Raw genomic sequence first — 144179 nt, 5'->3', positions numbered from 1 at the left:
TGAGTTCCACCGGTTAACTGTGTGTTTTGTGAAGAAATACTTCCTTTTGTTTGTTTTAAACCTGCTGCCTATTAATGTCATTGGGTGATCCCTAGTTCTTGTGTTATGTGAAGGAGTAAATAATACGTCCTTAGTCACTTTCTCCACCCCAGTCACGATTTTATAGACCTGGATCATGTCCCGCCTTCCTTATCTCTATGCCAAGCTGAAAAGTCCCAGTCTTTTGAATCTCTCCTCACATGGAAGCTGTTCCATCCCCCTCATCATTTTTGTTGCCCTTCTCTGCACGTTTTCCAATTCTAATATAGCTTTTTTTGAGATGGGGAGACCAGAACTGCACACACAATATTCGAGATGTGGGCATACCATGGATTTATGTAGTGGCATTATGTTATTTATGGTCTTATTTTCTATCCTTTTCCTAATGGTTCCTAACATTCTGTTCTCTTTTTTGATGGCCGTTGCACATTGAGTGGATGTTTCCAGAGAACTATCCACAATAACTCCAAGGTCTCTTTCTTGAGTGGTAACAGCTAATTTAGACCCCATCATTTTGTATGTCTAGTTGGGGTAATGTTTTCCAATGTGCATTCTTAACACTAAATTTCATCTGCCATTTTGTTGCCTAGTTTTGTGAGATTCTTTTGTAATTCCTTGCTTTCATAGAATCATAGAATCATAGAATATCAGGGTTGGAAGGGACCCCAGAAGGTCATCTAGTCCAACCCCCTGCTCAAAGCAGGACCAAGTCCCAGTTAAATCATCCTAGCCAGGGCTTTGTCAAGCCTGACCTTAAAAACCTCTAAGGAAGGAGATTCTACCACCTCCCTAGGTAACGCATTCCAGTGTTTCACCACCCTCTTAGTGAAAAAGTTTTCCTAATATCCAATCTAAACCTCCCCCATTGCAACTTGAGACCATTACTCCTCGTTCTGTCATCTGCTACCATTGAGAACAGTCTAGAGCCATCCTCTTTGAAACCCCCTTTCAGGTAGTTGAAAGCAGCTATCAAATCCCCCCTCATTCTTCTCTTCTGCAGACTAAACAATCCCAGCTCCCTCAGCCTCTCCTCATAAGTCATGTGCTCTAGACCCCTAATCATTTTTGTTGCCCTTCGCTGTACTCTTTCCAATTTATCCACATCCTTCTTGTAGTGTGGGGCCCAAAACTGGACACAGTACTCCAGATGAGGCCTCACCAGTGTCGAATAGAGGGGAACGATCACGTCCCTCGATCTGCTCGCTATGCCCCTACTTATACATCCCAAAATGCCATTGGCCTTCTTGGCAACAAGGGCACACTGCTGACTCATATCCAGCTTCTCGTCCACTGTCACCCCTAGGTCCTTTTCCGCAGAACTGCTGCCGAGCCATTCGGTCCCTAGTCTGTAGCGGTGCATTGGATTCTTCCATCCTAAGTGCAGGACCCTGCACTTATCCTATTGAACCTCATTAGATTTCTTTTGGCCCAATCTTCCAATTTGTCTAGGTCCTTCTGTATCCTATCCCTCCCCTCCAGCGTATCTACCACTCCTCCCAGTTTAGTATCATCCGCAAATTTGCTGAGAGTGCAATCCACACCATCCTCCAGATCATTTATGAAGATATTGAACAAAACGGGCCCCAGGACCGACCCCTGGGGCACTCCACTTGACACCGGCTGCCAACTAGACATGGAGCCATTGATCACTACCCGTTGAGCCCGACAATCTAGCCAGCTTTCTACCCACCTTATAGTGCATTCATCCAGCCCATACTTCCTTAACTTGCTGACAAGAATGCTGTGGGAGACCGTGTCAAAAGCTTTGCTAAAGTCAAGAAACAATACATCCGCTTTCTGCTTTGGACTTAATTATCTTGAGTAATTTTGTATTGGCTGCAAATTTTGCCACCTCACTGTTCAGCCCCTTTTCTCAGATAATTTATGAATATGTTGAACAAAACAGGTCCCAGTACAGACCCTTGGGGGACACCACATTTACCTCTCTCCCTTGTGAAAACTATTTATTCCTATTCTTTGTTTCCTGTCTTTTAACCTGTTACTGATCCATGAGAGGACCTTCCCTCTTATCCCATGACTGTTTTCTTTGCCTTTGGTGAGGGACTTGGGTAAACGTTTTCTGAAAGTCCAAGTACACTATAGCCACTGGATCACCCTTGTCCATATGTTTGTTGACTCCCTCAAAGAATTCTAATCGATTGGTGAGACGTGTTCCTTTTACAAAAGCTGTGTTGACTCTTCCCCAACAAATCATGTTTACGATGTATCTGATAATTCTGTTCTTTAGTATAGCTTCAGCCAATTTGCCTTATACTGAAATTAGGCTTATCGGCCTGTAATTGCCAGTATCACAACTAGAGACTTTCTTAAAAATTGGTGTCATATTAGCTATCCTCCAGTCATCTGGTAAAGAAGCTGATTTAAATGATGGGTTACATACCACAGTTAGTAGTTTTCCAATTTCTTATTTGAGTTCCTTCAGAACTCTTGAGAGAATACCATCTGTTCCCGGTGACTTATTACTGTTTAATTTATCAATTTGTTCCAAAACGTCCTCTAATGACACCTCAGTTTCGGACAGTTCCTCAGATTTGTTACCTAAAAAGAATAGCCCAGGTTTGGGAATCTCCCTCACATCCTCTGCAGTGAAGACTGATGTACAGAATTCATATAGCTTCTCCACAACGGCCTTGTCCCCTTTAGCACTTGGATCATCCCCTGGCCCCACTGATAGTTCAGCAGGTTTCCTGCTTCTGATGTACTTAATTTTTTTTTCTGTTAGTTTTTGAGTCTTTTGCTAGTTGCTCTTCAAATTCTTTTTTGGCCTGCCCCATTATACTTTCACACTCACCTTGCCAGAGTTTATGCTCCTGTCTATTTTCCTCAGTAGGATCTGACTTCCAATTTTTAAAGGATGCCTTTTTGCCTCTCTCTGCCTCTTCAACTTTGTTGCTTAGCCAGGGTGGTACTTTTTTGGTCAATGCTGCAGCTGCAATGACCCCAAGAACAAAATGCCTGATGGCCCTGCGCACAGCCGCGTTGAAGTCACGGTACATGGGAAACAAAGGCAGCACAACTTGATGGCGACATACATAGCCCCACTTTCACGCACTGCACCCTTCTTCCCAAGAGGCAAAGGTAGCTCATGCATCAACCCCTCCCATGCAACATCCCCTTGTATGTCTTGCCATTCAGTGTACAGTCCAAGTTACAGAAGGGCCCCAAATCAAACATCTCACCACCTGATCCCAGTGCTATATACGTCTGAGACAGCACAAGGTCCTAAATAAAAACATGCGCCACGCACAGGCGGTGGGTTCTCAAATAATGATTTACAAGGCATCCGTGGGTTACGATCAAATGTGATATTGTTGCCAGGCTCTGAGGCATGGCTCGTAACCTTTTATTGGCTAGACCTTAAGCGTATTGTTCTCCCTTATTGCAGAGCCCTGTTTTCTAACAGCAAGCCATCAGGAATGAGTTAAGCTAGGGCCAGGCCCTCTGGGTAACCTCCCTCGCTTCCTTTCCTTTACCCGACAGCCCCACTGCAGCAATGACCTTTAACTTCCCCCTGTCGGGACCTGGGGTACCTCTCGAAGGTAGCCTTGGGGAGCCTGAGGCAGTGATGATGGATGTTGTGGCTACTGGCCGTGTGCTGACCTTCACCATCATCATGGTGCTTCTGGAATTGGCTGGATTGGCATCCCAGGAGAATGAGGAGCTTTGCTTTAGCTGTGGGAGAGACACCGTCAGGAATGAGGAGGCAGGGGGTCCCTTGGCTAGAGCACCAGCTGGAGATTCAGGCTGGAAAGAAAGGATCATCCAGTGGGTAGGGCATTAGCCTGTTTTGCTATAGATTTTCGGTGTGATCTTGGGCACATTTCTTGGGGCCATTGGGAGTTCGGGGCCTCCATAGCTTTAAAAAATCTGGGCCTGAGCCTCTGTGCCTTAGTTTCCCATCTGTACAATGGGAATAATTGCAGGTCTGTACGGGTCTGCAGATACCATGGTGAGGGCTGCAGACCAGTACTGTAGCTAGATGCACTCCTGGAATTCTCTGCTCCGCGGCCCTGGGCAAGTCACTTCCCTTTTCTAGGTCTCTTTTTCCCCTCTCACTCTTGTCTGTTTCATTGGTAAGAGTACACAGGAGAATCTGTTTCTTACTGTGTGTTTATACAGAGCCTACCACGGTGGTTGGGGCCTCGAGGTGTGACTGTGTTACAAATGACAGAGGCAGGGGGCAAGCTTTTCCCCGTGGGGCCCAGCCAGTGGATGGCAATCTGGATCCGCAAAAGGCCTCATGTGGTTCCATGTCAGGGGCCCATTCAGTCTTCTGTCGCGGCTGAGAACTCAAGCAGTATTAGCCAGGTGGATTTTCTGATGCAGAGTCTGGGGAGCCAGGCCCTTGCTCTTCCAGCCTGTTTCACATAGGCCAGCCAGTGGACGGTGATGGTTTTTGCTCAAGGCTTCGTAGCCCCTCGCCAGGCCCCGAGGCGTCTGCACTCTGAGTTGCACTTGAATTGGCTCGAAGTGAAAAGAGAGAAATGCTCCATCCCTACCCCTTAAAAAAAAAAGGGGGGATTGATGATGGTTTGGTGATGAGACGAGCAAGTATTCACAGATCCAGGGCTCCGGAAGAGCTTCGAGCACGGCGAGCGACCTGGTTTGCGCTTCGGCTGCACTCAGCCCAGCCACCAATTGCACAAGGGTGAGGACGTTTGCTGGACAAGTCCTCTGTAGCGTCTTCTGTCAGTTGGCAAACCCAACAGCAGCCCTGTCTATCTACGGTACTTACCTGGCTCCCATTCCGATGGGCTCTGCGCACCTCACAAGTGCTAATATAGTTACCCTCCCAAGCTTGCTGGGAGATGGGGAAATAGGGCTCATGGAGACTAATTAGTAGATTATTTTATAAAACCAGAAGGGACCGCTATGATCATCTAACCTGATCTGCACAACAGAGGCCATGGGACTTCCCTGAATTAATTCCTGTTTGAACCAGGACAGATCTTTTAAAAAATCACCAGGTCTTGATTTAAAAATCGCCCATGATAGAAAATCCACCACGACTCTTGGTAAGTTGTTCCAGTGGTTAATTACCCCACTTGCCCAGCCTTCCTCTACCTTACTGGTTAGAAATTTACACCCAGGCTCGCTCAATGGGGTGACTTCAAGTTGTATGCTCAGTAACTCACAGTTTTTCTCTGGAAGTGGGAGTGAGGGTCCTGACTCTCTGTGTGCTCTTTGGTGAGCCTCTTAGGGCAAAAATTTCAAACCAGTGTGCCCAGAGTTAGGTTCCCACATCCATCCTCCGGTACCCAAATAGGTAGCCTGATTTAAAGCAGTGCTGACCTCCTGCCCATTGACTAGTCAATGCTTGGCACCTCTGAAAAAAACAGGCCACTTAACTAGATGACTAATTTAGGCCTCTACGTTTGAAAAATGTGTTCTAGCCACTCTGCCTCAATTTCCCCTCAATACCTCCCTACTACCCAAGTATGGTGTTTGACTCAACATAGGCCTTGTCCACCCTGAGAGGTGTGCCTTCTTACCTAAAGGAGAGTACTGAAACCAGATGAGTTAAACCAGCACAATGCCCTGGTTGGGGCTCTGATTTCAGTTGAAGAGAGCAGCTTTGTCTTACTGCGCCTCACTTCACCATCTGTAAAGTGCAGATAACAGCACTATCTAACTTCACAGGAGGGGGTGTATGAGGGTAACAATGGTAAAAATCGTGAGGTGCTTAGATCCTATTGTAATGGGGACCACTGACCTTTGACGAGTCACTTACCCTGGCTGTGCCTCAGTTTCCCCAATCTGGGCAAAGACCTAGCAACACTTCTCCATCTTTGGAAAGTGCTTTTCACTCTTTGCCTGAGTAGTGCATCTTTCATTACAGTGGCACTAGCTGGGTCTATTTTTCAGCCGTCTGAATGTCTGCATAAGCAGTGGAGGCTGGGCTGGGAGGGGAAACCGGGAGGAGCACGGTGCCAAGCAGACTTCAGTTTTATATTTATATATAAAAATCTAATGACAATTGGTTCCAGCAAAGGGGTGACATGCCCCACTTGCCAGCTGTACATAAAACAGCTGTCCCCACACCAGCTCAGAACACATCCAGATGCCCCATATTATCCCACATCCAGGCTGGAGCTGTTCAACCTTCCCTATTTATTTTGCTCATGTTTCCCAGAAGGACCCTGGGGTTCAACAGAACAAGGAAGGATCTGAGAAAAAACACCCTTCTTCTCCTGAGATTTCTAGCCCCCACGTATGCTAATCGGAGGCGGCCAGAGAAGCCTCTGAACATTCGGGTGCTTCTTGGAAGGTGAGCTCAGATCCTTTGAAGGTCCATCTGTCTCTAGGCCGAATCCCATCGCAGACAGATTGTTTTAGAGAAGCCCTGTAGCTTGTTACTCTTGTGGCCCCTTTTTGACCCGAGCAACTAGGCAAAGTTTGGGGCCCTGCGGGCGTTCCAGTTGGGAGTAGAAATTGGTGGTAATCTGGAATTCCTTTGAATTCTGTAAATTAACAAAGAATGCACCAAAGTCCTGTGTCTCTGAATGCAGAAGGAATCAAATCAAATCTTTTGCTCGCAGCACCAGCCACACTCTTCAGCCTGCCCCCTTGACCCAAAAACCTCTCCCCAGGTCTTTTCCAGGGTCAGCCACACCCTGACTGCTGCTTTGGGCTGCCTCTCACTCCTTCGATTCTTGTTGGACCTCAGACCTGGCCTACACTACACAGTTAGGTCAACATAAGCTGCCTTGCGCTGACCTAGCTGTGGAAGAGTCTTCACTTAAATTTGGCTCCTGATGACATAAGTGCCTCTTTATGCCGACTTAATAACACCACCACCCCAAGCGGCACAGAGTCATGGTCGATGTGGCTAGGTTGACATAGTGTCAGTGTAGATACTCTGTTGCTTATATTGACTGTTACTGGCTTTCAGGAGCCATCCCACAATGCCCCACACTGATGGTGCATTTGATACAAGTGCTGTTGGTGAGGACATATCCCACTGACATAAGGAGCTAAGTGTGCCTATGTAATGCCAACAGACCCCGGTCATCGGCGTGAAGGATTGAACCTGGGACTTCTGAAGCTTAACGAATGAGACTCTACTGCATGAGCTAAAAGCCACGTGGCTCTTAACCAAGGCTGTCGCAGACTCACCAATCTCTAGGTGGTCAAGGTGCCACGAGAGGGGAACAGAGTGCCACACCAAGCAGGCATGGGTTACACACACCCATAAGTGATTTAATAACTGCGGTGGCTGTATGCTGATGTTAGGTCAACATAATTTTGTAGTGTGGACATGGCCTCATTTTCTGTGAGCTCTCTCCCTTCCCCCACACACCTCAACAACATTCAGCCAAAAGCTCCTGGAAAGTTTTCACACACACCTTTTGTGTTAAGTGGGGCTTATGCTTACAGCTATGTTAATTGACGGGCGAGTTCACACCTTCCATTGTCAATGGGCTTTTAACCCATAACAAGCTTTCACCCAGCTCATAACCCCATATTGATGACCACAGTATAAATATCTCAACCAATTGATAATGTTCTGGGTATTTACAAGGCCCTCAGTGTCAGATCCGATAGGTACGTGCTGCACCTATAGAGTGTATCTTGTTTCCTTCCCAAAGAGCTTTCTGTGAATTCCTGAGCAGAGGAAGGACAATGACAAGGGGTATAAACACAAGACTGAGGGCAGGTCTACACTACTGTGGGGATCGACATTCTGAGATCGATCCCCTGGCAGGCGATTTAGCGGATCTAGTAAAGACCAGCCAAATTGACTGCAGATTGCTCTGCAGGCGTCCCCTGTACTCTACCCCGATGAGAAGAGTAAGGTAAAACAATGGGAGATTTTCTCCTGTCAACCCCCCATGGTGTAGACCCACCGATAACTCGACCTAAGGTACATCAACTCCAGCTACAGTATTCACGCAGCTGGAGTTGTGTAGCGTAGGTTGACTTACCACGGTAGTGTAGACATGGCCTAAGGAACAATTTGTAGCAAATAGTTTAGTGGGTTAATATAATATCTTCTGTTTGCACATTGCATTTCCCCTGAACGATTCTCTGAATACCTGCACTTAATACTTGGTTGATTGTCCATATAATTATCTAATGTTTGTTACTGGAGCTGCATTGGTTACTTATGATTGGATATATTTAACAGGTCCCATGTTATGTGATATTTCTGGATTGGATGACCGTAAATAGGTGTCGGGCATATTGTCATTCTGGCTGTGGGTGTGGAAGGATGATCTTGTAGTTAAGACATTGAAGAGGGCCTCAGTAGACAGATTTCTATTAATAGGCCTCCCACCTGCCCTTAGGCAGATCATCCAGTGTCTATGTGCCTCGGTTCCTAATCTGTACAATGGAGGTCCTGAGACCTCCCCTACTTCATAGTTGGGTATTGTCCACATCCTACAGTGGCTGGTGCTGTGTGAGTACCTAGACTGATGGGTTACAAACTCAGACATTTGCTCTTGGACAATATTTTCTCTTATGGGTCCACAAACAGTCTTGCCAACAAACCCTTGGAAAGTGAACACAAAAGGGGCTCGAGCACAGTCAAATGCAAATTATGATTTTCAGAAAAACACCCAACCCCCTGGCAGTATTTTACCCCCAGCTCTGATAGCAATAAAGCTTTTGGAGCTGGTAATGTAGAACCCCCCCAACCAGCAGCATCCAAGACAGGATATCATGGGTTCTTCTGTTCTCTTTGCAAATTGGTTGTCCCAGAAATGAGAATGAAAATCCAGCAGCCATTCAGATTCTGTGATTTTCTGAAAGCTGCCAGAGGAATGGGGAAAATGGCACAGAGCAGAACCCTTGTCTGCTGAAAAAACAAAGAGGTTTCCTCGGAATGGACGGGTCAGAGACATTGGAGCAGACCTTCTAATCAAGGCTTCTGAATGCACACTTAATGTTAACGGGATCTGTGAATGTGCACCTGGGATGCACAACCCCCTGAATTATCGACCCAACCATGTAGTGACAAGCAATAACTGTATCCGGAGTAATGACAAGCCAGCTAGAAATACTGTGTTCCCCTAGCTGAATTCCATCTAGAGAGTGAATTAACAGCACAGTCCGGGAAAAAGTCTTTTCAAAACTTCCAAAAACATCTCACTCCTACCTAGACATCAATTGACAGTTCGCCCCAGAGAGGATGAACCTAAAGGACTCCTCTAAAACGACTTTACGGATTCATAAACCTGGTTTGAGGTCACTAACTGTTCCCTCCCTCTGCTAATTTAAATCCATAGAACCCATAGGTTGGTCAGTAGCTCATTGCAGGACTGCTTCGTGTATGGCCAGGTCTTAGGGAGATCCTGGGAAGGAAACATTAAGTAGCAGAGATTGGGAGCTAGAGAGAACCACAGGGTCTATCTGGACTCAGCAGCCTTGTTAAACATTACCTTTATATTCAGTACAAAGAGGGCCTATCTCTATTAAGAGCAGCACTGTCTATCTACTAAGGTCCTTATATGGCCTCCATCACCACAATACCACATACCCCTTGGTATGGCTGGAAATGTACAGGGAATATGCCCATTCTGAACCTCACTTCTCCTGCTTTCAGTGGGAGTTAGGTAGCTGTATACTTTTGAGTGTCTGGGCCGGGCCACTGGTAGGGGAGGGGAGCAGTTTGCCCCAGGCCCCCTGTTTGCACGGGACCCCAAACCTGTGGAATTTGAGTAAGTAGCATTGGGACAGGCACATGGAATTGCAGCGCCCCTGTGGAGGGCTTGGCCCAGTTGCTCTTTCGTCCTCATGGTAATTTTTTTGGAAGGGTGGTGGGCCTCAGTTTGAGATTTTGCGCCCAAAACCTCTGTGCGACCCTGGATCTGTGTCTAAGTGATGCACCCAAGGTCACAGACGGAGTCTGTGGCAGAGGTGGTAAGGGAAAACCCTGCTGTTCTGGCCAATGTCTTACTCACAAGCCCATTCTTTTTCACTCATTGATGAAACGTTGCATGGGAGCCAATGCGAGGCGAGGCTACTCAGCAGGAACCCCAGGGTTCAGAAGCCTGAAGGAATTAGCAATGTACACGGCATAGGGATGTTCTGGACCGGCTTGCAACAGAGTCCACTCTAGAAAACACAGATTTGCTGTGTTAAATCTCATGGTAAAGATGTGAGACCAGCATAGAGACTGAAAGGAATGCCTGAGATAGGGGGGCAATTGCACAAGGGATTAACAACAGCTACTTCAGAAGGAACTCAGGGATGGGTTAGTAGCTCACGCTCAAAGTTACTTCGCAGCCAAGCAAGCTTAGCAACAAGTCCCTGCACTCCTTGAACAAGAGTGGGCTTCCTTCTGGGTTACAGTGCAGCGTGCCCTGTGACCATTGCTGTGTGGCTGTGCTCAGCACTTCGCATAGCTGCTAGTTGGAAGACACCAGAATGATCAGCACTGACAGTGCATTAGAAATCGTTAAACATTGACAGCTCCCTGCCAGGAGCTGATGGTCTGTGAGCTCCCTCCCGGAACCCCCCAACTTCCGCTGGCTTCGGACGCCATGGAGTGCATCTCATTCTTACACCTGTTTTAGGGCAGTCCCAGTGATTTGCCTTGCTGCCTATTGTTTTGAGCAGATTTCCCCAGGCTTGGTAATTGCAGGCCTAGCCTAGACACCTCTTTGTGGTGCCCAGAGATACTCAGGAGGGCTGGGTTTTGTACTCATGTAGGCTAACATATTCATAAGTGGGGTTTTTAGGGGGGTGCAGAATCAGAGGCTACTTTTGAAAAGTTTGGCCCTCAACCAATTTGTGCCTCAGTTTCTCTATCTGCAAAATGGGGGTGGTGGTGATACCATTCAACGGAAAGTGCTTTGAGCTCTACTATTGGTACCTAGGAGTATGTCTCCATGCCATTGTAAACCCAGATCTGTGGGACCCAGCCTTGTGGATTTGGTGTTTCCAAGTCTGTGCTTGAGTGACCACCCTGCATTGTAAACATGGGTTTACAGTTGCTGGACGTGGGTTTCCCAGCCATGCTAACACGTCCATACTGCACTGTGCAGACCTTCTGACTTGGATCTGTGGCTTGAGCTGCATCTACACAGCAAAATGACAGGGCTTGGACCCAAGACACAACAGGACAAGGCTCTGATCCAGCTGCTTAACATGGTCCTGAGTGCTTTCTGACCTGAGCCAGACTGATTTGTGTGTGGACGGAAAGGGGGCTTCAGATCAGACCTGAGTCAGAGCACAGGCTTAGCGTGCTGTGTAGACATACCCTAGAAGTCCCAACCAAAAACAGGGCCCCATTGTTCTCGGTGCTGTATAAACACAGTGAGAAACACTCCCTGCCTCGCACAGCTTACAGTGTAAATAGACAAAGGGCAGTAGGAAAGGAACAAACATATAAGCAGAAGACAGAAACTGAGGCAATTCAGTGAACCGCCTAAGGTCCCACAGGAAACTTTTGTCAGAGCAGGGAATTGAACCCATACCTTCTGAATGCTCCAGTGGTCTTTCACCACAAGACCAGTGCGAGTAAAATCAACAGCAACCAGGGCTACTCAGCACTTCACTGGATTGGGCAGTTTATACGGTGGACTCTTAGCTTCTGGTTTCAGACGTCCAAGGAAATTAGCAGGAACAATAATTTTGTTCATATATATTGTTAACAGAGGGGGAGAGTCTGTCCCAGCTGGTGGGATGGTGCCCCTGCTCTGAGACACCCCACCTCCTTCTCTGTTTATTCCTTCCTGGCAAATGTTTATTAGCAACATTATTTACAGTTGTTGGCAAAGCGCACTGCTTGTCGATTTGCGGTGGGGACTTCAGCTGAAAACGAAAGGCAAAGCCTGGCTTTAATTTAAAGCCAGGCTACAAGGCAGCTGTGTCTCTGGGTACAGTAGGCAGTCACTGGTGAGGCCCTGTGTTTCAAACCAGCCCCAACCTTTGAGAGGTCTGCTTGCAATTTTCCTTTTTTCCAAAAGAATGCACTTTCAAGGTAATTGAGGTTGCATATAAAAGGCCAGACCCAGCCGAGACAGGCTGCACCAGCCAGGGGAACTGGTATCCACCTTTCCCTTTAATTGCACATGGTAATATAGGGTTTGGAGGGGTATTTTTTCCTCCCTGCCTCTGAAGAGTCATAGCTTGTGAAAAAAAAATCACAGCTGGATACCCTGGGAATTTGGCCCATTTTCTGGCCTAGATGCCAGTTCCTGCTGCTCCATAAATACCTGTTACAAAGTAAATTATTGGGTAAATTTGCTCACAAGGCAGCTTGAGATAATTCCCACCTTCGCTCTGTTTCCCATGCCCCGCGTCTGACCTTTGGGAAAGAAGGAGGGAGGAAAAAAAGCTTGCCTCCCATCTAACAAAATTAGGAGTATGAAATATTAAATAATTATCCAGCCTTCTCCCTTCCCAGCGCATGATTTTCCCCTCAGTTCAGTTTTCAGTATGGGATTTGAGCACCCACATGTGCAATTTAGTAGGGTTTAGTATAAATTCAGATATGTTCTGACTCTACTGTATTTCCAAATGACAACTGGAAGGGAATGGCAAACTTGATACTCTGCATGAGTGCGTGTGCACGCACACACACACACAGAGCTCAGTTTCATATTCCTTACTCAGAAATAACTCCCATTTTAAGGTCAATAGCAGTTTTTCCTCACGTGAGAAGACTCAGTCCTGCTTCTACTGTTGTTAAGAGTCCTGTGAGACTGATTCTGTATCTAATTTTTATCTAAATACAAAATTCTGATGGCCCCAGTTGAGACTGCAGCCTCATTGTGCTAGACTTTACATGCAGGTGGGAAGACGTAGTCTCTGCCCTGATGATCTAAATAGACAAAAGGCGGGAGGGGAAACTGAGTCACAGAGCGGTGAAGTGACTTGCCTAGGGTCACGCAGCAGGACGGTGGTAGAGCCTGGAATGGGACAGAGATCTCCTGATTCACAGTTTAATGCGCTACCCACTGTTCCCTTCTGCTGCCCTTTAAAAGTACCTCTAAGTACCTTAGAGTAAAAGATAAAAATCTGACTATTTTCCATAACTTTGTTCCTGATGACAAAGGGACAACGGTGCCGAAAGTCCCATTTTCAGAGGTGAGTTCGGCAGCTAAAAGCTTAAGTTCTGTTGACGTGCTGCGAGACATCTGCTCCTACATGCCTAGGCCCAGAGTTGGGCACCTTAACTGTCGCTGAGGAGCTGTTTCAGAGCAGCCGCCATGTCAGTCTGTATCTGCAAAAAGAACAGGAGTCCTTGTGGCACCTCAGAGACGAACCTTCCATCACTTCTGAAAATGGGACTTCGGCTTTTAAGTCTCATAGCAGCTTTTGAAAATGCTACCTAATCCCCTTGTATGCAGTGTTGCTCTGGCCGTGTTGGTCCCAGGATTATAGAGAGACAAGGTGGGTGTGGTTATATCTTCTACTGGGCCAGAGAGACAAGCTTTCGAGCCACTCAGAGTTTTTCTTCAGCTCTGGGAAAGGTACTGCGAGTGTCACCACTAAATGCAAGGTGGAACAGATTGTTTAGCCGAAGTAGTTAGCACATATTCTGAGACCATTCAAGGTGAAGTGGCCCGTTAACGCCCCTATAGTCATAGGACTAAAAGGAAAGGAGGACTTATGGCATCCGATGAAGTGAGCTGTAGCTCACGAAAGCTTATGCTCTAATAAATTTGTTAGTCTCTAAGGTGCCACAAGTACTAACACGGCTGCTACTCTGAAACCTGTCATTATGCAAGGACTAAAAGGGGGGTTAGTGGGTTACAGGGTGTCTTTATTAAGACCACGATTTTTTGTGTCTAGCAAAGTTATTTAATTTAAGCTCCCAGGCTCGTCTTTTGAAAGTGTTGTGCAGGTTTCCTCTGAGGGTCAGGAACTGACGGGTCAGATGTGAAGTGATGGCTTTGTGAAAAGTGTTCGCCCACAGGTGATGGGGTGTTTTTGTCTTTTATCATTTTTCTGTGCAAGTTCATTCAAGAGCATAGTGATAGTCTGATTTCACCCATGTAGTTGCTATTGGGGCATTTAATGCACTGGATGAGGTACCCCACATGTTATGATAGTTATGTGTTGGACAGTCCCATGATCTTGAAGGGGTGTCGTGGGGGGTGTTCATCACTAGCAGGCGAGATATAGGTTTTGCATCTGTTGTTCTAGGGTGTGCTGCTGATTTGAGTTGGTGAGTCTTGGTCTGTGGGGAGTTGGCTTCTGCTGATGAGACTTAGAGAGGTTGCGGGGGTTCTTTGAAGTCCAGAGGAGGGGGTTCAGGAAAGATTTCTTTCAGGGTGGGGTCCCCGTCGAGTATGAGTTGTAGTTGTTTGATGATACCCTGTATGGGTTCTAGTGTGGGGTGGTAGGTGACAACTAGACTTGTGCGGTCAGAGGGGGTTTTATTTCTGTATTGAAGCAGGTTCTCTCGGGTATTTGGACCATTCTGTGATGTGATCTACTTCTGTGGTGGAGCATCCTTGTTTGATAAAGGCAATTTTGAGTATGTTAAGGTCTGTATCCCGAACTTTCTCCTCGGAGCACATTCTTGATATCTGAGTATCTGGCTGCAGAAAACAGGTTTCCTGGTGAGTTTGGGGTGGTTGCTGGATCTCTGAAGGTAAGTGTGATGATCTGGGGGTCTCTTGTATTTGGCTGTCTGTAGGGTTCCATTGTTGAAGCTGATCATTGTATCCAGGAAGTTGATGCTGGTGCGGAAGTGTTGTCAGAAGAGTTTGAAGTGCGTGGTGGTAGTTAAAGTTGTGGTGGAAAACTATGGGACGTTTAAGACATCTGTCCAGAGAATGAAAATATCATTGCTGTATCTCAGGTATATCATTGGTTTTGTGGTGCATTTGTCCAAAAATTCTTCTTCAAAGTGGCCCATGAGGAAGCTGGTATATTGGGGAGCCATCCTAATACCCATGGTCGTTGCCATGGTTTGGACAAAATGTTTGTTGAATGTGAAATTGTTATGGGTGAGGATGAAATGGATGAGTTTGGTGATGTGTATGGGGTTTATATCTAAGGGTTGTCCATTATCTTGTAAATATTGGAGGCAGGCCACTACACTGTCATTGTGAGGGATGTTGATGTATAGACTTTTTGTCCTATGACTACTGGGGTGTTACAAGGCCACTTCACCTTGAATGGTCCCTTAGAATATGTGCTATCTACTTATGCTAAACTATCTGTTTTACCTTGTATTTAGCTGTGACACTCAGAGTACCTTTCCCAGACTTGAAGAAGAGCTTTGTGTAACTCCAAAGCTTGTGTCTCACTAACAGAAGCTGGTTCCCTCTTATATATTATCTCTTTCAATTAATCTGTCTTTAGAAATCTGTGATTCACACCACTGTGCAGCAGTTTAATATGTCACCAGATTGTGATATTGTTATAACCAGAATTTTTTTTGTACTGTATTAGACTTGCAATTACTTAGCTTCTCCCACTTGTGTTATATTTTAACTTCAAAATACTCTCCATATTTATTCTGCAATGGATTTGGCCTAATGAGGCAGGTTTCTTGACAATATTGCAATACTTATTTGACCAATATCCAACTTCATTTTGTCTTGGCTTTCTCCAAAAAGGGTTCCCTCCCGCCCCACCCTCCTGCCCTATTGTATATTATTTCCATGCCCTTGCCTGACCCCCATTAATTTAAGTGTAAAAAACATTTGTCTAAAGACAAGAGTTCCTCTGGCTTTTTTCACTGTTTTCTCCAAACCTCTATTCCTGGGCTAATAATTTTTTACGAGTTAAGTGATTTCTACTGACTAATTTGCAAGCTCCATTCATTATTTCCATGTTGGGGTTTTATTGGCAGGGAGGGTAAACAAATAACGTTTGTTACCATGTATTCCATAGCCCCTATTAAGTGTATATCACTCTTTACTTCTGAGCCTGGCTCCCATTTGTCTTATGTCCTGTGGCAACCCCAATTAAATCATCCCAGCCAGGGCTTTGTCAAGCCGGGCTTTAAAAACCTCTAAGGATGGAGAGTCCACCACCTCCCTAGGTAACCCATTCCAGTTCTTCATCACCCTCCTAGTGAAATAGTGTTTCCTAATATCCACGCCAGACCTCCTGCACTGCAACTTGAGACCATCGCTCCTTGTTCTGTCATCTGCCACCACTGAGAACAGCCGAGCTCCATCCTCTTTGGAAACCCCCTTCAGGTAGTTGAAGGCTGCTATCAAATCAACCCTAACTCTTCTCTGCTGCAGACTAAATAACCCCAGTTCCCTCAGCCTTCCTTCGTAAGTCATGTGCCCCAGCCCCCTAATAATTTTCGTTGCCCTCCGCTGGATTCTCTCCAATTTGTCCACATCTTTTCTGTGTTGGGGGGCCCAAAACTGGACACAGTACTTCAGATGTGGCCTCACCAGGGCCAAATAGAGGGGAATAATCACTTACCTCGATCTGCTGGAAATGCTCCTAATAATACAGCCCAATATGCCGTTAGCCTTCTTGGGAACAAGGGCACAATGTTGACTCATATCCAGCTTCTCGTCCACTGTAATCCCTATGTCCTTTTCTGCAGAACTGCTGCTTAGCCAGTTGGTCCCCACCCTGTAGCAGTGCATGGGATTCTTCCATCCTAAGTGCAGGACTTTGCACTTGTTCTTACTAAACCCCATCAGATTTCTTTTGGCCAATCCTCCAATTTGTCTAGGTCACTCTGGACCCTATCCCTACCCTCCAGCTTATCTACCTCTCCCCCCAGTTTAGTGTCATCCACGAACTTGCTGAGGGTGCAATCCACGCCATCATCCAGATCATTAATGAAGATGTTGAACTAAACCGGCCACAGAACCAACCCCTGGGGCACTCCGTTTGATACCAGCTTCCAACTAGACATTGAGCCGTTGATCACTACCCGTTGAGCCTGACGATCCAGCCAGCTTTCTATCCACCTTATAGTCCATTCATCCAATCCATACTTCTTTAACTTGCTGGCAAGAATAGTGTGGGAGACCGTATCAAAAGCTTTGCTAAAGTCAAGGTATATCATGTCCACCGCTTTCCCCATATCCACAGAGCCCGTTATCATCATAGAAGGCAAACAGGTTGGTCAGGCAAGACTTGCCCTTGGTGAATCCATGTTGACTGTTCCTGATCACCTTCCTCTCCCACAAGTGCTTCAAAATGGATTCCTTGAGGACCTGCTCCATGATTTTTCCAGGGACTGAAGTGAGGCTGACCAGTCTGTAGTTCCCCGAATTCTTTTCTTCCCTTTTTAAAATATGGGCACTATATTTGCCTTTTCTCAATCGTCTGGGGCCTCCCCCGATTGCCACGAGTTTTCAAAGATAATGGCCAATGGCTCTGCAATCCCATCAGCCACCCTCAGCACCCTCCAATGCATTGCATCCATCCCCATGGACTTGTGCTCATCCAGCTTTTCTAAATAGTCTTTAACCTGTTCTTTCACCACTGAGGGCTGCTCAGCTCCTTCCCATACTGTGCTGCCCAGTGCAGCAGTCTGAGAGCTGAGCTTGTCTGTGAAGACCAAGGCAAAAAAATCATTGAGTACTTCAGCTGTTTTTACATCCTCTGTCACTAGGTTGCCTCCTCCATTCAGTGAGGGTCCCACACTTTCCCTGACCACCTTCTTGATGCTAACATACCTGTAGAAACCCTTCTTGTTACCCTTCACATCTCTTGCTAGCTGCAACTCCAGTTGTGCTTTGGCCTTCCTGTTTACACCCCTGCATGCTCAGCAATATTTTTAGACTCCTCCCTAGTCTTCTGTCCAAATTTCTACTTCTTGTAAGCTTCCTTTTTGAGTTTAAGCTCACCGAAAATTTGTCTGTTAAGCTGAGCTGGTCGCCTGCCATATTTGCTATTCTTTCTGCACATGGGGATGGTTTGTTCCTGCACCTTCAATAAGACTTCTTTAAAATACAGCCTGCTCTCCTGGACTCCTTTTCCCTTCATCTTAGTATGCCCATCAGTTCCCTGAGGGAGTCAAATTCTGCTTTTCTGAAGTCCAGGGTCCGTATTCTGCTGCTCTCCTTTCTTCCCTGTGTCAGGATCCTGAACTCGACCATCTCATGGTCATTGCTGCCCAGGCTTCCACCCACTTCTGCTTCCCCTCCATGCATGTCTGTTTTTCAATGTGGACAGAGATTACTTCACATGTGAATATTCTTTGGGTTTATTTCTAAATGATGTTTTTAGTTTGGAGTGAAGAAACTCAGTGCCAGTGAAAGGTACCCACTTAACAGTCCTAGAGCAGGGGGGTCTCAACCTTTTTTTCTTGGGTTCCCCCCTTTGAAAATATTCCAGACTTTGATAAGCCCCCGACGCTGCTCTTGGTACCGGACATAGCTTTTGCTGCATCAGTGCAAATCCCTACAGAGCTAAGTAACCATGTCATGCTGCCCTTACTTCTGTGCTGCTGGTGGTGGTGGCGCTGCTTTCAGACCTGGGTGGCTGGCCAGCAGCTGCGGCTCTCTGGCCGCCCAGCTCTGAACACAGCACTCCTGCCAGTTGCCGCTGCCAGCAGCTTCTGCTCTCCGGTCACCCAGGTCTGAAGGCAAGGAAAAAGAATGCATAAGGACCAAAAAAGAGGTCATGGCTGGGAAAACCTGGATGTATGGTAACCCTATTTTTTGTGATCTTGCGACATCCCCCCCCATGATAGCCTTGCAACCCCTTTTGAGTCGGGACCCCAAGTTTGAGAAACGCTGCCTTAGCATGTTATTTCTTGCATATCCACATGACAATACGGACATTGCTGCCCCTTCTTCTGATGCCAGTGGCCCATTCTGACTCCTCTGTCACCCCTGGGCAGAGTAGTAGCAGATGCCCTGGGCCTTGCCAGTTGCAGGAGAAATCAGTGATGCAGAATCTGGGTATATTCTAATTGTTTTATTTACACATATAAAACCTGGAACAGAGGTGATCAAACAGCATGCAAGACAATCCCTTCTTCCAGGAATCTCAGCCCAACACCAAAGTCCAGCTCCCGTAAGCAACTTGGCCTCAGAATTGACTCTAATCAGAGCCCATGGCAGCGATCAAGCTCACCTCCTGCTCCCACAGCTCCCTTGCCAAAAGCTGCCTCTACATAAAAACCTTCCATAACCCAAAACTAACAGCAATCCAGCATCTTTTCCCTAAAACCAAACCTTGCTTGCACACTAAGAAAAGCACTTGGAAGATTATGTGTAACACTACCACCTGCTGACAACTGCCAGAACAATACTTGAGCATACGTCTACAGTGCTCAGCCCAGGCTCTGATTCAGGTTTGAGCCCAAGAGCCCTTCTGTCCGTACACATATCAGTCGCACTCAGGTCAGCAAGCACTCAGGACCCCGGTCCTACGAGAGTGGGGCAGAACCCGAGTCCTGCTGAGATGCTGGACCAAGCCCTGTCATTTTGCAGTGTGGCTGCAGCTCAAGCCACAGAGCTGGGTCAGAAGTTCTGCATAGTGCAATATGGACGCGTTAGCATGGCTGTGACACCCAGGACCTGCAACTACAAGCCCAGGTTTACAATGCAGTGTAGACTTTCAAATGCGGGCTTGGAAACACGGGAGTCCACAAGCCTGGGACAACCACTGAGCCAGGTTTACAATGCAGTGTGGACATGCCCTTGGAAACTCCAGTGATGGGAACTCTAGACAACCATTAGATAGTGCTGCTGTTGAAATGGCCACCGCAGTACCATGCCTGTCTTGTGGGATGAGTGGTAAGTTCATTCTCCAGGCCCCTCCTCTGCTGAGCGTTCTGACAAGCAGACTGGTGGTGATGGGGTTCTTTGTAATGTGGACACCTGTCTATGCAGAACTGGACAGAGCCCATCGGCACCTGCAAACAGAGAACTATAGCTGTTGGGTTAGGAATGAGCTTCGGATGCTGCCTACCTGGTATGTGTTTGAAACACTAGCCCAGAAGTGCATGACATTAATAGGCCTGTCCCACCCTGGAACCATGCTATGTAACTATAACTAACCTAGGTCCCTGTGTCCTGTTTCCCACCTGAGCATGTGAACAGCTGAGCTCCCTGCTTGTGTGGGGAAAATACTGTGGGTGACATTGCCCTGGTTAGCTAGAGGTAGCCCTGTCCCCTGGGCTGGGGAGGCCTTAGCTTTCCAAGGGCAGATGGAGGTGGCAGGGAAGGAAGGATGGCCTACTGTAGTGGATAATGCACCAGACTAGGACTCAGGAGACCTGGGTTCAGTGTCTGGTTTAACCGCAGACCTTCTGGTCTAGACTAGCCCATGTTCCTGAGGTTATTCCGAAGCAGCTGCTGCTCATAAGGGGTTCACATACATCAGTGTGAAGGCTTATGTGAGTGTAATGGGCAGGATCGAACCTGGGACCTCTGGAGCTAAATGCACGAGCCTCCTCTGCATGAGCTAAAAGCCATGTGGCTCTTAGCTAAGGTTGTAAAACACATCAATCTCTAGCTGTGCTAGGTGCCGTTAGAGAGGGACAGAGCGCCACACTAAGCAGGCTTAGGCTACATGAGTGCCCTCCAGCCTAGATGACTCTGGCTAGCCCACGATGAGCAGGGCGTACACGCCATCCCAGCACTATGGACAAAGCAAGCCCAATTTACCTCTGCTTGATGGGAATCAAGAGTTGACCTTGGGGCTGCATTTTAGCCCAGTATTTGAGTACAGCTCCTCCAGGTTAGAGGCTGCCAAGATACCCAATGGCCCCTGAATGATATGGCTGAGATTAGTGTGTCATTGGCCTTAGGGACCCACTAGACCAGCTGTATTCAGCAAGTATATTTCTTATTTTTCATCCAGCCAGGCTAGGTGAAGCACAAGAACCTGTAGAGACTAAAATTCAATCCTGCTGTTGTTTTACCTGTTTCCATTTTGAATACAGTCATGACTGACCTCATCTCCTCCGTGGCTTCCCTGTGTCAGAGTCTGCATGGCAGAGAGCTCCCTGACTCTGCTTTTTCAATGTCGTCATCCTGGGTTTAAAAAACATAAACCGTGCCACTATAATCCCTTCTGGAGTAATTTTTCCAGAGTGACTGACTGATGCATCCAAGAATCTCCCTTCTAACCACAGCCCTTTTCATATTTCAACTGCAGATGATTGCTGTACCTTTTGGAGGGCTTGGGGTTTAGGGTATAAAACTGTATTTAGACTCTGGCTGGACTAAAGCAAATGTTCTTGAGCTGTTAAGTTAATAGCCTGTGCTCAATGCTGGATGCCTCGGCAGTCGCAGGCAGAAGAGAAATGAAATGTGTCATTGCAGAGACATATTCTAGTCTCTCTCGGTACTAAAGCAGGGAGCTTGCAGAGATTCCAATCCCAGCTCCAGTTTCTTCACGCCCCGTGGGCTGAACAAAGCAGCTGGGAAACTGGCTTAACGGGGTGAATCCCCAGATGTGTAGGATGGGTGTAGTGGATCTTACACTACCCCCCTTCCAGCCTCCCATTTGGCTGAGGAAAATTGGGGGGTGGGGGGAAGCATAGCCAGAGCACCCTTATGTCGGGCTGATCTCCAGTTACCAGGACTAGCTTTGGGAAATAGGCAGCCAGCCCAATTTAGAACAACCCCTTGACCACTCTAAGTTGTGCCTCGAGACTGTCCTGCAACCCCACGATTGGGACATAAACTAGCTGAGAGCTTTAAGTACCCAAGCTTGACAATGTTGGCCTACATATGAGTCGCCTAGCAGGTAGACTATCTAGAAACATTGAACGCTTCGAGGAAACAGAGGAATTCATAGATTCATGGCTGCCCAGGTCAGAAGGAACCACTGTGATCATCTAGTCTGACCTCCCACATAACACAGGCCATAGAACTTCTCTGGAATAATTCCTAGAGCTGAGCTTTTAGAAAAACCTCCCGTATTGACTTAAAACTGGTCCATGCTGGGGAACCCGTTGCTGATAATGCTTCAAAGAATAAAGGTTAATGTGATGAAATTAAGCAAAAGGACAGTTTGGGCTGAACAGCTGTAATAGAACTGGGAAGGAACTGAAATTGTACATCCCACTGCACATTTTGCATTTCTGAATTTTTTTTCATTCCAAATTGGAACAAAACGCTAGAAAAGGCAAAATTTCCTGTGAAACAGGAATTCTAAAATAAAATGTTTTTTGGAAGAACCAAAATGGATTTTTTTTTAAGTTTTTGGCTGGTTGCCTAGCTGGGGACCCATGTGTCCATGAGATGGACAGCGGCTGCCTGGAGATTTGCTAGGGAGCAGGAGCTCTAGGTGGTTGGGTGAGAGGGTAGGAAACCAGGCCATCCTACCTGCCTGCCTGATTTCATCGAAAGTCTCAACAAAATCAACACGTTCCCATGAAATGTTTTCATCCTGCGGAATCGGCATTTTCCAATGGAAACACTGATCATTGGAAAAATTTTGGCCAGCTCTAATCAGCAATAAAATTCCAATAGCGATATCCGTACCTTTCCCTGGGGCAATGGTGGAAGCCCCATCCGCTGAGTTATTTAAAACTGGACTGGACAAAGCCCTGGAGGATATATAATAGGATCTGATCCTGCATTGGCCAGGAAGTGGATGGAGGTATGGACGGGAAGGTGTCTTTCTTCTCTAATCTCTCGAAAGGATGACTTCTGCTCTCCCATACCCGTATGCATCCCCACTGATCAGTGAGAGCAGAATTTGACTTTAGCAAGTTATCATTAGATCATTAGATGCATCGATCATAGCCCACCCACATACACTGATCCTACAACTGCAGGAAAGAGTTGGTAATGAGATCTGAAGAATTGATGAGGGACAGGTTAGTGTATCCTGGAATTTTTATTGGGCCTTTTGCCGTTTAGACCTGGTCTCTGTGTAATCTGTATCCTGATGATTGCTCTCCTGTTTCATGCCATGGAATTGTCAGCTAGCAGGACGGGGGGCAAGCTCTCTGGTTAGGCTGGGCAGGGATGGCTGTCTGGCTAAAGGACTGGCCTAAGACTCAGCAGCAGGTCTGAGGTCAATTCTTGACTCTGTCACACTCCCCATGTGTCCGTGGGCAAGTCACTTCACCTCTCCGTGCCTTAGCTCCCCATCTGTAAAATAGGGGTAATATTCCTTCTTCCCTTCTGACGCCCCCACCCCCTTGTCTGTCCGATCTGTTTAGACTGGGTACATCATCTGGGTCTCTATGGGTGGGGAGGGCTGAATTCCATTAAGAGTTTTGGTCCATTGGTCCAAGTAGGTCTCCCTCTATGCCCAGCAGAGCACCCACTGATCTCCATGGCAGATTTGCACAGAGAAATCAAGGATAGAATCTGTCTTTATATTATATTAATTTTTCAGTTACTATTGTCCCTTAAGCACTTCATTGTCGCATTCATTGTCTCTCAGTGGAGAAATATGGACCCCTTCCTTTGGGCCAACACTATTTCTGCTCTTTAATTTTCTTTCCCATCTTCCTTTTTCTTCCTCTTTTCTGTCTTTCTGTCTCTTCCTTTCCTCATTCTGCATTTCTGTCCCTGCGGCAACTCCGAATACCCACCCGTCCTGCGCTTCCCTCACACCCCCTTTCCTGTTCCATCCAGCAGCTCAATAGTTAATGTTGACATTAAAGTGTCATCACTTTCGTTGCCACCCCAACGGGATTAACAGGGGAAAGGGGAGTTCACACTTCTCCAAGCCATTGTTTAAGGCTCCTTGCAGACTCAGGAAGGCAACGCTGTGTCATTTTCTTCTCAAGTTGATTTGGAAGATTTTCTTTGCAGCCATGAGGACTAGAAACTTGCTGTTTTCTTCTTAATGAAAGCGAATATTACATGCATCCTGAATATGTCATGGTGGTCACACAAGTACATGCTTGAGACCCCTGATTTAGACTTTCAGTGCTTTGTGCCTGGCACTTTTATGATGTCTATGTAAAATGAGTCTGTACCTGGCCTAGCACCATGGGAACCTGATCTCTGTTTTGGCCTGGAGCTGGAAGTGCTAACACAACACAGATCAAGAAGAAGAAGGAGGTGTAAAAATGCCTGGAAGGGAAGGAAGGATGCAGAGGAGGAAGCAGGCAAAGTTGTATAAATGAATTGGTGCGAAACAACCCTTGACTGTAGGTTCCTCTGAGCAGTGCTGGAATGGATGTGACACATAACCACTGAAACTGAGTGCAATGCAGTATCACTTTTTTACCACGGTGACATACTTACCCACTCCTTCCAAGGCTTAGCTACTCCAGGCTTTCCCCATAGCAGCCGGACAGATCTCTCACCATTATTTTTTGTTAGCCTTCAGAATCCCATTTATCACTGACAACCCAAAGAAACACCGCAACCTTCCTGTAGCCTTGGCTTCTGTTGTGTTGCACCCACAGCAAGCCAGGCTGTTGATGAACCAGCTGTACTCAGCATTCAGGGCTGTGATTTCATCACACCACCCAAGGGGAGTCTCATAGCTCCAAATGGGAGCAGCAGGCAAAAGGCAATCAACCTCTGAAAATAAGGCCCACAATCCGTCACTGGCGAGTCATAGCTGTAGCAGTTGAAGGCCAAAAGGAGTCATTATAAACATCCCGTCTGACTTCCTGCGTAACACAGATCAGAGGACCTCTCCCGCTGGTTCCTGCCTCCAGCCCTTATCTTGTGGTTGAGCTAAAGCAGGTCTTTAAGAAAGACATCTAGTCTTGATTTAAAGTTCTCAGGTGATGGCGAGTCCTCCACATCTCTTGGTAAGTTATTCTAATGGCTAATTGCCATCACTGTTAAAAAGTGTACCTTAGCTCGAGTCTGAATTTGTCTCGCTTCGGTTTCCAGGCAATGCCTTTTTTTTTTTTGCAAGATTAAAGAGTCCTCTTCTGTCAGAATCTTCTCCCCATGCAGGTACTTATGGACTCTAATCAAGTCCCCTCTTAACCTTTTCTTGGAAAAACTACATATAATGCGCTTCTTTATTCGCTCACAGTAAGGCAGGTTTTCCAGACCTTGTTGCTCTTCCTGAACCTTTTCCTATCTGTCAACCTCCTTTTGAAAGTGTGGGCATTGGAACTAGACACAGAAATGGTCTCACTGATCTGTACACAGTGGTAATACAAGCCCCCTGCTTGATATTCCCCCGCTCAGAAATCTACCTGTTGTTAAACTGTTGCAACTTTGTGTTTCAGAGTAGCAGCCATGTTAGTCTGTATTCGCAAAAAAGAAAAGGAGTACTTGTGGCACCTTAGAGACTAACAAATTTATTTGAGCATAAGCTTTCGTGTGCAGCTCAGATTTAAGATTGCAGTGCATACACACAAGGGGCAGAGGTAAGGTTATGCGGGCAACCTTGACATTCTGTTTAGGTTTTTTTGGTTGGAATACTAATAAAAATACTATGCATTTATATGGCAAATAGCTTTATAAACCAGAGATGGGCTGGAGAAGCAAAATTTGGATTCAGATTTCAAAAAACTCCAACAGGTTCAGAGGCCTGTCAAGATCTGTGCTTTTGATTTAGGTCCCTCTCCATTATAAATATGAATCTAACTTCACAACATACTTGGGAGATAAGGAAGTATTATTACCCCACGTTTATCTATGGGGAAACCGAGGCACAGAAAGGGGGAAATTTGCAAATTCACAGAGCAAGTGATAGAGCTGAGACCAGAACACAAGAATATGGTTTCCCATTTTTGTCCTCTAGCCACTGCGCCCACACTCGCTGCTTCCTGTTCCTTCAGCAAATCGTTTGTGAAGGAGCTTGGACTCGTTTGGCATTCAAGCCATATCAATATAAGATAATGATTATTCACAGCAAATAAATAACATTGGCCCTCTCTGAGAGGGGATGTGAATTGTCCCTTGAAGCTCAGCTACCATGGAAACCTTCAATCTCGTTATCAGTGGAACAGGCTTCCACAAAGTTTGACAAACTGTAATTGTAAAATGAGATCAGATTCCAGTTTCAATTGGCCTTTATTTTTATTTTTATTTTTTTTTGCCAAGGGTACATAATATTTATAGTAACTCTATCCTAGCATCTTCTGCTGCTAACATGTAGAATTTTCGAGTGACACATTCAGCAAGCCCAAGAGTTTGCACCAGTGTTTTAAATTGCTATTTTGGCTCAGTAAGCTAAAATGTATACCATGGGACACAGCAATATCAACCTGTGACTCCGTCACCAATGGAAACCCGTTCACCTCAAATGACAGCCTGAAAATAGCCCTCGGAGGCTGGTAATGATTTTAAATTTATCTTTAAATGTTTTTTAAAACCCCAGTAGCTTAGCTTGATTTTAATATATTTTTTTAATGCCCCTGGCAAGTAGCCATGACTTAAATCAGTCTCGATTTTTAGTTAAATAAAACTACTGTGCATATACTGTGGGCTGTTGTGAAGCCATATTACGATTATACCTCTTCATTATTAAAAAATAAAAGCAAAGCCACAAAATTGCTCTTGTTAGGGCTTTATGGTTTATATAATATAAAAGTCTCCACTCAGATTTGTCCTAGAGAGTGAAAGTAATAATGCTTCACCGTTATGTAGCACTTCCCGGGGCTAGATATTAATGCACCATAGAAGAAGCATTAGTTCCACGGTCCTTATTGTTTTCTCACATGTGGGGAAACTGAGGTGCAACAACTTGTCCCGGGCTGCACAAGTCTGCAGCAGAGTCAAAACTCTAATCCTAGGAGCCGATCCTTAGCTGATAAGAGTTCGCCTAGCTCCATTGTGGGTGAGGCTCTGCCCCCATTCTCCTGAATCTGTCTTCTGCTCTCTTCACAGGCTCATACTGTCTCCGTTGAATCAGTGGCTAGCTGAGTTAAATGATCCTTTCACCCTGTCCTTGCTTTCTTAGTCCGAGATGCTGCAGCTTGTGGTAGTGCGACTTCAGGGTATTGCACACTAGCTGTGCTTTATTTTCATTGACGCTCCTGTGCTAAACTGGCCCTTGACATTTCCCAGCACATTCTTTATTGTTAAGGCCATTTTCGATAGAAAGTGCTGGAGGCTGAACCCAGTTTATCCACAGCAGAGGTATAGTGCAAGCTACCGAGCAGAGGGTAGGCAGGGTACATGCTGAGCAGACACACTTACCAAAGCCAGAGGACGAGGCAGGCCACCAAAGGATACAAAGATGCTTCTCTTCCCCTCACCATTGGGAGAAGCTCCCCATAAAGCGACCTCGCTGTCCTCCTTCAAACTTCTCCTTTGCCGTGATGCCTGCAAAACACTTGAGCAGCATGTGGCTGGCCGTGGGCTTTGACCCCTGCCCGTCATTCTGATCAACACTGTCTCACTGCTTCCTTGTGCTCCCCTGTCTGTCACTCTCTCTCCATCAGTCATCTCCTGTCGGATACTGATTGCAAGTTCTTTGAGGCAGAAGCTGTCACTCAGCAAGCCCAAGACTTCAGTTACTATAGTACGATGCAATATAGCATGCCCACCTCCTAAGACAGCAGCTGCCAGGAAATGACATGTGCCACAATCTGATATTGAATCACAGAATCATAGAAGATTAGGGTTGGAAGACACCTCAGGAGGTCATCTAGTCCAACCCCCTGCTCAAAGCAGGACCAACCCCAACTATATCATCCCAGCCAGGGCTTCGTCAAGCTGGGCCTTATAAACCTCTAACGATGGAGATTCCACCACCTCTCTAGGTAACCCAGGGCCATTCCAGGGCTTCACCACCCTCCTAGTGAAATAGTTTTTCCTAATATCCAACCTAGACCTCCCCCACTTGCAACTTGAGACCATTACTCCTTGTTCTGTCATCTGCCACCACTGAGAACAGCTGAGCTCCATCCTCTTTGGAACCCCCCTTCAGGTAGTTGAAGGCTGCTATCAAATCCCCCCTCACTCTTCTCTTCTGCAGACTAAATAACCCCAGTTCCCTCAGCCTCTCCTCATAAGTCATGTGCCCCAGCCCCTGATCATTTTTGTTGCCCTCCGCTGGACTCGCTCGAATTTGTCCACATCCCTTCTGTAGTGGGGAGCTCAAAACTGGACGCAATACTCCAGATGTGGCCTCACCAGTGCCAAATAGAGGATAATAATTACTTCCCTCGATCTGCTGGCAATGTTCCTACTAATGCAGCCCAATATGCCATTGGCCTTCTTGGCAACAAGGACACACTGCTGACTCATATCCGGGTTCTCATCAACTGTAATCCCCAGGTCCTTTTCTGCAGAACTGCAGCTTAGCCAGTCGGTCCCTAGCCTGTAGCGGTGCCTGGGATTCTTCCGTCCTCAGAGCAGGACTCTGCACTTGTCTTTGTTGAACCTCATCAGATTTCTTTTGGCCCAATCCTCTAATTTGTCTAGGTCCCTCTGGACCCTATCCCTATCCTCCAGCATATCTATCTCTTCCCCCAGTTTAGTGTCATCTGCAAATTTGCTGAGGATGCAATCCATCCCATCATCCAGATCATTAATGAAGATGTTGAACAAAACCGGCCCCGGGACTGACCCCTGGGGGCACTTCGCTTGATACCGGCATCCAACTAGTGTTGATCACTACTGTTGAGCCTGATGATCTAGCCAGCTTTCTATCCACTTTATAGTCTATTCATCTAATCCATACATTTTTAAATTTGTTGATATCATCAGTTTGAGACTGTTTTAGACCAAATAAGGTGCGAGGTGGAAGGAAAATGGCCCAATCACTCTTTCTTCTCCAGTTAACGCAGAGCTTTTATAGCAACCAGGACTCCCAGCCCCAAATGTTTAAAATGCATGAGACTGGCTTAAAAATCATGAGATTTTCAAAAATAATAAATGCTGGGTTCTTTTCATTTTCCTTGTGGGTTCTGAACCTTTAGGGGCCACTCAGGTCAAATTTTCAAGCTTTTCTCTGCAACTACAAGGCTGGATTTGTCTTATTTTTAAATGAATGCTGAGATTCTCACATAATCACATGATTCCCAGGGCTGGGGCTTTGAGAAATACACCAAATATGGGGAAACCTGTGATAAAAATGGCAAGAATTTGCAGCCCTGAGAAATGCAGACGTTAGATGGTGAAACTCAACATGACCAGTGCAGGATTATTCCCTATGGTACCTTCTCCAGCACTCTGTCCTCTCTCAAGCAAGAGGGCTTCCCTTACTTCCCTGGGGGAGTATACTGCAAGGACCTCACTTGTGGGAGGTACCACAGGAAGTGGACATCACAGAAATAAGATGGCTTTTGCATATCCTATTATGTGTGTCTTTTGAGTGTAGGAATCAACTTTTCTAGCAGCGTCCTCTAGCCATGTATCAGTTACACACATAGAACCGAGGCCTCATCCATCAACAGGCCATGGATAGTTGATGTTCTGTTACTCACCAATCTTGTATTGAAGATCATTCAGCACGTCTCTGTTCCGGGCTTCTCTTTCATGGCACAGAGCTTAACTACAAGCAACACCCACACAAACTGGTTTGAGTCTCTCACATAATGCCCAACCCACTTCTTCCACAGCACACTACACTCCCCCTGCCTGTGGAACAAAAAGAGATCTTCCACAGTGAACTCAACTTTATCCCATTTGTCTGCAAGCCAAGACTTAGGCAATGGTATAAATTATGCTCCCAAGTCAGCTTGTGCCAGCCCTTAATTTGTGGTAACTATCCCATAAATGCCCTGTTGTTCACTGACGTGACAGTTTTGCTTTTTTTCCCAACCAGGGAAGGAAAAATATCTGCTAGAAGACAAGAGACGCTTCTGGCTTGATAAAAAACAGGGTCCTCCCCATTGGGTGAAATTTTAATTCCATTGCATGTAAACATCAGATACAAGCCCCAGCCAATATGGCCCAATGGGACCTTCTAGCAGTCCTGACTGGATATTGTCAACATACACGAGAGACTGTATGCTCTAAGCATGGAAATGGATCCCAGGAATCCTTGGGGGTCTCATCCCAAGCACTGTCACAGAGTCACCATGTGGTCCTGGGTGAGCCCCACTCAGTCTCTGTGCCTTGTTTTCCCCATTTGTAAGATGGGTGTAATTATTCTATGAACACAGGTGGTGTGGAGTGGTGGGCTCAGCAGGCCATCCATCATCAAGTCCACTCCCCCGCACACACCTCTGGGGTTTTATGCCGGAGGTTTCAGAGGGTGCTGGTTACAAGAGAAACAAAGGTTTCAGAGTAGCAGCCGTGTTAGTCTGTATTCGCAAAAAGAAAAGGAGTACTTGTGGCACCTTAGAGACTAACAAATTTATTAGAGCATAAGCTTTCGTGAGCTACAGCTCACTTCATCGGATGCATTTGGTGGAAAAAACAGAGGGGAGATTGATATACACACACAGAGAACATGAAACAATGGGTTTATCATACACACTGTAAGGAGAGTGATCACTTAAGATAAGCCATCACCAGCAGCGGGGGGGGGGGGGCGGAAAGGAGGAAAACCTTTCATGGTGACAAGCAAGGTAGGCTATTTCCAGCAGTTAACAAGAATATCTGAGGAACAGTGGGGGGTGGGGTGCGGGGAGAAATAACATGGGGAAATAGTTTTACTTTGTGTAATGACTCCTCCATTCCCAGTATCTATTCAAGCCTAAGTTAATTGTATCCAGTTTGCAAATTAATTCCAATTCAGCAGTCTCTCGTTGGAGTCTGTTTTTGAAGCTTTTTTGTTGAAGGATAGCCACTCTTAGGTCTGTAATCGAGTGACCAGAGAGATTGAAGTGTTCTCCAACTGGTTTTTGAATGTTATAATTCTTGACGTCTGATTTGTGTCCATTCATTCTTTTACGTAGAGACTGTCCAGTTTGACCAATGTACATGGCAGAGGGGCATTGCTGGCACATGATGGCCTATATCACATTGGTAGATGCGCAGGTGAACGAGCCTCTGATAGTGTGGCTGATGTGATTAGGCCCTATGATGGTATCCCCTGAATAGATATGTGGACAGAGTTGGCAACGGGCTTTGTTGCAAGGATAGGTTCCTGGGTTAGTGTTTCTGTTGTGTGGTGTGTGGTTGCTGGTGAGTATTTGCTTCAGATTGGGGGGCTGTCTGTAAGCAAGGACTGGCCTGTCTCCCAAGATCTGTGAGAGTGATGGGTCGTCCTTCAGGATAGGTTGTAGATCCTTGATGATGCGTTGGAGAGGTTTTAGTTGGAGGCTGAAGGTGATGGCTAGTGGCGTTCTGTTATTTTCTTTGTTGGGCCTGTCCTGTAGTAGGTGACTTCTGGGTACTCTTCTGGCTCTGTCAATCTGTTTCTTCACTTCAGCAGGTGGGTATTGTAGTTGTAGGAATGCATGATAGAGATCTTGTAGGTGTTTGTCTCTGTCTGAGGGGTTGGAGCAAATGCGGTTATATCGTAGAGCTTGGCTGTAGACAATGGATCGTGTGGTATGATCTGGATGAAAGCTAGAGGCATTTAGGTAGGAATAGCGGTCAGTAGGTTTCCGATATAGGGTGGTGTTTATGTGACCATCGCTTATTAGCACCGTAGTGTCCAGGAAGTGGATCTCTTGTGTGGACAGGTCCAGGCTGAGGTTGATGGTGGGATGGAAATTGTTGAAATCCTGGTGGAATTCCTCAAGGGCTTCTTTTCCATGGGTCCAGATGATGAAGATGTCATCAATGTAGCGCAAGTAGAGTAGGGGCATTAGGGGACGAGAGCTGAGGAAGCGTTGTTCTAAGTCAGCCATAAGTCTCTCTGGTCACTTGATTACAGACCTAAGAGTGGCTATCCTTCAACAAAAAAGCTTCAAAAACAGACTCCAACGAGAGACTGCTGAATTGGAATTAATTTGCAAACTGGATACAATTAACTTAGGCTTGAATAGAGACTGGGAATGGAGGAGTCATTACACAAAGTAAAACTATTTCCCCATGGTATTTCTCCCCGCACCCCACCCCCCACTGTTCCTCAGATATTCTTGTTAACTGTTGGAAATAGCCTAGCTTGCTTGTCACCATGAAAGGTTTTCCTCCTTTCCCCCCCCCTGCTGCTGGTGATGGCTTATCTTAAGTGATCACTCTCCTTACAGTGTGTATGATAAAACCCATTGTTTCATGTTCTCTGTGTGTGTATATCAATCTCCCCTCTGTTTTTTCCACCAAATGCATCCGATGAAGTGAGCTGTAGCTCACGAAAGCTTATGCTCTAATAAGTTTGTTAGTTTCTAAGGCGCCAAGAGAAACAAAGATGTTCTTACACAGGGCTAGGGGGACACCTGTACACATGCCGCCCTGCACTAGTGGTGAGATGTAGGCTGCACCATCCTAGGAGAGGCCCCAGGAGCTGTTGTGACTCAACAATACAATTCCAGCCCGGTTCCCCACCAGCTCCGGGGTTGGCAGGGTCACTAATATACAGCTGCTCTACAAGTAGTCCAGGGTGGAGTCAAGGCACAGCCTACGCCCCACCCCATGTGCTCCTGGAGAGTTCCCCTGGGCAGCAGTGACATCCAATTCGCACTCCAGCCTATCATCGAGAAGCTCCCAGCCTCCTTCCCCTACTCCGGGCTTTCTGTCTCCTTTAGTTTTGAGTGGCTTATGGCCCCTTTGCTGCTCCCCAGCCTCCTGTCGAGCATACAGGCCACAAGGATGCACTGCAAGGCCATGATGTCACATTGAAACAGTCTCACCTGGCACCAAAGAGCCATCTGAGCAGAAGGCAAAAAGAGAAGCTATTGGGCCAGTTCTCTCCCAGGCTGGGCCAGCCCGAGCGGAATCCGTGGCCTCGCTGGGATGGAAAGGAGGAGAAACTGGGCCATCATCTCTGACCATCTCTGAGGTGCATTCATCTGGTTTAAGTGAGGTCAGGCACCGTAATCAGAAGTTCATGGTGGTCTCATGTGGCTGGCTACACCTCACACTTTTGGCCTGAGACGTAAGGCTTCAGAGGGATGTTGCGTGTCATTGGACTGTTTCCAGAATCGTAGGACTTTTGGATGTCTAGCTGCCGTAGCTGCCTTCTAACGTCAGTTCTTTCTCCAGTAGCCCTGAGACACTCCAAAGGCCATGGCTGCTCCCATGCTATGGGGATGGGGGTCCATGAGTAACTGGGGAGAGAGGGGTGGGTGATCAGCTGAGAGGTGGAAAGGTGCCAGGCTTCAAAGTCCCACCCCCTTCTACTCAGCATTTGTGGGCCTCCAATCCGAACAAACTTTGTTTGCGGGAACGTTTGAACTCCAAACCTAGATTCAGGCCAGAATTAAGCAAATGGCCTCATTCCTTTGGGGCCTGTTCTCCAGGCACTGGCTTAGCAGAATTGGCCAGGGTCACTAGGGAAGCTTGTTCCTCGTGGCAAGGGTGTGGGGTTTTGATACTGACGGTCCCTGGGTCAATTCCGGCAGGGCATCTCTCTGTATGTGTGCAGCTGCTGCTCGTTATGGGCCAGACTGTGAATCCCTTCACAAGTCTGAGTTCAGCTGAACAGCTCATGCAAGTAACGGCTCGCCAATGCGAGGAAAGGATTTACAAACTGGCTGCCCTGTGTTTGGTACATTTTTTTATTTCTGGCTCGGCAGCCACTGGTGTGTTGCTGAGAATAAGGAATTAAGGGCTTGATTTGCCTCTTACTTTGCGTCGATGCAAGGTCAGGGATGGAATGCAGATGCTCTCGTTGTGCATTGGGGTGAGAGGACAAAAGGGCTTACAATACATGCACGTATACCCCCTCTCTCCCCGAGTGGCCACAGAGTTCATACGCTATGCCCTGTGCATTGGAGAGATTTACCAAAAAGGCAAGTCATGGGAACTGAATGATTTCAGCCTCTTGCCCAGATTTTAATCCAAGATTTTCCTTTCCACATAAACAGCTGCTCTAACCTTTCACACTTCCAGAACAAAAAGAAAACCCTTCCAGAGGTTCTGCAGCTTGTGTGTGACAATATAAACCAGACGCCTTTGATTAAGCGAGTGCATGTCAAAGCCACGAAGGGATGAAAGCAGGGTTTTTAAACTGCTCCCGATGTGAGCTGGCCGGGTCTGCTGCTCCATGTGATCCCCACCTCGGATCTCATACCCGCCTGTGCTCACTGAACAATATAAAGAGGTAAGATGGCAGTGAGCAGCCGGCATGTTTAACATAAGGCAGGACACCAGGCTTCAGTTGCAATTTGTGCTCACGCCAGCAGAGGCAGACAAAGAATCTTAGAATCATAGGACTGGAAGGGTCCACGAGAGGTCATCTAGTCCAGTCCCCTGCACTCAAGGCAGAACTAAGTATTATCTAGACCATCCCTGACAGGTGTTTGTGTAACCCGCTCTCAAAAATCTCCAATCTCCACAACCTCCCTGGGCAATTTATTCCAGTGCTTAACCACCCTGACAGTTAGGAAGTTTTTCCTAATGTCCAACTTAAACCGCCCTTACTGCAATTTAAGCCCATTGCTTCTTGTCCTATCCTCAGAGGTTAAGGAGAACAATTTTTCACCCTTGTCATTGTTATATACTTGAAAACTGTTATCATGTCTTCTCTTCTCCAGACTAAATAAACCCAGTTTTTTCAATCTTCCCTCATAGGTCATGTTTTCTAGACCTTTAATCATTCTTATTGCTCTTCTCTGGACTCTCTCCAATTTGTCCACATCTTTCCTGAAATGTGGCCCCCAGAACAGGACACAATACTCCAGTTGAGGCCTGATCAGCGCGGAGTAGAGCGGAAGAATTACTTCTTGTGTCTTGCTTGCAACATTCCTGCTAATACATTCCAGAATGATGTTTGCTTTTTTTGCAACAGCGTCACACTGTTGACTCATATTTAGCTTGTGATCCATTATGACCCCTAGATCAGTTTCTGCAGTATTTCTTCCTAGGCAATCATTTCCCATTTGGTATGTTTGCAACCAATTGTTCCTTCGTAAGTGGAGTATTTTGCATTTGTCCTTATTGAATTTCATACTGTTTACTTCAGATCATTTCTCCAGTTTGTCTAGATCATTTTGAATTTTAATCCTATCTTCCAAAGCACTTGCAACCCCTTCCAGCTGGGTATTGCCTTCAGAATTGACATGTGTACTCTCTATGCCATTATCTAAATCCTTGATGAAGATATTGAACCAAACCTGACCCACGAGCGATCCCTGCGGGACCCCACTCAATATGCCCTTCCAGCTTGACTGGGAACCACAGATAACTGCTCTTTGGGAACAATTTTCCAACAGTTATGCACCCACCTTATAGTAACTCCATCTAGGTTGTATTTGCTTATGAGAAGGTCATGCAAGACAGTATCAAAACCCTTACTTAGGTCAAGATATACCACATTTATCACTTCCCCGCCATCCACAAGGCTTGTTATCCTGTCAGAGAAAACTATTATGTTGGTTTGACATGATTTGTTCTTGACAAATCCATGCTTATCTCCTTATTATTTTCCAGGTGTTTGCAAATTGATTTCTTAATTATTTGCTCCATCATCTTTTCGGGGACTGAAGCTTATGCTCTAATAAATTTGTTAGTCTCTAAGGTGCTACGGGTACTCCTTTTCTTTTTGCGAATACAGACTAACACGGCTGCTACTCTGAAACCTGACTGGTCTGTGATTCCCCAGGCTGTCCGTAATTCCCTTTTTAAAGATTGGCATTATATTTGCCCTTTTCCAGTCCTATGGAATCTCTCTCGTCTTCGGTAACTTTTTGAAGATAATCACTAATGGCTCAGACATCTCCTCAGTCAGCTCTTTGAGTATTCTAGGAGGTATTTCTTCAGGCCCTGGTGACCTTGAAGACATCTAACTTGTCTAAGGCATTTTTAACATGTTCTATCCCTATTTTAGCCTCTGAACCTGCCTCATTTTCACTGTCATTCACTACGTTAGATGTCCAATTGCTACGTACCTTTTGGTCAAAACTGAAACAAAAAATCATTTAGCACTTCTGCCTTTTCCACATTTTCTGTTACTGTTGTTCCCCCCTCATTGAGTAATCGGCCTACCCTGTCCTTGGTCTTCCTCTTGCTTTTAATGTATTTGTAGAATGTTTGCTTGTTACCCTTTACATCTCTAGCTAACTAAGTCTTGTTTTGTGCCTCGGCCTTTCTAATTTTATCCCTACAAGTACCTTCCGCAAGGTCCATCGGTTGCCAATGATGTCATCAGTCTGCTTTTGCTTGGAATTGTCTTTCTCCTCTGTTGATTGGCTGCAGGCTCCAGCTCCTCCACTCCCCCTCCATGCACCTTTCCTTTGTTCCTTCCCTCCTTCCCACATCTCTTCCTCCCCTCACTGCTCCTGTCTTGCGCTCCTGTGGTCTGTTTGTTGCATCCACCCCTCCTGTTATATTTAGATTGCAAGCTCTTTGTGGGAGGGACCCGTAGGAGCTGAGCTGAGGGCCGCGGTCCCATTGCTAGCGGAGAAATGTTTGTCTCCCAAAGTTGCTGAGACATCAGGTGGAAGTGCCCGTGAGTGTGCCATGAATGGTGCAATTTGCTGATTAGAGTTGCGGCTTGTTACTCCCTAGATCAGCCCCGCAAGGAGGAGCCCCCAGCTTATGCATAGCTATGAAGCAAGACCATCACCATACAGGGTCCTCTGCCATCAGGCTCCCGTCTGTCTCAGAGTCTAAGGGGCTGATGAGGATGTAGATTCCATCCCCATGAGAACAGGTTCCTCCAGGGAAACTCACCACTGGTGATGGAGGCTCCTCCTTTGTGGAGAGACCTGGAGGCTGAGCGCCATCTCTTCTCTAAAGGTGGTCCCTGCATGTCAAGGCTGTGGCTCACAGGTCTAGGCTGGCTTGGGGGATAGTGGGTGGAAGAGGGTCTGGCTGCGGATGCTTGAGAGGACTTCAGCCTCCAGCACTATCAACTGACATGAGTGAGAAAATTCCATTTAATTTCAAATGATTTCCCCGGGAAAGGACTGCTCATCCATCAGCTGTATTTAAAATTAGGCTGGAGAACCCCCTAGGAAATGTCTCTTTGGAAACAGATCTGCTGTGGTCAGGAGGGTGGACTAGCTGACCCGAAAGGCCCTTCTCTGTCTCTGATTCTCAGTGTTTAACCTTTGAGCGCAACAAAACCCAGCAAGGATCAAAGCTCCATTAGGTTGCGTGGTGGGGCTATAGCTGGGATCTGCCCTGGGAGTTTCACAGCCGATGGTGGAGGGCCAGCCCGCACTTTTCCCTCACTCCCTTCGAACAAAGAGTGTGTGTGTGTGTGTGTGTGGGGGGGGGTGTCTATCAGACTGGCAGGATTGCTCAGAGGTTAGTCAGAGTCCCTTGACGTCAGTCTGCAGAGGTGCTAATGCCCCCTCCCCACAACCCTCACAACCGGGAGACTCTCATTACCAGACACAGCGTGTGCAACATGCTTTTACAAGGCTGGGTGGCTGATTTATGGAGTGTGCAGGCCTATGACCTAGAGCACCACTGCGAGGGATTGCTGTTAACTCAGACCAGTGGAAAACATTGCGGTTCCCGGGAGCTTGAGCAACTGGAACTTTATCCCAATGGGCGGGGGTGGGAGAGTGTAAACCCTGGATTCAAGGTCAAAAGGTAACATATTACATGTGTGTGTGTAAGTGTAGATCAATAGATAGCTGTGTGGGACCATACAGGGATGGACAGCTGGATGGATGGACGAAATCCTTAGGGGATAGATAGACAGATGGACAAACAGATGGATGGAAAAGTATGGGGCTAACTAGAAAGATGGCCTCTCCCTCCCATCTCTTTTCATAGAGGCCTTCGAACAAATGTGAGACAATACTTTGCTCAACCTCTTGCAATCTGAGCTGGATTCTAGCTGGAAACCTAATGCAGAAATGAAAAACACTGCAGCTCCATCACCCCTCTAGCATGCCCTCCCCACAATAAAACGAGCTAATTCAATCATAGAACCACAGAAAGAACCACAAGATAAAAAAGGCTAATTAGCTCTCACCTAATGATCGCCTCAGATCCAGACCCAAATGGAGCATGGCAGGGCCATGTCTAATTAGGCCTCATCAACCCCATGTGTGGAGATTGTTCTCTGCAAGACATTGGCTTGTGTTTTGTTGATCTATATAACACCTAGATGTTGATGACACTGATCTGTAGAGGTCAGAGAGACCATAACCCCATTGCCCTCCCAAGCTAAAGGCAATAGCTATGGAAAATAACTTACATTCACATTGTCATCAGGACATTGAACAAAAAAAAAGAGTCAGAAACTTTGTTGCCAACGGATGAGCTTCTGCTAACATTGTACAAGTCCCATTGCCTGACAACATTGATCTTTTTCCTGTAGTTAAGGAAAGGCACTGAAATCCCGCTGCGGGGGTCTCGGGGGAGGAGAAAATCTGCTAGCGATGAGGTTTGGTGAAGAACACTTGGGGGCCATATGCTCAGCCGAGGATCTGCCTCTGTTCCCAATCCTGCATCTAGCTAATCAATATCTGTTTACTGTACTCGATCTGTCACGTCCTTCCTTCTCTCGGAGCTGCCTGCATATACCGCCCATCTCTCACCCCCGTAGAGTTTTCCTGGTCACGCTACGGGCAGCCGGTCCTCATCTCTTCCCCCCAGCGCTCCACAACCTCCAATATCAGCGACCCCAAGTTGCCATGATGACGCAGCTCAAACGCTACACAAGCAGGGATGTGGTTACCGCATCCCCACCGTAGGCAGCAACACATGGAGAACAAAGCAGGTGACTTTTGTTTTCACACAGACCCTTAATTATGTGATGTGGTGAGCCTCTGAGGTAAAATCTAGTCCATGGTATAAAACGGAGCACCCGCAGGCTCCTACAGCTAATGTACTAACCTCCCCGCCCCCCAAAAATGTACATCTAAATAAGCTGAGTAGCTGATGGAGTTCATCAGAATCTTCTTGGGTAACAGCAAGGTTAATTGCTCCCGGAGGAAGACTGGTTTGCTTACTTACTATTAGTTTCATACTAGAAAAACATTTACTGGAATTTTTAGTGCCTCTGCTCAGATGTTCATGTGGTCAGTCCCTACTCTTACCACGTTGGTGTTGCCACGGTAAAAAGGAAAATAAGGTTTCCATGGCTTCCTTTGGTCAATAAAAAAAAGCCATAAATGAAATATATGAAGCAAAACTGATAAGTGGGGAGGAACGACTGCTCTGCTCAGTCACCTGGCTTTTTCCCCCTTGTTTCCTTTCCTTTACGGAGAACAGAGTTTAACTCTCCTCTTCATGGCTGATAAAGTTTGTGGTGTGATATATAAGCTCTGAAGATTTAGACACAGTCGGGCCCTAATCGGATCTCTGTATGCTGCTCTAAATCAGGAGTAACAGCTCTGAAGCCAATGGAATTTCATATGTGAGAGAGATCAGGATGGCTGGTGATTCGGGATTTCGATCGATAGATCGATCGGTACCGTGCCTACCACAATAGGGCCTTGCCCTGTTGACACCACTAGGTTCTGTTGTGATACAAATAAATAATAAAGGGGACCTGCACAGCACCTTCAAAAGACGAGCTTGGGAGCTTAAATTCATAACTCTGCTAGATGCTAAAAATCATGGACGCAGAGATGCTGCCGGTTTTATGTCTCATTACAACAGTCTGTAACCCACCAACTCTCTTTTGTCCTATGACTGCAGAGTTGTTAACCACCCACTTCATTTTGAATAGTTCCTTGCACTATGTGTTAACTTCTTATGCTTAACCATACTTTCCACCTTGTATTTACCTGTGACACTCCATGTACCCTCCCCAGATCGGAGAAGAGCTTTGCAGAGCTTGAACGCTTCTCTTTCACCAAGAGAAGTTGGTCCAATAAAAGCTATGACCTCACCCACCTTGTCTCTCTCATATCCTAGGACTAACATGGCTACAACAACACCACAAACAAATAAATAACAATACATACAGTGGTAGATCTAGTTGTTTTAGAGTGGCATCCATCCCTCAAATACTGGAAATTGATAGACTTTGTTAAAGCCAGATACATCCAAATTAGAAATGAAGATTAGAAATGGATTTTTTACAGTGTGGATGATTAACCATTGGAACAAAACCCCAAGGGAAATGATGACTTTTCCACCTCTCGGTGGCTTCAGATCCAGACTGGATGCCTCTCTGGAAGATGTGCTTTAGCCAAATGTAAGTTCTTGGGCCCAGTACAGGGGTAGCTGAGTGAGGTTCTATGGTTTGTGTGGTACACGTGGTCAGAAGAGGTGATCAGCTAGTTCCTTCTGCCCTTAAAATCTATGAGTCGATGAAGGAAGATGGGCCCAAACCACAGAACCAACTGCCTCTGGGCCCTGCTTATATACAGAGCAGAACCTATTCCCCCAGATCCAAATTACTTCTAACTTTGAATGAAGAACCAAACACTGTAGCTTGGTATCACGTGGTGGTGATAAGTGGTGTCTACACTAGACTATGATGGAGTTGTTATCGCTGTTGAAAAATGTTGCGGCATTACAGCAAATGGAAACGTGTTTGACTATGTGACCTATGTCCCTTACCAGATATTAGACAATATAGTTTGTATCTTGGGGGTAAAGTGGGGGTACATGGAACCAGAGAACACAGCTAAGGAATTTGGTTTGGCTTTGCTTTGCTTTAGCGGGTTGGTAAGATAGGGGGTCTGAATCCAGGTTTGGAGTCCAAACAGCTTCTCAGTTGGGACCTGGAATTTTGGCTCAGGGCTACCTTGCTAGTTGGCCATGCCATCCCCTTCTCTTCTTCCAGAACTGTTCAAGGTACCAGAGTGTAGTATAAATGCCTACAAAGAGAGAAAAAAGACAGAACGATTTCTACTGTTGCAGTTGACTTACTGGGAAAAGCAAAATTCCTTAGACTCAAATGGAAATAGATGTGTCCTAATAGGGTTGAAAACAGGAGACCTTGACCTACTCTTTTCTTTGCCACTGACTTTCTCTGTGACCTTGGACAAGTCACTTGACCTCCCTGTGAAAAGGGGAATCACAACTGAGGGTAGCAGCACTGAACTTAGGAGCTTGGCATTGCATTTTAGCTTCTGCCACGCACGTCCTGCCCAATCTTGTTGTTCCCTATCTGTAGAAGAGGGGTAATAGCACTTCTTGTCTCACAGAAAGGGTTGTTGACGGTAAATTCATTAAATGTTAAGATTATTGGAGCCAGATGGGCTCAAAGGCAGAAAGAGACTTAGCCCCCCATTTTGTAAGGCGCTATGCAATCTGTGCTTGGAAAGAGCTATCTAAAAGCGTACTATTCCTAAATTGAACCTTTATGCCAGATCAGCCCCAACCTTCACTCCCCTGGAAATGCCTTTTTCCCCAAGTATTTCTGCCCTGAATGAAGCGTAGTCTCAGCGAGAGTCCGCTCATTTCTAAGGACATGGAGCTTGCTGCCCGGGGGACTTTTAGAGCCATTAATGAACCATTTGATACAATGCTTTACTCTGCGGGCCAGAAGAGCCGTGGCAGTTCCTCTGCATGTTTGCTTTTAATATCGCTACCACCACCACGGGGTTTCTTGGAGCAAAGGCAGGAAAACGCATGGTCTGCTGCATCCCTCTGCCTGCCGTTGACTGATGAAGCTGTCAGGTTACATCGCAGAGCCCAGCGCTCCCATCTCAGAACCCAGCTCCTGCTCGTCTGCTTTGGCATGGAGGCCTGGCCCGGTGAAGAACTGCCTCTCAGCTTCCATGGGGAAAAAAAAAAGAATCCCATTATTTATTCAGGGACTAGCACTCCCATGGCCTTATAATTATTAGCAGCTCGGTTTAGCCCTTGGGGTTTTAAACTCCCTCTTGATTCCACACAAGGTTCTTCGGGTATTTTTATTACCCCTGCACATTTAATTACATGTGCGATCCTTCCCTTTCCAAACCCACTCGTAAACTCATTACAGAACTTGCCCTCACAGAGCTGTTTCCAATTAAGAAGAGAGCGTTGGTTTTGGGTTTTTCATTTTTTATTTTTTTTGCCACACATCCACGTCTGGTTCATTCCAGCCTTTATTCCATTCCATCCTCCCCACCCCCCATCCCCTTCCATGCTAATTTTCAGCACATTTTATGACATGCTTGGGGGTGGCCATCTTTTTTTTTCTTCCCATAGTTAAAGGAAATCAAAGGAACATCAAAGCCTCGGCATGACACTTCACCAACCTCCACCGAACATTTCTATTTGCATTCCCTGCAGCAAATTGTGCTTTCCAGCAAAAAGAAAATGGAGAAGTGGGGGGAGAGGGGGAAGGGGAAGGAAAGGTAGAGGCGCAGCTGTGTCTGAAAAAATATTCCCTGTAAATGTGGAGATGTATGGCTGGAATGCAAGGCCCATTTCCCCAGGAAGTACGCCAAAATGGCTGGAGACTGTGGAGCAAAGAGCATCAGAAGGTGGCATGAGATTTGGGCCTTGCATTCATTGCTGTTGTTTTTTCACTGGATTTGGTTGTTGGATTGACAGCTCTAGAGAAAACAAAGTCCTCCGGGTACCGCGCAAGAAAAGGCAGTGCAAGCTTCTCTTCTGCTGCACCATCAATGAACCACAAAGTTGACCTTAGCCAGAACACCCAAAGGTTCAGTCTCCATGACCCGTTCAACCCTCTGCTGAGGCTCAAAGTAACGCCGAAGAAACATGCACAGGAGAGGCAGTGCCACCATGCTAGGGGAGTGGTTTGACATGCCTCCCTTGGCACCAAGTCCCTGCCCTCTTTCAGATGTCTATGCCAGGGCACTAGCAGAGCCTGTGCCCCCCCAGGGAACTGTGCATGGACTGCAGGTGCCAAGAAAGACTCCTGCATCCTTTCCCTCCCTTCCATACAGAAGTGGGGCCAGCTTAGCCTATAAGGCACATTTATTTGGGGGCTATTACGAAGGCAACTTCTGAGATGGGCCCACCTCTCACAACTGGAATGCAGGTTTGCATCAACAATTTAATTTTCTCTCCACACAGAGAGCGAGAGACACCTCATCTTTGTGTGCAGGGTCCACTCTGGAACTCAGTTCTCTGGGGCCGGGCCAGTCTTTTTGTTCTGTGTTTGTACAGCACCTAGCAAAATGGGATCATGGTCCGTGACTAGGGCTTTTAGGCACTAGATAATAAATAATAGTAACAACTCCCTTCCCACCCTTTGGGCATGTCTGGCTGGATATAATCATTATTAATGTTGATGTTGCACTTTCCAACAGCAGTTTTCAAAGAGCGTTGCGAAGGGAGGTATGGTTATCCCCTTTTTACAGCAGGGGAAATGGAAGCACAGAGCCTAAGGACAGATATTTAAAGGGAGATAGGTGCCAAATTCTCCCTGATTTCAGCGGGAGCTAGCTGACTCAATATCTTTACAAAAGTGGGCCTAAGTGAATGGTTCAAGTCCATGCATGGAGTCTTTGGAAGAACTGTGGCTAGAACCCAGTCACACCACTCCTAATCTGGGGTCCTGCCCCCAGGGGTTTTGATTTGGGAACATCCCTCTCACTCTTCTCTCATCTTTTGTGTACCACAAGATGTGGTTTGCTTTGAGAATGATGGTTTCCCAGCCCTTCTTGGTCAGGGATAGCCGCTCCCATCATACTGTGAAATATTAATATTTATGCAGCACCATGGATGAATACAGCTGTCAAAATATGACATGAAGTCTCTCTATCTAGGTTCCTCCTCCAGTGCTTTGCTAGGTGCATTTAAGTACCTTTACTATGTTATCTGCCCTTGCAGATGGATGTGGAGCCTGGCCTTACAGACTGATATGTGGTCAACACTGGCATCTTCCCAAGCAACGGGTCTGTGTTGGAGGATCATGCTGAGGGCCTAGATGATATCTTCGCCCCAGACCTGCCTCCTGGAATGTGGTAGGTGATGGTCTCTGCGGAATGATGAATGAAACCGGACCATTTTTGTCCAACTCCAGCAGGGAGCTAGTTCCGAATGGTACCGGATCAGAAAGTATATTCCTGTGGAGAATAGTTTGAATTGCACTTTCCCCAGAACCTGCATCTCTTTATATTTGACGTCATTAAAAATAATAACAACAATCAAAGCTAAAATTCTATAGAAAATGTCACGTTCCAACTCCCCAGCACAATTTTGAGATTGCAAGGTAGCTCACCGCTGCACTGAGCAATGCTCCTGCCTCATATATAACACACATCATATAATAAAAATGATAGATTATAGCGCCTCCATGAGCCCAACCACTTTGCAGTTACATTTGCAGATTATTTAGGTAGGGATCATGCAGCACTGAAATGCAGCCACTTCTGGGGTGAGATGCAGCAGATGTTTAACAGCTCTGAGCAAATTAAAAGTGCAAGGGGATTTAGGTAGTAGAATGGAGTTACTGAAGCCAGCCTGTACAATAGACAGTACCTACATAATACATAGGGAAAGTTATAATATATTAACCTAGGCAGACTACTTGGCTGCATGGTGTGTTGCTATGTCATTGATTTTTGTCTCACATTATTCATGAAGGAGAACTGTATGTATGTGGTTCTTGGCTCTGCCACTGACTTGCTGTGCCACCCTGGGCAAGTCACTTCCTCATTGGGCCTTGCCTATACTCATGAGTGTGAATGGCTGATGCCACCATTCTGACTTGATCACATGTTACACATAGATAAAGGCCAGGTGCTGGGAAACAGAGAATCAGCCCCGCATCTCTTTAGACCGTAAGCGCCTTGGGCTGGGGACTATCTCTCACTGTGGGCCTATACAGTGCCCAGCACAACAGTTTGGTCGGGGCGCTAGGCTCTACCATATTACAAATACCTAATAATGGATTGGATAGGCGGGTAGGTACAGGGTCATTGTAGTCTGAGTCTCAGACTCTGGCTGGACTGGCAGCTAATGAAAATGCCATGCTGCCCTACAGCACCTTCTAGCAAGGATCTCAGAATGCCTGCCAAATACAGTCCCTACCCATGGTCGGGACCCCCACCCCCGTGGCCATGCAGGGCCAGAGGCCAGCCCTCTGTGGGCACAGCACTCTGCCTTCAGCTATTGCCGGGCAGAAGCAGCTTTCCAGTCTCCCAAGAATTTTTGAAATTTCAGAACTGTTTTCCATCCTGAATAGGGACAGAAAGTCAAATAGTTGAAAAATCCCCACCCGGCTTTAGCTTCAGCACACGGTTTGATCTCCCAGCACCTCTGCCTTTCCCGGGGGCAAGCACTGCCAGGCAGGGACTGCCCTGTGCCCAGCCTGAGGCAGTTTGGTGATGCACACCACTGTGGAGAAGTTTCCCTGAGCCATAACCCAACAGTCTTGGACAACAGAGCTGGAACTGACACGAGAAAGCACTTTTGCAGAGCTGCTTGCTTCTGGCTGGGTGGGACTGGCCCACTCCCCAGAGCTGCCAAGAGTGCCCCTAAGTGAACAGAGCTAAAGTTAACAAAACATTTTCGAATCACCGATAGGAGCTTGCGGGGCATCTTGGGGGGATTCTTATTTATCCAAGCCAGCTGGCACTTCCCTCATTTGGAAGCTGCCCTCCAAGTTCTGTCTAGCTTGGAGCGGTGGTGACACAATCAGTGTATTTTATTGTGTGGGTCTAGCGGAGGGGGGATGAATCAGGTTTTCTTGATTCAGAAGAACAGATAACGTTGGGCCCTTTCACCTCCCCAGGGGAGGCAGAGAGATGGCAGCAAAGATGTCCCTTCTCGGACCAGCGGGAAAGCAACGGAGAAGACTCAGGACTGCAGCAGAGGGAGCCCTTCCATTGCAGATGAGAGGAAATCAGAGCCACGCTGAAGCCAAGGTGATAAAACCGTGTGCACTCCTGCTGGTGCTTTCCCTCCCGGCTGGATTAGCTAGGACATGTGGAGCTATGCCAGCCTGTTATTGTTAACCCGTAGTATGAGAATGCCACGGGGAAGCAAGTTTAGCACAGAATTATTAGGGAACAGGCACCAACCACTGCCCAAGACAGAACTATAATCCCTAGTGAGATTTAGTAAAATAACCCCCCCGCTCATATTTCAGCACCTGCTGCCAGTTTGCCCTTTCAGAGAGCTTCCATTGGCATTGAAGGTTGCTTTGCTGGCTCGCAAGCTTGGACTCAGCACATTTTGACAGTCTTAGAGGTTGGGGGGCCAGAGACTCACCCCCCATTTCATCCCTAAAACAAAACAAAACAAAATGGAACCAAAATGACTCGGTCCCAGATTTTACCAATAGTAGAATCATCTTGGGGATTTACATGTGCAGCATGTGGATCTGAAATGCTACAAGCCCCCCCACTTTTCACTTGTCACTGAAGCTATTACATATGTTGTTTTCTCCCTCTTCAATGGGTGGCTTATTTTATTGCACATCATTCAAACCTTGCTTCGAGGCAGGGGCACCAAAACAGGGGAGGCCAGGGGGCCATGGCCCTCCCACTTTTTACCAGCTGTAAGGGTGAGCAACGTGGGGGATGGAGTGGAGAGGAATGAGCCTGGGACAGGCTCTTAGGAGGGAGGAGGCGGCGTGGGAGAGGGGCCTCGGGGGAAGAGGCAGTGTGAGAGGTGGGGTCTTGGGAGAAGGGGCAGTACAAAGGCGGAGGCTGGGGGGAATGGGCAGTGTGGGGACTTGGGGAGAAAGGGCAGTGCGGGGTCAGGGCCTCGGGGTGAATGGGCAATGTGAGGGCAGGGGGCTTGGAGAAGGGGTGGTGTGGGGGTGAGTCTCGGGGGCACAGTTTGGGGTGGGGCCATGATTTGGGCACCTGTGGGGGCCCCCCCACTTTTAGGGTGCTTTCGCTGCTCCTGCTTTGAAGGCAAAGTTATTAATTTCCTCGTTTGTTTCTCTGCGGCACTCATCAGTACAGTATTGGGGTGCTTTACAAACCCTAATTAATGTATCTTCCCAACACCCCGAGAGGGGAAAGGGTGCTATTATGCCCATTTTACAGACAAATAAGTGAGGCACAGAGCGATTAAGGTAAAAGAAGTTCACCAATTTTGGTGCCCAATTTGAGACCCCTAGAACCTACATTTCCCAGTACTTAGCATCGTAAAGCCATGTGTTCCAAGCACAGCCCCCTTTGACTTCAGCTGCAGCTGTGAGTGCTCAGCACTTCTGCAAATCAAACCCCAGGGTCTCAAGTTGGGTGCTCAAAAAATGAAGAACTCACAATTAGCAACCACCTGTGCAAAGTTAGGTGTAAGTAACATGCCCACGATCACACAGGAATTCAGTGGCAGGGGTAGAATGTAGTTCTCCAGAGCTGCATTTAACTGCCTTCACCATGAGATCGGACCCTTTCTCCCTGCAAGCTCCTGCCTTATTCACTATCCAACTTCGGCAACAAATGAAGCAGGGGTCCTACAGAGTACGTCTGCGCAGCAGAACAAAACAAGAGCTATGGCAGAGAGTCTCGGAGCCTGGGTCAACTGACTTGGGTTTGCAGGGCTCAAAATAGCCATGCAGATGTTCAGGATTGGGCTGGAGCCTGGACTCAGAGCCCTAGTGAGAGGGGAGGGTCTCAGAGCCTGGCTCGAGTCCAAGCTGGAATGTCTACACTGGTACTTTGAGCTCTGCAAACCCGAGTCTGTTGACCCAGGGTCTGAGATTCCCTGCAGTAGGGGTTTTTTTGTTGTTTTTTTTTGCTGTGACGCATACCCACACACAAAAGCCTCCTTCACTGTGGTCGTCCCTACAGTAGGTCCAACCCATGCACTGAACGAGGCGGGCACTGTGGTAGAAACAGTCTGTGCTCATGTAGTTAAATACACTATCACAATGCACACACACAAGGAGGCTGAATTAAGGTTTCCCAGGCCATCAACTTGTGAGAGCTTGAGTTTACAACCCCCATGTTCCTTTTAAGGTGGGATTTGTTGCCAATAATTTCTGAGGTTTTTAAAAAAGCAAACTGAAGAAATTCCATCACGCAGCATCATTCGCGTCCCCTGGGCTCATCAACAGGGGTGGAATCTTTAGAGCCACCACAGACCTCTGCCAATTAAGCTAACAGGCTAACCGATAGCACTATAAGTTGTTATAGGACCCGCCATGAGAGGGGGGATGCAATGCACATTAGTCTTGGGTTTTAGTCCAGGCTCTGAACGGGCGTGTGAGCTCATGGGCACAGACCCTTTTGCCAGATTAGCAGGGACCTTTGGAGTTTTTCGCCTTCCCCTGCAGCCTGGGGTGTGGTTTGCCTGCTGGGACCATCTGGGGGCATGTCTCTCCTAATCAATTCCATTGCAGATGCCTCAGGCACTGGCGGTGTCTTGGTCTCTCCTGTTCTCTGCCTGTGGCATACAGTTTTATTTCCAAGGGACTAAAACGTCTTGGTCTTATTAAAGTATTTGGTCTTAATACAGGGCTATCTGGATTCAATTTAGTGGCCTGTACTATATAGGCGGTCAGACTAGATTATTTGACAATCCATTCTGGCCTTTTGTGAAACTCGGAAACCAGCACAACACCCAGACTGTGTCCAGTCTCACCCCTTTGAAGGTAAATTTCACTTACCCTATTTCTATGCCCAGGAAACTGACACCTGTTGAAAAAGAGGTGCAGTAAAATAACCAAAAGAAGCAATCAATAGATGGCCAATATCTAGGGGTGGAGAGTGACATGCTAGTGGACTGGAAGTCAGGACTCTTCTGCTGTGTTCTCAGCCCCTGATTTACTGTGTCATCTTGGAGCAAGACACTTAGGCCAACATTGAGAAATGTGGATGCTTAAAGCTAGACATCTCAGTCTACATGTATGTACACAATAAAACCATAAGAATGGCCACACTGGGTCAGACCAATGGTCCAAGCCATCCCAGTATCCTGTCTTCCCACAGCAGTCAGTGCCACATGTTTCAGAGGGAATGAACAGAACAGGGCAGTTATTGACTGATCCATCCCTGTCATCCAGTCCCAGCTTCTGGCAGTCAGAGGCTTAGGGACACCAGGAGCATGGGGTTGTGTCCCTGACCATCTTGGCTGATAGCCATTGATGGATGTGTCCTCCATGAATTTATCTAGTTCTTTTTTGAGCCCTGTGATACTTTTGACCTTCACAACATCCCCTAGAAATGAGTTCCACACGTTGGCTGTGTGTTGCATAAAGACATACTTCCTTATGTTTGTTTAAAACCTGCTGCCTATTAATTTCATTGGTTGAGCCCTAGTTCTTGTGTTATTTGAAGAGGGAAATAGCACTTCCTTATTCACATTCTCCAAACCATTCATGAGTTTATAGACCTCTATCAGATCCCGGCCCCCACTTTCCATCGTTAGCCGGCTCTTATCTAAGCTGAACAGTGACAGTTTTTTTTATCTGGAAACTTGCATCCCCCCAATCATTTTGTTGCCCTTCTCTGAACCTTTTCCATTTCTAATATATCTTTTTTGAGATGGGACAACCAGAACTGCACCCAGTCAAAGGGTGGGCGTACCCTGGATTAATATAGTGGCATTATGATATTTTCTGTCTCATGTCTGTCCTTTTCCTAGTTGTTCCTAATGTTCTGTCAGTAACCTGCCTTGGTATTTCAGAATTGCTCGTCACCCACAATTCTCCTCCAAGAGCTACTCAAAGCCTCTGAAAATCAGGTCAAGTAATTTAGGTACCTAACTTTGGGCTCTTACATTTCAAAATGTTGGCCTCAATCTCCCGGTGCCTGAGGTTTCTCATGGTGGTGGGACGACTTGCAAGGGTGCTCTGAGGTTTATATAATATTTGTAAATTCCATTGAGGTCCCCACGTAAATGATGCTGGAAAAATACCGACCCTCTCCTCACATTAATATGGAACACAACCCTCTTCAGTAAAAACGCAGCAGCTCCATGCCCAAGAGGAGCAGAGGCTAGCTGGCCAATATGTATCAGTCCTATGGCACAGAGAGCACTGAGCCTCACACAGATGGTTTAAATATTCTAACAAATGTGGTAATCCCTTTGGTTTCCAAATAATGTTCTGGTCAAGTCGATTTATGGTAATGCTATCTTAAGCAATGAGGGCAATAAAAAGAGACTGAAATGTGAAGAATTCTTTTTCTTTTAAACTCCCCCTCCCGACCCCAATTTTTATAAAAGCCTTTTCTTTGTGCTGTGTTTGGAACGTCAGCCCTGCCAGCACTACTCAGTCTTGCAAAGGTGGAGAGCAACTGTGCCATGGAGCAGAGCCTGATTGTTACTCTATGGGCTTGTCTACATGGAGACACACAGGACAATTAATCCTAATTAATTAGAGGTGTGAATTCAAAGTGGATTAGCTACCTTGCATTAAGCCCCTGTGTGGACACTTTCATTCAGATTTAATGTGGCCTTAAATAATTTTAACTAAATTAAGGCCACTTTAATTCTGGAATGCGAGCATCCACACAGGGATTTAATGCAATATAACTAATCCACTTTAAATTCGCACCTTTAGTTAATTCAGATTAATTTTCCTGAGCGCCTCCCTGTAGACAAACCCTATGATGCACTGATACAATGTGATAAAGTCATCAGTATGCCCTGCCCCCTCATTTAGGCCACGTTTATACTAGCACTTATGTCAGCAAATCTTTTGTCGCTCAGGGGTGTGGGCCCAGGTGTCCCTGCAGCGGCTTTATTTCAGAGCAATTCAGGGTGGGGATGGGGCACAGTTGTGTCAGCATATAGAAGATTAGATTATATTCTGCAAAGCCAGCGGGAGGGGGCAGTGGAGGGAATGGAGCATATAGCCAGGCTGAGCAGAATTTGATTTTGCTTTTTTGATATGTTTGACGAGTAATGTCAATGTTTATTTTGAAGCATTTCCCCCCAGTTTTTTTCAGTGTAAACTTTCACTGTTGTGGGGTGTGACGGGGATGTGTCATTTCATGACAGTTGCTGTTGAGAGTCTGAAAGTGACCTCTGTATAGCTGTTAAAACACAAATGGTCGACAACCCATGTCAAAATACAGCACATATGCAGCCTTCCATCAGCCTCTCAGCTGTATTTGCCTTGCTTTGCCTCCCTGTGAATTTCAATGCTTATCGATGGAATTACTTTCCGTGTCGGTTTGCGTGGGTATGGTGAAATCAATATTTCCTGACTTTTGCCGATAAAAATCGAATCCTTCCAATCTTACAGATCGACCTATAAAAGCCTGGGGTGGGGTAACCAACGTCTGGGGGGGAGAGAACTGCTCCCCTCCCCATGCCCCATAGGAAAAGCCACCCTGAGCCCCACCCCCACTGCCCCACAAGGAGCATTGGCTCCTGCTTTCAAAACCAAGGTGTCCCGGGGTCAGACTTGAGTCTTTCCGCCTCTGTCCACGTCCGGAGAGGGAACAAACAAAGAGAGCCACAAACAAAACCTTCCCCCTCACCCACACACACACCAGATTTGAAAATATTTTCTTTCCTCATTGGTCCTTCTGGTCAGGTGCCAACTAGATTATTTGCGCTTCTTACCCCTTACAGATAAAGCGATTTAGTACAGCTGCCCAGGAGGGGATTTTATGCTACCCTTATCTCTATGTTTACGACAGCGCTGATGCCCCAGCCTGGAGCTTGCAGGGGCAGAGGGTGCCATCTTTCAAACGAGACAGAAACCTGAAGTCCTAACCATGCCATTATTAAAGCTCCCATGATGCTGTTTACCAGAGTCCGAGTGTTAGCGCTTGTGTCCTGTCCAAAAGGATAAGTATCTTTCAACTACCCAGTTCCCTCTGTAGATTCGATTGGACACAGGATTCTTCTGAGATGTAGCATTGCCGTGTGTTGTTAAACAGAGGTCATTGTCCGCCCTGGGGGCTAGGTAGTGAGCAATGACATGATGGGTCATGATATCACCTCCGTACGTGGAGACTCTCTCTCTCTCTCTCTCTCACTAGATGTATGCATGCAGGAACACATATGTATAACAGATGCTCGGCATCACACCCCACAAATATTATGGTACTATCCGTGTGACACACTATCTATAAGCATAGACCAGGAAGGGACGTCTTGGTTCAATGAGTCCAGTCCCCTGCTATCACAGGCAACCCCATCATATCATCCCATCCAGTTTATCCCCATTTGGTCTTGTGCCAACATTGTCCTTTAGTGTCACTAGCTCTTCTCCCTCCCCAGTGTCACCCACCAGATGTATGTATTGAGAGCCATCACCTGCCCCTGTAGGTAACCCCCCCGCACCCCCGGGGCTCTTGCTGCCAATCCAGGCTGCTGAGCAGTTTCCAGCAGCTGCTGTATCTTTAGTAAAATGACTCCACAGAGAAATGTGCTTGTTATGCTTGAAAATGCGGAATTTCACCCCAAAGTGACGTGTGAAGAATCTGCTAAGCGGGAATGCTCCTTCCCATCAGTCCCCTCTGCCCCATCGCGCTATGACCCTCTGGGGGAGGACACACAGGCACATTCCCATCCCGGGGCCAGCCAGGAGAAGAGGGCAGAAACTCTGCAAAAGATCCCAACCCAAGATGTCACCTGGGCCTTTGGGCAGCGGCGCCCACCTGGCAAACGGGGAATAGCCGGGATGCTGCACGTGGGGGTAACAGCCAGGGAACCAAATGTGGAGCTGCAGCAGGAGCTGAGGAACCGCCTGTGGAACAGGCTGAGAGGGGCAGATGTTGCAGCTGGAGTCAGGTCCATGCAGAAGCTCTGGGGAAGCAGCAGAGTGCAGGGCGCAACGAGACACACCACTAACTATCCTGCCTGGGAACCTGCAAACACATACTCGCCTTTCATATAGAACTGGATTGGAGAAGGTAGTCCATGCATGAGGCCTATGGAGAACTAACCCACTCATGACTCCCCTCCCTCCGGGGTCCAAATAAGAACCACTATGGTTTTACCTTAAATTGCAACTGTTTAAGCCATGGTACCAAGGGTGTTTGCAACCTCCCGCTCTCTGCCAGCTCTAGGAAAATAGCCCTTCACGGTAGCCACATGCCTGAGTGGTTGTTGGGATGCACTGGAGTTGGGGCCAAAGCTAGAGCCCTGAAAATCTGCAGCTATCCATGGACCATGTTTGCAGATCACAGATCGGATGCGGATACACATTTTGTATTTGTGCAGGACTCTAGCTGGAGGGCCTTGCGGCTGAACCCCCTAATGTGGTTGCCTCAAGTGGTGGTACACCTTTTGTACTGACCAGCTCTAATAATTATACATTGGCCTGCAACAATCAGTCCTAGACCTCTGAGAAGTTTAGGATCTAATATCCTACAAACTGTCCAGACTCGAAACAGGAGATTGAAGTATTGCAAAGGGAATATTTCTAGTTTTGCAGCAAAGCATGTGCTGTGTATAAGCTACGCATACGTCTCTCCATCCCAAACTCACACTTGTACCTTTGGTCATGAGCCACCTTTAAATCTGGGCTCTGGCACATGACAGCACTAAATGGTCTCACTTGAACTAAAGCAGTAAGTCCATTAAAGCGTAGCAGTATTAGGCTATAATCCTGTATCTGGACCTTCCTCACACATCTACAAGCAACAGAAATGGATTTGGCCAGTGACTGTGGGGAAAAGGTGCTGAGAGAATCAGCATCACCTTGACGCTGTGTTTATTAGTAGCCATTGTGCTAAGCATCTTACAAACCAATAGTCAGAGATGGTTCCTGACCCGAGGAATCGAAGCAGACAAAGGGATGGAGGGGAAACTGTTTGCCCACGGTCCCATAGCAGGTCAGGAATAGAATGACCGACTCCTCAATGCAGGACCCTGCCCACTAGACCACTCTGCCTTCATGGCTTAGCTCCCATAGGATGGCAGTCGGACTGGAAAGCCGTGTGGCACTTGGTGTGGGGTTTTCATTTAGTTGTTCCTAATGGAACTCCGACTGTCTCTGTAACAATAACCTACCCAGAAACACTGGGCTTCTACAACACAGAGGATTTTTTTGCTCTGTTCCAGTCTATCATTTCAAGCTCAAGCAGCTGCTGAGAATGAAATAAAACAATCCCACAGTGCAAGGCTGGAATCAGGGGAACTGGCCAACACAGAGCCTGGAAAACCTGGCCTAGAGAAGCAGTAAAACAGCAGGCGTTCCAAAGGGCTGCTTCCAAGAGACAGGCTCTTAACTGGAGGGCCAGGTTACGATATCAGCTGGAGAGAGATTCAAGGCTGGATGCTGGATCATTGCAAGTTTGTAGGTGGGCCACAAGACGCTCCTTGCTAGCTAAGCAGCTGGATTATCTTCCCCGCCACACACACACTCCTCCTCATCACCATCTGTTTGGCTTGGAAGCCTTGTATCTGCTTCAGTCCGAGATACCTGCTCTCTGAGTCGCAGGGGAGAGGAATGGTTTGCAGCTATGCAAGTCTCCCATTCCTGGCCCAGCCTGATGGGCTGTCAACCCTGATCTGGAGGGTGAGAGGGGAAATCCGTCCCCAACTTCCATTTAATCCTCAGCCACCCCGTGGAGACTGCCAGCTGCAATCAGCTGCGACGTCCATTGTCCACTAAGAGCTAGATTGAAGCTACCAGCTCAGGTTGTGAAGCTCATCAAAGAATCAGCACCAGTGAATTCTGTCTAGCACTGAAATGTGCCAGGTGGAAATCAATGGCAAAGTGGCTAATGGCTTTGCATGATGAGCCCCCTCCATCTCCAACCCCCCAAGGTCCTTCCTCACCCCCCAGGTAAATCATAATGCCACATCCTCAAGGGGTTTTGATGACTTTCTGAAAGAGACCTGAGGTCCAGCTGGGCTGGGGTCTACAGGGTGGAGCTGCATCTTCTTCTGGCAACAGAATAGAAATTAGAAGCATCACACTGGAGGGGGAGAATCAGTTAAATAAAGGCTTTTCTGTCTCCCTCCCTGAGCCCTGCTCCCCAGGTCAGCCCTGCAGCATCACCCCTCTCTTGATCTCCCCTCTAGTCCTGCACCCCATTCCTCAGCTCAGACCCAGTTACTGTGCAGGAGGTCCCATGCCAGTTCCCCCAGCTCACACGATCTGCTCGGTGGCTGAGCCTTGTTATTCAGCATGACGGGAATCCCCAACCTTTTTCTCCTCCCCGTGGCTGGTAAACCAACAAGGCTAGAACATTTCACTTGGCTACAATTAAACAAGTGCTGGCGGCCCCATGCGCCTCAATATAGAAGTTAAAAAAAAAAAGAAGTTCAGCTGCAGCAGGAAATCTAATAACAAGCAGTAGCTGATATTTCAAGACCATCTTCATTGGATTTCATTCCCATCTTGTCCCAGTGCCATATATGGAGCGGCACGAGCCATCGCTCATTATTACGGAAGAAATTCATTTCGTTTGTGGATTGGGCAGTCAGAGAAGAACCCAATCGTCCTGCTGCGGGGAATATATTGTATATACTTCTGAGCAGTGCCTGACCTCTGGCTTGCTCTCTTCACAGCGTGGAAAGGAAAAATGATTAAAAAGAAGCAGCAACGTTTCACTCTAACGGGGCAATGTTATTCATTTTCTTTTGTTTTTACACGGCGGAACCGAAAATAGAGTTTTTATCCATGCAAAACAGTGACTGAAAGCTTACGATTTCTCTCTGTACACATCCTTGAATGACCTTGGCTCGGAGGAAGAAATCAGGGAGTTGGGTTTTTTAAGTTATTTATGTCTACATCTGTAAAGGAAATTAGGCAATTTGATAAAAAATATATTCCTGGTTTTACCTGCCTGCCAAAGGCACCCAGCTGGCCAAATAACATGTTTCTTTTTACCGCCCCCCTGTCCCCACCAGTGCTACTCTAAGCATTTCAGCATTTAGAGTAGGACCGAGTCTCTTCTCCCCTCCACGTGTTAAAAAAAAAAAAAGGCCCAGATAGATGTGGGAGTAAAAAATTGGGACCTTTGACCAAAGACCGAGGAACTTGAACGGTCACGAGGAGATCAGCAGGGTTATCTCATTACAGATGGCTGTACAAGGTGTATTTCCTATGGCGGTGCTGTCAAGAAAACTCATTGTGGTTTCTGATTTACACCTTTGGGGGGAGCATTCATAACACAGCCTTGCCAAAGAGAAATCAAGTGAGAAAAGTTGTGGTGTGTGCACAATGGAAACCCTGGCTGGATTTCAAGTAATCCCCCTTCATGCACTGTCCCCTGGGGTGCTTCTATATTTTGTATGGGCCTCTTCAGGTCAGAGCTGCAGGGCACAGAATGTGCGGCATGAAGGAACTCCAAGAAGGGGAACAGTCTCACCAAGGAAACATGTCCTTCTGGACCTATCCCCTCTGGAATAGTCTCCCAGGAGAAATGTCTGGAAACCCAACCAGGGCCATCTTTCCATCAACCTTATCTTCACTAAGTATAATCACGCCTACACATGCCAGCTGTACTATGCTTTCAGCCTCTGGGAGGTGACAAAGAACATGCTGTGCTAATGTGGGTCATCTACTTCCCTGGTCTAGGGCAGCGCAGTCTGAGGCCTACCAAAGTTCAAGCCCCAGGCTGGCTTACCTGAGTAACTAGCCTTATCTGAGTCACCAGAAGGCTTGAATGGGAGACCTTCACAGCCAAAAGCACGAGCTGCTCTTCCTCAGGCCAAAGGTGTAACTCCTCCAGCTGGTAGCGTTAATAGACTCTTATCTTCTTAGGTGGACCAGCCACTAGAGGCAGACAGAGACACACAGGGCCTGTTTTTCTGAAGGGCTGAGCACATGATAAAGTCAGTGAAAGCTGGGTGTGCTCAGTACTTAAGATAATCAGAGCCCAATGCTGTGACAACATGAACTACATACACTGCTCCTTCTCTGATCCCTCCATCACTGAGTTCTTTCCTGTCTGATTGGGAACACCTCTTCCACTTCAGCATCACCCACTTACCTGCCGTCTCCTGCTGCTCCATTCAGACCAGCAATGTAAATGACCTCTGCCATTCTTAGCCCCTTTCTCCCAGCCCTCTTAGCTGATTCAGTCACTGATGCCAGCCACCACCCTCGATTCCTTTGCCTGCCTCTCCAACAACAAAGTCCATCTCTCCAGCCTTGCTTCACCCCTGAACACCTGATTTCTCCACTCCTGTCCCCATGCTACTGAGCACCACTCCTTTTCTTTTCTACTCCACCCCATACACGTGGGACATCCCCCTTCCCCTGCCCACAAGGCCATCACCTTCTCCGCCTTCAGAGCCACACTTGGAACTTGCTTCTGAACCATTATATCAATCAGTCAACCAACAATGGCTCAGTGGAAGGGAAGCTGGGGATATCTTATATTTATTTTAAAATAAACACCCGCAAGCCCTCATTGATTGTTTCAACCCTCTCCTTGTACTCTTCGCTTGCAAGCTCTTTTTGGGCAGGACAGGGCTGACTGAAAAATTGAGAACAAAAGATTTTCCAGTCAGAAAAATGGGGTTTCATTGAAATTGAAATTTTCTGCAGTAAAAGATCAATTCTGGAAGAATTTTGCATCGGGAAAATTGAAACAAAAATGCTTCGTTTCAGTTTGTGGAACCTGAAACATAATGTTTTGTTTTCAGTTGACCCTGATTTCTGGGTTTGCCTGAATGGCTGCAACTCATGGGAGTTGTAGTTCTGGGTCCCACATGCCTGCAATCTCCACTATGGGTGCAAATTCCCAGGTAGACTACATGTCCCATGATACACCACGGTGGAACAGTTTTGATATTTCAACTTTTTGTCTTGGTTCAGGATGAAATAGTTGAATTTCCCATGGGACAGAAATTCCATTTTTCAATCAGCTCTAGGGCAGGGACTGTGCCAGGCCAGACTGTTTCTGGCCACAGCACCTTATGCATTGTAGGTATGATTACAAGTCAAGATACTTATAGTCTGCCTGGATTAATATACCATGGTCTCCCTCTGAAGTATCTGAGCACCAATGAGACATTTAAAGGGAGCACTGGAGAATCGACTGTTGAGAGCAGTCCTGCACTGGCCAAGAGGCTGGACTGGATTCCAGATAGGAATGTTAAACATCTCCATAATTCTGGGATCTTTGGATCCAGGATTTTGGTTTGGCCTGTGATCAAAATAGGGGCCACATGCGAAATTCAGATGCTGATGGTGAACTTCACTGCACAGTCTGGGCTTTAATACAATGTTATCTTTGTAAAAGACCCCGAGTGAGATCTGGGCTCCCTTGTGCTGGGTGCTGCCCAGTTACGTAGTAAGAAGCAGCCTGTGCCCCAGACAGCTAACAGTGAAATAGACAAGACAGAAACAAAGCTATAAGAGTTGCGTACAGTCACATAGTAGGTCAGGAATGAAACCCTGGTCACTCAACATGGTGCCCTGTTCACTAGACACTACACCTCCACTCTCTGCTACGACGCCCAGATGAGCAACAGTATGACCAGCGACAGCTGAAACAGATTCTCATGGATGGTTCAAGCCCCGCTGCTAACTAGCAGAGCTTTTATCCAGCGTGTGACTTTTGCCTGCCATGACTAGCATGAGTGGCACTGACTGCCTCTTCAGTGGGAACTTGCCAACATCTCAAGGTGAGTAGATGTGCTCGCAAGAACTGAGAAGAGCCCAATGACTGTGCCTGTTTGGGCAATCCCGTGCAGAGATTGATTCTAGATGGTGCAACCTGAGGCCTAAAATACACCCAGTAGTTCTCTTGTGGTTTAATTGGTTCTTTCTATCCACATAGGGGAATCTGTTTTCATGAAGCAATAATACCACTCTTCTGTGCTACAGACGCTTAAGCCCCAATTCCCAAAGGTATTTAGGCACCTCACTGCCATTGAAATGAATGGGAATTAGGCATCTAAATGTCTCTGAGGATCTGGACCTGAGTGCTGGCAGCTCTGGCCAATGGCCTGCTCTGTGCAAGGGAATTACGCCCTGTAGCTGAATGAAAAGGGTGTAATCAATGCATCAAACCATTGAAAGATGAGGCATCATGGACGTTAAAGTCTGTGAGGTGCTCAGGAATGACTATAAGTATCCTAGACAGTATGAACATGGGATTGGGGGGTCATTCCAACTCTAGTCATGATGGGGCAACTCCTGGAGTTCTTAATCAAGCAAATATATCAATGAAGTCCTTACTGTTTATCCAGTCAAAATTCCAAGAAGCAGTTGTGCAATTCTTGCACGTGTCGCTGAGTGTCTCCATTGATGTCAACTGGATGAATTCTGAAAGTACGCATCAGTGGGTGAAATTCACCCCAGAGTAAAGTCTATGCACCTCTTAAAGGGGACATAAGCCCTAGACTTTTTGCTGGAGCCTCACGTAGGCATGTATTTCACTGCAGCATAACAGCATTGCACAATCAGGCTCCAAACATGGGTTGTGCGTAAGGACTTCAGGCGTGAGCCCATGGGAAGGGTTGCCTGGGCAAGGACTGATTACAGCTGTTAGATTTGAGCCAATGACAGTCGTGTGGGTTTGATTTGTTGGGTACTTGTTAAACCCTGTTAAAAGTGTTTTCAGTACTCATCAGTCAGTGATTTAATGATAAGCAGCGATCCCCAAATTACGTCAAGCTCCGATTTATTAAGGAAATTTTCATGTTAAATGAATAGCATGTGAGTATTAGAAACATATTTTGTTGAGGTTTAACAGCTCTGCAATGGCTAGATTAGTTTGTAAACCTCAACCAATATGTTTTTAATAACTGTCAGGTTATTAAAATACCAGAAACACTGACCTAACGAATCTGAGATACAGTAGATAAGCCTTTGTGACCTTTCATTTCATGTCTGAGCAAGGGGAGTGTATAGCTCAGGCATTGGTAATGGGCTATAATGCCTTTTGCTCCTGGATCAATTCCAAGTGAGTGTAGCTCAGAAGGGGCTGAGTGACATTTCTATATGGATATGATTATTTTTGATTTGTATGACAGTAATGCCTAGAAGCCCAGGTTGGGAATTAGGGCCCCACAGTGTTATGTGCTGTACAGACATATAATGAAAGCATGGTCCCTGCCCCAGAATGCTTACCGTAGGGTTTTAAGGGCTGGTCTACATGCCAAGTTGCACTGGTTTCTATTCTGTCTTGGTTCTTAAGCTGTTCTCACCACTATAGCTTCTGAGCACCTCCCAGTTGTGAATAATGTCCGTCGTGTGTTGGTTCACTCATCCTCTCCCCAGAGGGAGAAGTGTGCAGTGGAATATTTTGTTTGGGATTTTTTAAAATCTCCCTCTCTTTCTCTACATTCACACACATTACTAGGTGCTTATGTTAGAGAAGGCAAGGTCAAAGAAATGCACCTGGCACTTAGAGTGGAATAGACTCAAATTGGCAGGGACCTTGGACATTTTTCACTTTTCTCTGCAGCATGGAGTGTGGATCGCCCGCTGGGATCATCTGGGCATGTCTCATCCAATCAATTCCCCGCCATTGTAAGTGCCTCAGCCGTTGGTGGCACCTCAGTCTCTCCTGCTCCCTGCCTGTGACACAGAATGGTTTAGTCTCTGAAGGACTGATATGGCTTTAGTTTACCACAAGATACTGGGCTCAATACACGGGTACCTGGGTGAAATGTAAGTTGCTTGTGACGTACAGGAGGTCAGACGAGGGGATGTCTACACGAATGGGAGTGTGTAGCGCACAGACACTGCTTGCCCAGAAAGAAAAGGAGGACTTGTGGCACCTTGGAGACTAACAAATTTATTTGAGCATAAGCTTTTGTGAGCTACAGCTCACTTCATTGGATGCGTGCCCAGCTCACTCTGATGTAAATATCAGGGTAGCTGGTGAGGCCTGGTTTAGTTGGGTGGAGTAGCATAGAGTACCCAACAGGGTATATACCCTACACATCAAGGCAGGGCGTCCCACATCTACACTGCTAGTTTTGTCCTGCTGCCTCCCTGCTACCAGAGCCTCCCCCCACCCCCGGCAGTAAAAAGCTCTGGCAGTGGGGAAAGGCTCTTGCAGCTCCCTGCTGCCAGTGTCTTTCACTGCCACGGGTAGCAACACATCACAGAGGCAAGTGTAGACACAGCTTGCCTTTCTCTATGGCACGTAGCAACATGTGTCGTGCCTGTACTCTATATGCCACTGTAAGAGTAGACGTAGACGATCAAACGGTCCCTTCTGGCCTTAAATTTTGTGCCACGACCTATAAAGGTGTGAGTTTAAAACCATTTGTAGTTAAACAGGTGAATAATGGTGTGTGGACACTCCTATTCTAGTTTAAACCAGGTTATTTCAGTTTAGTTGAAGCCAGTTAGGAACTGCTTTGAGCTAAACTACAATAAGCCATTCTGAAACTGAAAATAAGAGCATCCATTCATGGCTTGCCCAATTTTAGCTAAATTGGTTCAAAAAGAAACGGAGGTAGAACCAGTGCAACTTTCTGGTGTAAATGAGGCTGAAGTGAGTTTGGTGCCCTCGTTGTGAAATGAGTCATGGGTCTCGGTCCGGCTCTAGTGAGCAGGTATCCCCATCCTAAGGAGCACTGTCCTATTTGCTATGAAGTAGCCCCTTCTCTATCTATCTCAGCAGGGAGACCAAGGCCTGAAAGGGCCTCTCATCTCTGGAAGTGGTCCCTTTGGGTAATGGTTGAGATCAGTTGCTGAGGCAACTTTTCCTGCTGCTGTCTGGTGGTACCACTTGTTCCTGGAACAGAGGAATTCAGTCTGCAGGACTGTGTTAAGCTGGCACCTGTCGCCATGGCCCAATATTTCGTCATACAGCAAGCATTTCCTCCTTTGCCAGGATAGCGACGTATGCTATGCCTGCTCGGTGTGGAACTCTGTCCCCTTCTAGTGGTGGCTGGGTCAATTAGAGGTCGACGAGCCTGCTACTGCCTTAGCTAACAGAGGTGGGCCTTTTAGCTCAGGCAATAGAAGCTCGTGTATTAATCTCCAGTGGTCCCAGGTGTGATCTTTGCTGCAGACAACCCACCCACGGGTGTCAGCGTTATGCCTCCAAAAAACTTGTCAATGTTTAGACAACTGGTGCACTGAGATCCTGCCAACCCTGCTGTCCAGTATCGCCTGTTTGGTCTCTTCTGTTCCCTGGTATGTCTATTATTGCCTCTGGTCTTCTGCTTTTATTGGAAGTTCTTTGAGGGAACCATCTTTCTGATATGTTTTGTATAGTGTCTAGCCCAATGGGGCTGGTCCATGACTGGGGCTCGCAGGTGCCACAGCCACACAAATAAATAACAATAACAGGAAGGATTCATTGCCAGCTCTTATCAGTTTTGCAGGACAGCTCAGGGCTCGTCTCTGGAACTTTGAGCTGTGTTTATGTAATGCACTGGTGAGTGCATGTAACATACAGGTCCCCCTCTCTGCCTGATATGAGCCTGTTACAGCCCTCGCTAGGGAGTTAGCAACCATCACAGAAGTGGGGGCTTGTCCAGGATTCAAACTGCTGTGGGACTCAAGAGGAGCTTCCTTTGTCCAGAGGAAGCATGCAAACCGTGGTCAGCATGAGTTCTTTTCTCTGTGCTCTGCCTGTAGAGGTGTCCCCTAGTGCTCCAGGGAGACCTCCTGTTCCACGAGGCACTATAACCTTATAATGGTCACTTGCTGCTCTGCAGCTGCCCATGCATCACCTATGTACTGCTTCTGCCTGTGCCCTTTAAACTGTGGCCTACATTAGCAGAAGCAGCTAGTGATTTCAGGTGCAACAATGGTCGGTTGTCCATCTTGAGACACTTCGAAGAGGCCTGATGTTTACACCATATTGAATGCACATCCTCTGAAAAACCAGAGCCCTTTGGGAAATCACAACCACATGCCACTTTTGAGTCCTTAGACCCAAGAGCTCAATTGTGACAGTGTTCCAGTTTCATAGAATCATAGAATCATAGAATATCAGGGTTGGAAGGGACCCCAGAAGGTCATCTAGTCCAACCCCCTGCTCAAAGCAGGACCAAGTCCCAGTTAAATCATCCCAGCTAGGGCTTTGTCAAGCCTGACCTTAAAAACCTCTAAGGAAGGAGATTCTACCACCTCCCTAGGTAACGCATTCCAGTGTTTCACCACCCTCTTAGTGAAAAAGTTTTTCCTAATATCCAATCTAAACCTCCCCCATTGCAACTTGAGACCATTACTCCTCGTTCTGTCATCTGCTACCATTGAGAACAGTCTAGAGCCATCCTCTTTGAAACCCCCTTTCAGGTAGTTGAAAGCAGCTATCAAATCCCCCCTCATTCTTCTCTTCTGCAGACTAAACAATCCCAGCTCCCTCAGCCTCTCCTCATAAGTCATGTGCTCTAGACCCCTAATCATTTTCGTTGCCCTTCGTTGTACTCTTTCCAATTTATCCACATCCTTCCTGTAGTGTGGGGCCCAAAACTGGACACAGTACTCCAGATGAGGCCTCACCAGTGTCGAATAGAGGGGAACGATCACGTCCCTCGATCTGCTCGCTATGCCCCTACTTATACAACCCAAAATGCCATTGGCCTTCTTGGCAACAAGGGCACACTGCTGACTCATATCCAGCTTCTCGTCCACTGTCACCCCTAGGTCCTTTTCCGCAGAACTGCTGCCGTTTGCACTGTTTGCAGTTTGCACTGTTATGGCATTTTAAAATGGTGTTGCTCCACTGAACTCCAGGGAGTGATGCTAGCAATGAATTGGGCTCCTTAAAAATACGGTTCTGTCCTGAAAAGAGACTGCAAAAACACCATTTCTGGGCTCTGTGCCTACCGTGTCTTCATAGTTTCAATAGCGAGGGCCTGATTGTCCTTTCCATTGCATTACTTCCATGGAAATGAGAATCAGGCCAGTAAACGTGCTTGGCTTACATTCATAAAATGTAAAATGGTTTCGATACCTGGCAAAACTGCAAGCTCAGTTTGGTCTCCGAGAATTAAACTGGGTTCTTTCCTGCTTGCATATCGTCACCGAGATAAAAGCTGGATACTGTGTGCCCTCAGGACACATGCAGTCTCACCACCTCCAATGGGTTTGCACAGGTGGACTGGATTGGAGCTTGGTAAAGAATTCTGCTGATGATGCACAAGATTGAACAGACCCCAGCTCCCTTTCCCAGGGCTGTGTGGGCTCCTGCTAGACTAAGAAGGTGCAAAAACATATCATAGCTGCTAATATCAGCAGCTATGACTCTGAGGCACACACAAGGGAGGTATGATGAGTAAGAAGTTAGACTTAAATGGTGCATAGATCTGGTGGCAGCCCTCGGCACAGGGGTGAATTCCACCCTGAAAAAACAGGGGTAAATAGCTGAGCTGGTAAAAAAAAAAGTGCCTTTTTTTCCTATGGAAAAATGTTATCAAAACTGAAATATTTCAATTTGGATAGCCTAGCACAGTGCATCATGGGCGTTGTAGTCTGGCAGTCTCATACTCTCCTTTTTTATAGGTCAGGCTCCCTAGCTGGACTACACCTTCCATGATGCACCATGGTGTCCTCTCATGGTGAGGGCAGGAGGTTGCATCGTGGGAGTCCCTGGTCATGATTTCTCATGGGAAACGTAGTCTAACTGGGGAGTGAGGCTCATAGAGGTGAATGGGGACATGAGGAACCTGAACTATGACTCCCATGAGACATTATGGTGAGATAGCTGAATCAGAATATTTCAGGTGGTTGATTTTTGGATGAAAAAAATGCAGCTTTTCCCATGGAAAGCAGACACTTTTTGCAAAAAACATTCATTTGACTGCAAACAGTTTTGAGGGAATGTTTTTGACCAGACCGCCCTAGTCAGTACCCTCAAGACAGAACATGAGCTACTGTAGAGCCAAGGGAAAATCCTTCCATGATGCATTAAACAGGCCAAGAGCGAGGTGCTCTGAATAATTGCCAGCGTGCACATGCTTGCTCTTTCTGTTTTATTGCTGAATAGTAGGCTGAGTTTTGGAAAGCATCAAAGGGAATGGAGCCTGAGACCACCACCTCCTCCTCCTCCAGCATGGGGTTCAGCAACACGTGGCCGTCTTTGATGTGCTGTGCATGGCGTTCGTTTCTGCAAACGCCTGGGAGACAGAAAGCAGTTCACCTTTGGATCCCACCAGTGAAAATTCTGAGGCCGGACCGATTCCTTCTCTTCATTTACACTTGGATAAGCACCTCAAGCAAAGCCAGAGGGGAGATTTCCTGCCACCAGCTTAACCCTCAGTAGCCCTCAGCCGATTCGCTACTGCATTACTTCCACTTTAAAGCATTCATTCTCTTTCAGAGACACAGGCTTTGAGAGCATCTCATCCTTTGTCACCATTTGAGGTTGGGGAGGAGAACTTTGGAAATTAACCTGTTCTCTGGTTCTCCAGGGGAACACATCTTCACAGCCAGCTGCAGCCTGTAATCTTTCTGCTGATTTCATGGGTTGCAGATGTAGTTTCCTCCTTCATTACAGCCCGTTTTCCATTTCCAACCAGGCATCTAAGGACTGGCCCATTGCCACAACATATGTACATACATCCTCCCACCACCCGCCACACACATTTAATTAAGGGTGTTGCAAAAGCTGCTAAAAGTCCGGAAATTCAAAGCTGAAGGCCAATGCTTCGTGTTTCTGCTGTTTTAAAAAACAAACAATAGAATGAGCGTGGACTTTTTTGAAAGATCAATTTCCCTTTAAAAAAACAAGGGAAAACATTCAATCGAAGGGGATAAAATCTGTGTTCTACCAAGGCTTAAATACCTTGATTAAGTTCACCTCTTTTCCAGCTTGATAACTGCCCACAAGCAGCTTGTGAGTTTTTTCAAATTTGTTTGTGATACAAAACTGGTTCACTGAATAAATCAGGTGAAAAATTCTCAGCCTGTCTGTTGTAGTCAGCAAAGCCCAGAGCCTTAAAGGTATTTAGTTGCAATGATTTCAACGAGAGTTAGGCACCTGAATGCACTGTGAGTTTTCAATTATCAAAATTCCACATGTGAGTCAGGTTGGTTAACATGCTTGGGGTGAGATTTTCAGTTTACCAAGCTCTCTCTTCCCTCCCTTCACCCCCACCCATGTGTTTTCCCATTTCTAGAGTTTGTGCCAAAGAACTGTGTTGAAAATTTGAACCATAATATCAACCTATAGGGGGTGTTAGTGTTACAGTGTAACATCTTTTTCTAAGGGGACCTAAAATGATCAGGTTCTAGATTTTTTTTTTAAATCTCCTCTGGAAGTCCATGTCATAGCCAGATGCTTTGTTTCCAGTTCTCATGTGCTTCAGCCTGGGCCTTAAGATCTATATAGCTGTCACGATGATTCGCAGAGTGAAATTTGGTCTTTAATGTATTATATGGGACTCAAAAAGTATGATGAAAGTAGTCAGGAATTGCTCTGCAGTCTCCCGATCTCATGTAAATTGCCCCTTTGATATCCTTCCCCAATTCCAGCCTGGATAACTACACTCTGCCTCCCAAAATTCCCTCTAAAGTGCAGAATACAATATTCTGCTTCACTTCGTCTCCTAAACTGTTGATTCTCCACAGCCTCACCTCCTGCATGATGATTTACACCACTGCAAAAGTGGACAGTAAAATGCTCCTGGACCATGGTTCACACCCATCTTATGTTAGCTTCACACAGCTGTGACTGACATAACACATTCCACCTCAAGGATTCTCCATCTCATGTCATGTCTCATCTTTAGTCCAGAGACAGTGACGACTCAGAAGGCGTTGCCAAGGCAGCAGAGATGACTGAACGTTGCCATCTATTTACCATGCAATGTCTGTACAGCACAGTGTTGTGTCATTTCTATCGCACGCACTGCTCACTGTCCTCCATTGCTTAATTTTGAAAATCAGCTTGCAGGAGAGACCCTTCTCAAAGCAGTTAGCCTGCGTTGGGTCATCAGCACATTGCACCCCGTGGCTTCAACTTTAAGAAGGCACAAGGACTGAAAGAGACTTCCAGTTTCTCCCCGTCCAGCAGCTGTTTAGATTCACCTGGCTGTGTGTTATGCACACCTGCATGGCCCAGCTGTGCACTCGGCTAAACACACTCCATCAACAGCCAAGTAGCCAGCACCTGGAAGACATAAAGTATTTACAGTTCAGAACAAGAACAAAACTGCCTCAATAAAAATACTTGTAGGTGATCTGTAGTCTTTCAAGCGACTGATGTAGAAAACACTTTTCTTCGGCTAGCTGGGCTGGAGGGTGATGGAAAGCAAACATCTTAGACAGCCTGCATGCGTGCGCTTGAAGCTTCTCTTGTTACAAGAGGTGGGGTTAAGTGCCATCTGCTGTGCTGAGCATCAGGGAGAGAGCAGAATAATCTTGACAGAGAGGAATTCCTTAGCGTGTCCAAGGGAGTAGAGAGATGCACTGGGTAAAGCTCAACAAAAGGGAACTGAACTTGAAGAATGTCCTACTACGTCCTCCTACTCAACTGCATGAGAGTCTTTCCGAGGAAGCTCTAGAAGCAGCTCCGTGGCTTGTGTTATTTGCATAAGGTGATCAACCCAAGGCCCAAGTCAAGATTGGAGGCCCACTATGCCAGGTGCTGTACAGACACGGTGTGGGAGACAGTCTCTGCCCCCATCGGGTTTTCTATCTGAAGGGGGGAACTTTCAGATGCACCCAAGTAAGTGAGGTGCCTCGCTTCCATTGACTGTCAGTTGGAACTGAACCCTTCACTTGCGGGGGATGCTTTTGAAAATCCTATCTGACAAAGATGTGGCAATGAGTACAAACCCCATTGTACCGAAGGGGAACTGAGCCCTAGGGAGACAAGGTGAGCTGCCACATGTCACACAGGGAGCATGTAGCAGAGATGGGAATTGAACCCAGAACCTGTGCGCCAGGCCACCAGCTTTCCTCACTGCTTGAAACTAAACTAGACAAAGCACGACAGCATATACTGTAGGGACAGGCCTGTACTGAGTAGAGGGAGGGACAAGGTGTGTCTTATCCCTTTCTAATTTCCATGGGCCAAATCCTGAGCTCCTTACGTAATTTGTACTCAGTTTTTAATCCTTCCTTATCCTGGCAAACACCCTTTAAAGCCATTAGGAGCTTTGAGAAAAGGGAGTAACTGCAATTGCACAAGGACCCATGATTCTATAAAAACATATGTCCCAGCCGGGCGACCGGCATATGCAGTTATAGCCATGATTGCCCAGGGCACAGCTATGGTCTTCCCGCATTGTAAGATAGAAAGGCTATAAGTTACATAGGAGGGCAGACTTGATGATCCCAGTGGTCAATCTGACCTTGGAATCTATGAAAGTGACATCTAGGGTGACCAGACAGCAAGTGTGAAAATCGAGACAGGGTAGGGGGTAATAGGAGCCTATATAAGAAAAAGACCCAAAAATTGGGACTGTCCTTATAAAATCGGGACATCTGGTCACCCTAGTGACATCATTGTGGTGATGTACCTGCCATTGCTCATCACGGAGCAATATTCCCAACAAGAGAACAGAGCAAGTTCACATGAGAAGAAATTCAGTTGAATTGGCTCATTGCTCTCCCAGTACTCTCCTAGTCACTCACATTCAAGAAAGATGAATTCAAACTGGAATAGGTGCAGAGAAAAGCTGCTAGGATGATCAGGGAATGGAAAACTTGTCTTATGAGAAGAGACTCCGAGAGCTTTGGTTGTTTAGTCTGGCAATATGAAGGCTGAGAGCGGCAATGCCTGATTGCTGTAAATGCATTGCAGGGGATAAACACCCAGGGGAGAGATGAACTGTTGAAGCCAAAGGACAATGTTGGCACAAAACCAAATAGAGATAAACTGACCATGAGTAAATTGAGGCTGAAAATTAGAAGACGTCTAACCCTCAGAGGAGGGAGGGTATGGAACAGCCTTCCAGTAGGAGGAGTGGGTGCAAATAGCTGACTAGGTTTTAAGATAAAGTTTATGAATGGGATTGCTTGAGATGGCAGGGAACTGGACTCAGTGACCCAAGAGGTCTCTTCCAGTCCTATGTTCTCAACTCCCCACCTCTGTCTCCCCAGCAGCCATTTTTATAGCCTTGAGCACCTCTGCAAGTGGAAGGGCAGGTGAGAGGGAGTTAACTCCTTGTTCATCAGGGACCAAGTAGTTTATCAGCACCCTGTCACAGGGCCTTATGGGGGACCCAGGGAGTAGTAGGAGCAGAGAAAACCCCAAACAAAATTCACACTGATGGAGAAATGTGTAATGCACCAGGACAACATTCTCCAGTTCCCATCAGCTTGGCTCATAATGTTTTGATTTCTACAGAATGAAAGAAAATCATCCTTCCTACCATTGGAACTCACTGATGCAGGAATTCAGAGCATGAAATGCTGTAAGCTGGGTTCTAAACAGCGATGGATGATTTTAGGGAGGGTAGCTAGACTTATGCAGGTTAAGGCGAGGTAACCAGATGTTACACATTGCAGCAAACATACAAATGCATCCGATGAAGTGAGCTGTAGCTCACGAAAGCTTATGTTCTAATAAATTTATTAGTCTCTAAGGTGCCACAAGTACTCCTTTTCTTTTTGCGAATACAGACTAACACGGCTGCTACTCTGAAACCTGTCATTGCAGCAAGGGTTCTCAAGCTGTGATCTGCTTGCTAGTTATCCATTCCATGTGCTGGCTGCTCCTCCCAGTGTCCTTGATAAAGGACCAATGGCTAATAACTGCATGCAACATTTCCCTAATGTTACTTTTTCACCTGAAGCAGCCACAGTAATGGTTGTCGGGTTGTAGCACATTTGTGAATAAACGGGGAGGTGTTGCGAGACAATCTCTGCATTAAAACGTGGCCTCCTCTGTGAAAAAGGACCCTGATCTCTAGGTTCCCAGTACTGTATTTTTGTGGCAGGTTGTGTTTGTATTATTACAAAGTGGGAGCGGCTCAGAAGTTCAGAAGGGTAACAGCGGTCCCGGCTCAGATGGGCTAGAGAGAAGGGACATGCTTGGTGGTCAAAGATGTGAAATGAGCCCAATTTATCATACGGGTATCATGAGGCCATTTTTTTGTACTCACAAATAAACATCTCCACTGAATCTCTTTAGCTACGAAAATGGAGCCACCAGCCCACATGATGAAAAGTGACATGGGGCAGTCAAGGGTGATGAGTAGCCAGGACCTGTCATAAATATAAAGGGAAGGGTAAACACCTTTAAATCCTTCCTGGCCAGAGGAAAAACCCTTTCACCTGTAAAGGGTTAAGAAGCTAAAGATAACCTTGCTGGCACCTAACCAAAATGACCAATGAGGAGATAAGATACTTTCAAAGCTGGAGGGGGGGGAGAAACAAAGGCTCTCTCTGTCTGTGTGATGCTTTTGCCGGGAACAGAAAGGCATGGAGTCTTAGAACTTAGTAAGTAATCTAGCTAGATATGTGTTAGATTCTGTTTTGTTTAATGACAGGTTTCAGAGTAGCAGCCGTGTTAGTCTGTATTCACAAAAAGAAAAGGAGTACTTGTGGCACCTTAGAGACTAACAAATTTATTTGAGCATGAACTTTCATGAGCTACATTTTCCATTGCACGCATCCGAAGAAGTGAGCTATAGCTCATGAAAGCTTATGCTCAAATAAATTTGTTAGTCTCTAAGGTGCCACAAGTACTCCTTTTGTTTTGTTTAAATGGCTGATAAAATAAGCTGTGCTGAATGGAATGTAGATTCCTGTTTTTGTGTCTTTTTGTAATTTAAGATTTTGCCCAGAGGGATTCTCTATGTTTTGAATCTGATTACCCTGTAAGGTATTTACCATCCTGATTTTACAGAGGTGATTCTTTTACTTTTTCTTTAATTAAAATTCTCTTTTAAGAACCTGATTGCTTTTTCATTGTTATTAAGATCCAAGAGTTTGGGTCTGTGTTCACCTATGCAAATTGGTGAGGATTTTTATCAAGCCTTCCCCAGGAAAGGGGGTATGGTGCTTAGGGGGATATTTTGGGGGGTAGACGTTTCCAAGTGGAGGCTCTTTCCCTGCTCTTTGTGTAACACTTTTGTGGTGGCAGCTTTTAACCTAAGCTGGTAAGAATAATCTTAGGGGGCCTTTCATGCAGGTCCCCACATCTGTACCCTAGAGTTCAGAGTGGGGAAGGAACCTTGACAACCTCACTTCTGCATCTCATTTGAAAGACAGCATCTTTAGCCCTCTGGTACCAAGCTCAGGCCCTGATTCAATACTGACTCTCAGGGAAAAGTGCCACCTACTAAGTAAGCCACATCATTTTCTGTAGTATGTGGGATGGATTTGGAAGTCACCCATTCAACCAACCCTCCAGCTCAGCTTGTGAGAACAGACTAGGTCACTGCTGACCCACCTTCTTATTGCTTGGCAATAGCTGGCCTGGTGCGGTGGCATGAGATGATGCTGGGTTCTGTCAGATGGCTCGGTGGAGAAAACACTTGAGACAATCCATGTTGCATCCTAGAATTTAAAAGCATCCTAGAAATTAAAAGCCTATTTTTTTCCAGTCATAGTGTCACACCCCAAAGGCCACCTCCCTCAGGGGTCCTCTGGGGAAGGCAAATCAGCATTATATAGGCATTGTATATTGCTAACGCTGTTGCAAGCATCACAGGGCAATTTGGGAAGGGTCAAAGTGGGGAGTGAAAGATTCCTTTGCAGGATGCAAAAGGCCAAAGGAGGAAGGAGAAAGAGAGCAGAGAATGGGTTAACTCAACACTGCAGTTAGCAAGCTCAGTCCGACGATAAGATGTTGGCCCCAGTCCAAGGTCACAGCACTAAACAAAAAGTCTGCAGCTGCGTTTATCTCTCACCGAGCCACAGACGTCCATCAAAAAAGAAAAAATACACTAAACCAGGGCTGCAGAAATGAAAAACACCAGCAAGACAACAAAGGGGGAGCAGAGCTTCACGTCCCTGGAGCCAGTGTGTTTTAAAAAAGCAAAGAAGACCACAAAAAGCCGGTTTGAATTAGTACAAAAAGCCCCAGGAACAAAGGTCATGGAATAAAACACCCCCAAAGGAACCCAGGACTTAAAATGCTCCTAAGAGCTGGAGCAATCTGGAGACGAACAGCGGACCCTGGACAACCTGTGCGCACAGGACAGAACTCCCGTCCACCCTTCCCCCTCTTCTTCTTACGTTACACCCAGGCCTGGCCAGCCTTGGGTAGTAAGTGTGTGAACACGGAAGTGGGTTAGGGCTTGGGGCACTAACGCTTTCTTCCTTCCTCTGAGTGACACTCCACTGTTATTTTATTATTTTATTAATAAAGTTTTAAATTTAGACACTTGGTGTGTTCCGTTATCTCCTCCCCCAACAATCCTGTGGTGTCAGCCTGATCATCTGATGCCTCAGGCAGATTGGTAACAAAAATCTGTTACAATAGATCGTAGAATCATAGGATTGGAAGGGATCTCGAGAGGTCATGTAGTTCAGTCACCTGTACTCAAGGCAGGACTAAGCATTATCTGTCAGGGGTTTGTCCATCCCTGACAGGTGTTTGTCTAACCTGCTCTTGAAAACATCCAACGATGGAGCTTCCACAACCTCCCTAGGCAATTTGTTCCAGTGCTTAACCACCCTGACACTTAGGAAGTTTTTCCTAATGTCCAATCTAAACCACCTTCGCTGCAATTTAAACCCTTTGCTTCTTCTCCTATCCTCAGAGATTAACAAGAATAATTTTTCTCCCTCCTCCTTGTAACAACCCTTTATATACTTGAAAACTGTAATCATGTCCCCTCTCAGTCTTCTCTTCTCTTCTCTAGACTAAACAAACCCAGTTTTTCAGTCTTCCCTCATATCTCATGTTTTCTAGACCTTTAATGATTTTTGTTGCTCTTCTCTGGACTTTCTCCAATTTGTCCACATCTTTCCTGAAATATGGTGCCCAGAACTGGACACAATACTCCAGTAGAGGCCTAATCAGCAAGGAGTAGAGAGGAAGAATTACTTCTCGTGTCTTGCTTGCAACACTCCTGATAATGCATCCCAGAATGATGTTTGGGTTTTTTTGCAACAGTGTTACACTGTTGACTCATATTTAGCTTGTGGTCCACTATGACCCCCAGACCCTTTTCTGCAGTACTTTTTCCTAGGCAGTCATTTCCCATTGTGTATGTGTGCAACTGATTGTTCCTTCCTAAGTGGAGTGCTTTGCATTTGTCCTTATTGAATTTCATCCTATTTACTTCAGACCATTTCTCCAGTTTGCCGAGATCATTTTGCATTTTAATTTTAGGTCAATGTGTGGAGATAATTAATTGAATTTTTGGCAATTAATTGATCTTTAAATATTCATGGTAAATAGGCCCAATGGCCTGTGATGGGATGTTAGATGGGGTGGGATCTGAGTTACTACAGAAAATTCTTTCCTGGGTATCTGGCTGGTGAATCTTGCCCATATGCTCAGGGTTTAGCTGATCACCATATTTGGGGTCGGGAAGGAATTTTCCTCCAGGGCAGATTGGAAGAGGCCCTGGAGATTTTTTATCTTCCTCTGTAGCATGGGGCCCGGGTCACTTGCTGGAGGATTCTCTGCTCCTTGAAGTCTTTAAACCCCGAGTTGAGGATTTCAATAGTTCAGACATAGGTGAGTGGTTTTTCGCAGGAGTGGGTGGGTGAGATTCTGTGGCCTGCATTGTGTAGGAGGTCAGACTAGATGATCAGAATGGTCCCTTCTGACCTTAATATCTATGAATCTATGAAACTACTTGTGACTGCGAGATGGTTTAGATGTATTTTTCACTGCAGGTGTAGTACTTACGGATATCTTAACTGGCAGCCACAAATGGCAAGGGTAGTCTTAAAGTTAAGACACTGGCCTGAAACTCAGGAGGGGTACATTTAATTTCTACCTCTAACTTAAACTTTGTCTGTGACCTTTGTGAAGTCACTTAATCTTTCTGGGAGGTAGAAACCCCATCTGCCCAATAAGGATCATAAACTTTCCTGTGTTTAATCAGATTTGAAACAATTCAGGGCAGGAACTGTCTCTCGCGATGTATATGTGCAGAACTTAGCACAATTGGAAATTACTTTTTGTGCCAAATGTTTGAATGAAAAAAAATTCACTAAAGTCAAATTTTTTCTTCAACATTTTTTGAGGTTTTGTCAAAAATCCCAAACCTGACAACAAAAAATGTTTTGACTTTCAGCTACCAAACCTGTTCCATTTAAATCCCAAAGCTTTTTGAGAAAAATGGACCTTTTTCCACAAAAATGTTCATTTTGTCCAAAATGCCATTTTCTATTAAAAATATTTAATCCCCAGAAAAATTCCTACTAGCCTCTCTACTCCTGATCCTGTGTAGAACCCTCTAGGCTCTAATACAGAAATAATAATAATAATAATACCCTATCTAGATAGTGATCTAATCTATACAGGCTCATTTTTATTTTTAAACATCCCATTTCAAATGCTATCTTGCATCTCTAACATTTTTTAGTCTGTTAGATGGATAAGCTATTTCTGATTGTTCAGTGTAGTAAACCTGAGAACTTTCCACTACTTGATAGAGTAAAAATATATATGGAAGAGGGCAATGAGAACAGATTAAGCTTCATGCTTGTGGAAAATCATTTAGATACTCTAGTTCGGCTGGCACATGGAAAAGTCATTTAAGCAAAAGAGCCCCTAAACATACAGATGATATTATATTGTAGGAACTAGGATGAGGAGCGACTTTTACAAAAACACCTTTTAATCCCAGAGCATTTAGCAACCTACATAGAAAAATTGCTGCTGACTCTGGACATTTACTAGGTAACAAGCCTGTCTCAAAATCGGCAATTAGCTGATAACAGGTTCTTCTGATGAAGTAATCCTTCTGATTTGGAAGTTGTCCATTTAGCCCCAGAAGATGTACTGGATGACCTCTGAACTCCCCTGTCTTTGACAAAGGACCTAAACTCTGTGCTAGAGGCACCACCTGTTCTAATATTTGGACCTACAAATTTCCCCTAATTGTGAGCTCAATTATAAAAAGTGAGCCAAAGTTCACTTCGGGAGGGGTTTCAAGTGCTTTGGAGGATAGGATTAAAATTCAAAATGATCTGGACAAACTGGAGAAATGGTCTGAAGTAAATAGGATGAAATTCAATAAGGACAAATGCAAAGTCTTCCACTTAGGAAGGATCAATCCATTGCTCACATACAAAATGGGAAATGACTGCTTAGGAAGGAGTACAGCGGAAAAGGATCTGGGGGTAACAGCGGATCACAAGCGAAATATGAGTCAACCGTATAACATTGTTGCAAAAAAACCCAAACATCATTCTGGGATGTATTAGCAGGAGTGTTGTAAGCAAGAGACAAGAAGTAATTCTTCCGCTCTACTCCATGCTGATTAGGCCTCAACTGGAGTATTGTGTCCAGTTCAGGGTGCCACGTTTCAGGAAGGATGTGGACAAATTGGAGAGAGTCCAGAGAAGAGCACCAAAAATGATTAAAGGGCTAGAAAACATGAGCTATAAGGGAAGATTGAAAAATTGGGTTTGTTTAGTCTGGAGAAGAGAAGACTGAGAGGGGACATGAGAACAGTTTTCAAGTACATAAAAAGTTATTACAAGGAGAAGGGAGAAGAACTGTTCTTGTTAACCTCTGAGGATAGCAGAAGAAGCAATGGGCTTAAATTGCAGCAAGGGCGGTTTAGGTTGGACATTAAGAAAAACTTCCTAACTGTCAGGGTGGTTAAACTCTGGAATAAATTGCCCTGGGAGGTTGTGGAATCTCCATCATTGGGGATTTTTAAGAGCAGATCAGACAAACACCTGTCAGGGAGGGTCTAGATAATACTTAGTCCTGCCTTGAGTGCAGGGGACTGGACTAGATGACCTCTCAAGGTCCCTTCCAGTCTTATGATTCTATGATGTGTCACAATAACCTCGACTAATAAATGTTAAGGGGAAATTTGCAAAAAGAAAAAAAAACCCTGAATTAGTACAAACAAAAAGGCCAACTCACATAATTCAAAGACTGTATTAAAATTGTGCCTAGTAAACAAAAACAGCATAAGACCAAAACTAATAAACCAATATTGGTGGGTCAAAAAGTCAGCCTCTTCGTGAAATAATGAGGATGTGCTATTCTGTCCAGCACTCCCTTTTGGGGTTCTTAAAAAAAAGGGGGACTTGAGGTGGGAGAGGGATATGGACGAACAGATGAAGGCTACCGTGATGGTGGCTGATGACAAAAACAAAGGAGGGGAGGGACCGAGCTTCACCATCATGGCTGCCATCCCCACCATCTCCTGGGACCCTGAACACTCTACATCCCGATTCTGAAAGATGTCCTCACCAAACTGGGCCAAAGAGAGGGAGGCAGGTGACATCACCACCTCCACTAGCTTTAGCTGGGCACCACCTGGGATATGAGTCTTTGTTCCCTCCCTCTCAAATGTGAAATGTGTTCTTTTCCGCACCTACCTTATTTCTTCTCTTTTCTATCTCTCTCCTTAAGTCTGGCTTAGCTGGCCAGGATGTCATATTTTGCAACATTGCTGTGAACCTGTGGCCAAAATGACAGCCAGATCCAATGCCTTGAAGAGCCCGATGCTGGTACAAGTTTGCCAGGTCTTGGCGTGGCTGATCAAACCACATGCTGGGCCTGTGTTTTTCCTGCAGTGAGGCTGCAAGTGAAAGTCAACACCAGAGACAGAAGCTGCATTTTCTATCTTTGCTGTTCTTTTCTCTCTCCTTTTACGTGTGTTTGTTTTGTTTTGTCTTCTTGGAAACAGGATCCGGTTTCAACAACAACAACGACAGCTCCATCCCATCTCAACTAAGTTCTCTGATCTCCAACAAAAACACTTCTCACCATCTTTAATACCATACAAGAGATGGTAAAACAAGGGATTTTTCCTTCTAAAGAGTATTCTTAGTGAAAGGGAAAGGTAACAAGGGATGGTGATAAAATGAAAGCCTCATTTAATAGCTTACATTTCAAATGCTTTAACTGCTTTTCCTTCTCTTCCTGTATCTTTACTAAAAGATTAAAAGAATTTTTAATGGAGTGTTGGCCATGGTACTAAGTAGGCTGTGGTCGCTGGCTACCAAACCCTGAACCTTGTTTAAAACTGTTTAACGTTGCACAGGGACTGAGTTATTTGGCCTAAATATTCCATCTAAATTAATACCACACACTTTTAGGGCTGAGTTTGGTGCTCCAAGCTCATTCCTAGAATCATAGAACTATAGGACTGGAAGGGACCTTGAGAAGTCATCTAGTTCAGATCCTGCACTCAGGGCAGGACTAAGTATTATCTAGACCACTTCTGTCAGTGTGTCTGTCTAACCTACCTAATGCTGGATGTTCAGTCCCAGGGATGGGGGTACCTGGTCGACACAGGCCCAATCCCTACTGGCGTGGTCCTACACTCAGATCCATGTAGGCAGATCCTAAACCTAGTCCAGAGCCAATGGCAGGATGAATGCCAAGCCCAAACTTCTGCAAATTCTGCAGCTGTGCAGGTCTGGAGTTCTGGTTCTGCAGATATGTAAAAAGAAAAGGAGGACTTGTGGCACCTTAGAGACTAACAAATTTATTTGAGTATAAGCTTTCGTGAGCTACAGCTCACTTCATTGGATGCATTCAATGAAGTGGGCTGTAGCTCACAAAAGCTTATGCTCAAATAAATTTGTTAGTCTCTAAGGTGCCACAAGTACTCCTTTTCTTTTTGTGAATACAGACTAACACGGCTGCTTCTATGAAACCTGTGATTTGTAGCATCCGATTTAAATCAGCCTCTGTACCAGAAGACTGAAGGATAGCTAATGTGATGGCAATTTTTAAAAAGGGCCCCAGAGGTGATCCCAGCAATTAAAGGCCAGTAAACCTGACTTCAGTACAGGGCAAACTGGTTGAAACTACTCTAAAGAACAAAATTGTCAGACACATAGATGAATATAATTTCTTGGGGAAAAATCAACATGGTTTTTGTAAAGGGAAATCATGCCTCACCAATCTACTAGAATTCTTTGAGGGGTCAACAAACATGTGGAGAAGGGTAATTCAGTGGATATAGTGTACTTGGACTTTCAGAAAGCTTTTGACAAGGTCTCTCACCAAAGACTCTTAAGCAAAGTAAGCTGTCATGGGATAAAAGAGAAGGTCCTCTCATGGATCAGTAACTGGTTAAAAAGTAGGAAACAAAGGGTGGGAATAAATGGTCAGTTTTCAGAATGGAGAGAGGTAAATAGTGAAAAGAAAAGGAGTACTTGTGGCACCTTAGAGACTAACAAATTTATTAGAGCATAAGCTTTCGTGAGCTACAGCTCACTTCATCGGATGCATTTGGTGGAAAAAACAGAGGAGAGATTTATATACACACTCTGTGTGTGTGTGTATATAAATCTCTCCTCTGTTTTTTCCACCAAATGCATCCGATGAAGTGAGCTGTATCTCACGAAAGCTTATGCTCTAATAAATTTGTTAGTCTCTAAGGTGCCACAAGTACTCCTTTTCTTTTTGTGAATACAGACTAACACGGCTGCTACTCTGAAAATAATCATAACTATACATATAAAATGATGGGGTCTAAATTTGCTGTTACCACTCATGGAAGAGATCTTGGAGTCACTGTGGATAGTTCTCTGAAAACATCCATTCAATGCGCAGCGGCAGTCAAAAAAAGCTAACAGAATGTTAGGAATGATTAGGAAAGGAATAGATAACATGACAGAAAATAACTTATTGCTTTCATATAAATCCATGGTATGCCCACATCTTGAATACTGTATGCAGATGTGGTCGCCCCATCTCAAAAAAGATCTATTGGAATTGGAAAAGGTACAGAGAAGGGCAACAGGAAAAGATGAGGGGTGTGGAACAGCTTCTGTATGATCAGAGATTAATAAGACTGGGATTTTTCAGTTTAGAAAAGAGACGACTAAGGCGGGATATGACAGAGGTCTATAAAATCATGACTGGTGTGGAGAAGGTGAATAACGAAGTGTTATTTACTTCTTCACATAACACAAGAACTAGGGGTCACCCAATGAAATGAATAGGCAACAGGTTTAAAACAAACAAAAGGAAGTGTTTCTTCACACAACACACAGTCAACCTGTGGAACTCTTTGCCAGAGGAGGTTGTGAAGGCCAAAACTAAGACAGGGTTCAAAAAAGAACTAGATAAGTTCATGGAGGACAGGTCCATCAATGGCTATTAGCCAGGATGAGCAGGGATGCAACACCATGCTCGGAGTGTCCCTACCCTGTTTGCCAGAAGTTGGGAATGGGCAACAGGGGATAGATCACTCAATGATGACCTGCTCTGTTCATTCCCTCTGAAGCATCTGACACTGGCCACTGTTGGAAGACAGGAGACTGGGCTAGATGGGCTATTGGTCTGACCCAGTATGGCCATTTTTATGTTCTTATGGTCTAGCCCTGTTTCTCAGAGAAACGCATTCCAGCTCAGCTTTTCAAAAGCAACAAGTGAGTTTGGGGTGGGGCTCAGGTTTAGTGTGCCCAACTTGAGACACCTTGAAAGGGTCTAACTTTCAGAGGGTGGCTGCTCAGCAATTTCTGAAAACCAGGCCCCTTAAATTTACTGTTATCATTAGTAATGTGTCTATACTGCGATACTGCCTAGGGACCCCTATTATAGACCAGAGCCCCCCTGTGCGAGGTGCTGTTCAAACATATAACAAGAGAGAATCTCTGCCCCAAGGAGTTTACAGTTGGTCTGAGAGACAAGAGACAGATGGGGAAGCAGATGGAAGTAAGGAGACTGTACTGATCAGCATAAGCAGCATTGCCACAGCTCATCAGCTGTTTATGTGTTGTCAAGGTTTTTTCAGGCCTCATGGAGAGTTTTAAGGTGGAATGAGGAGGAGAACAATGAGGGGGCTTTGCAGAAGCCTATTTGTTGACTCTTTCCCCTTAGGCGGATGGCAAACCAAGCAGCTTTAATTCTGACTTGTTCCACCACTTCGATATTGGGCCTATTTCATCGCTGCGCTACTCCAGGTTTACACCAGTGTAACATGATCAAAATCGTCAGATTTATATCATCCGATAACTGAGTAAGGCGCAAGTAACTCGGACCCAATGCTGTGTTCATTTTAATGTCCCTTGGTTTACGTTGATGAATCAGGGAAAAAAGAAAGCAAGCAAGTGAAGGAAGTTTGCTACATGGCTACCTAGCATGAGACCTGATAAATCTGCCAGACAATTTATTTGATCTTTGAACTCAGTGGGCCCTTGGAGGCTGGCTCTGAGGCCTGCGAAAACAATCAGAGAGAATATAAAAACCTAATGAGGCCTGGACTTGATCCCCCTCTCCAGGTGAAATTTACAGCAGCTAGCAGAAAACCAAAGAGGTTTAAAAGTGATAAAGTATATGTGTGTGTGTGTACATACAGGTAGTGTACAGGGGCATATAGAGTCACTCATTCTGTTCACTGAGTGCAATTCTCTGTGGTCTTAATGTTTAATTCTAACATTAGCCCTGATGTCTGTTTTTCCACAGTGCCCTGTTGCAGATGAGAATTGGTAAGAAAATGCAGGTGCTTATTAGATTTAGGGTCTTGCTCTTGGGTTCTATTTGCAGAGAAGACCTAGTCAGTTTCTTCTGCAAATCTTCCAGACCCATTAATGGGACTTAAGGTCCAAAGTTTCTTAGGTACTTTTGAAATATCTAACCCTGTATTCACAGTGCCAACATAGCAACATGACTTTAGGAAAACCAGGATTGCAGGCTGCCGGTTTAATGGAGCTAGAGGTCAAAATAGGCATATGGAAATTTGGAACCTGTCCTCAGCTGGGAGAAGTTACTTTGTATAGGCATGAGCCTGTGTCATGGATTACTGGGCACTGGCCATTTTCCCACAGTGGGGCTCAGTTGCACCAGCTGCACCGACTGGCATTTGTGCATTGCTGTGAAGTTTGCACATTCATGGTTTACTCTATTTATATTAAAATATCATCTCCTATACCCAATGGCTGCGTATGTTGCTTATTGCCTTAGATTGTACAGTCTTTGGGGCCAGAACTCTGTCTTTGTATGTGTTTGTACAGCACCCAGCCCAATACTTATTGGGTCCTCTGGGCACTAAAACATCTGTAACTGGGGTGAAATGGTGGTTGCAGGGGAGTGAATGTGATGTACGAGGCCCCATATTTCTCTCTATGGGCCTGAATTACTATAATATAAATACTAAATAATAGTAAGCCAGAATGCAGCACCAAGGCTATTACAATGTACTGCAAATGCTTACTACTCATACTTGTAAGCAGTACCCCTAGTAGTAAGTATTTGTAGGACTGGGCTCTCAATTAACCCAGGAGACAGGCTTGAACTAAATTTCCAAAGCTGACCACCTCCAAACTTCGGATCCAGATTCAAATCTCATTCACTCTGTATGTCGTTTCTTTCTCTGCATTTGTGTATGAAACAAAACCAAATGCCACTTTTCTCCAGCACTGGCACCTGACCATGCTGCACTGAGACAGAAGTGCCTACTGTGTGACAGAACTCAGGGCCTGAGGCAATGCCTACTGAAGTCAGCAAGAGACATTGTGTTGATGTCTATGGGCTTTGGATTGTGCCCAGAGAAAGAAGCTGAAAACACAAGTTCTTTAGTAAACTATCGATCCCACAACCTGCAGAGGAGTCCAAGTCCCAATCCTTGATTCCTGCTTCTCCACGTGGGCACCAATGATACTGCCAAGAATGACCTTGAGCGGATCACTGCGGACTACGTGGCTCTGGGAAGAAGGATAAAGGAGTTGGAGGCGCAAGTGGTGTTCTCGTCCATCCTCCCCGTGGAAGGAAAAGGCCTGGGTAGGGACCGTCGAATCGTGGAGGTCAACGAATGGCTACGCAGGTGGTGTCGGAGAGAAGGCTTTGGATTCTTTGACCATGGGATGGTGTTCCATGAAGGAGGAGTGCTGGGCAGAGACGGGCTCCATCTTACAAAGAGAGGGAAGAACATCTTTGCCAGCAGGCTGGCTAACCTAGTGAGGAGGGCTTTAAACTAGGTTCACCGGGGGAAGGAGACCAAAGCCCTGAGGTAAGTGGGAAAGCGGGATACCGGGAGGAAGCACAGGCAGGAATGTCTGAGAGGGGAGGGCTCCTGCCTCATACTGGGAATGAGGGGCGATCAACAGGTTATCTCAAGTGCTTATATACAAATGCACAAAGCCTTGGAAACAAGCAGGGAGAACTGGAGGTCCTGGTGATGTCAAGGAATTATGACGTGATTGGAATAACAGAGACTTGGTGGGATAACTCACATGACTGGAGTACAGTCATGGATGGTTATAAACTGTTCAGGAAGGACAGGCAGGGCAGAAAAGGTGGGGGAGTAGCACTGTATGTAAGGGAGCAGTATGACTGCTCAGAGCTCCGGTACGAAACTGTGGAAAAACCTGAGTGTCTCTGGATTAAGTTTAGAAGTGTGTGCAACAAGAGTGATGTCATGGTGGGAGTCTGCTATAGACCACCGGACCAGGGGGATGAGGTGGATGAGGCTTTCTTCCGGCAACTCACGGAAGCTACTAGATCGCATGCCCTGATTCTCATGGGTGACTTTAATTTTCCTGATATCTGCTGGGAGAGCAATACAGCGGTGCATAGACAATCCAGGAAGTTTTTGGAAAGCGTAGGGGACAATTTCCTGGTGCAAGTGCTAGGGGAGCCAACTAGGGGGAGCGCTTTTCTTGACCTGCTGCTCACAAACCGGGTAGAATTAGTGGGGGAAGCAAAAGTGGATGGGAATCTGGGAGGCAGTGACCATGAGTTGGTTGAGTTCAGGATCCTGACGCAGGGAAGAAAGGTAAGCAGCAGGATACGGACCCTGGACTTCAGGAAAGCAGACTTTGACTCCCTCAGGGAACAGATGGCCAGGATCCCCTGGGGGACTAACATGAAAGGGAAGGGAGTCCAGGAGAGCTGGCTGTATTTCAAGGAATCCCTGTTGAGGTTACAGGGACAAACCATCCCGATGAGTCGAAAGAATAGTAAATATGGCAGGCGACCAGCTTGGCTTAATGGTGAAATCCTAGCGGATCTTAAACATAAAAAAGAAGCTTACAAGAAGTGGAAGGTTGGACATATGACCAGGGAAGAGTATAAAAATATTGCTCGGGCATGTAGGAAAGATATCAGGAGGGCCAAATCGCACCTGGAGCTGCAGCTAGCAAGAGATGTCAAGAGTAACAAGAAGGGTTTCTTCAGGTATGTTGGCAACAAGAAGAAAGCCAAGGAAAGTGTGGGCCCCTTACTGAATGAGGGAGGCAAGCTAGTGACAGAGGATGTGGAAAAAGCTAATGTACTCAATGCTTTTTTTGCCTCTGTTTTCACTAACAAGGTCAGCTCCCAGACTGCTGTGCTGGGCAACACAAAATGGGGAAGAGATGGCCAGCCCTCTGTAGAGATAGAGGTGGTTAGGGACTATTTAGAAAAGCTGGACGTGCATAAGTCCATGGGGCCGGACGAATTGCATCCGAGAGTGCTGAAGGAATTGGCGGCTGTGATTGCAGAGCCCTTGGCCATTATCTTTGAAAACTCGTGGCGAACGGGGGAAGTCCCGGATGACTGGAAAAAGGCTAATGTAGTGCCCATCTTTAAAAAAGGGAAGAAGGAGGATCCTGGGAACTACAGGCCGGTCAGCCTCACCTCAGTCCCTGGAAAAATCATGGAGCAGGTCCTCAAAGAATCAATCCTGAAGCACTTAGAGGAGAGGAAAGTGATCAGGAACAGTCAGCATGGATTCACCAAGGGAAGGTCATGCCTGACTAATCTAATCGCCTTTTATGATGAGATTACTGGTTCTGTGGATGAAGGGAAAGCAGTGGATGTATTGTTTCTTGACTTTAGCAAAGCTTTTGACACGGTCTCCCACAGCATTCTTGTCAGCAAGTTAAGGAAGTATGGGCTGGATGAATGCACTATAAGGTGGGTAGAAAGCTGGCTAGATTGTCGGGCTCAACGGGTAGTGATCAATGGCTCCATGTCTAGTTGGCAGCCGGTGTCAAGTGGAGTGCCCCAGGGGTCGGTCCTGGGGCCCGTTTTGTTCAATATCTTCATAAATGATCTGGAGGATGGTGTGGATTGCACTCTCAGCAAATTTGCGGATGATACTAAACTGGGAGGAGTGGTAGATACGCTGGAGGGGAGGGATAGGATACAGAAGGACCTAGACAAATTGGAGGATTGGGCCAAAAGAAATCTAATGAGGTTCAATAAGGATAAGTGCAGGGTCCTGCACTTAGGATGGAAGAATCCAATGCACCGCTACAGACTAGGGACCGAATGGCTCGGCAGCAGTTCTGCGGAAAAGGACCTAGGGGTGACAGTGGACGAGAAGCTGGATATGAGTCAGCAGTGTGCCCTTGTTGCCAAGAAGGCCAATGGCATTTTGGGATGTATAAGTAGGGGCATAGCGAGCAGATCGAGGGACGTGATCGTTCCCCTCTATTCGACACTGGTGAGGCCTCATCTGGAGTACTGTGTCCAGTTTTGGGCCCCACACTACAGGAAGGATGTGGATAAATTGGAAAGAGTACAACGAAGGGCAACGAAAATGATTAGGGGTCTAGAGCACATGACTTACGAGGAGAGGCTGAGGGAGCTGGGATTGTTTAGTCTGCAGAAGAGAAGAATGAGGGGGGATTTGATAGCTGCTTTCAACTACCTGAAAGGGGGTTTCAAAGAGGATGGCTCTAGACTGTTCTCAATGGTAGCAGATGACAGAACGAGGAGTAATGGTCTCAAGTTGCAATGGGGGAGGTTTAGATTGGATATTAGGAAAAACTTTTTCACTAAGAGGGTGGTGAAACACTGGAATGCGTTACCTAGGGAGGTGGTAGAATCTCCTTCCTTAGAGGTTTTTAAGGTCAGGCTTGACAAAGCCCTAGCTGGGATGATTTAACTGGGACTTGGTCCTGCTTTGAGCAGGGGGTTGGACTAGATGACCTTCTGGGGTCCCTTCCAACCCTGATATTCTATGATTCTATGATTCTATGATTCCAGATCCAAATTTCTTTAGGGTTCAGGGGCATTCAGATCGGGGCATTTGTCTCAGGCCCGTCTCTTTAGTCTAGTGGGTGGGGCACACAGTAAGAAACTGGGTTCTATTCCTGACTCTGACACTGACTCACTGGCTGATCCTGGGCGAGTCACTCAACCTGGCTGGGACTCATTCTTGTCATCAGCAAGATAGTGGGCATGACGCTCACCGACCTTGGCAAAGTGCTTGAAGGGCTACAGAAAATCTGCATTATTTGTGTTTTTCTCAACATCCACGTATCCTCCAGTTCTCACTCTCATGGCCTTCTAGCCTTTTCTGTGTCCCAGCACTTCCCTTTCACTGCCCCGCCCCTGTTCACAGCTCCTCTGTGTAAATCCTTTCTTGGAGGCTCCAATTAGGTAGGGGAGTTCAAACTCCTCTTAAAGTTCCAGGATGATGCGAAGTAAAAAGAAGAAAGGAATGAAGGAGGGAGGTGGGGGTCTGAGCAGACACCAGGCTGGAAATCAGCTAAACCACCAGCCCCCAAAACCTGGATTTTCTCAGGACATTGTAAAAACTCAAGGGAGTTCCCCAAACAATGGTTACCGTGCTGCTGAATTTCAGGAACATGCACTGGGAAGGCTAACATCTCCTAACAGCTCACTGGCAACCAGCCCTACATGGCTAACGTTTAGTCAGGATGTGAGGGAGATGAAAGTGAATAAAGTTTGTAGTCTCTGCTCCCATCTGGATTTGTAACAAGTCCAGGTTCAGGCATAGGGAACTGCCAGGGGGGACAGGAGAGGCTTGCAAGCTGGAAGGATAGCAGAAACAGGCAGTAGTTTGCAATCTGGTTACCATTTATGGATGTTCTCCAACACCTGTGTATCTCCTGTTGTGGTCTCCGGCCCCATAGCCTTTGGGCATTTCACAAACATCCTCAGGACTTCATTGCCATGACAACGCGGGGGCTAACCCTGGTGGTGCCAGCTTGACCCATCCTGCTGGCTACCTTCTTGCTCTACTGTTTGGGATGGCAGTGGGGAATCTGGGATTCAGACTCATGTTGTAGACTGACCATTGCCTCCTTCAGTCTGAGGTCAGGACCCATCTCTCCTGCCAGGGCAGTGAGCCTGTTTAGATGGACCTCTCTTGGCAACAGATGAAACCATGGGCATTTCCAGAGGTCTCTGAGGGAGAATAATGCCCCTCCCACAAACTGCTCCAGGGATGGTTATTAATGTTCTTCGGGCCTCATCCTTCCCTTTATGAAGTGTGGGCATCCGAACTGGACACGGGGGTCTACACGAATAATTAGTGTGTGGCGAGCTGGGGTGTGAATTTACCCTGTGCTAGACTGTTGGGGACGAACCGTCCATGTGCACCCTGCTGGCGTGCATTCACAGTTAGTCCGTGGCAGAGCAGTAGATTCCCACCCCCACCGGCTGCAAAGCAATTGTGTAGACTAGCCGACATTATCCAGTAATGGTCTCATTAGCACCCCTTGATGTGGTAATACCACCTCCATACTCCTTCTTGATATTCCCTTGATTATACGTTCAAAGATTGCATTTGCCCTCTTTCCTACACATGGCCCTGGGAGCTCATGTTCAGCTGGGTATCTACCACGATCCCGAAGTACTTTTCAGAGTTACTGCATTGCCAGGACACCAGTTCCCCATCTTGAACATTTAACCAATATTCTTTGTTCTGAGATGTATGAACTTGCATTTAGCTGCATTAAAACACATGTTGTTGAAAGGAGCCCAACTTATGACGAGACCCAGATCGGTCCGTGTAACTGACCAGCCCTCATCGTTATTTACCACTCTATCAATTTGGGTGTCATCTGCAAACTTTTCCAGCAATGATTTCATATTCTCTTCCAGATAATAGAAAAAGACAGTGAATAGTACTGGGCCAAGAACTGATTCTTAGTAGAAACACCCCTTCCGATGAGTCCCCATTTACGCTTACTTTTTCAGATCCAAAATTTAACTAGTTTGGATACATTGATTTTGTATAGTTTTCCATCAGAATGTTGTACAGAGTTAAGTCAAATGCCTTACTAGCAAGTAAAAGTATATTATGCTAACACAGTTACCTTTATCAACCAAATTTTGTAATCTCATAAAAAACATTAGCAGGTTTGCATGACAAGATCTATTTCCATAAAACCATGTTGACCGGCGTTAATCATGCTACCATTTATGCTCTTATCCCTGGTTTTTGGTGAGGGGGAACGTTACAGGGATGGTGCGTGGTAGCAGGGTGATAGGCAATTGCAGCTGAGGGGGTGATGGAGGGAATTGTAAATTACAATAATTGCACATTTAAATGTTGTCAAGGGTGCTTAGAGCCATAGGTAGCTGCCTACAGCTGGACTAGGTATATAGCCACGGATAGGTGATATTTTATCTGTGTAAACACACACACACTCTACACAATGCCACCAAAAGACCCTGTTTTCCCCCGCCAGCCCGAGCTCCATTGAGGATGTGGATCCTGACTTCCTCACTGCAAGGGTGTAGCAACTTTAATGGTCCCTCAAAGGAAGTTGAGAGCTGAGCAGGACAGACCTGGGAGCTCCTTCCTCATCCCAATCTCCACTGAGCAGCGCTGAGCACTGGCTCTCTGCGGCACCTCAGGGCACCTTGCTCACCTCCTGTTGCCTCAGCCAAGTCAAGTTAGAGAACTAGGTGAAGGGAGCAGGGAAACCAGATGTTGCATCTGGGCCCTGGTTTCCTGGGGAAATAGAATGCAGCAAAGAATCTGTGTCTGTTGGGCTCATGCCAAGTCCCTCATTGCACCTGGCAGAGTTTAAGCAATAGATTCTCTCTTCTCCCTGGTGGGGGCCTAAGCCACTGATAGTCACGGCAAAGCCACAAGGAGGGCAAACCAAACAGGCTCAGAGGTTCAGAAATTCTCACTGAAGCTTGTTCTCACTCCCAGGTTCTGGTGGCCATCAGAAGGAGCAGGGAGGAAAGAAGGTTTTATATATGGCTCTGGTGGGATGATGTTTGTACTCCACATTCAGGCTTGGTTGACTCAGTTGAAATCAGTGGGCCAGATCCTCAGCTGGTGTAGATCAGCATAGTGCCACTGACTTCAGCAGAGCCATGCCTGTGTACACCAGCAGTGCGTATGGCTCACTGGACCTTCACTGGCATAAATCCAGAGTAACGCAATGGCGAATCAGTCAATTGTAGAGTCCCCATCCCAGAACACTGCCTCATAGTGAGACCCGGTCTCTCAGTGACTCTGCCCCACCCTCTTCCTCTGGACTTCAGTGCTCTGCGGTCATGACAGCTTGGCGCTCCAGCCAGGTCATATATTAGTGCCACCCCGATGGCCTGAATAAATCATAGAATATCAGGGTTGGAAGGGACTTCAGGAGGTCATCTAGTCCAACCCCCTGCTCAAAGCAGGACCAATCCCCAACTAAATCATCCCAGCCAGGGCTTTGTCAAGCCGGGCCTTAATAACCTCCAAGGATGGAGATTCCACCACCTCCCTAAGTAATCCATTCCAGTGCTTCATCACCCTCCTAGTGAAATAGTTTTTCCTAATATCCAACCTAAACCTCCCCCACTGCAAATAGAGACCATTGCTCCTTGTTCTGTCTAATGAAATAACGAATAATGTCTAATGAAATAATGGTGATCCATACAATGTCTTCCACCCCTCCTGGGCTCCTCCTCAGTCTCCTTCTTCTTCCAGAGCAGCAGCTCTCAGGGTTTCTCCCTGCAGTCCCTCAGCAAAACCCCCAAACCAGACAAAACCCAAGCTAAGGAACTTCCACCCACTTCAGGCCCGAGCCTTTATCCCATCTTAGCTTCTCCCCAGTTCTCTGCTCTTCTACAAGACGCTGATCAACAGGGCTGCTCCCCTGGGGTCTCACACCTTTTCCACGGCCTACCACAGGCGTTAACTCCTCTCCTGTAGCTTTCCCTCATTTCTCCCTTTGCCTGATTCCACAGAGCAGGAACTCCAGACTACCTCTCTCCTGAGTCACCCTCCTCCAACAGCTGTGAACTCCTCCCTTTTAAACTTCTCTCTGAGCCTGACACAGCCTCCAGATGTAATCAGGTGGGGCTAACCCAGCTCTGAGGCACCAGTTCACCCCTTCCCATCCAGGGTGGGCTTTATACATCCCACCCACAGAAGCCATTGTGCTTAATTCTGGGCACCGCATGAGCGGAAAGACATCGACCATGTGGAAGTAGTTGAGAGAAAGCAGCAGTAACCATCAAGGAGCTGGATGTATTGGCTTACAAGGAAAGATGCAAATTAAACAACGTGGACTAGATTCCCAGCTTGTGTAAATGGACATAGCTCCAGGGGCTGGAGTGGGTGTTAGCTGAGGATCTGGTCCTGTATAACCAACAGTGGGACATGATATCTACCAATATTTGATATGTCAACACCAGGGAGGGAAAGGAGTTGTTTAAGGTGGTCCGAAGGAGGTAACGGGATGAGCGTAAGATGGAAATTTACGCTGAATATCAGGAAAATCACCCAGCCATCAAGTTCTTTCGCTGTGGAACAGCCCACAATGGGAAGAGGTAGAAACCACAGCACTTGCTATTTTTAATACTAGCACGGACAATCTGCTGGAGGGAATAGTCCCACATTGGCTGGGAGAGAGTGTGGTTGTCTTTTCATTCTCTAACCCCAGTGATTTGATGAAATGGTGAGAAACACCAGAGAGTTGCTGGAAATCCGTGAGGACACTTATTCCCGTTACACTTCCAACCTAGTTTCTCAGATACAAGTGGTCGGGATAATTCCAAGATGCTCCAGATGGGCACCTGAGCCCAACTGAACCCTGAACATAGGACTCCACTCAGCATCGTCCACTCAAAAATCAACAGCAGTCATTTCAGCTCCTCCCACGATCCGACTGACAGGGTTCGTCTACACTGAGAGCTGGTGTGTGGCCAGCCAGGATGTGAATATGGGAGTATATCAAAGCGCTACAGAAATTCTAGCGCTCAGTGGAAGGGGACACTCAGACAGTTAGCATGCAGCAAGCTAGTGCGCTGTAGATTGACACCCTGGCTTGCTGCACACAAACACTTGGTGTAGACAAGCCCAAATGATCTTGTTTCTCTTCTGTTTGCTCCACCCACAAACAGCACTTCCACCCTCATTCTTCATGGGCACCTCGGGAAAGGCTTCTGAAACCAAGCTGAGGGGCAGGACTTTCTTGGGCATAAGGATTTATTTGATCCAGTAAGGGGCTAAGCATCCTAACATTTCAAACCCTGTAATGATTTGCCCAAACAGACAGGTGCTTTGTGGTTTCAGCATATTTCGTCCATCATCTGCTGGAGTAGCTTCAACAGATCACTGAGGTTCGTAGGCTTTAGCATTTCTGGATGGAATGCATTAGCTCCAGACTGGGTTAGTTCCAGCGGCCTCTCTGTGAACTCGTAATCCCGGCCTTTGAGTAACAACTGTGAAAAATCAAGGACAGTCCATTTTTCATGCCTCTGCTGCTGGATTGTAACCTCTTCCCCATTTTGTGTGTGTGTGGTTTTTGTTTTCTCGGTGTCAAGGAAAACGGATGTTTAGGAATTAGGCAGTAAAGAGGCTTTAAAGAGATATACAGCTGGGGTTCCCATCAGATGGTTTTAAACCATACCAGGTCCTCATGCCAGTTGGCGACGTCTCCCTCAGCCAGGACTACCATCTATGGTACCAATAACAGCGACATTTAAACAAATGGAGGGTGTATGTAGTGGGGTCCCACAGGGGCCAGTCCTGGGTCCAGTACTAATCTATATTTTCCTTAATGACTTGGATAACAGAATGGAGAATATGCTTACTTATAAAATGTTCAGATGACACCAAGCTGGGAGGGGTTGCAAGCCCATTGGAGGACAGGATTAGAATTCAAAATGACCTTGACAAATTGCAGAATTCATCTGAAATCAAAAGATAAAATTCAATAAAGACAAGTGCAAAGTAGTACACTTCAGAAGGAAAAAAAATTGCACAACTAAAAAATGAAGAATAACTGACTAGGGAGTAGTGCTGCTGAAAAGGATCTGTGGGGTCATAGAAGAGCACAAGTGAATAGGAGTCAACAATATGATGTAGTTGCGAAAAAGGCTAATATAATTCTCAGCTGTATTAACAGGAGTGTCATACGTCAGACATGGGAGTTAACTGTCCCACTCTACTCAGCACTGGTGAGGACTCAGCTGGAGAACCATGACCAATTCTGGGGGCCATACTTCAAGAAAGAGGTGGACAAACTGGAGAGAGTCCAGAGGAGATCAAGAAGACTGAGAGGAGACCTGATAATAACCTTCAAAGAACTGTTAAGAACTGTTATAAAGAAGGTGGTGATCAATTGTTCTCCATGTTCACTGAAAATAGGACAGGTAGTAATAGGCTTAATCTGCAGCAAGGGGGATTAGGACGGATATTAGAAAAATCTTTCTAATTCTAAGGGTCGTTAAGCTTTGGAACAGGTTTCCAAGGGAGGTTGTGGAATCCCCACCCTTGGAGGTGTTTAAGAACAGGTTGGATAAACACCTGTCAGGGATGGTCTAGATTTACTTGGTCCTGCCTCAGCACAGACCTCTCAAGGTCCCTTCCAGCCCTACATTTCTATGATTCCATGCAGTACTATTTTGGGCTGTAATTCTGAGATTTCAGGTTAAGGAGAGTTGGGGCTGGTCAATGTTTGGATTGGAGACCTCCTAAGAAAACCATGCTGTTGCTACTGTCCTCTCCAAGTTTGTACTAACTAGAACTGACTGGAAAAACTTTGCCAGAAGACAAATGGAGAGACTGAGGGAGCCCCACTTTTAGAATTTGTTGAGGGGGGTCAACAAGCATGTGGGCAAGGATAGAGTGTACTTGGACTTTCCAAAAGCCTTTGACAAGGTCCCTCACTGGAGGCTCTTAAGCAAATTAAGCAGCTATAGGATAAGAGGGAAGGTCCCCTCATGAATCAGTAACTGGTTAAAAGATAGGAAACAAAGGGTAGGAATAAATGGTCAGTTTTCAGAATGGAGAGAGGTAAATAGTGGTGTCCCCCAGGGGCCCGTACTGGGCTGAGTCCTGTTCAACGTATTCATAAATGATCTTGAAAAAGGGATGTCAAGGTTCCTTCCCCACTCTGAACTCTAGGGTACAGATGTGGGGACCTGCATGAAAACCTCCTAAGCTTACTTTTACCAGCTTCGGTTAAAACTTCCCCAAGGTACAAGCTATTTTACCCTTTGCCCTTGGACTTCCACTGCCACCACCAAACGTTTGACTGGGTTTACTGGGAAAGCATTGTTTGGAAACGTCTTTCCCCACAAAATCTTCACCAAAACCTTGCACCCCCCTGCCTGCGGAAGGCTTGATAAAAATCCTCACCAATTTGCATAGGTGACCACAGACCCAAACCCTTAGATCTTAAGAATAATGAAAAAAGCATTCAATTTCTTACAAGAAGAATTTTAATATAAGAAAAGGTAAAAAGAATCACCTCTGTAAAATCAGGATGGTAAATAGCTTACAGGGTAATTAGATTCAAAACATAGAGAATCCCTCTAGGCAAAACCTTAAGTTACAAAAAAGACACAAAGACAGGAATATTAATTCTATTCAGCACAGACTATTTCCTCAGCCATTTAAAGAAATCATAATCTACCGCATATCTACCGAGATTACTTACTAAGTTCTAAGACTCCATTCCTGTTCTGTCCCCGGCAAAAACATCACACAGACAGACCCTTTGTTTCTCCCTCCCTCCAGCTTTGAAAGTATCTTTTCTCCTCATTGGTCATTGTGGTCAGGTGCCAGCGAGGTTATCCTAGCTTCTTAACCCTTTACAGGTGAAAGGGTTTTTCTTGGCCAGGAGGGATTTTAAAGGTGTTTCCCCTTCCCTTTATTTTTATGACACGCCCCCCAAATCACAGCTAGAGTGAAATGCTGGCTGGGATTTCCTCCTGGAGTTCTAGAAAAAAACAGAGTTAATAAGACACAAGTACCTCTAAATATACTACCAAGTATATAAAGACCAACAATATTTTCCACATCTCAAGGACGATTTTAACCAGTTGATTCTGGGAAACTTTCATGGGAGAGTGCATCAGCCACTTTGGTAGAAGCTCCTGAGATGTGTTGGATGTCGAAATCAAAATCTTGGAGAGCTAAACTCCACCGAATAAGTTTTTTGTTATTTCCCGTGGTGGTATGAAGCTACCGCAGTGCAGCATGGTTGGCTTTCAGGTGGAAACGCCGTCCCCAAACATATGGGCATAGCTTTTCCAGAGCGTAGACAATGGCGTAACATTCTTTTTCACTGACTGACCAGTGGCTTTCCCTCTCAGACAGTTTTTTGCTGAGAAGCACTACAGGGTGGAATTCTTGATCCGGTCCTTCCTGCATTAAAACTGCTCCCACACCATGCTCAGACGCATCTGTGGTGACCAGGAACGGTTTGTCAAAGTCTGGGGCCCTTAGTACGGGTCAGACATGAGTGTCGCTTTAAGTTGGTTAAAGGCCTTCTGACACTCTTCGGTCCACTGAACGACATTTGGCTGTTTCTTTTTGGTTAGGTCTGTCAGTGGGGCGGAGATTTGGCTGTATTGCAGTACAAATCGTCTGTAATAACCGGCCAGCCCTAAGAAGGATTGAACCTGTTTCTTTGACTTTGGGACAGGCCACTTTTGGATAGCATCCACTTTGGCCTGTAGGGGGTTGATAGTTCCTTGACCCACCTGGTGTCCAAGGTAAGTCACTCTGTTTAGGCCTATTTGACACTTCTTAGCCTTAACAGTTAGTTCTGCCTCCCTTATGCGCTCGAAGACTTTTTGTAGATGTTCCAGGTGTTCTGCCCAGGAATCTGAAAATATGGCCACATCGTCAAGCTAGGCGACTGCATATTCTCCTAATCCTGCTAGTAGACCATCTACAAGTCTTTTAAAGGTGGTGGGTGCATTCCACAGCCCGAAAGGGAGTACATTAAATTCATACAGCCCGACGTGTGGTGAAGGCTGACCTTTACTTGGCGGATTCATCTAGCGGTACCTGCCAGTACCCCTTGGTTAAGTCCAAGGTAGAGATGAACTGGGCCCGTCCCAATTTCTCTAATAGTTCATCTGTGCGTGGCATTGGATAGTTGTCTGGGCGAGTTACAACATTTAGCTTACGGTAGTCCATGCAAAAATGTATCTCCCCATCTGGTTTGGAAATAGAACCACTGGAGATGCCCACGCACTGCCAGAGGGGCGGATTACACCCATCTGTAACATATTCTGGATCTCCCGTTCTATAGCAGTTTTAGCTTGAGGAGACACCCAGTAAGGTTGGACTTTAATTGGGTGAGCATTACCTGTGTCAATGAAGTGGTATGCTCGTTCAGTCAGTCCTGGGGGTGGCTGAGAATGTCGGCGCATAGCTAGTGCACAGCTCCTGGATCTGCTGTCGCTGCATACGCCCAAGGGTTATGGAGAGATTCACCTCTTCCACGCTATCAGCACTTTTCCCGTCATAGTAGACACCTTCAGGCCACTCAGCGTCATCTCCTCCCTGGGCTGTAAACTGACAGACAATGTTTACCCTTCCCTTTATTCTTATGACAAGGGGTAAACAATACAGTGAGGTAGCAATGTTTGTAGACAATACAAAATTACTCAAGATAGTTATGTCCAAAGCAGACTGTGAAGAATTACAAAGGGATCTCCCAAAACTGGATGACTGGGCAACAAAATGGCAGATGAAATTCAGTGTTGATAAATGCAAAGTAATGCACATTGGAAAGCATAATCCCAACTATACATATAAAATAATGGTGTCTAAATTACCTGTTACTACTTGAGAAAGAGATCTTGGAGTCATTGTGGATAGGTCTCTGAAAACATCCACTCAATGTGCAGCAGCTGTCAAAAAAGCGAACAGAATGTTAGGAACCGTTAGGAAAGGGATAGATAATAAGACAGTACATATTATATTGCCTCTATAAAGATCATTAGCACACCCACACCTTGAATACTGCATATGGTTCTGGTTGCCCCATCTCAAAAAAAGATATATTAAAATGTACAGAGAAAGGGCATCAAAAATGATGAGGGGTCTGGAACAGCCTCCGTGTGAGGAGAGATTACAAAGACCGGCACTGTTCAGCATTGGAAAGAGACGACTACGGGAGGATATGCTAGAGATCTACAAAACCATGAATGCGGCAGAGCAAGTGTTATTTACCCCTGCACATAACACAAGAACCAGGGGTCACTCGAAATTAATTGTCAGCAGGTTTTTAAAAATATAAGGAAGTACTTCTTCACAAAATGCACAGACAACCTGTGGAACTCCTTGCCAGAGGATGTTGTAAAGGCCAAAAATATAACTGGGCTCAAAAAAGAATTTGATAAGTTTATGGAGGATAAAGTCCATCACTGGCTATTAGCCAAGATGGTCAGGCACTCAACTCTATGCTCAGGGTGTCACTGGGTGTCCCTAAACCTCTGACTACCAGAAGCTGGGACAGGATGACAGCAGATGGGATCACTCGGTAAATTGCTCTGTTCATTCCCTCTGAAGCATCTGGCACCAGCCAGTCAGAAGACAGGATACTGGGCTAGACAGACCATTGGTCTGACCCACTATGGCCGTACTTATGTTCTAGAATATCCCATAGCTCAGGGATAGGCACACTCTCCTGAGAGGTGGGGGACTACTTTTCAAATCCTTTCTCCTTTGCTGGCAGGGAAGGGGAAATTGAACCTGTGTCTCCCATTGCCTAGGCAAAGTGCTCTAATCACTGGGCATCATCATCACTTCCTATTCCTGCTGGGGTTTGAATGGGATCTGATCTGACAGGTGGTCTCTTAGCACACCTACTAGATCAGGCCCCAAATGCGACTTAGGCATCAAAGTGCCTGTCTTCCCCCAGTGTGTGAATTGCTTTGGGGCTTAGGTGGGAGATAAGTGTCTGGACCCTTGGGTATGTCTACACTGCATACTTAGCTTGGGGAGTGACTCAGGTTTGAGTCCAAGCCCCACTTCCATCCACACACTAAATAATCTGACTCAGGCCAGCCAGCACTCAGGACCGGGTCATAGAACTCTGTTGTGGGGCGGGTCAGAGCCTGAGTCCCACCGAGATTCAGGTCCAAGCCCTGTCATTTTGCAGTGTGGACGCAGCTCAAGCTGCAGACCCAAGTCTGAAGGTTTACGTAGTGCAATACGGACACATTAGCACGGCTGTGAGACCCAGGTTCAGCCATTGTACGCCCAGGTTTACAATACAGTGTTGTTACTCAAGCATGGGCTTGGACACAGTGAGTGCATGAGCTTGGGTCCTAGAGGCCCGGGTTTACGATGCTGTGTAGACATACCCCTAGAGGGAGGCACCAATGCACATGCCAGGAAGCTGAAACATAGGTGCTGAGAGAACTTTCACTCCAAAAACTTAGGTCCGAGTGAGTTTAGGCACCAACAGGGTTCAGCAGGAATTTCTGTGCATTGCCATGGAGCCAAAACTGGTACATAGGTGTCTAACTCCTTTTGAGCATTCAGGCCTAAGTGCCTTGCCCAAGGTCAAATCCCCAGAGGAAAGCTGTGGCGGAGCAGGGAATCCCAGGCTAGCACTTTTCCCTGCTGAATTACATCCTTGCTAGTGCTTCACCGGTGATGTCAGGATGACTTAGGGAGCTGGGTTTAATTCCTTTTGTACAGCCAGGAGAGGGGGCACAAGAAAAAACAAACATTGTTTATATGTAGGTCCTTCATAAACTGTGGCTTTGGGGGAAGTGGAGAGGAGCATTTTTAAAGTAGAATCCGTGGTTTTATAGTTGTTGTGAGTTAGATCAAACGTGTGCCTTAGCTAATAGACACTTCCCCTTTAAATTCTCCATCAACATTAATTAGGAGTCCCTTACATGACCTTTGGAGAGGATTTTCCCCCTCTCCTTCCAAACTGTATTTTGTGAAAAGTCCTTTGCCAGGCGTGACTTTTCCCAGGATCTCACAGCACTTGGATACACATTGATGAAACCCTCTTAAGCTGCAGGAGAATTTAGATCCAAGCAATATTTTCCCCCTGTAGTTTCCCATGATTTTCCATTCCGAGAATTGTCCTGGGCAAAATATTTATTTCAGCTTGTGCAGCGGTAGGGCCCAGAATTTGACACAAGCTCTTCTGCCTTCCAGATACTTGTCAAAAGGAGCTGTGATTCTGCCTCCAAAGTCCAGCCTTTCATGGCTCAGGCTGTCCCTCAATTCAACTGAGAGCAGCAATCACGTTCGTTCTGAATGCACCAAGTGGAGAATGAGGACTAACCCTTGCCTTTTGCTTTCTCAGAGGAGACATTTTCACAGGTTGCCAGTGCCTGAATTTCTAGTTTAGCTTCACATGGCACTCAGATCGGGGACACCAAAGCAAATGGAATGATACATCGAGTCTCTGAAAAAGTTATCTAAATGTCTGTGCCTTACCTAAATGAACAGTCTCAAAGCAGAATTCCAAATCCGCCTTTTTCCTGCTTCTGCCACTCTCTTAGACATCTTGGCTGGGAGACAAATTTCCCTACAGCCAGGAGGAGAAATCAGAAACAGAAGAATTTCTGAACCAAAGAACTTCTGTGCTGCAGGCAACTGGCGCCGTTACCATGTAAATGACACATACACCCAGCAGGACTCAGAGCCCTTCTCCTCTAGCTCCATAAACATTGTCGTCTGTGTCACAAGACAGTGAATCACAGGCCTTAATTCAGCCGCTGTAAATCGTTATAGCTCCACAAGGCAGCTGGGATAATTTACCCCAGCTGAGGATCTGCCCTGAAGTGTCTATTTCAGAAAACAGCTGCAATTTCAAAGGCAAGCCAATGAGTTCCCATATAGCTCAAGTGCCAGCCTGGTTTCCTTTGTTGACCAGCAACCACACCTTGTTTGGAATGCTGTAGAACGCCCAGAGCTATCCAGTGGCTAAGTGATGCACTGCTCATAAACATAGCATTGCACTCATTACCTCGGTCTACAAGAGACCTGCCTTTACCGAGGCTACGTTGACACTGTGAGCTAGACTGCAATTCCCCTGCTTGCCCACACATACTTGCATCAGCTCTCATGGATGAGATTTGCGAGAAAACCCGGGCAGGAAATTTTTGAGCGAGACAGCCGTTGCACGGGGGCAGTCCTGATCTCTCGACTGCGGAAGCCGAATTTCAGCTTCATGAAGGATTGTTATGACTGGGGACTTCCTTAGCCGCAGTGCATGGCCAGGACAGCTTGCCATGCTCTGTGCGCCCCTCAGCCTTCATGGCCATTGAATCACAAATTGATTTCCTCCTTACAGTCTGCTGGAACAGTCCTCGCAGGCTAGAGAAAGGCAGTTTCCTTATCTCGCCAAAGGTAAAAGACCCATCAGCTATCCTCACCTGGTTTAGCCTGCTCATTGAAGCGGTTTACCGGGGTGTGGCCACTGTCACATGCAAACAGCTACTTGGAGCCACCGGTGACAGCTGGGTGTAGGTGGGGACCAAAGCAGATGAACTTCTCCCTAAGGAGCATGACGTGTTCCTCCAACAGAGGTACTATCCCTCCCTAGTGTCCCCATACACCCTTCTCATCCAGCTAGTCTGAGTATAAATAGCAGTGTAGCCATGGTAGCATGGGTAGCAGGAACTGAGGGACGGCTGAGGAGAGCACCAACCTGCCTGAAATCACTAGAGGGGGCAGCATCGCTTATTCTTTCCACACTCCCATGATAACTGCCGATAGTCAGATGGACACCTCCATCACCAGCAGAGGTTGGCCCACTGCTCAGCTAGTGATGGGAGGTATGCAGGGTCAGGCGGGTTCGGTTCAGATGCTTGATTGTGATGCCAACCTGGGTGAAATATTCCATGTTAATTTTTATTCTAGTTTCCAGATGAATTTACGTCATGTCCCTCTCTGGGAACATTCAAATAACTGAAGCTGCTGGGCAGAAATATTCCAGGAAGTGAATCTCCCCACTGAAGACGTGAGAGCTTCTGCAGGAAGCAAATTTCAAATTGGCATATAAACATATTTGGGGCGGGGAGTGCTCGGATGCTCGGCGAATCAGGAAGCAGAGATCGCACTATGTGGCTTATCTGGCCAATCACAACCAGGCAACGCAGCTTGAATTTCGAACACAGGACACTCCCGTGGATCAGAATGGGCTGGGGACATCTGGAACTTTTGTATCACTGGGTGTTTGGATAAACAGACAGGCGGCTGGTTCCAACCTGCCCTGTCCTTGTCTCGCATGGCCTGCGCCCTCCCGGCTGGCTCGGTAGCTCCAGCACCACCTTGCAGCAGCCCCCACCATTCCTGACACTTGCCATGCGGCTGGGCAGCCCAGGACCCACTGGCAGCAGAGGCCAGGTGATGGTGGCTGCAGGGTGCATGGACTGACTGTGGCACTGCCCTCGCTGGTGCTGCTGGGCCTAGAGCCCCCATCACAGGTGACCTGGCGGGTCTGAAGGCTGAAGTGGCGTTTCAGCGGGAACTGGCTGCTGCTTGGGTCAGAGCCAGCCATGGGTGGCTACTGCAGGCACCAGCTGGGCCGCTTTGCCGGCAGATGGGTGACAGCATGGCCAGGTACCTGAGCAAGGTCCTGAACCCATGGGGTGAGAACAGGTACCCCACAGTACCCCTTCTCCCAGTAACTACCTGTGACAGGGTTGGGGGTCATGGGTTCTGAAGGTGCTAGGGGGCAGGTGACCCACTGACCACAGTTATGGGAGGTGCGTAGCATGCGGCTTTCTGCGAGGTCGCGTTTGCCCCTGTGCGTACAGCCTGGGATAGGGGATAAGTCCTGCCAGCCTCGGGGGGCAGGTTGTGCTTGGGACAGGGGATCACTGCATGGAATGCTGCAAGGGTCCATGGGGGACACATGGAGGATTCGGACAATGAGGGTTTTCAGATAAAGGGAATTCGGAGAATGGGGAGTCTACTGTAAACGTGATCAAGCCAGATAGGGAAAAGAAATCAGACCAAAATTCTAAAATGGATTCAAATAAGGGAGAAAGGGGAGGCAAACATGATCTGTGGGAACTGATATGCCCCAAGCAGCACACAAGGCTGAATTTGAATAGAAGATTCCCGGGGAGTGATTCATTCAGCACCGATCTGAAGGTGGCCGGAATTTATTTAGCTGAGAACCCGGATGGCATCTCCCATGAGCGCAGGCTTTGGCGTGAGATTCCTGCTGTCTCTTGCTTTTGGTTGAGATGTCAGCATTTTCTTTCTTCTGTCCAAAGCCAGTAAGTGCAGAGGGACACAAAGGTCTAAAAACACATGCCAAATGGTTCCACTGAACTTTTATTCAATTGGCAAAACATTTCAGGTTGCCTAGCTGAGATTGGCCAGCTGTGTTTATTTCCTTTTGGGATTCAAAGTCGTAGGTGAATGTTTGGGATCACTTCTTGATAACTGCTAGGCAGGTAGTGAGTTATGCTTACTAATCATGAGATAATTGGCTAAGAGCTGGAGAACTAATTGGCTCAGAGCTGCCCACATCTTACCTTGTCTCTACCCTAATCTATCTAGTAGTCTCATCACATGTTATGTCTTCTCTTTGAGATTGTAAGCTCTGCCAGAGACTATCATCTATTATTTGTTTGTACAGTGCCTAGCACGATGGAGTGCTGAGGTGGTTGGGAAAAGGTCCAGCAGTTAGAACACTAGGCTAGGACTTAAGAGACCTGGATTCAATGCTCTGATTTCTTGTGTGATGTAGGGCAGTCACTTGGCCTGTCTGTGCCTCCACTGGGCATCTGTACAATGGGAATAACAGCACTTCCCTACCTCACAGGGGGGTTGTGAGGTTAAATACTCTAAAGACTGTGAGGTGCTCAGATACTATGGTGATAGGATCTTTAATATATGACTAGTAGTATCTCATTTTAGAGCTAGACCTGAACCAATATCTTGAATCCAAATACAGCCTCCATGTTCCTTTCCAGGATTTGGGAATAATCAAAAAGAGATCTCCTGGAGAATCCATCCCGGGTTTGCTCAAGATCCTGTGTATCATAGGACAGGGCAGTTTGAGAGTTTTACTGATAGTGAGTCAGTTGCATCTTCTCATTAAAGGTTCCACTTCTTTAATACTGAAAAGTCATGTGTTGCTCATTGACTTCTTGTAGCTTAGGACTCTGTACTGCCTCTGCAATGCCCATAATCTGGTTCTTCTGAGTCAGAAGGTGTGTGGTGGTGGTAGTGGTTGTGGTGGGGGTTTCATGGAAATTTTCAACTTGGGTAAAAAAAAATTGAAAACTGAACATTTTGGATCAAACACTGAAATGCTTCAGTCGAAAACAAAAACCTTTGGTTGGAAACGGAAAATTTCAATGTAGTTTGGGTGCCATATGCCCTCATTCTCCTCTATGAGCCTGGCACCTTGATTGGCCTACACTTTGGCAGCTCAGCAAGACAGGAGATCATGATACATCATGGGAGATGTAGTCTGGCTGGAGAGCCCATGCCTTAAAGGAAAATATGGGATGCGGCATATGGAGCACAATTCCCATCAGGCACTGGAGCAACATCTCCGAATCACAGTTTTCAGCCCAAGTGTTTTTTGGTTTTCAGTTGAAAATTAAAAGGTTTCAGGTTTGGGTGCTTTGTTTCTTTGAAGAAAAGTCAAAATTGTCTGCAGAAAGCAGACACACTCCAAAAATTTCAATTAGTTGAAAAACCAATTTTCCACTGAAAAATGATTTTGACAGAACGTTTTCAAGCAGCTCTGTCTCTGAGCTTCCAGAGATTATACCTATTTAGCTTGTTCCTAAGTCTGGCTATGAAGGGAATATTTGCCAGAGCACTAGAGGTGAAAATCTTAGAAAATCAGCAATAAAATATGCTCAGCCTTTGGCATTTCATTTGTCAGCTGCCCGGTAAAGAGCCAGAGATGACACAGTCAATTCTGAGGTTGCTGGAAACATTGTAGACATTGACAGTGTCTGATTTTTTTTCTAATTAAAGGATTAGAAAACTTTCCTTGTTGTGATAGACTCAAGGAGCTCAATCTATTTAGCGTAACAAAGAGAAGGTCAAGGCGTGACTTGATCACAGTTTGTAAGTATCTACATGGGGAACAAATATTTGATAATAGACTCTTCTAGGGTGACCAGACAGCAAATGTGAAAAATCGGTGTGGGGGGTAATAGGAGCCTATATAAGAAAAAGACCCAACAATCAGGACTGTCCATATAAAATCGGGACATCTGGTCACCCTAGACTCTTCAGTCTAGCAGAGAAAGGTCTAATACGATCCAATGTCTGGAAGTTGAAGCTAGACAAATTCAAACTGGAAATAAAGGGTACATTTTTAACAGTGAAGGCATTGGAAAAACTTACCAAGAGTCATGGTAGATTCTCCATCACTGGGAATTTTTCAGTCTATGAATCCATGATGCTTAGTGGGACTGGCTGCTGAAACTCTGAGGGCCATGTACAAACTTGCTTGTAGCATTTGAGCCTGGCTGATATGTACAGGTTTCAGAGTAGCAGCCGTGTTAGTCTGCTTATGCTCTAATAAATTTGTTAGTCTCTAAGGTGCCACAAGTACTCCTTTTCTTTTTGCTGATATGTACAGTTACTGTGTGTGCATTCACAAACAGGGTATTTGTGCAAGTGAGGTTGATGAAGCTGCTACAAGAGCAGCCTAAGGGAATTAATTCCTTAGCACCAGCAGTAAAGGCTCAAGCTTTTAGTACTAGAGTCCCAGGGTTTTATTAAGGAGTGTATTGCTGTAATGGGCACCAGCAACACTATAAAAAAGTTTCAGAGTAGCAGCCGTGTAAGTCTGTATCCGCAAAAAGAAAAGCAGGACTTGTGGCACCTTAGAGACTAACAAATTTATCTGAGCATAAGCTTTTGTGAGCTACAGCTCACTTCATTAGACGAAGTGAGCTGTAGCTCACGAAAGCTTGTACTATAAAAGAGTGTAGGTTAGTAAGTGCAAAAAAAACTCTAGGCTATTGAAATGCTCTGAAGAATTTAGGGAGAATGCAATTATGGCAGGGGGCATTTTGCCAGGACATTGAGGTTAACACCGTTCCACTTGCAAAAAAGCACCACAGGATCTTTAATGACCGCGCTGGTGGTTAGGACATTGGTCTTCTCTTCACCTCCAGCAGACTGTGCCTCCTCATACCAGCCAGGGGCATCAATTCTGTACTGACACAGATGGGAGAGTGCCACCTACTGAGTTATCGACTCCATATCTTGCAGCCTGTTCCAGTGTGCCCGTCTCCTACATAGCCAATACATTCACAAACAGTTTTCTGTGCTCTGAAGGCTGCTCCAGCAATATAGAACTGGTAGAATTTCAAGGGGGTCTGTGCACGGGTGGGGCTTGCAGCTTCTGTAACTCAGGGCAGTCAACAAGATGATGCCAAAACCACAGTATGACTTTAGTGAAAAGAATATGCGCCGAGTATGAACAAATTGATTTATTCCATTTGAGGTGATTTTAACTGCCTCTGTACAGCAGCTTCTGTGGCTGAACGCTTCAATGAGGGACAAAAGAGTTTTTTCACACACAAAGCACTGAACCCCATAGACCCATAAACTAGAGAATCCTGTGGCCACAGCCACAATCCGTGGCGTGTCACTGGTGTAAGAGAAGGCTGGATTCTCCTCTCACTTACACTGGTTTTGTGTCAGTGTAACACCACTGATTTCTGTGGAGTTATTCCTGATTTACATCTACAAGAGAGGAGAATACGGGCTATAGTTTTTAATTGATGGTTCTTGCAGACTAATTAAAGGACAGGACACTGTTCTGCTCTAAGCACCTCATTTTATTCAGTGGCCTTGTGTGGTGACTCTCGGTCAGGTTCCTAGTGGACAATGGTTCCTATCTCACACGAGTTCCCGTGGATATCAACTGGCCGTACTTCGGATGGGTTCAAGGAAACCGACCCACACTCTTCCCATACTCAGCTTCAGAACCCAGCTAGCACAGGAACACAGGAACGGGACCTCCTGGGTTATGAAGTCCAGGCCCCTGCTAGCAAAGGCAATCCTGTCATCTAGTCCCCTTCATAAACCTATCCAGCTCCACCTTGACACTCATTAGTTTGGGGGGCCCCACTCCTCCTATTTGGAGGCTGTCCAAGAACCTCCCTCCTCTAATGGGTAGAAACCTTCTTCCAGCCTAAATTTATTCCTGGCCAGTTTATCCCCATTTTTCTTATGCCAGCACCGTTCTTTAGCATCACTCGCTCTTCTCCCTCCCTGGCGTTTGCCCGCAGTGTATTTATGAAGAGCAATCACAACCCCTCTCAGAATGCATTGGAATAGTACAGAGCAGAATAGGTCCTTCAGGTCCTTGATCTGCTGTAGACTTCCTGTGAGCCCATGGGCCAGTCATTTCGTCTGTCTGTGTTCGCTTCTACATCTCCACCATGGGGATACTAGCCCTTCCCTACTGCACAGGGGTATGGTGAGACAAATACATGAACTAGGCCCTGGGCAAGGCATGCAGATAGTGTGGTCATATTAGTACCAATGACTCAATGGTGTAGAATAGTCAGGGTTCAGCTGGGCATTTTACACTTATATTTTAACTTGTTCTGTGGTTAACACAAGAATAAGAGTCAGGTGCTCTGGGTTCTGTTCCTGCTATGTTCAGTAACTCACCATAGGTTCTTGGACGAGTCACTTCACTGCTCTGTGCCTCAGTTTCCCCACCAGTACAGTGGGTATGATACTTCCCTCTCTCACAGGGGCCATGTCAGGCTTAAGGTGGGTAAAGTGCTGTGGCATTCTTGGGGGCAGGGAAAGGATGCTGGAGAAATGCAAAGTATTAATGCTATAACTGGAGGGCAGCAGTCTCCAGTCAGCTTGAAGGAGAAATCGATTTACTTTTGGGGAGAAAAGAGCTACTTGCAAAAAGATTAGCTTTTAGCAAATAGCACAGGGTCTCTGATTCCCACAGAACCCATACAGACATCATATCTCAGAGCAGCAGACAAAAAAATAAGGCAAGTAAGCCAGGCACCTTGATCGATGTGCTGATGTGCAGAAGATCTGAGCTATGGAGCCACTCTGGCTCACCTCCCATTTGCTCAGTGATGGCCAGGTATGTGGTAAACAGAACCAGCTAGGGCTCATGGATGATAAGGGGAGATGGCTGCATGCTCGTGAGTTAATTTCCTGAAGGCTAGTCCCTTGAACTGTGCTAGCCTTCCTAGTAGCAAGGTGGGTAGGTTCATGGGACCTGTTGAGAATGAAGGAACCGTAGACCTCGGGAATCCTGACTTGAGTTGGGCACAAGGAGATGGAAACCATAGAAGCTCTCAAGCACGAGGTACTCTGGTGATTAGACAGACAGATAGACATGATGTGACAGACTCTGGGCACCACTGAAGTTTTAACCCAGATTTATTCCCTACATTTTTATTTGATTAAGAGGACTTTTTGCAGCAGAACGTTTCTGTTTTGAAACTATGCCATCAGCAGGATGCACCATCCTGGGGCATGCTGACACATCAAATTAGGCTGTGGTTTGGGTAGCAGAGGCAATGTCAATGTAATTGGGCCTGCTGATATGTAGATCCTAGAGGAACGTTAAATGGAGAGAAAAGAAAAGGCTCCCAATGGCTTAAACCTGCGGTTGGCAGTTGGCTCTCAGCAAAAACCACCTTCATAAAAGAAGAGAGTCGTATGCACTGTTCTGTGGGGTGCTGTTATTCTGCACGGTCTGCATGGCCCCCCTTGGCATCGGCATCGGACACAGACTGGCGGTGGGGATTGGAGACAGATCCGATCCGAGACTTTAGCCTAAACTGGATCCTATTCTGAACCTCACTTCTCTGGAGGTTCAAAGAAGTTCAGTTAACTTTTGCCGCTTCCCCCATTATTTTTCATATGTCTCTAGGCTTCCCAGTTCTGGCCTGGAGAACTGAAATATATGCCAGGAAAGGCTGTTCTCATGGCATCTGGAGACTGGTTGGCTTACCCCTGTCAATTTCCTAAGCCCATCCAGCAGACTGCCTTTGTTTCAGACAGGATCATACCTTCGTCTCTTATGGGAGATGACTATCTATGAAGTCCCGTTTGCAGGACATTTTTCCAACCCCCTCTCTATCTGACTGCGTTCCCAACCCCTCTGAGAACCAGGATGCCTACACCACTCCTCTGGCTGCCTCCTGCCTGCCTTTGAAGCGCCTCAGCTGGGCTTGGATTCAGCCCAAAAAAGATTTGCTGTGAATAGTTCGGCCAGCTGTGTGAGTGTGGGGGAAGGAATGGGGGCCAGGTGTCAGAGCCTCTGCAAGAGCAGAATGCTGGGCAGCTGCCATTGCTGGTCTTGGATGGTTCAGATGGTCCAATCCAAACTTCAGAGCTTCTTGAGGTTCACCCCACTCTGGGTCTGAGCTCCCCAAAAACTTCCAATGTGGATCTAACTTCATAGCTGAGCCCTGTCTCTGTCCTATGATGAACCTACCCCCCAGGTCAATATACCACTGAAATGTGCATGCAGCCTTGAATTCTGCAGCTTAGGCCTGTGTGCAGTTAAAATGCTGGGGCAACAGCCCTTACCATGGATCATCAGCAGGATTTGATTCTGGGACCCTCAGGGCCCATGTCAGGCCTAACCTGGGGAGCTAAAAGAGCAACTCTATTGTTTGGCAGAATTTAGTAGGCTGTTAAAACTACATGAACTAGCCACTAGAGGGAGATGCGACTCACACAAACTTCCTCTGCAAGTGGAAACTTGTCCCAAGTAGCTGAGTTCAAAAATCTTTATTCAGGGATCATGTTTGTAACTGCCCTCACCACAGGTCATCAGCAAGATCTGAACCCTGGACATTCTGTCACCAAATCACAAATTGCTTCTCCTTGAGGTAAAGGTGTAACTCCGTTAGCTAGTAGCAGTAGTAGGGTGTTAGCCTCTAGGAGGCCCAGCCACTAGAGTAGGAAGCAGCACACATTTTACTGGAACTAGGTTATGGTTTTATCACAGGAAATGGAACAGTGTCCCTCCCCTGTGGATCACGCCTCCTGTCCTTGTCAGAAGCATGCCCTGTTGCGAAAGGATTGAGTCATAACTCACTGTGCCATGACTCCCATTGACACAGTACACAGTGCCTTTGTTACTAGAAGAAGCCTACACAATTAAAAAACTCAAAGAAGCAATAGCTGATCTGTGGAACTCACTGCAGCAGGAAGGCATTGAGTTGAGTACAAGTGGTGGGGCTTTAAACAGGGCTGGATAACAACAAGAGCATTAAGATTGACATTTGCAGCTCTGCAAGGTAAGATGTGGCTAATAAAATCTCCTGGCTCAGGGCACATGTTGACTGCCTGTAGCAGTCAAGAGAAACAATTCCTCCAAACTACTTCCCTGGCCCATATAGCCTTATACAACTGACTGGATATAGTGGGCCAATTCTTGGTTCTATGGCTGGAGTGGGGCAAAGCGACTGTAAACTTCCCTAAATGGGAAAAGGAGGAGTCTTCTGGAATGGGGGAAACCTTGACTAATCTAAAGACAACATAGCCAGCTCTATTCCACCTCCTAGTTCACCAGTCACAGAGGTGGGGACATGGAAAGGGATAAAGGCATGGAGGTGGAGCATACTGTACTCCTGTGATCCTCACCAGCATAATAGCCAATCAGGGCCATTAAAAGCCAGCATAAGTTAGATCAGCACTAAAGACTACTCTTATATGAGCCAGGGGCTGCTTCGTCACTCAGTCCCCAGGACTGAGGGGAGAGGTGCAGGGAAGTGTCTTAACCCCACATTTGCTGTCCCTACCTTCAGCTGAGGAGACTTTAGCACAGTATGTTGTTTTCTTTTTGTTGGAATCGGAAGTAGCAGGTATAGAATGGAAGCAGATTCCTGGACTAAAAGGACCTGGTATTGCAACTTCACCTCCATATTCCTGGCAAGGTGTGAGGTATGGGCTGTTTTGGACATTGCATTGTAATCATGGACACACGTTGAAATTAAGGCAACGATTTAGTCACAGGGATGTTTAATAAACAAAACACGGGCAATAAACGCGTCACGGGCAATAAACAAAAAGTCACGGCTCATGACCTGTCCATGGCTTGTATTATAAGTATCCCTGACTAAATGGTAGGTGCCAGGGAGAAGGGGGGCACTCTGGTGCACCGCCACTGCTCCGGCCACGAGGTGACCCAGGGCCCCGGCGTTGCCACTCCCGGACTGCTGCTCCAGGGCTATTCGCGGGACCAGCTGCTGGGGTGGCCTGGGGTCAGCCACACCTGCCACTGCAGAAATCCCAGAAAGTCATAGAATCCGGGACTTCTGTGACCTCCGCGAAAGATTCACAGGCTTAGCTTTCAGAGTAGCAGCCGTGTTAGTCTGTATTCGCAAAAAGAAAAGGAGTACTTGTGGCACCTTAGAGACTAACAAATTTATTTGAGCATAAGCTTTCATGAGCTACAGCTCACTTCATCGGATGAAATCAGCACTACACAACGATGGTTGTGCAAAGCATACATACAGCGGATCCCCTGTACCTGAAGAATAGCCTTTTTATATATTTACTATTGCCAGTGACAGAATGCTTGCCCCCAGCTTCTCAGGGACAATGAAAGCCTGCTTGAAAACACTGGCCTTTCTCATTCGTTTGCTCAATGCTCTTCTTTGCAATTGACCTGTGATTTTTGGCTGATCAACATAAATCCATCAACATACACGTAGCAACTGCTTGGAAGTTTGCGGTTTTGACGTAAGTCTGCCAGGCTGAATGTTGCTGGTGTCTCTCCAGACATCTTAGAACATCTGCCATATTCTAGACGAATCGACACATTTCCTCTGAAGATGCGACTGACACTGAGAAGGGACAACACAGCGGAGGGAATTGAAGAGATAGCACCTCCTGCCAGGAGTGGAATGTCACACAGATTCTCCAAAGCAGCAAATGAAAACAAAATATTAAAGTAAGTGGGACATGAAATTGCAATCCCAATAGCAAGGATTTTTAATGAATCTGTAAACATGGGGTCCTACCCTATGACTAGGGCCCTGCAAAATTCATGGTTCATTTTTGGTCAATTCCTTGGTTATAGGATTTTTAAGATCATAAATGTCAAGATTTCAGTTATTTAAATCTGGAATTTCACGGTGTTGTAATTGTAGGGGTCCTGACCCAAAAAGGAGTTGGGCGGGGGGGGGAGTGGGGAGTCACAAGGTTATTGTAGTGGGGGGGTTGTGGTACTCCTACCCTTCTTTCTGTGTTGCTGCTGGTTGCTGCAGCGCAGAAGGAAGAGGGGCACGATCCGGGACCGCCAGCTGTGGCACAGAAGGAAGGGGAGCACGGTACGGAATTGCCACCCTTTCTTCTGTGCTGCTGTTGGCGGGGTGCTGCCTTCAGTGCTGGGCACCCAGCCAACAGCTGCTGCTCTCTGGCTGCCCAGCTCTGAAGGCAGGGCAGAAGTAAGGGTGGCAATGCCACGGCCTCCCTAAAATAACCTTGTGACACTCGCCCCCTGCAACTCCCTTTTGGGTCAGGACCCCTAATTTGAGAAATGCTGGTCTCCCCTGTGAAATCTATATAATACGGGTAAAAGCATACAAAAGACCAGATTTCACATGAGGAGACCAGATTTCACGGTCCGTGACGTGTTTTTCATGGCTGTGAATTTGATAGGGCCCTAACTATGACTAGAGAATTTCTAATATAGTATCTATTTTTAAGAAAGGGAAAAAATGTGATCCAGTAAACTACAGGACTCTTAGTTTGACCTCAATTGTATGTAAGGTCTTGGAACAAATTTTGAAAGTAGTTAAGGACATAGAGGTAAACGGTAATTGGGATAAAATACAACATGGTTTTTACAAAAGGTAGGTTGTATCAGACCAATCTGACCTCAAAGCAAACACAAACACATTCCCCAGCACCCACGTGAGCTGCCGTTAGCAAGAGAGAGGCTCTCTGTGGTGGCAGCATGGTTATTGGGGGGTGGGGGGTATAGAATGGGTTGGGAGGTCTATGAAAGAGGGAGACGAACCATAGATATGAAACACAAAGCCTGCTGTCCCGCTTCCCCCCCTCCCCCCCCGGCCCAGGATAGGCTGACAAGGGATCAGGCCAAACTATCGAGTTATTACTCTAGGCAGTGTGTTATTGGATTTCATACTCATTGGCCGTTTGGGGCATTTTCTACAGGGGTAGCTTTTTATTCGGTATGATTATACCAGTGCAGTACAGTAAAATCAAGTATAACACAAGGATTTACCAATACGTGGCCTGGCTGGAACCATATCGGGAAGGAACCAATGTGCAAATCTGTACCCCGAAGCTGCCGTTGGGTGGGACTGTGTCTATAAACAGGACAAGTCAGTGGGCTGTGTGTTGTATTCTGGGGACCATGTCACTCTCTCTTATTTCCATTTCTCCCTCTTTTCAGGCTCCCATTCTTCTCTCTCTTCTCTCATCTTCCAGTCCCGCTCATTTCCCCACCTTTCTCTCCCTTCTTTTTCCAACCTAACCACTCACAAAGCACCATCTGCTGCTTTCAGGGTGGCCAGATGTCTTCAGTCCACCCATCTTCAACAAGAATGATTCTCACCCTCCCATACCTGTCTCTAAGGATGGTGAGGAACCTCCCTGAGCAGGGACCACTCAGTGGGTAGCTTTGGCTTTAGCACTGCTACGGAGGAATTTTTCAAATCTAAAACGAGAAGGCAGAGTAGTTTCCCTCTGAGGGAGATGGGCTCAGTTATGGCGTTAGAGTAGAACCGATGAGAGATGGGTTCAGTTCCTGGTTCTGCCAGTTCCTGTGTGATTTTGGGCTGGGTTAAGTGTGCCAGTGTCTGCAATGGGGTTCAGATTCTCCAAAAGCTCAGGAGCTCCTATGATGACATTTAAATCAAGACTTTCACAGTGCTGAGTGCTTTTGAAAATCTGTCCTGGATTGTGGGTACAGAGACCGTTTCCAAATGTGGCCCCCACATCTTTTGTGCCTCAGTTCCCCCCTCTGTCAAAGGGAGATAAATAATCTTCCCTCTGTCTTGTCTGGTTAGATTGTAAATGCTTCAAGGCAGGGGATTTTCTCATACTAAGTGCACATAGAGGGTCTGGCATGACAGGCCCCAGATCTGGGGTAGGGCTTCTAGGTATTGCTAGAGGTTATCATAAATCAAACAATTAATAATAATCTCAAGCTTTGTATCAAAAAATAAAAGGTAAAAATATTTGCTTCCTTTAGCTCTGAAACGCTTTAGAGAAGGAAGGGGGTGGGGGGAAATCCCAATGGCTGGGATTTGCAAGGGTCTGTGTTAAATCACAGTCTGGAGGCAGGCAAGGGGCCTGTAATATTTTCATTATAATCAAATGATTAATCTGAACCATGTGGTCTAATGATCTGACATCTAAGATGTTACACTCTGCCACTTAAGACGCTGTGGTTTGAAAGAACACGAAGCACAGCTCAGTTTCCCCCTTTGTTACATTTATAGAGTTTCGCTGGGTAATAAGTTTAAACGAGCTCATGTGGCGTTAACAATGATGGATGAGAAGCTACAAGATATTGAAATAACATGCAACGTGTGCAGGGCTCAGAGTCACGGCCTACTCATGTGGTGGTTGCCTGATGAAGAGCAAATCTTCTTAATTCCAGCCATTTATTGTCAGAAAGGCTTCTGTCCATCTGGCAGCTTATTAGTGTGTTATGAACACAAGGGACTTTTAAAATCTCTCTCTCTGCTCTCACATGCCTCCTCCACCCCATAATACCTCAGCTCCTCATAGATCTCTTAATGGATTTATCCTCACAAAACCTCCGGGAGGTGGTGAGGTATTGTCATGGGCTCGGTTAAAACTAGTTGAGACAGATGGGCCCTTTATTTAAGATAGCTATAAGAGAGAGTTACAGAGACCCACCTGAAATGAGGGATAACGGAGTCTGCCCGGAGACTGGCACATCATGGGCAGAGAGTTTGAGTGTGTGTTATTTGACCAGGCACGTGTGTGTGTGTGGCAGAGAGAAAGAGAGAAAGACAAACTGAAGCAAGACATACTACGATAGGAAGACAGAGCACGGACAAGCACAAAGTATGACCCTCGAAGAAGCTAGAGAGGTGGCTTCTGGGGCTGGCTAAAGAGGCTTGAGGCTGTGAGCAAAGAAACCATCTGCTTTTTGCTTTTGGTTCCTCCTGCGTTTTCAGCAGCAGGTCTCTGTACATTTCTTGTAGGTAAATAGGACTGCGTGAAAGAAAACACCCAACTCCATCCTCAGTTCTACTCCCAACTGGAACAGCTGCAGATCCCCTAACTTTGACTAGCCATGCAGATCAAAAGGGGTAACAGTATTGTCACTGGAAGATAGTGCATCTTTATGGATGGGGCACCCGGCTAAGTATCAGGAGACCTGCATTCTGCTGCTAGCTCTGCTGGGTGGCAAGCCACTTCCCCCGCTCTGTGCCTCAATTTCCCTTCCAGCCATTTGCTGATGTGTAGAGCAAATCCATGGACCATTTTTGCAGACGGGATGCAGATACAAATTTTGTATCCGTGCAGGGCTCTTCTGATGTTGTACAGCACCCAGCACAATGAGGCCCTGCTTGGAAAACAATGACAAACTTTTGGGGGTGTTTTCTGAAAATGCGAATTTGGAACAGGAAGAATGGCTTTGCTCACATGTTTTGTGCACGTTTATCAAGAATTTTCAGCTTCCAAATTCTGCAGCAAAATGTGGACACACTCCAGTTCTCAGAGACTTGAACGTGTTCATGAGTATTCCACACAACTTGATTGGTTGAAACATACAGCCACTGACTGGCTATACTTGCAGTTTGATATTAAAAATATTTGAGACCAAATAACCAAGTTTACCAATGTATTGCCTAAAGCCAAACCAGTACAATACGAAAAGGAGCCATACATAACCTCCTTCTGGGAACCAATTCTTATCTTGCAGCGTGTTCTCCTTAGACAGTAGTTGTGCTTCAAAGATACACCCTCAAAATTACCTCTATTTATAATAGGGTTGCTTACAAGCTAAAAACACTTTATACATCACATAAGATCCAACTCCCCAGTTCGTATCAGTTCCTCACTTTGTTTTTCTGTATTTTCCCTTATTGTTTGTTTACCACGGTCCAGATACCGACCAGCATGAAAGCACCTCCAAAGCTTGTAGCAGGGCAAAACAATCACCTATTCTGCCTTTGCCAGGTTTTATATTTGTTAATGCCAAAGCCTACGTTTAACTTTGCACCGTATTCTGGGGTATATCTCTCTAGACATAAGTGAGCAAAGGTGTTAACAGAACTGCCCACATGCTGTATATAATATTAATGTGGGGTGTCCTACGCCTAACACATATGGGTTGGCTCTCTTGAAGGGTAACAAAGACAGTCCTATGGTTACAGTAGCAGACTGGGATTTAGGAGCGCTGATGCTATTTCTGGATTTGCCACAGACTCCGTGTGACCTTGGGCAGGTTGTATCACTGCTGTGCCTCAGTTTCCCCATCTGTACAATAGGGATAATGACACATCTCCCCTCACATGGGTGTTGTGAGGAGGCATTCGTGCATAGGTGGAAGGTGCTCAGATACTGGCACGATGGGGGCTGTACAGGACACACTCTCCCAAGAAGTTCCCCCACTCATAGAAAACGGAACAGCTCTTTCGTTGGTTGGGGACAGGTGGGCCCACCAGCCGTCACAACAGCTGAGAAGGTCATCTTTAAAGGGGGAGTTGACGCCAGTAAAATTTAAAGTGGGTTTTTATCTCTTAATTCCGAGGTGGGCAAAGTACGGCCCGTGGGGCCATCCTGCCTGGCCCCTGAGCTCCCGGCCAGGGAGGTTAGCCCCCAGCCCCTCCCTTGATGTCCCCTGCAGCCTCAGCGTGCTGTGCCACCAGCACTCTGGCCCACTGCTCCAGCCGGGTGTGCGGTGGTGGGGCTGCGAGTTCCTGCCGCTCTGAGCAGCATGGTAAGCGGGTGGGGTTGGGATAAGGGGCAGGGGGTCCCAGGAGCACTCAGGGGATAGGGAGCAGGGAGCAGTTGGATAGGTGTGGGAGTTCTGGGGGGCTGTCAGGGGGTAGGGGTGTGGATAGGGGTCGGAGCAGTCAGGGGACAGGGAGTGTGAGGGGGTTGGGATAGGGGGTGAGGTCCCGGTGGGGGCGGTTGGGGCAGGGGTGTGGATAGGGGTCAGGGCAGTCAGGGAACAGGGAGAAGGGAAGGTTGGATGGGGTGGAGGTTCTGGGGGGGTGGTCAGGGGACGGGGAATGGTTTGATAGGCATGGGAGTCCTCGGGGGCCTGACTGGGGGTGGGGGTGTGAACTGGAGTCGGGGCAGTCAGGGGACAGGGGGGGATAGATATGGGGTGGAGTCCTGGGAGACGGTTAGAGGTGGGGGTCCCAGGAGGGAGCGGTGAGGGGACAAGGAGCGGGGGGGTTGAATGGGTCGGGGTTCTGAGGGGGGTGGGAAGTGGGAGGGGGCAGATAGGGGGCAGGGGCCAGGCTGTTTGGGGAGGCACAGCCTTCCCTATCCGGCCCTCCATACAGTTTTGCAACCCCAATGTGGCCCTCGGGCCAAAAAGTTTGCCCACCCCTGTCTTAATGGGAAGTCCTGGAGACTGAAATCCTCTATCTATTATTTATTCTGATTGATCAGCGATATTACAGTTGCAAAGCAAAGTGCTGTACAAACAGCATCTAAGGATATTTACATATAAGGATAGATAAGGTCTGGAATAGGAGCCTACAGGGGAATGGCTGTCGAGGTCACTGCAATTATGAACCCCTAAGCCACACGTTTACCCATTTGCAGGATCAGAATAGTCCTTTGTACTTTTATGGCAACTTTCATCCCAGGAGCTCAGACTTTAACTAAGCCGAAGAATACTCACATGAGGCAGATGCTTATTGTTAGCCCCAGTTTTCAGGGTAAGGGGAAACTGAGGCACAGATCGGTTAAATGGCTTTCCCATAGTCACAAAGTGAGTCAGTAGCAGAACCTTGTATGAAACCCATGAGTCCTGGTTCTACTTCCAATGCTCCAACCACCAGACCTCACTCTGGATTCTGCAGAGATAATGACATAGTATATATGTGTGGAACAAATGCCTCCATTCTGTAGGGAAGCAGCACCAATAAGGGCATTACACTAAGGGTCATGAGAGCTGGACTCTAATCCAGACTTTGCCACTAGTTCACTGTGTGATTTTGGATAAGTCACTTCCCCTCCCACCCTTTATCAAGGGAAGGGATTTTCTCTCACTATGTACAGTGCCTAGCACAATGGGGGCCCTAATCTCAACTGCTGCAGCTGTAATATTAATAAATGGTTGCTACTCCCATGGATGTGAATGTGAAGACATGCTTGTGTATGCCTAGGCTGAAACTGGCTCATTTGAGACTGTGGAACTCATTGCCACATGATGTCACCAAGGCCAAGAATTTAGCAAGCATTATAACAGCAAGTGCTAAAAAATTGTGGAAGGCATATAAAATTGCATGTTGCAGATCTTAAACCAATCCCTGACTAGGAATTAGGATGGAGAGGTGGGTTTCTTATATCTTTTTCTGAAGCAATTGGTGCTGGCATCTGCCAGAGACAGGACATTGGGCTAGATGGACCATGGGGCTGATCTTGTCTGACAATTCCTCTTTGCATTCAGGGCACAATGGAAAGGTAGATTTCCTCTCTGCTCCCACAGGCAGCTGTCTCTTGGTGATTTGGTCAAACAGAGGTCAAGCAGCTTCCGTGTCTTCCATGGGCCGGGACCTGGGTTATCCTGCTCGAAGAGAGACATAGAAGATTCCACACCACAAGCCATCCAGCTTCTCTGTGTCCCTCAAAAACCCTCCTCTGTGCAACATTCCTGAATCAGTTCCCTGCAACTTGATAGTCTTATATTTAGCCTAGATTATAGTTAAAACATCATATTTTATGCTGTGCTTTTCAATTGTCTTCCCCCACTCACTTGTATCCATTCCCAGCAGCAGCAGTTGCCTGTTTGATGCAGGGCAGGTTGCCTAGCCGTAACCATATAATTATGGTCAGAGCCACAGAGCTATTTTTATGTCCTGCCAGAGATTATTCACTTATCAGGAATGTGTATTTAAGTGGCAGTCTCTGAGACAGCCACTATAAATAGGAAAAACCCATTGCTCTTGGTGTTTTCTTTCAACTCTCTCATCCATCATGCCTTCAGCTTCGGTGACCACATCAATGTTACGCGAAATGCAAGAGAAGGCTGCCTAGAAAGGGGAGGCTTGGGACCTCTTTTTAAAGAAATCCGGATAATGCTGCCTTAGCTCATGTGTGGTTATAGCCCAAAAAGCCGACCGTGGAAATGAAGGGTATGGCCCCAAAGTGCTCCTAAGTCAGCCCTGCTCAGCTAAACCCACCAGGTACCCAGAATGCTTATGCCTGCCCTCGATGTGGGGCCATTCTGACTGTCGGGGAGAGAGCTGCACTCTGTTGCGATGGTAGGTGACCCGAGAATTTGCATAGTTACTTGTATTGTAGAAGAGGTGAAGGCCCTCGGTGAACTGGAGGATGGAAGGACAGATGGTCTAGTGGTTAGAGCACTAAGCTGGGCTCTCAAAGACTCAGTTCCAAGTGTCAGCTCTGCCACAGACCTCCTGCAGGACCATGGCGAAGTTACTTAGGGCCAGGGTTTTAAAGGTATTTAGATGCCTACTGAGATTTTCAAAAGCACCTATACACCTAAACCGCCTACCTTTAAAAATATGGCCCTGCATCTCCCTGGTGCCTTGGGTCCCTTTCTCTTAAAGGGAGTAGCAACACTGCCCTATTTCACAGGGGTGTTGTGCAGATAAATACATTAAAAGATTGTGAGGTGCTCAGATACTACCTTAATGGGAGCCATATAAATATCTTCAAAGGCTCTGCTGGGTACTCTACATACACGCAGTGAGAGATGACCCCTGTCCTGAAGAGCTCACATTCTGTACAGACTCTGGACAGGAGGAGAAACATAGCCTGGACAGGGAACATGCCTAGCTCAGGATCACTGGCAGAGCCAGGAACAGAACCTACGTCTTCTGATTCCTAGGCCAACACATTAGCCACTAGACCTGCCTGTCGCTAAGCTATCTGAAAAAGTACCTAACCTTCTTAAGTCTGCCAAAATGGTAAACATGGCTTCTTGCAAAGCTTCCGGTGCATTCTGCTTCTGGTTGCGTGGCCAATTCTTCAGACACTGTGGTGAGGCGCTCATTGCAAATAGCTAGATTGACATCTCTATCTATGGATAGGTCTGCATTGCAACCAAGGAGTGTGACTGCAGCTTTTAAACTAGCCAGTTGAAGTACGGGTAGCAGGGACACTGCAGCCGCATGGACCAGAGTACAGGCTGTACAAGTCTGCTCAGAACCCTGAGTAATTACCTGGGTGGGGAGCTCATGCTGTGGCCAGGATCCAAGCTAGGTAGATCAAAAATTGGGTATGTCTAGCCTATGCAGGTTTAAAACAAACAAAAGAAAGTATTTCTTCATACAACACACAGTCAACCTGTGGAATTCCTTGCCAGAGGATGTTGTGAAGGCCAAGACTATAACAGGGTTCAAAAAATAATTAGATAAATTCATGGTGGATAGGTCCATCAATGGCTATTAGCCAGGATGAGCAGGAATGGTGTCCCTAGCCTCTGTTTGCCAGAAGCTGGGAATGGGAGCCAGGGGATAGATCACTTGATGATTACCTGTTCTGTTCATTCCCTCTGGGGCACCTGGCACTGTCCACTGTCGGAAGACAGGATACTGGGCTAGATGGACCCTTGATCTGACCCAGTATGTCTATTCTTATATTCTTAAGGGTCTGCAGCATTTCCTAGAAGGGCTCTCACTCTGGATCTGCCTTATCTCCTCCAGCATAGACTTCCACAGCTGAACTGACTAAGAAGGCCTTATTTCTGGTGCTCACTCACTTCACCATGGGTTCTCTGAGCTGCCCTGTCCCAGAGATAACTGGCTCTGTGGATATGGGAAAAACTGTGGAAGTGATATATCTTGACTTTAGCAAAGCTTTTGATACGGTCTCCCACAGTATTCTTGCCAGCAAGTTAAAAAAGTATGGATTGGATGCATGGACTATAAGGTAGATAGAAAGCTGGCTAGATTGTCGGGCTCAACGTGTAGTGATCAACAGCTCGATGTCTAGTTGGCAGCCAGTATCAAGCGGAGTACCCCAGGGGTCCTGGGGCCAGTTTTGTTCCACATCTTTATTAATGATTGGGATGATGGGATGGATTGCACCCTCAGCAAGTTTGCAGATGACACTAAACTGGGGGGAGAGGTAGATACTCTGGAGGGTAGGGATAGGGAAGAAAAGAAATCTGATGAGGTTCAACAAGGACAACTGCACTTAGGCCGGAAGACTCCCATGCACTGCTACAGGCTGGGGACCAATTGGATAAGCAGCAGTTCTGCAGAAAAGAACCATGGGGATTACAGTGGATGAGAAGCTGGATAAGAAGGCCAACAGCATAGTGGGCTGTATCAGTAGGAGCATTGACAGCAGATCAAGGTAAGTGATTATTCCCCTCTATTCGGCACTGGTGAGGCCACATCTGGAGTATTGCATCCAGTTTTGGTCCCCCCACTAGAGAAATGATGTGGACAAATTGGAGAGATTCCAGTGGAGGGCAACAGAAATACTCAGGGGGCTGGGGCACATGACTTATGAGGAGAGGCTGAGGGAACTGGGCTTGTTTAGTCTTCAGAAGAGAAAAGCGAGGGGTGATTTGATTGCAGCCTTCAACTACCTGAAGGGGGGTTCCAAAGAGGGTGGATCTTGGTTGTTCTCAGTGGTGGCAGATGACAGAACAAGGAGTAATGGTCTCAAGTTGCAGTGGGGGAGGTCTAGGTTGGATATTAGGAAAAACGATTTCACTAGGAGGGTGGTTAGGCACTGGAATGGGTTACCTAGGGAGGTGGTGGAATCTCCATCCTTAGAGGTTTTTAAGGCCTATCTTGAGAAAGCCGTGGCTGGGATGATTTAGTTGGCATTGGTCCTGCTTTGAGGAGAGGGTTGAACTAGATAACCTCCTGAGGTCTCTTCCAACCCTAATCTTCTATGATTCTATGAAAGCTTTTTGGCAGGTTTCCAGAGACACAGTCTCAAATGCAGCTGAGACCTGATCCATGGGGATTAGAATCAAGGCCTTCAGCTGACACAAGCAATGGTCTGAGAGCCAGTGGAGGTACCCGAGCACAGTTCTCATGTACTCACGGTAGCTTGACACACAGAGGAGGTGGGCAGGTAAGTGGGCAATCGATCGACAGACTCTCAGTATGTGATAAATAATGATAGTCAGGCAGAAATGGCTAAATAATGAACCTGGATCTTTGTAGTCTGTTCCTAAATTCATAGGTTCCAAGGCCAGAAGGGACCATTGTGATCAACTAATCTGACTTCCTGTATAACACCCCTAACTGACAACACAGGCCAGAGAACTTCCCCAAAATAATTCCTAGAGCAGATCTTTTAGAAAAACATCCAATCTTGATTTTAAAATGGCAAGTGATGGAGAATCCACCACGACTCTTGGTACATTGTTCTAATGGATAAGTACTCTCATCATTAAAAATTTACACCTTATTTCCAGTCTGAATGTGTCTAGTTTCAACTTCCAGCCATTGGATCATGTTAAACCTTCTTCTGCTAGTTTGAAGAGCCCATTATTAAGTATTTTGTTCCTGATGTAGATACTCATAGACAGTAATCAAGACACCCCTTAACCTTCTCTTTATTAAGCAGAGCAGATTGAGTTCTTTGAATCTATCACTATAGGGCATGTTTTCTAATCCTCTAATCATTCACGTGGCTCTTCTCTGAACCCTCTCCAATTTATCAACATCCTGCCTGAATTGTGGGCACCAGAGCTGGACACAGGATTCCAGCAATGGTCACACCTGTGCCAAATACAGAGGTAAAATAACCTCTTCACTCCTACTCAAGATTCCCCTTTTTATGCATCCCAGGATCACAGTAGCTCTTTTGACCACAGCGTCACACTGGGAGCTCATGTTCAGCTGATTATCCACCATGACCCCCAAATCTTTTTCAGAGTCAGTTCCAGTTGGTGAACTCCAAAGAGTTCACCAACTTGCATCCGTTGCTGTTCAGAAGTCTCTTTCCCTTGTGGAACCTGCACGGTGAATGGTTCCAAGGGCAGGGGATGTTACACGTTACACCAAGGTACTTAAAATAACATTGTTTGGTCCAAACCCAACAAGAACAGGTCACCTTTCCAGACAGTTACACTACCCCTGCCGTTCCTTTGTATCCCCAAGAGGCGGGTCTTCAAATCAGATACCAACTGCTGGTTCTGACCTGTGCCCAGAAAGAGCAATTCTTGGGAGCATCCAGTTTTGGACACATGGCAGGTAGCATTCATGATGTGCATTATTGTTTGGTACATTTACTATGGCTGACAGATTGAAATGTGCTAAAAAACCCATTTGCCGATAACGTGATGTTGAAGGACACAGATCACAATGGATCTCAGTATAGCTCCCACAGATACATGTGCTCTGGGCTATATTACCGTCAGAGGAGGTGACTCCCTGCTTAGTTTGTGGCTGCCCAGAAGCCACTGTCTGTGCTGTCACTGAGCCAGAGAGGGGCCCTCAGGAAGGGCCCAAAGAGATCAGACACCACTGGTGAAATTCCCCCCCACGCAGAAAGACAGCACAAGGCTTAGTGTGCCAGTTAAGTCCCAGATATGCCCAGTTGTCTCCAGTGGTCTCGTATACCTTGTGCTGGTCTTTTGCATGTGGGTTAATGTTAGTCTAAAAAAGAGACAGGCACCCCAATGGGACATATAAAGAGCCTCTCATTGCAAGCTAGGAAGAGGCAAATCCTACTCCGTGAATGCAGCCAACCACCTGGGGCTGAGGCTGGACTGTGCAGAGCCATGGGGCATAGCTGGCAGAAATCACAGATGGATCTTGCATTACCAGAGGTCTGCAGGTGAAATTCACCCCTGTGCCAAGGGCCTGCACTACAGAAGTCCTGCTTTAGTGTGGTAGAAGCCTAGTCCCGATTCTCTATACAAGGGTGAATTTCACTCCATTCGAAGAGTACTCCAACCGCCTTGTGCTTCTCTAGAAGGCTCTTAGGGAACGTTGGAAAGAGTGAAGCCTCCCAGCACTGCTGTATTGATCACCATTTTGCAGTTGGAGAAATTGAAGCACAGACAAAGGAAGTGACTTCCTCGGTATGCCACAGGAGGTCAGAGCTGGGAGGTCCAGGCAGGGCTTTGGAACGGAGCCTGGAGCTGGAGCACGGAGCAGCTCCGGAGCAATGGAGCTGCAGGTTTTTGCCTGGAGCTGGAGCGGAGCCAGAGCACAGCTCCAAAGCCCTGGGTCCAGGTCAGGAGTTCTGCCTTCCAGCTACATAGGAACTGCCCCGCTGGATCAGACCAGTGGTCCATCTATTCCAGTAACCTGTTCCCTGGCTTTAACCACAAGACCACATTCCCCTCCCTAGAAACCAGAGCATTCACACTGTCTTAGATTTTGCCAGAAGCTTACCGGGGTTGTATGGCTTGAGCAAGCTCCAGGGGTCATTGTTAGATGAGGAGATCCAGTGTGTTACACCACAGCAGCTACTGCTTTTTTTTTTTTATTTTTTTTTAATTTTTTTAAAAAAAGCCCAGCTTTGCTAGATTGCCTCAGTTACAGGACTGCTGCTTAGCCAGTTGGTACCTTAACCCTACCCTGGGGAGCCCCACCTTTGGAGCCCTGACCCTAGCTGGGGCAGCCCTACCTTTTGGAACTCTAGCCTTAGCTCAGGGAGATTCAAGCTTGCTGAGGTATGTTCATGAGCTACAATCACACCTCCTGATCACAGTATAGATACACCCTTTATCAGGATTTGTCCTTGAGTAGTTGGGCTTCACAGGAGTCAAGACCAACGCAAGGGCTTGATCCTGCTAACACTGGCTGTTGGGTGTCGCTGCTTCCTCTGATGAGAAATCCTGAGAAGCACTGGGCAAAAACCAGACTGTGGATGTAACACACTCCACTCCCTGTAGTCAGTGTTTGCAGGGTCAACCACACTCAGTATTTTCTTTATGACCAACTCACTCACCCATATGGAGATCATCAGAACGGAGTCTGGTTCTGATTTTCTGACCCAGGCCAGGAAGCAATATATTGGGTTTGATTCCTTGACTGACCCCAGTCCACCAGAAGTTTCTTCTTAGGGTGTTAACATTTAAGAATTCAAACTTGTCCGTTAGCCCAGTCCTAATAGTTTCCCATAGAGATTCCCCATGGCATACTCATTTTCACTGATAGTTAATAAATATCCACCCCCATTTTTATGGTAAACTCTGAGCAGCAGAGAAATGCCTGGGATATGTTAAAATAATTTAATCCAAGTTATGTTTCACGTTTCTCTTTCCTTTAGAATGCGTGGGACAAAACTGCCTGCAGAAAAAAACCTTCATTACAACTTTTCCCTGCTTCAAACAAGTTTGAATAACTTTCCCTTCTTCCATTTATTTTTAATGCCCACATTACCTTTGTATAGTAACTCCCTCACTGGGATTTAAACCCACAACTTTCAGCACCTCATGAAACAATTTATTTAGATAGCAGTAGTAGGTTATTATCCGCCAATGAACCAATAACTAGAAGGGGTTGTGATAAGCACACTTTGCAAATCTATTACATCTGTCTGTCCAGGTTCTGACCTGATCCAGAAGCATCCCCCACAACAAAATCTGTATTGATATTCTGGGCTTGAATGGAAGCAGTAGGTTCCAGAACTCCTTCACTCCCCAAAAAAGCATAGTTGAAAGGTATTGACAGCCCAGTTCTGCAGAGCTGAGAAGTTGGGATATGAATTGAAGCCACAGACATTCTTCATTGGTTAAAATGTCCCTCAGTGGACTGCCTGAAGAAGCAGTGTAACAACCACATGTGCTGGTATAATACTTAATTTCTGCATCAGCCAGGCAGAATAGGAGTTTTCTGGCATCAGTGACTTTATTGCAAAGATTATGGAGATACAAGCAACTTGAAAGACATATTGAAAAAAAAAGTAGTTTTAAATCCATATTCAAGTCCATTCTCCTCAGGCCATTTACACTGGCCTCACAACTACATTTAAGAACAGTGTTTAAAAATGGTCCCCTCTAATCCGGTTTATAACATGCTTTGGCAAGGCAGTGTGGATAGGGACAAAATTAGTTTTCAAAACCCTGGGGCCCAATTCTGATCTCAATTTCATGTCTGTCAGGAACCCACCTCAACCAATGAAGAGGCACAAACCACAGTCACCTGTGGAACTCATTGCCAGGGGATGTTGTGAAGGCCAAAAGTATTACTGGATTCAAAAAAGAATTAGATAAGCTCTTGGGGGATAGGTCCATCACTAGCTATTAGCCAGGATGGTCAGGGATGCAATCCCATGCTCTGAGTGTCCCTAAACCTCTAACTGCCAGAAACTGGGACTAGATGACAGATAATGGATCATTTGAAATCACCCTGTTTTGTTCATTCCCTCTGAAGCATCTGTCACTAGCCACTATTAGAGACAGGATACTGGGCTAGATGGACCACTGGTCTGATCCAGTGTGGCCGGTTTTATGTTATTATGATGCAAATCCAATACAAGTGTGATCAGAATCAGGCCCACTGGTATCATTGGAGTTACTCCTAACTTTTATCTCTTTGAGGCCACCAGAACCAGAATTCCATGTCCTAGGTTAAAGGCCAAACAAATCTTGGACTTTGTTGGAATTGCAACAGGGATCAGTTTGACTCCATGCTCCTGCTCAAGGTGGAACATGACTGTAAATGTAACCCTCCTGCCAGGTATTGTAGGCAGCGACAAGGGATGGGTTCAGATACCTCTGGGTTCCTCTTAAAACTAACAAACACCAACACCAGCTCAAGCCTCACTGAGTTACTGGGAAAAATAACTACTTTCCCTCGGTGCCTTTAACAGATTACTTGTGTTTTTCTCACAAAGAAAATGTCATTAAGGGAAAATTGAACACAACATTAATTTGGGGAAAAATAGCAATGCTAAATCAACAATATATATGAATAATAACTAAAACACCCAGCCCTACAGTATATTTGGCAGTAGTCCTTTGCCTCAGTTTCCCCACTTGTTCCTGTGAATGCTGGATGAACCAATGTCTCATTTAACACATCACTTTCCCCCTTTGCCTTCCCCCTCTACTATACCTCACTCACAGTTTGTTGTCAGTGGTTAGCAAAGTCCCAGAGTCCAGGAGCGCAGTCAGACAAATCCATCTTCAGCTCTCAGGGGAAATACTGACAGGTCCATAGCAAGATTTCATCATGTACACTGAGCTCAGCATTGTTAATGCTGGATAGGAGAGCCCTTTCTAGAGTTTACTCAGCTTTACTGATGTTCTCTGCCTCTTTGGTGAAAAATCACCTTGCCACCACTTCCTCACAAAGCTCTCAATGAAGAAAAACTAACATTATAGAAGGCCCCCCAAGCAATATCCCTGCCACCAGAAACACATTCATTACAAACAAACAAAAACCAAAATGCCCTCTCTGGCTTATAGCCAAGCTCCACTACCCAGTAGTAAAAGACTAAGATTTTGGTTATAGTGACTCCTCAATTAGGGCCTATTTGATGCAATTCTGTTATCCTTTTGTCACACAATCAGTATAATAACATTTCTTTACCCTAAGCCCCAAAATGTAAATGAACTTTAACCAAAATGACCAAAATGTTTAAACTGGGAAAGTGAGTATCACACATGCAAATGAGGCCGGGCTCATTTTGTCTTGTTCTCTGGTTCACTAGTAGATGGCAGAAGAGAGCTCCTTCCCTCTAGCGCTTCAGACCTCAGAGCTTCCATAAAGAATATGCAAGTCTGGCGCTATCCAGACGGATCAGCCAAACCTCATTGTAGATCAGGTTAGCAGGGGCTGTGCTTAAGCGCTATTGAACCTGGGGCCTAACAAATTTATTTGAGCATAAGCTTTCGTGAGCTACAGCTCACTTGATCGGATGCCAAACCTGGAGAATTGCTGTGACAATACTGTAGGCCAGGAGCTAACTATATCAATGGTGCCAGGAGACAGATATCAATGGGATCAGCATCACCACAGTCTCGGGCAGGTCTTTATACCTGAGTAAGAAAAGCAGTGCTGAGCTATATTGGTTTAGGGTTTTGTTGGGTACTGTAGGGTCCTGTCCGGTGCGAGCTACATGACCTTGACTCCCACTGTCTTCAATGGGAGGTCAGCGGGCTCAGCACCTGTCAGGGTCAGATCTGTAATGTTCGGTGTCTGGTTGCAGCTCACTGTTTCAGAGATGTGAGTGAGTGTGAAAGAGTTAATTAGCTCAGAACCAGGCATACTCTTTGCTGCAGACCTCCAAACCACAGAAATCCACCTGCTCTGGTGTTTTGTTACCAGCTGGGGAGGTCCACAAGCAGGTTCACTGAGGTTTGCAATGCCCCGGGGTGAGCATGGAGAGTAAGCACTTGTCTAGAGTCTTCTCTTCTTGCTCCCTCATGGAGGGGCCAGCTACAGGCTTGGGCTGGGGAGCTGAGACACTGCTCCCAGATAGCATGGCCCATGGTGCTAAACCCCAAGAAGGAGGCAGGATGAAGATGGAGTCGTGGCCTCACCTCTCCACACACTGGCCAATAGGCTGTCCTCAGTGCAGAGGAGAGAGCAGGCCAAATGTTTTCAAAGGGCAGTAGAGGAGCTGGTCCAGTGGGGCCTCAGGAGTGATTTGACCTGTGCCAGCCAGAACTCCTCCTGATGCGGCATGGCCTCCATTCCCCTGCAGATCATGGTACGAGGCTGAAAACCAGAGCCCAGTTCCATATGTTTGCACAGAGCTCTCGCACGCTAACACCAAGGAGCTTCTCACAGTGTACAGAACATCCTTGTGAAACCACGTCACGGCCCGATGGGCCACACTCTGGCAGCTTGACCTGTGGGCAAACACGGCCTGCCTCGTGAGCTTCAGCAGGGGGTAGCCCGAGCCTTCCACGTGGCTCAGAACTGAGCCAGCCATTGTCCAAAGAGTACAAAGGCAAGAGGAGGGGGCATGAAACTCAACAAACTCTGGAGTTGGTCTCCAAAGAGCCCATGTTCTTGGCAGCTGCTGGGCCCACCAAAGTTTCTCCTCAACTGGCTGTGTTGCTCTCCAGAAGGTCAGGCTTCCAGCTCACATGGGAGCCTACCAAGGCAAGGCAGAAAAACCAAGGCCAGCACAGGGCTGGATTTACATTTCTTCAAGGGCCTATGAAAGCTTTCCCTCCCCGGAGAAGTGGCCACTTGGATCATTCCCGTCCTTAATTGTTGATGATATATGAGTGCACATTGCAAGCTTTTGTTATTCTTGGCCATGCCAAGAGGGAGACCTTTCCAGCAATGTGTCAGGCTCTCCTCACAGAGATGCAAGGAGGTAAAGCTTGGGCCCTTTTCAAGAGGTAGAATGATATTTCAGGGCTGGAGGCCATGTAGGAATCAATAGTGCATGATTCCTGTTGGCATTGGCGGGTGGCCGTTGGCACCCCACATTTTGGAATGGCTCCTCCTTTTGGTTCAACAGTTAGAAGGACAGATACTGGTCTCTGCTTTTTTTCTGCAGGCACTCAGGAACTTAAATTCTGGCTCTAAATGATGACATGCGCAGAACTGTAAATCCCTCCCCAGTTTTGAACCCACAAAGATGGAGGCCTAGTTAAGGCCAAAATGAAAACGTGCCCCTTATTCTGTTAAGATGTCCTTATTCCAGTCCACCAAGCCACTACCCTCTCTTATCCAAATCCCCAAGCTGGGAATTATGCCTCCCAGCTGCAGAACCCTTAAGGGGAAATCCTGGCGCACGGGGGTTTTGCCATTGACTTAAATAGAGCCAGGATTTTGCCCTCAGAGTATGTCTACACAGCACACTAAGCCCAGGGTCTGACTCAGGTATGAGCCCAAGACCCCCTTCTGTCCACACATGAATCAGTCTGACTCAGGTCAGCCAGCCGTCAGGACCCAGGTTCTTGGGGGGGCGGGTTGGAGCCGAAGTCCTGCTGTGACTCAAGTCCAAGGCCTGTCATTTTGCAGTGTGGACATAGCTCATGCTGCAGACCCAAATCAGAAGGTCTGCATACTGCAATATAGATGCATTAGCACAGCTTTCAGAGTGCTAGCCGTGTTAGTCTGTATCAGCAGAAAGAACGAGGAGGACTTGTGGCACCTTAGAGACTAACACATTTATTTGAGCATAAGCTTTCGTGGGCTAAAGGCCACTTCATCAGATGCACAGCAGTGAGACCACGGTCCATCAATTGTAAACCCAGGGTTCCAATGCAGTGTGGATGCTCAAGAATGTGCTTGGAAATACCGAGTCTGCAAGCCTGGGTCCCACAGACCCAGGCTTAGCGTGCAGTGTAGACACCCCCTCGGTCTCACGTGAACGCTCACACACAGTCAATTGCATGCTGATCCTGCTCCTCGTCCATGTTCTAGTGCTCTGTGTATCTATGTATCTGCACAGGAGCGAAGGTATGAGACAGCTCGGTAAAGATTATTCCCATGTTAGGTTTCTCCATACACAAGGAGCTGCTGTATGCCCTTAGCCTGAATAACTTTGCTCTGCCAGTTGGGATGAAACTAGGAAAAACGAAATCAAAGTCTCCAGGCCTGCATCCACAAAGCAAGTAGTCGTGTTAGCAGCTTGAGAAGTAGTGACACTCAGAATGCAGCCTTCCTGATAGGCCAGCCGATTTGGGTGTAAACCACCAGCACAGTCAAATGAGAGAGTTTGTGTATCTCTGGGGGGATAGGCAAGCCATGCTCCTTAGAAATTAAAAGGGGCATGTAGCGGGGTGGTCACTAGCTCCTGCCCTGAAGGGCTTAAAACAGCCCTGGGTAAAGCTGGGCTGATTGGCGGAGCAGCCGCAGTTGGGGCCCTGCCCCAAACAGACCCAGCTGGCCCTATAAAGGCCAGGGAAGCCGGGAGCTAAGAGGAGTCTCCCTCTAGTTGAGGAGGGAGATGGGCTTAGCTGCTAGGGAAGCCTAAGGGTATCTAGAGTAAGGCAGGGCTGGGGAGCTCCAGGCTGGCAACTCCTCAGGCTGCAGGGCCTTGTTCAAGGCCCCATAGAGGTACTGGGTTGCAGAGGAAGGCAGCAGGTCCAAACCTCCCTTGCCTATGATGACTGGCTTGTATAGACTGCAGTCGGCCCCAGTGAAAGGGGGCTAGATAGTGACTGGCAGTAGCCCATAGGCTGAGTCAAGGTGGGGATAAGAGGGTGGGGGTTCCCCAGGGAGGGGAGACCCAGGAAGCGTGTGGGGGTATTGCAAGGGGGCTACACCCCAAGTAAAAGGGCACCGGGGTCCGGGAGGGGCCAGTGGCAGTGGGACACCAGCAGAGGGCGCTCCGGGGCTGGAAAAAGCTAATTCCCTGGAAGACGGGCAGGAGGCGCCGCACTGCTACAGGGCAGTACAAAAAAACCACAATCTCTCCCCATACAGCCCCTCTATCCGGTCACCCATTCCCACTGTATCTGAGCTACAGATCCCACAAAGTACTGTCCAGGTACTGCCAAGCTGGAGGATCAGGTCACTGAGTCCTGCCCCCACCAGCAATAGCTGTCATATGAGCTATACCAAATAATTGATTCCCACAAAGCTTGAGAACCACGATGGCAAAGTGCAAAAAGTGAGAGCTGAAGCACTCTCTAAAGGATTCAGGCACTTGGTCTATACTGTAAATACGCCTGCAAGAAAGAGCAGAATTCCTCATTCTGCAGTACGGTCTGCAGTTACACTTCCAGCAGCAAGATCCAGGTACTAAACATGAAAAAGACAGGGGAGATGTCCTCCCAAGTGACACTCTGCGTCCCTGGCCCATCCAGGGAGCGATTAAACAGGCTCAAGGATTGATGGAAATATTTCCTCCTAGAAACGAAGAACTTTTCAAAGCCAAATTTTGGAAGGTTGCAGAATGTTCAGTAATGGTCTGGAGAAAGTTAGCAAAGGTTATTGTTTATATATGCACATATATATATATACATATATATATATTTGGTCCTGTTAAATGTGGTCTACGTACTAGCATTTACAAATTACAGAGAAATAATCACAAAGTGAAACAAACAAGAAGCCGCAAGTAATCTGACTTTATACAAATGGCTCTTCAAGGGGCACTGATCTTGGTGAGTGCTCAGAGCTGTATTTCCAATGGGCTTTCTAAATGCTAGGTGCAAGCAAGACCCTGTGCATTATGTGATCCTCCCTCAGTGCCTGCTCCAGGGGGACTATGAGTCTGTTACAGCGGCTAGCTAGAAAAACGAGCGGTGGGCTCACTCTCCAATAATGGTTGTTATGAAAATGGGAGTTTGCCTGTATTTAGAGTTGTGTTGGATCTTAGATGCTCAGAATTAGAGCTAGGTGAATAATGTATTTTCATTTCACTGGCAATTCTGCAATAGAAAAGAAAAAATTGTTTCATGTCAAACCAAAAGCAATTTTTGGCATTTTCAGTGAATCAAAATTAAAAAAAAAAAATCAGGTCACACAAAATGTTTAGCTTCAACAAAATCAAGATGTTTACTTTAGATTTTGGACCTTTTAAAGTGTGTTTGATTTTTTAAAAATAAAAGTTAAAGGTCAATTTTGAATGAAAAGTAGTTTAAAGCTGACAAATCAACACATTTCTTTTTGAAATGGTCAAAACAAAACATTTTGATTTTTTGGATTTTGCAAGGGTTTTTTCCCAAACAATTAGGAAAAACTGACACAAATTTGCAAAACATTTCAGTGTTGCCAAATATGCATTTTTCACAGAAAAAAAGTTTAGTGCAAAAAATTTTGCCCCGCTCTATTTAGAATAAACTTCCTCTGGCTAGGGAAAGTATATAATTCACTATTCAGTGTGTGTTACATGTTCTTCTCTGTACCTGATCTGGAAAAGCTATGAATCTGCTCCAGGTGGGGTCCTTTCAGTCATGCTTTTAGCTCTGGAAGTTCAAAGTCCTTGGTTATTCCACATACACTGATATCCACAAATGCACGTACCCTTTTTCTACATCACAGGTACAGAGGGTCTCATCCATTCCTGTTTTCATTCCATTGTTAAATGCATGAAACTGATCTCATGCATTCTAACTAGTAACAGGGGAAGTTCAGAAGGTTTGAAAAACTTTTGGTACAGGCATGGGTGGTGCACGTGAACCGCCGGCTTGGGAGGCTAGCCCCAGCCCCAGCCCCACCCCTTCTGCCCAAGGCCCTGCCCCTTCTCTCTGAGACCATGCCCTTTCCATGCCCCCCCCCGCCGAGCCCAGAGCCCCCCCACTGCAGCCACCAGCCCCCGCCCCAGGCTAGTGCCCTCAGCCCCTGCAGCCCTGGAGTGTCGGGAAGGCGGGCGGTGCGGCTGTAGACCCTGGAGCCGGGCTGCAGAGCAGAAGCAGGGGATCTGTGGGTGGAGCATGGGCGGGGCCATGCCTGGCTGTTTCGGGAGGCACAGCCTCCCCCAGCCTATGGTATCTGCTGCCCATGGGTACAGGTGTGAACCCTGAAAAATTGGGTCTGCTTACCTAATTGGGTGTGTACGATTATTCCCAGTATTTTCAGCATCCAGTCAGGCCAAGAACACCCAAGAGAAGAGATTGTTTGCAAAATTTTGGCACATTTGCTTACAATCCTGGCCTGAACTGGAAAGCAAAGAGGTACCATGAAAACGAAGAGAGGAAAAAAGTTATCCAAACTTTTTAAACCTCAAATAAGATTCACTTCAAGTTACATGCAAAGGTCTGGCAGAGGGATGATTCTTATTTTATTATAATAAAACTTAGCACTTTTATAGTAATTCTTGTCTGCAGGCGCCAGACTGGTTCACAAAGCTGGACAGGAAACAGTATTGTTATTCTCAATTTTGCAGATGGGTAACTGGAGGCATGAAGACATGTCCCAGTGTGTCATATCTAGCTCGATGGCACTACAGAAGTGATACATAAGAATGATCATTTCACGTAATGCATTATTAGCCCATGAAACTCACTGCCACAAGATATATGGAGGCCAAGAGCTGTGGAGGATTCAAAAAGGGATTGAACATGTATATAGAGAACAAGACTATCCAGACCTACATTGTAAATGCTGAAAGTAATTAACAAAAGTTTTAGAAATGATATAAATCATTATGCTTCAGGGCATAAGACAACAACTAGCTAATGGGAGTCAGGAAGAAACTTTCCCCATAGGCAGGTTATCCTATCACTGCCAGCTACAGGGTTCTTACATGTTCCTCTGAAACATCTAGATTTTGCCACTGTCAGAGAAGGGATACTGAACTAGATGGACCTTGACTCTGATCCAGTCTGACTATTCCTATGTTCCTAATAAATAACTAAATACAAATTCTTGCTGCCATGAGAGCTGGTCAAACAATTATTTTTTCCTCATGAAAAATTTAGATAAAAATGTCATTTTTTCATTTTTGTCACAATTAAAAAAAATATGTGCAGTTTTGTTGAAAAAAACAAAATCTGGAATTTTTCCATTTGAAACGAAAATATTTGGGTTTTTCAATGAGCATCCCAAAACTTTTGAGGAAAACTGACTTTTTGCACAAAAATGTCCATTTTATTTTTAAAAAAGCCATTTTTTGTCAAAAAAATTATTTTGACAATATATTTGTGACCTGCTCTGGTCCTTACTCTTTGCATCCTGGACTGATTAGGTCTTGCTGAACCATTCCTTAGAGGTGGCTGTTTGGTCTAAGCCTTGGCCATCGTCAGGGACAACTTATTTTCTCAATTTATTCCACTTTCTAATTGTTCTTAAACTGTAGTTATAGTTTCCTGATTTTTATCCTATACTTTCCCTGCTGCATAAGGACATAAGAACAGCCATACTGGTTCAGACCAAAGGTCCATCTAGCCCAGTATCCTGTGTTACAACCTCAGACAATGACAGGTGCCCCAGAGGGAATGAACAGAACAGGCAATCACCAAGTGATCCATCCCCTGCCCCACACTCCCAGCCTCTGGCAAACAGAGGCTAGGGACACCATCCCTGCCCAGCTTGGCTAATAGCCATTGATGGACCTATCCTCTGTGAATTTATCTAGTTCTTTTTTGAACCCTTTTATAGTCTTGGCCTTCACAACATCCTCTGGCAAAGAGTTCCATCCATTGAAGTCCTTTGCTTCTTGTTCTATCAGCAATGATTGATGAGAGTGACACCTACCTTAATTTCACATAGAGTTGGTCGAAAAATGCCAATGAATTTTGGTGAGAAATTTCAAACAAATGTTGTTGGTGGGGCTTTTAATTAATTTTTTTTCAGTGCAAATCTTTTGTTCTTTCAATAAAAGGTTTCAGGGTTTTGGTTTGTTGGCGTCTCAAGGAAAAGATTACCATTTTTGATGAAAATAAAAATTTTAAATGAAAATTGTTTTTCACTGAGAAATATTGTTGATGATTTTTTGGACCAGCTATAGTTGCATGTCTCTTGCTATGAACAATTGACTATTATGGTTTGTAATTACGTATCACGGTAGCAACTAGAGGCCTTAGTCATGGATCAGGGCCCCATTGTGCTAGATGCTGTACAAAAGAGTACTCATCTCACGCCCTTTATTTCCACATTGAATGTGCCCATCTGTCTTCCAAGGCTTTCCAGCTCCCTTCTGAAGACACAAGTTATGTGGATAGTTCCTGCACTTGTGGGTGCTTATCCAAAGCAAACTTTTTGAGGTTCACCCAACACTACCACCAAATCATTTTAGAAAAGCCACCAAAGAGCCTTCAAGGAACAACCTTAGTGCCCCACCTTGGTGAAGATTGAATTAGAAAGTCCATATGTAGAGAGATTAAACATTGAGGTGAGCATGACATTCAGTTCTGAAAGGAGAGAAACTGGTTTCTCCCTGGGGTTACCTGATGCCTGCCATTCCTGTGATTGAACGAACTCACTAGAATACTCAGGCAAAGTGAAGGCAAACACGAAGTGAACTTTTTTTTTCCCATTCAAGTGAATAGTCACTGAAGAGCAAGTGGTGGATTCTCCATCTCTTGTAGTCTTCAGATTAAGACTAGATGTCCTTCTGATAAATACACTTCAGTCAAACAGGAGTTATTTGGGCTCAATACAGGAGCAGCTGGATGAAATTCTATGGCCTGTATTAGGCAGGTTAGATTACGTGATCTAATGGTCTTTTCTGGCCTTAAAAAGATCCACGAATTTAAGTTTATCTCAACTTTTTGGGACTTCAGAATTGGACTGGAAATCACATAAGTTCAGTATTTTCTGGGAGATTTTTCAGTATTTTCTGTTTCTGCTTTCTTACCAGAAATCCCACAAAACCATGGTATTCTGCCACTTTTATTCTGGTCCCAGGCAAAACCAAGAAGTAGCAGAAAAAAACCCATATCTCAACTTTTCAGAACTCCATCAAAAGTTCCAGGTTCAAGATTTTGATGAAAAACCATGTCAGTTCTTATTTAGTCTAGAAATAAACCAAGGCCCCTGATCCAAACATTCTGGGAAAGTTTGGCTCTGGATCAGATTTTTAAATTCTGTCTGATTCTCCAGTATGCAACAAAATCCTGCATTTAGATGCCAGGGAGCTTTGGCAAAATTTGGCTCCAGAACCAAATCTGAACCATGCAGCTGAAACCACATGCTAATTTGCTCAGCCTAATTGGCTCAGGGCACTGCACCTCCCTTGAGATCTTTCAATGAGAAGAAATAAACAGATCCCAAAAGTCACTCAGCCAGCTGAATAATGATTTCAGAATCAAAGGGATTAGTCAGTGGTTTATTTTTATTTTCACCCACACACCTTTGGAATTTTTAGAAATAAATCTACTGCTTGAATGATTCGTCTCCAGCCTTTTTCATTATGTCCAGCCATGCTATAACCTTCTGATGCCCTTGGCAATGCAATGCAACACCACCATCCTATCTCCCATAAGCATAAATGCATGGGTCTTTTCCATCTCCGATTTCTATGAAGTCTCTAGTTAGCCAGGATATGGAAGACAGGAAGGCTCCATTAGAAGGAAATATTTCATCCTGTACAAAGGAGACGGTAAGGAAAACAAAACCCATTTACCTTATTAAATAAAAGCGTAATTAGCTGGAAGGAAACGTGAAAGGCGTTAAGAACAAAAAAGAAACCCTATTTCCTGAAGTTGGCAAGACCACCAATGGTCACCAAAGTGGAGCGAATTTATGGCAGAGTGGGGGAGAGCCTGCTTGGAGATACTTTAATGGTAATTTTTAGGAAGAATTTACAAGCATACTCTGCTACTGAGTGGAAAAATACATTGGCCACAAAGAAATTGCTGTTTGCCAAGTCTAATGATTCATTTCTGAGTCATAAATAATAGGTCCCTAATGACAAAGGGTATAAGAGAGGCTGTCTCTTGCCAAATATTTATTAGAAAATAGAGCTAAATCATTAGCTGGGAGCTCTTTTACCGGAAAGCTCAAACCACATTGCTCTATGAAAGGTCATAAGCTATTTCCACAAGAATTTAGACAAAACATTATTGCATTTTAAATCTTTCATCTTGAGTACAAAAAAAAAAAGAGTGAATTGGTTCACCAGAGAACTCCAATTTGTCACAAGGGGATCCCTTGGGATCCAAAAGGGTAAGTAAAGAACACAGGGAGTTACAAAACACAAGCAATAATCTCTTCTGACGGAAACTGAAATTAATTAACCTCAGCCCCTTCACAGATCCTCTTCTTATTGCCCTTCATGCCGAGCTGATAACTTCACAGAGCAACATTAGTCTGTAGCTGTTGACACATTACTGCAGGCCAATGAGCCATCTAGTCTATAATCTTGTGGCCAGTGCAGGTGGCTTATGGTGTTACAGATGCCATTATGCCTGTAAAGTGCACCAAGACTAATGATGATTTAGGCTTAGAGTGCAGCTTTCAGCTACAGTTCTCAAAGCACTCTCGAGGCCTTAATTAATTAGGCCCTGATTCAGCAGAGTGCTTAATTCCAATTGACTTCAATGAGACTTAAGCATGGGTTTAAAGAGAAGCACGTGCCTAAGTGTTTTGCAGAGTCAGGATGTTTGGTTTAATCATGCCCTTTGGGGGAAGAAAGATTTGCATTCCATGTAAGACATTTTACAGATGGGGATATTAAGGCAATGAGAGAAGTTTCACAGTAGCAGCCATGTTAGTCTGTATCCACAAAAAGAAAAGGAGTACTTGTGGCACCTTAGAGACTAACAAATTTATTTGAGTATAAGCTTTCATGAGCTACAGCTCACGTCATTGGTAAATACAGTGGGAAGATTTATATACACAGAGAACATGAAACAATGGGTGTTACCGTACACACTGTAACAAGAGTGATCAGGTAAGGTGAGCTATTACCAGCAGGAGAGTGTGTGGGGGGGACCTTTTGTAGTGATAATCAAGGTGGGCTCCTCCTCTACTTGTGCTACACTGATGACATCTTCATCATCTGGACCCATGGAAAAGAAGCCCTTGAGGAATTCCACCATGATTTCAACAATTTCCATCCCACCATCAACCTCAGCCTGGACCAGTCCACACAAGAGATCCACTTCCTGGACACTACGGTGCTAATCAGCAATGGTCACATAAACACCACCCTATACCGGAAACCTACTGACTGCTATGCTTACCTACATGCCTCCAGCTTTCATCCAGACCACACCACACGATCCATTGTCTACAGCCAAGCTCTACGATATAACCACATTTGCTCCAACCCCTCCGACAGAGACAAACACCTACAAGATCTCTATCAAGCGTTCTTACAACTACAATACCCACCTGCTGAAGTGAAGAAACAGATTGATAGAGCCAGAAGAGTACCCAGAAGTTACCTATTACAGGACAGGCCCAACAAAGAAAATAATAGAACACCACTAGCCATCACCTTCAGCCTGCACTAACAGGCCAGTCCTTGCTTACAGACAGCCCCCCAACCTGAAGCAAATACTCACCAGCAACCACACACCACACAACAAAAACACTAACCCTGGAACCTATCCTTGCAACAAAGCCCATTGCCAACTGTGTCACATATCTATTCAGGGGACACCATCATAGGGCCTAATCACATCAGCCACACTATCAGAGACTCGTTCACCTGCACATCTACCAATGTGATATAGGCCATCATGTGCCAGCAATGCCCCTCTGTCATGTACATTGGCCAAACTGGACAGTCTCTATGTAAAAGAATAAATGGACACAAATCAGACGTCAAGAATTATAACATTCAAAAACCAGTCGGAGAACACTTCAATCTCTTTGGTCACTCGATTACAGACCTAAAAGTGGCAATTCTTCAACAAAAAAACTTCAAAAACAGACTCCAACGAGAGACTGCTGAATTGGAATTAATTTGCAAACTGGATACAATTGACTTAGGCTTGAATAAAGACTGGGAGTGGATGGGTCATTACACAAAGTAAAACTATTTCCCCATGTTTATTTCCCCCCCTACTTTTCCTCAGACGTTCTTGTCAACTGCTGGAAATGGCTCATCTTGATTATCACTACAAAAGGTTCTCCCCCCCTTCCCGCCCCCCGCTCTCCTGCTGGTAATAGCTCACCTTACCTGATCACTCTTGTTACAGTGTATACAGTAACACCCATTGTTTCATGTTCTCTGTGTACATAAAATCTCCCCACTGTATTTTTCACTGCATGCATCTGATGAAGCGAGCTGTAGCTCATGAAAGCTTATGCTCAAATAAATTTGTTAGTTTTTAAGGTGCAATGGGACTCCTTTTCTTTTTGCAATGAGAGAAGACATCCAAAGTTTCCAAACTGGGGTGCCTGAAGTTAGTCACCTAAATCCACATTAGCAACTGTAGATGCTCAACTGACTTGAAACTCAAATCACTTTTAGAGGTGGCTAAATATAGATCTAGATGCTGAACTTTAAGCAACAAAGTTTTAAAATGACTTGCCCAAGAGACACAGTGAGTCAGTGGCAGAACTGAGAATAGGCTCCAGGAGTCCTGATTCTCAGTCACATGCTCATACCATAGGGCATATTCCTGCCTGACCCCATCTCATGACTGGTATATGTCCTGAAGCATCTGGATGCCCTTTTAATGTTGTATCCTAGCAAATGCTTCTGAAAACCATGTCACTTTCTTTGGAACTGACTAGCAAGGCAATTGAGATGCTGGCTCTGTTCTCCTCATTTACATCAATCAATCCAATGGAGTAAATCCTGATTTACACCAGTGTAAAGATTAAAACAGTTTATTTTGCAAAGTCAGAGTGTGCTGGTAACTTCATTTTTGACTCAATACTCCACTGGCTGTTGGTGAATTTAACTAGAGTGGGAAACCCAAGTAGCAATCTACCTAAAGCCTTCACTGCCAGTGAAAGAGCTAAAGGAAATCACTGTTTCATATACTCATGTAATATTTGATGTTTTTCATATAACACCAGCTCCTGGAGTCATGTGACTATGTGAGAATCCCAACTTTCACTTTTTTTTGAGAACGGTAAGTTTCTAGTTTTCATGGTAGTGGAGCAAAAGCTTGGTACCATGATCCCTAAAGGCTCAGAACCCAGAAGGCAACTAAAAAGGACCCTGGAATCTATTTGTTTAAAAATCTCATGACTGTTGAAAGCTTTAGGTTGGCAAAATTGAATCCTTTGTTTAGGTTTGTACATGTCAGCAGGCAGGACCCATGAGAGAAGAGAAGGGCAGAATTGGTGAAAAGTTTTCTGTGAACTTCTGCATCAGCTAGTTCTCTTTTGGTTTCAAGTCCTTAACATTTTGGTTGCGTAATTTTGGGGGGAATCCTGTTTCCAGCTACATATTTCAAGATTTCACCATCTCTCATGTTCTAGAAGTCAAACTGAAATATCAGAGCAGCTGTCACTTTTAGGCTTGTGTGGAGTAGACATGAAGAATACGCTCCTTGGGCAGGAACTGACTTTTTGGTCTGTGTTTGTACAGTGCCTAACACAATGGGTCCTGGTACATGATTGGTGCTTGTAGCCACTGCTGCATATTATTATTATTAATAATAGTTAGTAATAATAAATAATAATAATAAAATATGAAGATGCTCACATACATATTTAAAATGTAAAAGCTAAAAACAAACAGACTAAAGCTGGGAAAACTAGATTTTTTTTTAAATTTTCAAAAATGTGCAAAACTTTCCAAGATGACTTTGTTCCACTGAGTTTCAGATCTGTTCCCCCCCCCCAAACTTTTTCTGTTTTGAAAAATCTTCCCCTTGTGACTAAGCTAATGAATCAAAATCAGCAATGGGGAGAGGTAAAGGGGTTGGGTGGGGGAAAAACCGTTAAACAATTTTAAAGGGCTCATCAAAACCTGGGAAATTCTGAGAACATTCAACAATTATATTTGTTTGGCAAAAGTTTCCATTTTTTTTTATTAAGTGGCTCAATTTCATCTGAAAGAAACTCCCTTTTAATGGAAAATGTTGAAGGTCATCAAACCATGTGGGGTTGGAAGCAGCCAAGAATGTAGGTGATGATCCTCCTCCTCCACTGCGGGAGAGGGGTACTTCCAGAACCCCTGCTGTGAAGGACCAAGCTCAGCTGCTGACCTGTCAGCAGCAGACCCCGTGGGAGTAGGCGGTTGGCCAGGAGATGAGAGATGTCCACTCTCTTTGGGGCTGTGTGGCTGCCATTGTCTGGGGAGACGCCAGGTGGAAGCCTGGGTACAAGTCTCCACCTCCTTACAACTTGTCCTCTGGGGTCTCTCTTTTTGTGTCAGATCTTTTATCCACCCACCCACCCTCACTCCTTGGAGCAGCTTTTCCAGTGTGAGAGAGCAGGCAAGAGGCCTGGGTGAGAATGGACTCCCATTTCTTTGGGGCCACATGGGAAGCTGCTGGAAGCCAGCTCTGGCTCCTCTGGCTTGGGCCCTTGATGATCTGGAACTCCATGCGCAGCGAGAGACACGAGCCCATCCTGTTGCAGTGCATTCAGAGGCCAGTGGGACACAGTGGGCAATGCTGCTGCCCAAGGGGCTCTCTGGGGCCGCGGTATGCCTCTCCAGAGGCAGGGGCATGCTGGGCAGAAGGAGGAGAGGTGCTCCAGGGGCGTGGTGGTGGTAGTGGTGGTGCATTATCATTATGGAGTGCAGCATACCTTTTGGGGCACACCTTTGGCTTTGGGGCACACCTTTGGCAATAAGACCTCAACCATAGATACATTTCACCTTCCCACAAGCACTGCCCTCCTGCTGTCCACTCAGGGGATGGAGCCATGGCCATGAGCAGACATACCATCTCTGGGGCTGCTTGCTTCTCTTACAGTGAGCCCACTTTGAATGCACCAGGAGCCCGATTTTGGCCACTGAATGTGTGAGTGCAGTGGGCTGGAAAGTTCTCCCTGGGCTCACAGCTCTCCAGTGCACCTGTGCCCTATAGATTTGGACCTATATGTATGGCTAAGTTCTTCCCTTGGACAGCATGCTGATGAAGGCCAATGGGAGCTATGCATTTGCATGTAGGGATTATTCCAGTTTCTCAACCAGTTTTGGTTGCACACAGATGACAGGCACTGTACAAATAGTCATTGCTAGAGATGGGTCTGGGCCAGTAGCCTTATGACGCACTGTGGCCTAATGAGTAAGGCAATGAATTTGGAGCCTCGAGTCAATCCACCAGGTTCTGTACTCAGCTCTGCTACTAAATTGCCATGTGACTTTGGGCATTCTTTTATTTCTCCTCCAACTCTTGTCTGTCCTATCTGCTCATGTTAGCACAAAAACAAGATGTTGAGAACAAAATGAATCCAGGAACCAAAGGACGGGGAGTGAAGAAATTCCTGAATTGCCTGTACACCAAAGCTAGGAGCCTGGGTAACACACAATTGCTCCTTTATGAGTATAAATTTGATCTAGTTGGCATCACTGAAACCTGGTGGGATGACTCCCATGATTGGAATGTTAAAATCAATGGTTGCAATCAATTTAGGAAGGATTGAGTGGGCAAAAGGGCAGGGGGAGTGGCACCTTATGTCAAAGGGGGCATTACCTCTTTCCGAGTCCCTGATAAGGGGACTTCTTGGAAGAAGGGGGTTTATGGACCAATGTTCCAACAGGAGAAGCACAAGATGGGGTATGAGGTGGTTTCTGCTACAGACATCCCATCAAATTCGGGAACAGGGTGACCAGCTTTTTACACACCTATCTACAATGTGGAGGGGGAAAAGCCACGTGATAATGAGGGACTTCAGCTTGAATGAAATATGCTGGTAGCCTCATGGTGCCATTGCTAAAACATCCTTAGGATTTCTCAACATTATCGGTGACAATTTCCTAACTCAGAATAGTGTTGCATCCAACACAGGGGAATTCTACATTAGGCCTTGTCTTGACAGATAAAGAGGAACTGATCACAGAACTAAAAATGAATGGCAATTTAGGTATAAGAGGTCATGACTTGATCACATTTATAATGTGGAAGCAGAATGAAGTCCAGACCCATGATATATATACTTCGTGCTTTAAAGGGGCTAATTTCACAAAGCTGAAAACAGTTATGAGCCAAATCAGCTGGGAGGAAGGATTTAATCAGAAAAATGTGAATGATAATTGGGAATTTTTTAAGAGACCTTTACTAGATGCCCCAATCCTACAGTTGAGAAAGCCACAATCCTACAATCGAGGAAGAAGGCCATATAATTTAAAAAAACGACCTGGTTTGGGGGGAAGTGATGGCAGCTATTAAAAATAAAAATAATAATATATAACAAATGAAAGAAAGGGGATGTTGGTAGTAATGAATATAAATCGGAAGCTAGGAATGGTAAAAAATTGATAAGGGAATCCAAGTGACCCAAGGTGAAATCTACGGCCAGCAGAGTGAAGAACAATAAGAGGGGTTTTTTAAAGGATATTGGGAACAAAAAGAATCCTGATAATGGTATTAGTCCATTACTAGATGGAAATGGTAGAATTAATAACAATGCAGAAAAGGCAGAAGTGTTCAATAAATATTTCTATTAGGTACTTGGGGAAAAACAGATGATATAGTCTCATCATATGGTGATGATAACATTCTTTCCATTCCACTAGTATCTTAGGAGGATACTAAGCAGCTGCTACTAAAGGTAGACATTTTGAAATCAGCAGGTCCAGATATATTGTCTTCAAGAATTTTAAAAGAGCTGGCTAAGGAGCTCACTGGGACCTTAATGTTGATTTTCAATAGGTCATGAAACACTGGGGAAGTTCTAGAAGACTGGATGAAAGCTAATGTTGTGCTAATGTTTAAAAAGGGTAAAAAGGATGACCTGGCTAATAGGCTTGTCAACCTGACATCAATCCTGGGCAAGATAATGGAGCAGCTGATATGGGACTCTAATTATATCACCCTCCTTTAATTCTTTATTAATAATGCCAATCAACATGGGTATGTGGAAAACAGATTCTGTCAAATGAGCTGGATATCTTTTTTTATTGAGATTACAAGTTTGGTTGATAAAGGTAATAGTGGTGATGTAATATACTTAGATGTCTGTAAGGCATTGACTTGGTATCACATGATATTTTGATTAAAAACTAGAAAGATATGAAATTAACATGGCACACATTAAATGGAGTAAAAGATGGATAACTGATAGGTCTCAAAATGTAATTGTAAATGGGGAATCCTACAGTGATAGACTCAAGGAGCTCAATCTATTTAGCTTAACAAAGAGAAGGTTGAGGGGTGACTTGATTACAATTTATAAGTACCTACATGGGGAACAAATATGTAGTAATGGGCTCTTCAGCCTAGCAGAGAAAGGTCTAACATGCTCTAACAGCAGGAAGTTGAAGCTAGACACATTCAGACAGAAAATAAGGTGGACATTTGTAACAGTGAGAATAATTAACCAAGAGTTATGGTGGATTCTCCCTCACTGACAAATGTTCAAATCAAGATTGATGTTTTTCTAAAAGTTCTGCTGGAGGAATTATTTCATGGTTTCTCTGGCCTGAGTTATACAGGAGGTCAGACTAGATGATCACAATGGTCCCTTCTGGCTTGGAATCTATGAATTTAGATTGTAAGCTCTTTGGGGCAGAGGCTGTCTCTTACTATGTGTGTGCACCATACCTAGCACAATGGGGCCCAATCTTAGCTCTGACTTCTAGGCATTCCTGTAATACAAAGGACAATAATCTCCCAGGTTTCAGAGTAGCAGCCATGTTAGTCTGTATTCACAAAAAGAAAAGAAGTACTTGTGGCACCTTAGAGACTAACAAATTTATTTGAGCATAAGTTTTCATGAGCTACAGCTAACTCATCGGATGCATTCAATGGAAAATAATCTCCCAATAAGCTTTGGTATTTGGGCCTATTTCTAGCTGCCATCCCAATCAGCAGGTGTATCAAGACGTGAAAATACAGCCCACACTTCTAAAGAACTGGCTCCCTCTAATGGCTCATCTGTAAGAAGGTAACAGCTTACTACTGCTGACAGTTCATAGAATCATAGAATCATAGAATATCAGGGTTGGAAGGGACCCCAGAAGGTCATCTAGTCCAACCCCCTGCTCAAAGCAGGACCAAGTCCCAGTTAAATCATCCCAGCCAGGGCTTTGTCAAGCCTGACCTTAAAAACCTCTAAGGAAGGAGATTCTACCACCTCCCTAGGTAACGCATTCCAGTGTTTCACCACCCTCTTAGTGAAAAAGTTTTTCCTAATATCCAATCTAAACCTCCCCCATTGCAACTTGAGACCATTACTCCTCGTTCTGTCATCTGCTACCATTGAGAACAGTCTAGAGCCATCCTCTTTGAAACCCCCTTTCAGGTAGTTGAAAGCAGCTATCAAATCCCCCCTCATTCTTCTCTTCTGCAGACTAAACAATCCCAGCTCCCTCAGCCTCTCCTCATAAGTCATGTGCTCTAGACCCCTAATCATTTTCGTTGCCCTTCGTTGTACTCTTTCCAATTTATCCACATCCTTCCTGTAGTGTGGGGCCCAAAACTGGACACAGTACTCCAGATGAGGCCTCACCAGTGTCGAATAGAGGGGAACGATCACGTCCCTCGATCTGCTCGCTATGCCCCTACTTATACATCCCAAAATGCCATTGGCCTTCTTGGCAACAAGGGCACACTGCTGACTCATATCCAGCTTCTCGTCCACTGTCACCCCTAGGTCCTTTTCCGCAGAACTGCTGCCGAGCCATTCGGTCCCTAGTCTGTAGCGGTGCATTGGATTCTTCCATCCTAAGTGCAGGACCCTGCACTTATCCTTATTGAACCTCATTAGATTTCTTTTGGCCCAATCCTCCAATTTGTCTAGGTCCTTCTGTATCCTATCCCTCCCCTCCAGCGTATCTACCACTCCTCCCAGTTTAGTATCATCCGCAAATTTGCTGAGAGTGCAATCCACACCATCCTCCAGATCATTTATGAAGATATTGAACAAAACGGGCCCCAGGACCGACCCCTGGGGCACTCCACTTGACACCGGCTGCCAACTAGACATGGAGCCATTGATCATTACCCGTTGAGCCCGACAATCTAGCCAGCTTTCTACCCACCTTATAGTGCATTCATCCAGCCCATACTTCCTTAACTTGCTGACAAGAATGCTGTGGGAGACCGTGTCAAAAGCTTTGCTAAAGTCAAGAAACAATACATCCACTGCTTTCCCTTCATCCACAGAACCAGTAATCTCATCATAAAAGGCGATTAGATTAGTCAGGCATGACCTTCCCTTGGTGAATCCATGCTGACTGTTCCTGATCACTTTCCTCTCCTCTAAGTGCTTCAGGATTGATTCTTTGAGGACCTGCTCCATGATTTTTCCAGGGACTGAGGTGAGGCTGACCGGCCTGTAGTTCCCAGGATCCTCCTTCTTCCCTTTTTTAAAGATGGGCACTACATTAGCCTTTTTCCAGTCATCCGGGACTTAATGGAGTTAATGGAGTTAGTCCTTTAGGTCAAGTGGGAGAGATCTGTGCTGAGGGTCCTAAGATCCAACCCTGCTGCTGACCCATGGTGGTTCCACTTCCATTAACCCACACTCTTCCTCTTTGTCATATTTACGTTTGGCTTTTGTAGGGGGGCAGCATGGTACAGTGGAGAGGATATGAGTGAGGAGACCTGAGTTCTATCCCTGGCTGTGCTGCTGACGAGCTGGGTGATTTCGTGCAAGTCACAGAGTCTCTTCACACCGGCGGGTTAGAAAAACAGCAGCAGCTGCAGAAGACCCTGCCTACTGAGAAGGACTGAAAGAACAGTGGGCTCCCAATCCTCCTGCATTCTGTGTTGTTTCTTTCCTCCAGGCAGAATGTGCAGGGTCGTTTGATGACTGACCATACTGCACTTACATTTTATGAACTCCTTTTGTGCACATGTAATCCCACACACCTCCTGGGTGGGGTGCTCTGTCCCATCTAGTGGCACTGAGACCACTTAGAGAGAGATAAATTAGTCTGCTCTACTACCTTAGTTAAGAGTCAGTTGGCTTTTAGCTCATGCGGTAGAGGCTCATGCACTAAGCTCCAGAGGTCCCAGGTTCAATCCTGCCTGCCGACCGGGGTCTATCGATGTTACACATGCATGTGCACAAATATACAGATACACAACCTGTGGCTTTTCCACCTTGAAAGTGTACACACGCGCGCACACACAAAATCTGTGACTTTTCCACCATGAGAGCAAAGTGCAATCTGCATGGAATAAAACATAGCCACTGCATTTGGAAACCACAGGAAACCATGTAAATCTTGCAGGAACCCTTTCCCATTTACTGAGCTGTTTTTGTCTGGTTAGCACTGAGCACGCTGCATGGAGCTGGGGGATCTGCCAGAGGTTTATGAGCACTCCAAAAGAATAGAATGCAGAGCCGAGCCCTGGCGATGGGTGTTGCTTGCCTTTCTTCTTTGCAAAAGAAAGCTCTTTGCGTCCGTCCTGACAAGCTAACTGTGGCCGGCTCTGCAGCAAGGCTGTTTCCT

The sequence above is a fragment of the Dermochelys coriacea genome, chromosome 4, assembly GCF_009764565.3.
Source record: "Dermochelys coriacea isolate rDerCor1 chromosome 4, rDerCor1.pri.v4, whole genome shotgun sequence".
Classification (NCBI taxonomy): Eukaryota; Metazoa; Chordata; order Testudines; family Dermochelyidae; genus Dermochelys; species Dermochelys coriacea.
The sequence above is the reverse complement of the archived record's forward strand: the minus strand, read 5'-3'. Positions refer to the sequence as shown.